General features: G+C 43.3%; 5 protein-coding genes across 12 annotated transcripts; 3 read left to right on the top strand and 2 right to left on the bottom strand.

The window, feature by feature from the left end:
* The first annotated feature begins 11,157 nt into the window (after window positions 1–11,157).
* Window positions 11,158–43,950, top strand: LOC133494407 (prickle-like protein 2). Its single transcript, XM_061808210.1, has 9 exons — window positions 11,158–11,385; window positions 32,931–33,105; window positions 34,666–34,779; window positions 34,976–35,113; window positions 36,624–36,827; window positions 38,079–38,265; window positions 38,645–38,799; window positions 39,507–40,320; window positions 40,407–43,950. The coding sequence occupies exons 2-9, from the start codon at window positions 32,974–32,976 to the stop codon at window positions 41,348–41,350; spliced, it is 2,688 nt and encodes an 895-aa protein (XP_061664194.1). The 5' UTR covers window positions 11,158–11,385; window positions 32,931–32,973; the 3' UTR covers window positions 41,351–43,950.
* A 9,525-nt stretch (window positions 43,951–53,475) lies between these two features.
* On the top strand, window positions 53,476–60,948 carry LOC133507063 (receptor-type tyrosine-protein phosphatase V-like). Of its 4 annotated transcripts, none has more exons than XM_061831661.1 (12): window positions 53,490–53,594; window positions 53,685–53,891; window positions 53,963–54,029; window positions 54,349–54,448; window positions 54,669–54,759; window positions 54,837–54,913; window positions 54,997–55,131; window positions 56,208–56,330; window positions 56,460–56,620; window positions 56,707–56,842; window positions 60,394–60,455; window positions 60,544–60,948. In XM_061831661.1, exons 3-12 carry the CDS (start codon window positions 54,025–54,027, stop codon window positions 60,686–60,688), a joined length of 1,035 nt encoding a protein of 344 aa, XP_061687645.1. In that variant the 5' UTR covers window positions 53,490–53,594; window positions 53,685–53,891; window positions 53,963–54,024; the 3' UTR covers window positions 60,689–60,948. The 4 variants fall into 4 exon arrangements, with proteins under 4 accessions (XP_061687636.1, XP_061687645.1, XP_061687652.1 ...); XM_061831668.1 differs by lacking the exon at window positions 53,490–53,594 and having other exon boundaries at window positions 53,603–53,891; window positions 60,544–60,727; window positions 60,806–60,948; XM_061831652.1 differs by lacking the exon at window positions 53,685–53,891 and having other exon boundaries at window positions 53,476–53,594.
* Window positions 60,949–61,140: 192 nt separating this feature from the next.
* On the bottom strand, window positions 61,141–76,248 carry LOC133507044 (transcriptional regulator QRICH1-like). 4 transcript variants are annotated; one of them, XM_061831612.1, is made up of 12 exons: window positions 75,884–76,248; window positions 73,138–73,420; window positions 72,978–73,052; window positions 72,764–72,904; window positions 70,650–71,417; window positions 65,934–66,111; window positions 65,690–65,844; window positions 65,502–65,616; window positions 65,094–65,202; window positions 64,755–64,903; window positions 64,581–64,671; window positions 61,141–62,175 (listed from the first exon to the last, which is right to left on the bottom strand). In XM_061831612.1, exons 2-12 carry the CDS (start codon window positions 73,390–73,392, stop codon window positions 61,989–61,991), a joined length of 2,223 nt encoding a protein of 740 aa, XP_061687596.1. In that variant the 5' UTR covers window positions 73,393–73,420; window positions 75,884–76,248; the 3' UTR covers window positions 61,141–61,988. The 4 variants fall into 4 exon arrangements, with proteins under 4 accessions (XP_061687596.1, XP_061687588.1, XP_061687605.1 ...); XM_061831604.1 differs by having other exon boundaries at window positions 75,947–76,246; XM_061831621.1 differs by lacking the exon at window positions 75,884–76,248 and adding an exon at window positions 75,642–75,861.
* A 1,125-nt stretch (window positions 76,249–77,373) lies between these two features.
* On the bottom strand, window positions 77,374–91,250 carry qars1 (glutaminyl-tRNA synthetase 1). 2 transcript variants are annotated; one of them, XM_061831591.1, is made up of 23 exons: window positions 91,025–91,250; window positions 90,541–90,691; window positions 86,735–86,844; window positions 86,586–86,661; window positions 86,427–86,491; window positions 86,278–86,331; window positions 85,918–85,972; window positions 85,706–85,780; window positions 85,538–85,623; window positions 85,374–85,460; window positions 85,199–85,298; window positions 85,049–85,127; window positions 84,738–84,977; window positions 84,554–84,646; window positions 84,320–84,457; window positions 82,671–82,758; window positions 82,441–82,587; window positions 81,945–82,046; window positions 81,771–81,863; window positions 81,562–81,689; window positions 78,277–78,343; window positions 78,053–78,178; window positions 77,374–77,897 (listed from the first exon to the last, which is right to left on the bottom strand). In XM_061831591.1, the coding sequence occupies exons 1-23, from the start codon at window positions 91,133–91,135 to the stop codon at window positions 77,847–77,849; spliced, it is 2,322 nt and encodes a 773-aa protein (XP_061687575.1). In that variant the 5' UTR covers window positions 91,136–91,250; the 3' UTR covers window positions 77,374–77,846. The 2 variants fall into 2 exon arrangements, with proteins under 2 accessions (XP_061687575.1, XP_061687568.1); XM_061831584.1 differs by having other exon boundaries at window positions 85,918–85,978; window positions 91,025–91,249.
* A 619-nt stretch (window positions 91,251–91,869) lies between these two features.
* On the top strand, window positions 91,870–96,352 carry ogg1 (8-oxoguanine DNA glycosylase). The gene is made up of 7 exons (XM_061831685.1): window positions 91,870–92,118; window positions 94,562–94,926; window positions 95,003–95,182; window positions 95,415–95,593; window positions 95,671–95,818; window positions 95,911–95,960; window positions 96,035–96,352. The coding sequence occupies exons 1-7, from the start codon at window positions 91,997–91,999 to the stop codon at window positions 96,224–96,226; spliced, it is 1,236 nt and encodes a 411-aa protein (XP_061687669.1). The 5' UTR covers window positions 91,870–91,996; the 3' UTR covers window positions 96,227–96,352.
* Window positions 96,353–105,466: the final 9,114 nt, after the last annotated feature.

Consider the following 105,466-nt stretch of genomic DNA (forward strand, 5'->3'; position numbering starts at 1 on the left):
CTGAAGACAAAACTCGTAGCCATGAAGAATGGTAAAACCCATCAGTGAAAGGTAGGCCTTATATTGTGGGAAAGGTTGTTTTAGCCAACAGGGTGGCTGGGGTCCAAGTCATAATGCATAATGAAATGATCTTTGGCTTGGTGGAAGTTAATAATGGCTCCACAACAGCAGCACTCTAGCTCAGCTGGTAAGCGTTGGCCTTACCGTTCTGAGGACCTGGGTTTGATTTTTGTGGAGTTTTGTGTGTGTGTCTGTGTGGAGAATTGTGGAGTGTGCATGTTCTCCCCGTGCCTGCATAGGTTTTCTCCGGGCACTCCGGTTTCCGGTCCTTAAATGATTCTTTTTCTTACTGGGCAGAACATGCCACCGAACATTCCGCGGATTATTTCTATCCGAATTATGGCAAAATTTCACAATACAGTAAGGTATTTTACCGTGTCCGATCGTGGTGGTACCGCATGTGAACACACGACAAACCGGTGATGATTTCTTTGTTTGCACACATGTCACATCCACGCGCGTAGGTCATGTGACTCGCCAAAATGGAGGCGAACGGGAACATTCAAAATTGCCGATAAAAAAATTCTCAAAAAAACCCTTAAATGATATCGGATCAAGCTCACGTATTCTAGGGACAGTACATAGGACATGACCTATCAGATACATTGTTAATTGAATCCCTGGACTTCCTCTTTAAACAATGGATACCTGCAAACAAACAGTGAAGCAGCAAATAAATACATATAACATTACTCAAGGCTGTATATTCTTTATCCTATTAAAAAAATGAGTAATATTCCTGCATCTTACTGAGGAGTTGTGACGGTCTTCATGTATATCAATATGTCTGTATTATACTGCTCCCAGGTGGCCAAGGCTCGTAAAGCAGAAGAAGCCGCGCAATCGAATCGCGATCATTGGTGGAGTGCATGACTGAGTTATATTTTTTTTTAAAAGGACATCATCTTATATTCCATCCCGTTGCTTGATTGATATACAAATATCATCGATGACATCAGAATTTTTCTGACTTATACAGTAGGTCCCGCGCATGCACAAACAACAGCACTAAAAGGTAAGAGCAGCTGCACAAATGGCACGGAATATGTCAGAACTAACAAGCTAGGCAGTTTTTATCTCTCAGTGTTTTCTCTTCAACTTAACAAAGGGCATAAAATGAATGGGGGAGCCAAGTAATAAGGGAAAAACTTTCATACGAAATGCAAAGAGTAGTATTTTACCGTTCCACCCGAGCTGATGAACATTTGGAAATATGTTTGAGGCTGGCTGTCAACAGCTATGTCCGGACTATGCATCACTTCAGTACAAGTCATCAGAGTAAACTCATGTAGTGACAAAAAAAAAAAAAGTGTATTATTTATGTTGTGTTGTGCAAGGTACACCAACATACATTGTTGCTGAGCTGTGTCTAAATCTCTCCACATATTAGTCCTATTTGGGTTCTTATCCTCCTCACCTACATAATGAGCTGAGAAGACGAAGCCATTCCACTTGAATAATGTCAGCAAAAATATGACAGGCCTCTTAGCAAGCTCTGCAACACAGGCGACACTTCTGAGATACCCAGATGCTAAGATCAATATCATCCAGTACTTGCACAAATGTTGTTGTACGTTGGTAGAATGGTTGAGGGACTTCGCCTTTGCTTTCTCGTTTCACTCGAATAATTCTGCTACTCAGAGATTTAAATTTATCTTGCCCGACCCCAACCCAGAGCTCTGAATATCGATCTTTCCAATCTCCAGTAAATATTCCCTAGACATTAGCTTGTTTTTCAGTAGATTTTTTTATGATAGCAAAAGGTCTGATTGTTGTTTGTGTTCCTAAAAGTAATCTGACTTTATTGTAGGATATCGGCTCATCTCATTTGTACCAATAGAGATGTGGGGAACACATTCAAGGCATTTTAGAGCTGCAGTAAATAAAAAGACGAGGAGACAAAAGTGGGTCGTGTCTCTTTTACGTTCCACGTCTTACTAAGTGATGGCAAAACAACAATAAACAGGACACCTTTTTAAAGGTGGAAACACGTGTAACTATCGCCCAGCTGTTAAAGGTGCAAGTCCCTCATGAACGTCTCTCCCTTGTGGGTCACCACAAAGCCCCCCTCAGAATTCAGAGCCCGGCACAGGTGTCGACAGACAGCCATGGGGAAATCAAAGTTAAGCTTGCCTCGTGCTCAGGAAGGAAGAATTGAAAGAGTGGTAGTGAAGGTGAGCCTACGACGAGTCTAAAAGCAGAAAATGTGTTTAGAATGACCGATGCAGAAGAGAAAAGAAATGCTGCAAAGCAGCACAGAAGATGACACGGACCACAAGCAGCAGGTGCAACACAAGTGACAGTGATGTGGTGTTGTCGAAGTGATGAATGGATGGGCAGGGGGGCAAATTGGCACTGAGGAGCATTTTACGAGGCCAAGTTGGGGGACAACAAAGAAGACGTGTGTGCAAAGTTCAAGGGAGTGCCAGAGCCTACCCCAGCTATCATCGGGCAGGAGGCGGGGTACACCCTGAACTGGTTGCCAGCCAATTGCAGGGCACGATGACACTCAAGGGCAATTTTGAGTCCCCAATGAATGGATGTTTTGGAGGCCCTGTAGCTCAGTGGTTAGAGCACTGGTTTGGTAAACCAGGGGTTGTGGGTTTGTATCCCACTGGGGCCTCCACTCCCTGAGAAGGGTTGCGTCAGGAAGGGCATCCGGCATAAAAATTGTGCCAAACATGTATATGCGTTCATCTGAGATGACACACTGTGGCGACCCCGAAAGGGACAAGCCGAAAGAAACACACACACACAATAAATGGATGTTTTGGGGATGTGGGAGCAAACCGGAGTGCCTGGAGAAAACTCACACAGAACATGGATACTCCACACAGGCGGGGGCAAGGATTTGAACCCCAGTCCCCAGAACTGAAAGCCACACCCTCCAACCAGTTGTCTCAGTCCAGCGTTAGTGCCTTTGATTGAGCTGCAAGCAGACATCTATGCAAGCTGAGTGAATGGGAGGGTTGGATCAGATGGAGAAAAGGGGGACACATGCACAAACGATTGTGCACGTGTGGGGGTCGCTACGAGGTTAACGGACATATTTAAGTCACCTATCACGAGCTCATAGTGTATTTAATTACACTGTGTTTCGTCACACCAGCCAAGTGAATGCCACAGTCTGGCGCACCATGTGACACCGACATTGCACTTCACTGAATAAAAGAAGCTGTTCTGATTGGCAGTGAAGAAAGTCGGCTGTGTTAACACCCTTAAGGCATTTTCAGGAATCCCACGCATGTTGTAGCCATGACATAACCTGCTGCAGTATGATTGGCTGCAGGATAGCTGTATCCGGGTATCTGGTTTCCCGACGGGAATAGAAAGTACTATATGTGACTTTAGTGTGACGGCTTTATTTTGAATCCCATGATCCGTAACCAAGCCGAATTTTTCATTTGTTCGTTTACATTCAGCGAGTCCAAATGTACAGCCAAATCATGGTATTTATTGGAACAAAAAGCATAGAAGTCCTCAAACTAACACTCAATTAATCTTCTCGTGTAAGCTGTAAGCGCACAGTTCTGTTTTTAACTCTGGAGTTCACAGAGGGTGACATCCAGGTAAAAGATACCTGGAAAAGGACAGTTATTTGGAAAAGGCACACTGGGACATACTCAACTCATCACCATGTTGGATTGGGTTGTATGCATTCACATTTGTGTGACGCAAAATAACACTACCTATAAATGGATATGTTTTGCCATTCATGTAGAGGGTCATTTCTAAAAAGTGTAACAGAAAAGCTCACAGTTCAACAGCAAAATGTGTTTTCGCCCAGAGGAAATGAGTACTGTCCAATTTTGGCCTAGTGTTCAATGATTTTTCTGGGATCCAGCCAGCAGCTCCTTCACAATCTTGGAAAGTAGTGTGAACTGTACCAGGTTTTAGCTCAACCAACCACTAGTCGCTCATCAGTGGTTCCATCCATCCATTTTCTGAACCACTTATCCTCGCAAGGGTCACTGGAGTGCTGGAGCCTGTCCAACTATATTTTGGGCTGGTGGCGGGGTACATCTTTAAATGGTTGCTAGCCAAGCAGGGCACCAATAAATAACTATTCACACTCACATGTTCACACCTATGGGCAATTAGGTACTTCAATTAACCCGAACATGCAGACTCCACACAGGTGGGCTTGGGGTTTGAACCCTGGTCCTCAGAACTGTGAGGCAAACGTTCCAACCAGTTTCCACCATGCCACCACCATTTCATCCATTTAAAAATAAAAATCAATGGTGCCTTGTGAAGTTACTTTTCGTGTCAAAATACTGAGTTCCGGTCGTATCAAGGGAGCTTCAACTACCGGAGACCAATTACTTGTGTGATGTTTACAAACCAATCAAGCAAATTCTGAAACTGTCATCACTCAAATTGAAACGATGCCCTAAAGCCCATCCCCTAACTCTATCTCCACCATGCTTGACACACTATGTGTTCCACTTCGGATCACCAGCCGTTGCTTTCCTACTCTGCACTTATCCTCTCCCTACTGCTTGCATATAAGGATTTGATTCCTTTGGACCTGGCAACCAACTCATTTATCTGTCAAACTGCTGTATTTTTTTAAACTGATGCCTGCATGCTCACAGCTGAGAGATTTGTGGTTCTAAAAAAAAAAATACAGCAATGGAAAATAATCAGAGCTACGTCACATTTAGCCAGGGCCAGTCCAGGCCTCATTTCACAAAAATGTAATCCGGGAGGACCCGGATCCCCCTTGAGTAATCTGTATTACATCAGTGGTCTCAGTTGTTTCTACCACTTTTTTTTCGGTCTCGCCTTCCTGCTCACCGCCAGGGACATTAATCTCAGCTCTTCTTAAACCGGGAACTGATGAAGTACTATAATACCAGCAACCCGGGAAAATGGTCCATTGATGGGGACGAGAGAGACAAGCTTCCAGGCCACTGTGATTGATCCATTGCAGCTTTAAAAGCCCGTTGGAGAAAATGGAATCCTGCATGAATGGGCACAGCGGGAAGGTGAACTGCATTCTGGGTTTCAGATTACACACCTTGGAACACATTTTAATAGAATAGTGTTGCACTAATTGTCAACATAATGTGTACTCATCAGTTGTTGTTCTTGTTGTTGTTATTGTTCTTTTCAAAAGTCCATATCGATTGAAATCCAGGGCCCAATATGAGACGTTGGAATCTGCCGGGATAGCACCGAGAGACAAGCCCTGTCCATCCTGGATGATGTCATTACTATTGTATGCTGAAGTTACACAATAAATCCGGGCACCTCGATATGCTTGAACGGTCCAGTTTTGTTGTAATGTCCTCTGAGGGTTCTTTTTCAGGCCTCTGCGGGGTTTTTAAGCCGACGAAGGATCGATTGAAAATCTTCTCCTCTACTGAGCATTAACAAGAGGAGTTGTCATGATCATCTGGCTGTGGTGCCCACGGCCTATTCTATTGTTTGTGCTGTATTTGATGGTGAATTAGGTGGTGAGGAAACGTCTTTAATAGCTACTCTGCAGCACTACACACTTAAAAGGAATCAGCGTCACTGCTTCCTGTCTCCCTCAACTATTTAGCTCTTTTACTTCACTGCTTCTTCTTTTACTGTCTCTGTGTGTGTGCGTATGCCAAACAGCATGGATCGGTTTTATCATACAGTGACATTCTTTGGTAACATTTCTTTTTTTTTTTTTTTTTTTTGGTTACCTGTTGCCAAAAGACTCTCAAGTCTCATTGCCTTGGTATTCAAATTACAACCCCTTCTTCCTCATAATTGCAGCTGTGCCGAAGAAGAGGGCTGTCATTTGAGCTTAATAACATTTTTGTATCTGTCAGAAATGATCAGCTCTTTCTAATTGCTTTGCATGACAATTATGCATGTGCTTATCGGGTCTTCCAACATGTATTGTTCTTTGTGAAATGCAGTAGTGTTAAGAGATCACGTGTGTTCCCGTCTCTGTGTCAGTTCTGTGATGACTAGAACCTTGAACAGGACAAGTATGAGAACATGGATGGATGGAGAGCTGGATTTGGATTTGGATCCCTAAAATAAAACCAACCTCTTGGGAGCATTTCTGCTCTGTTTTACCGTCTGCAGTTTTATGAGGCCAAGCTGAGCTAAGCCACTTGTGCCAGCTTAGCTCCCTGCATAGTGAGTAGAACCGTTTTAGTTGAACTTGCAGAGACCTGCATGAATGTGTCCTTTACTGAGCTTATTATTTAGCGGCGCTGGTAGTCCCCATGTATTTTATTTCTACCAGTAGGGTATTAACGTGTGGCAATATGGAAACACGGTAAGGTACTTTGGGCAGCTAGGAGAAAAATCACCTTACATATTCATATTCCATGTCGCTACATCAGGGAGTAGTAGCAGTCAGACACATTGCAGAACAAATTTTGATTTCGTGGAAGCCTAGGATCCAATAATGAAACAAACTGATGAATGCTTCCCGTGGATGCAGATAGGCATGTAACGTGGACATAATGACCATTTGTGTACTGTACTTGGATTTTTCCGGATAAATGCTGAACTCCCAAAGATGCAGTGAATGAATATTTATTTGGTAACTGTACCCACCTTGATGACTTCAGTATTTTTTAGGTTTTGTCCCCGAGAGCGGTTGCGTCAGGAAGGGCCTCCGGCGTTAAAACTCTGCCATACAAATATGAGCATTCAACTGAGATGTCACACTGTGGCGACCCCTAAACAGGACATGCCGAAAGAAGCTTACTTTTGTTCAGTGTAGATGAATACTGTATGTGGAGTCTTTTAGAATAGATTTTAAAATTATATTGTTTTGTGCTGTTGTTTTAATATAAATATAAATAAATATAAATGCAGCCCTATGGGGGCACAAACCAGTGCAATCTGTAGGCCGGTCCCAAGCCTGGATAAATGCAGAGGGTTGCGTCAGGAAGGGCATCCGGCGTAAAAACTGTGCCAAACAAATATGAGCGTTCATCTAAAGAATCCCATACCGGATCGGTCGTGGCCCGGGTTAACAACGCCCGCCCCCGGCACTGCTAACCTGCAGGGCGTCGGTGGAAATTCAGCTACTGTGGGTCGAAGACAAAGAAGAGGAGGAAACCGGATCCAGCGTCAGAAGAAAAAGAGGAATGCACAGAGCCTACAACTGAGTGTAGGGACTTTGAATGTTGGGACTATGACAGGAAAAGCACAGGAGTTGGTTGACATGATGATTAGGAGAAAGGTTGATATTCTGTGCATCCAAGAGAGCAGGTGGAAAGGTAGTAAGGCTAGAAGTTTGGGAGCAGGGTTTAAATTATTCTACCACGGAGTAGATGGGAAGAGAAATGGAGTAGGGGTTATTTTAAAGGAAGAGCTGGCTAAGAATGTCATGGAGGTGAAAAGAGTATCAGATCGAGTGATGAGACTAAAATTTGAAATTGAGGGTGTTATGTATAATGTGGTTAGCGGCTATGCACCACAGGTAGGATGTGACCTAGAGTTGAAAGAGAAATTCTGGAAGGAACTAGATGAAGTAGTTCTGAGCATCCCAGACAGCGAGAGAGTTGTGATTGGTGCAGATTGTAATGGACATATTGGTAAAGGAAACAGGGGCGATGAAGAAGTGATGGGTAAGTACGGCATCCAGGAAAGGAACTTTGAAGGTCAGATGGTGGTGGACTTTGCAAAAAGGATGGAGATGGCTGTAGTGAACACTTATTTCCAGAAGAGGGAGGAACATATAGTGACCTACAAGAGCGGAGGTAGAACCATGCAGGTAGATTATATTTTGTGCAGACGATGTAATCTGAAGGAGGTTACTGACTGTAAGTAGTGGTAGGGGAGAGTGTAGCTCGACAGCATAGGATGGTAGTATGTAGGATGATTCTGGTGGTGGGTAGGAAGATTAAGAAGACAAAGGTAGAGCAGAGAACCATGTGGTGGAAGCTGAGAAAGGAAGAATGTTGTGCGGCCTTCCGGAAAGAGGTGAGACAGGCTCTCGATGGACAACCGAAGCTCCCGGAAGACTGGACGACGACAGCCAAGGTGATCAGAGAGACAGGCAGGAGAGTACTTGGTGTGTCATCTGGTAGGAAAGGGGAGAAGGAGACTTCGTGGTGGAACCCCAAAATACAGGGAGTCATACAAGGAAAGAGATTAGCGAAGAAGAAGTGGGATACAGAGAGGACTGAGGAGAGGCGAAAGGAGTACATCGAGATGCGACGTAGGGCAAAGGTAGAGGTGGCAAAGGCTAAACAAGAGGCATATGAAGACATGTACACCAGGTTGGACACGAAAGAAGGAGAAAAGGATCTCTACAGGTTGGCCAGACAGAGGGATAGAGATGGGAAGGATGTGCAGAAGGTCAGGGTGATTAAGGATAGAGATGGAAATGTGTTGACTGGTGCCGGTAGTGTGCTAAATAGATGGAAAGAATACTTTGAGAAGTTGATGAATGAAGAAAATGAGAGAGAAGGAAGAGTTGAGGAGGCAAGAGTGAAGGACCAGGAAGTGGAAATGATTAGTAAGGGGGAAGTCAGAAAGGCACTTTCAAAGGATGAAAAATGGAAAGGCAGTTGGTCCTGAAGACATACCGGTAGAGGTATGGAAGCAATTTGGAGAGATGGCTGTGGAGTTTTTGACCAACTTATTCAACAGAATACTAGCGGGCGAAAAGATGCCTGAAGAATGGAGGAAAAGTGTTCTAGTTCCCATTTTCAAGAACAGAGGGGATGTTCAGAGCTGTGGGAACTATAGAGGAATAAAGTTGATGAGCCACACAATGAAGTTATGGGAAAGAGTAGTGGAGGCTAGACTCAGGACAAAAGTAAGTATCTGCGAGCAACAGTATGGTTTCATGCCTAGAAAGAGTACCACAGATGCATTATTTGCCTTGAGGATGCTCGTGGAAAAGTACAGAGAAGGTCAGAAGGAGCTACATTGCGTCTTTGTGGATCTAGTGAAAGCCTATGACAGAGTACCAAGAGAGGAACTGTGGTACTGCATGCGTAAGTCTGGTGTGGCAGAGAAGTATGTTAAAATAGTACAGGACATGTATGATGGCAGCAGAACAATGGTGAGGTGTGCCTTAGGTGTGACAGAGGAATTTAAGGTGGAGGTGGGACTGCATCAGGGATCAGCTCTGAGCCCCTTCCTGTTTGCAGTGGTAATGGATTGGCTGACAGATGAGGTTAGACTGGAATCCCCTTGGACCATGATGTTCGCAGATGATATTGTCATATGCAGTGAAAGCAGGGAGCATGCAAAGGAACAATTGGAAAGATGGAGACATGCACTGGAAAGGAGAGGAATGAAGATTAGCCGAAGTAAAACAGAATATATGTGCGTGAATGAGAAAAGTGGAGGGGGAAGAGTGAGGCTACAGGGAGAAGAGATAGCGAGGGTGGACGACTTCAAATACTTGGGGTCAACAATACAGAGCAATGGAGAGTGTGGTCAGGAAGTGAAGAAACGGGTCCAAGCAGGTTGGAACAGCTGGCGAAAGGTGTCTGGTGTGTTATGTGACAGAAGAGTGTCTGCTAGGATGAAGGGCAAAGTTTACAAAACAGTGGTGAGGCCGGCCATGATGTACGGATTAGAGACAGTGGCACTGAAGAACAACAGGAATCTGAACTGGAGGTGGCAGAAATGAAGATGTTGAGGTTCTCGCTCGGAGTGACCAGGTTGGATAGGATTAGAAATGAGCTCATTAGAGGGACAGCCAAAGCTGGATGTTTTGGAGACAAGATTCGAGAGAGCAGACTTCGATGGTTTGGACATGTTCAGAGGCGAGAGTGAGTATATCGGTAGAAGGATGCTGAGGATGGAGCTCCCAGGCAAAAGAGCGAGAGGAAGACCAGAGAGAAGGTTTATGGATGTGGTGAGGGAAGACATGAGGGCAGTTGGGTTAGAGAGGAAGATGCAGGAGATAGGCTAAGATGGCAAAAGATGACACGCTGTGGCGACCCCTAACGGGACAAGCCGAAAGGAAAAGAAGAAGAAGAAGTGCTGTTGTTTTAATAACAACAGCGTTTTTGTAGCCTTAAAATAAACTTTATGTCCCACTTAGATGAAAGGGGTCAAACGGCTAAGATTAACTACAATGTGGTGAAATTCAAAGCTGAAGTCGATTAATCGATTATCTTTTTTTAAGCACAATATTGTGATCCCCAACTGCACCAGTTTCATGTTGGGATTGTTTGAAAATACAATTTACCATTAAGCTAATTGTAGTTGTAATTATCGGGCACCCTGCGCATGTTCATATCCAACAAACCTGGTGGTCTCCTCTTGTGTTCCATAAAGAGGACATTCAATGACCTGGTTTTTACCCACACAAAATTTCATGTGCATTATTATTATACGACAGTGGAGTTTCCCTCCAGCAGTTCCTCGACTGGTGTCCTGAGGTACCACTGGTGTGAGTCATGTAAAACTAGCAACAATCAAAATAACAACAATTAGCAAGGCTAACAGCTTTTCACATCCACCCCCAGTTTATTTTCATGCTTTCCGACCTGCACGTATGTATGATGGCTATTTTTTTATTTTTATTTTTTACAGAAGAGCAATTCCAACATCTTCTGTAATTGCCCCGTTGGAATTCAATAAAACCTGTGATTAGTTTTCTTGACGTTTAGCACGTCAACACTAATTACTGCAGTCGACTCATGGACTAGTCGGCTATCTGATTAAATCTCTACTAGACACTAAAAAAGGGTAATCTGTGAAACCTGAGTTCATTATTTGTTTGTGGGGATAAAAATGCAATTGAATCTTTTTTTTTTTCCTTTATGGTTATCTCATATATATGTGAAAGATCCATTTGATTTATTTTTCCCTCAGCACATGAGAACATCAATACTTGTGTTTTGCTAATCCAAGGCTGCGCATCACCGCCACCATTGGCTGAAAGCTGATGACTCATTTGAACAGGTTTGTGAGGGGCTGGCAAGATGAAGGCGGACGGGTCGGTGGTCGGGGGGTGTGAAGGATGAATAGGAGGTGGGTGCATAGACTTCACCCACAGGCTCTCCAGTTCCACACCCATGTTGTTTGAACAATCACAAAAGGAGAGATCTGCAGATGGAGAGAACTTCATGTAAATAAGAGAGAGAAAGAGAGAGAGGGGGGGGGGAGAGGGAGTGCGAGGGATGGAGAGAGAGTGATGACAGCCTGCAGCCCCAGCTTCCCCTCTGCTGTTGCGACACTCAGGTGCGAGGCAGCACGGGCAGAGCTTCTCGTCGGGAAGAGGGAGAGAGAGCTGCGAGCTGTGCGCGCCTTGCGGCCAAAAGCCAGTCTGTCTGTGGGTATAAGTCCAGTGTAAGCGACCCGCTCCAACCCACTGCGCCTCTCAGTCGCCGGGAGCTGCCATACGAGCAGGTGAGTCTCTGCAGAATCTTGACATGCTCAGGAACCTCAGCCTCACTTGCCTATTCAGTAATGAAGTGTACGTTCCGACATTCGCACAATTGTGCTTATTTACAAGCACGCCTTCAGTTTGGAGATGAAATTGCTGAAAGTTTTCCCACTGAAACAGGTGCATCCATTACAAGGTGAGAAAAGGAGTTGTAGTGTTTTTCATGTGGGTGCGAAGGCTTGTTTATCTCATGAGTGACATGTGAAAAAGACCACAGGGACTTTGGGAAAAGCACGGCCTCTGATAGGAGTGAATCTGTCTGATATCCCGTTTCCCCCTGTGTAAATCCAAGTGTCCCTGAAAGGGGGAGTGGGTGGAGTGGGAACCATTTCAGCAGCGGCTCTTCCGCCGTTATCTCAGCCTCGTTTGGAATCCAAAAGGGAAAACATAAAGACTGCGCCGTTTTTAATGCTGCGCTTTAGGCGGACAACATTGTTTGAAGCATTATGCACACACACTGCAGCTCACAGCGTGTGGACACAGCAGTAAAATCGACAACTGTCTCGGAAATCTGGAAGTGTTTACATTTCAGAATTTGTCTGTTTTTCCTCAGCTTACTGCCTTCAGTCAGAGCTACACAAGAGAATGGTTGCGTTCATCCTTGTTTGTTGTTGCATCGACAGGACACAATCTGTGTAGTACAAGATTATCAAATTGACAGTCTGCCCAAAATATTGGCTTTATTCCATTAGAGGGACTAAATGACCCATATGACATGGAACACCTTGTTTTTGTGGGCCTAATGCATAATACAGCATGTCAAAGTCCATCCATTTTCCACCCCTTTTCTACACCGCTTATCCTCACTAGGGTCTTGTTGGAGTCTATCCCAGCAGACCTCGGGTGAGAGGTGGGCAACACCCTGAACTGCTGGCTAGCCAATCGCGAGGAAGATATAAACAAAGAACAACACCTACAGGCAATTTAGAGTCTTCAGTTAAGCTACCATGGATGTTTTTTTTTTGTGGGTGGAAAGTGGAGTGCCTGGAGAAAATCCACACGAGCACGGGGTGAACGTTCAAAGTACACGCAGGCGAGGCCGGATTTGAACATTTCCTCTGATAATGTGAGGCAGATGTGCTAACCACTTGAACACCGTGCCACTAACATGTCAAAGTGACATTTGTGCAATACATAATTGAGCTCATACTAACACTCACTTTTTATCTTATTCAGCCTCTTCTCCTCCACGTTAGAATTCTTGTCTCATGTGCTGTTGCATCATGGGATGTAATCGGTGCGCAACGACAGTCTGTCAGTGTTGACGGCACGGAATCAAGCGGTTGCGGAAAGAACGGCTTTCAGCTCGCAACTTGTAGGACTGGGCTCTTTTCGAACTCGAATGAGGCCTTGCTTTGTGTACAGGCACTGGGAGGTACAGTATTTGTAAAAAAAAAAAAAAAAAAAAATCCACATGGCAGGATAAGATTTTGTGGGAAAACCTGACCCTGAATGGGTGAACAGTGTTTGTGACTCTGCGGGTGCCACTGTCAATCTTTCAATGACTGTGATGTTGTGGAATCAGTAGAAGCTGACTGTTGACCCAGACGTGTCTTTTTATCAAAGATCCATCCATCCATCCATCCATCCAGTCATCCATCCCCACCTTCATGTTGCTTCCACCAGATTTGGAATGTTTGTCTCTTCACTTTCAGCGAGCACACCACCCCCACCGCATCACCACTCTGGTCACCACAGAAACGGCTGATTCAGGAAGGGTGGGCGGGTGTCTCAGAGCTCTCGCTGCTGTGCCCCATACGGCGCTTTCACAGCGCGCTTGTGCTTGTGTGCTGCTTTTATGTGGCTGATCTGCTGAAAGTTCAGATGGCTCACTCATATGTTACACAATGATGTCAATACAACAAAAGCTATTTGTTCACCTCTCTCAATTGACATGCTTGGTATTTGGCTGAATTACCTTATCAACACTTGGTGTATTCTGACATATCCCAGATGAGCTCAGTATGGTTTTTTTTTCCCTTTTCCTAATGTGGTTATCGGAGATTATGACAGTATCTCGTTTGACTTTTTTTTTCTGAATACAGAGTGCTCCGGTTGATTTTCTAATTCGTTTAACAATTATGTCATAAGGATTGGGGTCACCCAGTGTGTGTGTAATGGGGGAGGTGTTTTGGGGGATCTGTTTGAGATGACACTGTGGTTATTAATAATGTATACTCCTATGACCTGGACATTTAATAATAGATATGCCATGACCTTTTACTTATATAAGCAAGAGAAATCATGACATTTTGCAGTTGGTCCATGAAGGGTAAACAGCAACTGAAATTGCATTTTTTTTTTTTTTTATCATTGCTGATTAATCGGGGTGCTCCAGTAGATGACTGGTTAGCACACCTGCCTCGCAGTTCTGAGCACCCGGGTTAAAATCCGGCTTTAACTGTGCGGAGTTTCCATGTTCTCCCTGTGCCTGTGTGGATTTTTTCCAGGTACTCTGGTACTCCTCCAACATCCCCAAAACATGTACGGTAGGCTAATTGAAGACTCTAAATTGCCCGTCGGTGTGAATGTCAGCGCAAATGGTTGCCTGTTTTAATGTGCCCTGCAAGTGGACGGTCAGACGACCGGTTCAGGGTGTAATCCGCTTCTCACCCAAACATAGCCGGCACATCTGCAACACCGGTGAGGATAAGCAGTTCATAAAATGGATGGCTGGATCGTTGTTTAATCTGTCTTGTGGCATGTTTCAGATGGCCTCTGTTGCCATGGTGATGGTACAGTCAGTTGAAACAACATGTTCTTGAAAGTCTCAAAAAATGAAAGTTGTTTCCACTGCAGGCTGTCCAGGCAGGACCCCAGGAGCTCCTCCTCCAATGCCAGATTAAATTAAATTGGGAATTTGTTCTCACCAAAGAAAGTTATGATGCAGAGCAAGTCAGTCTTCACATATATGCTCCCACTGTTGTATAACTTGGTCACAATTATCATCACATTGCATCATTGCATGTACAGTGGGGGACAATCTCTTCAGTCTCTAATTTCAAAAGTCAGAAAATTTTTTGATTGGCTATGTGTTCTCATCCGTATTAATATGTAGGTAGAAAAATAATCAAGCTGTGAGAAGCGATTTCGCCACACTGCAGTGTTCAGCAGCGGTGACGCAGTCCGAGACTGCAGACCTACCACAAGAGTGCCAGAACAAAGAGCCCACACTGTCATCTTGGACACAAACCTCCCTACAGATGATCACAAAGATGCAGTTTTTTTTCACAGTGTATCAAAGAGGTGCAGATTGGGAACGTGTGACATGATACCTGGGTGCACCTGCCCAGGTATGAGAGGGTCCTCTCTGTCCCCTCCACCCCCACCACCTCAGGGTCACTGTGTTGTTTGTGCATCTACTTTCACAAATAAAGATGCAGAATTGGGTAGTTCATTATTACAGTTTTTTTAAACAATAACAATTGCTAGCTCTCAAACATCTCTCTCTATATATTACTTACCTATTTCATTCATTCATTCATTCATATTCCGTAGCGCTTATTGTCACTCGGGACGCGGCCGTGCTGAAGCCTATCCCAGCTATTCTTGGATGTTAGGCGAGGTACACCCTGAACTGGTCGCCATCCAATCATTTGATAAATTACGTCACATACTAATTTCTTCTATTTCCGTAAGCACATTTGGCAGTCGCAATCCTGGGTGTTGCTGTTCACACGCGCCTGTTATTGCACACATAAATCTTTTGGCCAATCTTCCCCATAGAATTTCTGTTGTGTATTTGTACAAACGCCATGCATGAGCAAGTTAAGCATCTTTATCCTAATTTATTTTACACCAGTGTCTGTATGTACTGTATGATTTTTGGCTGTACATCAGCATTTTAGATTTTTATGCACCTCAAGAAAAGAAAAATGACCACAACAACAGTCTTTTTTTACTGTATGAATTTCATGCTGAGGAGAGAAATTGTGCCTCCAAACGGTTTCAATTTCCCTCGGGAATGAGAACTTGAACCTGTTTTGCCTACTTTGAAAAAAATCCTTTGCCCCTCGGTACTCCTGTCCACTATTCCCATCTGGAATATTCCTTGGAGGCATCTCCCCCTCACCTCTCCTATTGTCTGACCTCAATGACAATTGACAGTGGCCCCTTTACTCCATTTTGGAATGAACAGATAAAAGGAGGTGAAGCGAAAGCACAGGAAAAGGATGGCGTAGTGGCAGAAGAAGAGCTTAAGCCCCAGCTTTCAATTTGATTGACCACAGTGTGTGGCAGTGTGTGTATCAGCATTTTCCACACTATCTCTGGAGCCCAGAAAATGCTGACGGGATCAATGTGCAGTTTATGCATGGTTAGAGGGAGACTACCCCCGCCCCCCACAAAAAAAATAAAAAATTAAAAATTCCAATGTGCATCCAGGGAGGAGTTGAGCGAAAGCAAAGCAGCCAACACAAGTGTCTGCAGTCGTAGCACAGACGCGGATCGATCCACACTCGGCCGGCCTGACGGTGGGATGTAAATATTTCGGCTGCTGCTTCTGGTCCCGCTGATTAATGGAGGTGAGGTAATATTCTGCGGCGCGACACCGCCCAAAGGTTGCGGACTCACTCCACCGTCAAACTGGTGACATCATTAATGGCATTCATTTAGACGTGTAGGCACACTCATTCAAAAGGCCGTTCAAATAGCCCACGGCCAGCGAACAAGTCGTCACCCAAAGAAACCACTGAACCTCCCACGTGATCCGCATTTGACAAACTTCAAAATACAGCAGTAGTAGCCGTTTTCCTTGCACCCTGTCAGACAGCACTTTCTCGAATGGGTCGCTCCATTCCATCTGAGATTAGGCACAGATTTTTAGAGCGTTTATGAAAACTGACATAAAAGCCAGATGATGTTAACCGTCCCTCTGGTGGCTGCCTTTATGAATTCCATCCCCTTGATAATTCCCCGCTGACAGCTGCATCCTACTGCCACTACGAAATATCTCGTTTCTATCATTTTTCATCCAACTTCATTCACTCTTCATATTGATCCCTCCCAGTTCGGAGATTTATGTTAGTAATACCCTTGTAATAATGGCTGCATGGTCATGGAGTGGGTAGCAGATCTACCTCATTGTTTTTAGTCCGGGGGTTTGAATCTGGACTCCAGCCTTGATTTATGTCTTACATTGAAGATTCTAAATATCTCTAGATTTGGATGTGGATCCTTGTTCTGTATGTGCCATGTGATTGGCTTGATGACTCGGCTTGGCTTTTAACCACGTTAACTTTCTGTAATTTTTCAGGAATAGCACCTCGTTTTCCCCTTTCTGGAAATAATAGGTTACTCACTGCTCGTTTGATTTTTAATGGCTTGGCGCTGTAGCACCCGCTGCTTTGGCATGTGCTTGATCACCTGCGATTTTTTTTCACGTGGACATCTTTTTTCCATTCAGTGTCTGGGATTACTTTGCCACCCCGCCCCCAAAATAAATAAAATAAATCATGTTAATGTGGACAACCTTGTAAATATGTATGAACTATTGAGACAACATCTAGATACTTCGCAATTACAGCGCAAACCATTAGATATAGCTATTTGAGAGGCTTTTGAGAAACTGGCTAAATGCTTTTTCTGAGGGGCTTCCCGACTTGAGATTTTAATATCTCTAGATGTCTTTGATTAGTAATGTGAAGAAACATGCACTCAGCTGCAGAATAAGACCCCTGTTTGCACTGGTCAATGTCAACCTCCGGTGCGATTCTTCTGCAGCACATCAGAAGGCAAAGACTTGAGCTTTTTGAGCCATCCCTCTCCCTCCTCCTTGTAAAAGTGGAATTTTACAAAGTCACTGTGACCTCACAAAGGATGCCTCTGGCCATAACTTTGCATCTAATAGGACAAAGTGTGAAATTGATGATATTTTATGCCCAAAAGGTCAGTTCATTATGTTCCACAAAACACTTGGCTGGCTTCTATTTTGCTGGGGGATTTTTTTTTTTTTAAATATTTTAGTGTTGTTTTGGAGTCTTTCTGAGACATAAAGCTAAAGTAGAGTCATGATAAAATTGGAACATAGTCAGAAATGAAGGAGGGCTTTTTTTTGCGCATTTTGTCTTTTTTTTTATACTTGGGCTTGATTTGTCCTCATGCTCTTTTATGACTCAGACTCACTCTGATTGTGTTCCACCATCTTGATGAGTGCACCCTTTTCCTCGTGGCTTTGCGGGGGGGCTACAAAATGACCAAGACAAAGCTTCAATCACTTACTAATGGCTTTGGAGCAGCTATGTTCTGCTCATCGTCTGTACAGCAATGATTTAAGTTCACATTTGTGTAAGCTTCACTGAGAAGATAGAATTTATGTTTGAAGAGTTCAAACGCAAAAGCAGATATACAGTATCCAATTTTATTGTTTCTTTGATTTTAATCGTGTTGATGATTCTTTGATTTAAATTAAAGAAACAACACAAACAACAAAAATGGAGATATCTGCTTTTGCGTCTTCATTTATTTCCTCACAGGTCCACATTGTTCATTCCAAATGAATAGATTAATCAACATGGCCAGTGCATGAAAGTATCGTAAAAAAAACAAAATGTTGGTTTATTAAAGAAGTCCTTTGAGCAACATTAGCTGATTTTTGGACATAAAAAGTGATTTTGGTCATTTTTGAAAGAACAAAATGAGCAGAGTACATCAGTGAGTCATGTTAAGATGTCCAAATTTAGAAATCAAACACGCTCAGAATATAGAGACACATTTTAATTGATTTTGATACTACCGGTAGATGAAGCAAAGTAGGTGAAGCAAAATACCGGCTATTATAAAATATTGAAGCTTTTTTCTTTGGAAAGCTGCTTTCTCACATTCGAAAGCTCCAAGTGTGGCTGCCTTCAAATCTACAGTTGGGTCATGAATAGAAACTTTCCCCTTGCACCCATTTTGTCTCTTCACCTCCATTGTTTCCCCTTTATCTGCTTCACGTTGCTGCACGTACGTAATCTGAATGTTATGTTCTGGCCCTCCTTTCGGCAAAAACCCTCATCTAGAAACTTACTTTGTATATTTACTTATTTCACTAGCTAAAAGCAGAGCTGATATACAAATGAGTGGGTATAATAAGTTCTCATACACGCACCATATAAGGAGTTAAAGCCCATCCCGGTGTGACATCTTGTGTTTGCCCTTCAGCTGTACAGATTTGGTTTTTCTCATTAGTCAAAAAATGTTACGTGATCATGTTGACTTTTTTTTTGCTCAAGTGGTTTCTAAGCCAGAGGCAGCCCGCCACCTCTGTAACACGTATATTGTATCAGAATCGTCTTTTTCACTAATTCTTCACTCACTCACTCATTTTCATGATTGTCTGGTTGAACTTTGCCACATCCGCCGCATTTTAATGCGATACGATGATGAAAAGGCTCCTTTAGCTATCGTGCGCGTCTGCACAGATGTTAGCCTCCCAAGTTCAAATGTTCTTGTTAGCAGTCATTGTGAAAGAATGTTGAAGAATTTCAATGAGCGTGTTGATTTTTTCCATAAAGGGCGTGTCAAACTCAAAGCCCAGGGTCCGGATCCAGCCCGCCAGAGCAAATGCTGTGCCCGTGAAATCAAGTCCTGTGTCAATTTCATGTTTCTTGCCACAATGGCAAATTTGTAAATTGCCTTAACCTTGATTCATGCCGGCCTTTGCTTTATTTTTTTATTTTATTTTATTTTATTATTTTTTTAGCAATCAGTGCCCCTCTTAAAATAAAATGAATAATGTTGCAACAGTTTTCATGAGCTTCTCATTTCAGAAGTAGTTATGTGTTAATTAGATCTGTATTTGTAAGAATATGAGGCAATTATACATTTCTATGGGTTCACAGTCATAAAGTCCCTCTGAGGGAAACAGCTAGTACTAAATGAGGTTGACGCCCCTGCCATTCAGGTTTTCATCCCTTCAACATCTTTAAAGAACAGATCTTTGGCTGTTTACATGTGCACCCTTCATCTTGTTGTCTTTTTACATCCCTTCACAGTCAAACATTTGGTTTTGTTCAACTAGTGAGTCTTTAATCGATTGTTGATTATTCTACAGCAACAAAGAGCTTGTTTTGGGGGGAAAAAGAGAGAGGGGAGAAAGAAAGAAAACCAGGATTCAACAATGACACAAAGAGTAGAATGAATCATATCCAGAGTGGCCCTCCACTCATTTTCATTTTCAGGTCATTATTAGTATTTCAAGCTTTTTGAGTCTCGTCTTTCAGTAGATCATTGGGACACACGTAACTTTGCTTTAAAGCGAAGCGAGTACAAATTCACTTATTTTGAATTTCAAACATATTCCACAAAAAGATGGATGTGTTACATCACTTTCCCTTTTCACAACATTCAAAAAGTGTTTGGGAACTGACAACACCTAATTGTTAAAGCGTTCTTAAATTCTGTCCGATTCTTGCTTGATGTACAATTTGATTTTCTCGTCAGTTTGCGGTCCACCGTTGTCGTATTTCGCACTTCATAATGTGCTGCACATTCTCAACGGGGCACAGGTCTGGACTTCTCGTGCTCACACTCTTTGAATACAAAGCTCCGCAGTTGTCACACGTTCGCCATTGTCTCGCCGAAATAAGCAGGAACGATCCCGAGAAAGAGATTTTGCCTTTACAGACACACCCCTATACTTTAGAACTTTGCGCTAATAACAATCGGGATGGTCCTTTTCTTCTTTGGCTCAGAGCACACGACGACCTTGATTTCCAAAATTGATTTGAAATGTGGACTCGTCACACCACAGCATATACGTACCAGATTGCGTTCATCCATCTCAGATGAGCTCGGGCCCAGACGTACTAACAGTTTTTGGCTGTTGTTGGTCCTGTACATGGCTTAAAACTCGCGTTGGTAGATGTAGAGACCAATTGCGTTAACTGACAATGGTTTTCCGAAGTGTCCTTTGCACAACCTTCCCAGTCTTGTGGTCCCCTGTCTCAGATTTTTTTAAATGTGTCGCAACAGGCACCAAATTCATAATGAATCAATATTTCCCCCCGAATAATCACGTTCATCACTTTGAACATTCAGTAAACTACGTTGTCCCCATGCCCATTCAGGCCTGCAGGGCGCTGGAGCCTATCCCATCTGAGTTTGTGCGAAAGGCAGACTACATCCTGAAGTGGTCGCTAGTCACAGGGCGCACTCACGTTCGCGCCGTCACTGAGTGGGAAGTGAACCCACGCTGCCTGCACCAAAACCCGGCGAATGTATCACTACTCTATCAGTGACTAAACATCTTATCTTTCTAGTGTTTTCAATCGAACAAACTGTAGGTTGAAAATGATTTGCAAATTGTATTCTGTTTTTATCTCTTGAGAATTGCAGTTTGTAGATGAACAACTATCATTCATTTCCTGTCGAGCTTTTCCCCACTACGGAGAAACAAACTCCATCTTGACCTGTCAACAAGTAGGAGAAATGAACGAAGGTGACTCAATAGCTCCCGATTCAGCAAAGATTAACAAGATGGCCTACATTTTCTTTGTGACATTAATATGAATGTTTTCAATCATTCAAATTTGTCAGGCTTGTCAACAACACTTTTTTCTGCAGTGTGTCAAACTTATAAGACCTACAGTGGTGCCTTGACAGACGAGTCAGGTGACTTACATGTTTTTCATCGCTTGGCCAAATTGGCGAGGGACAGAAGAACAAATGAATTCACTGGAAAGAAAAAATGAAAGCTGTCGCATTTATTGTGGATTTATGTTATACTTTTTTTCAATGAAACAATTAATTTGGGCAGTCTAAAAGATTGGTCAATTCCTCTACCACAGCATGACCACAGGGTATTAATTGTTAAACTATAATAAAAACTGATTTCACATTTACAATGCTTGTGTAGTACACTTTGATCTAATAAATATTGAAGCTTTCAGCCATAATATATATATATATATATATATATATATATATATATATATATATAGCTACAACATGTTGGTTTCTCAGCGCTCTAGTTGTCAAAGTCACAAGTCTTTTGAAGTCAATGGGTTCAAGTCCGAGTCAAGTCATGATTCTGATTCTGAATCATGGCTGTTGAAGTCCAAGTCGTCTTGGAAGCCTTTTAACATTAACATATTGTCAAGTCTAAAGTCATCAAAATCATCACTTGAGTCCAAGTCAGGTGACTCTGGCACACACAAACACATTATAGTTATTGAACTGCTTCTTCAAATGAACTGCAATTATGTGCTTATATATATTTGTCCTTCCTAGTAGTGCCATGTACTTTTCCCGTCATGATCGCAAATTAATGTCGTACCATTGAACTTGAAAAAAAAAAGCCTTGCAAATAAAACATTGGGGAAAAAAATCAAGCAGTGCTCGTTTTCGGCAAAATAACACCAAGTAGTATGTGCTCCGTTCCTCTTCTCAGCCATAATGTGTTTGGTGTGACCGGTGGGAGGACGTGTAAAAATGCATAGCAACAGACTCTTTCTCTTCTGTCCTCTTTCTTACAAACACACACTCCCACGAAAACCTGACGCACGCACACACCACGATAACAGCCTCGTAGGGCCTTGAGCAAAACATGTAAATGGCTTCACACAAGAGGATTTCTTTCCGCTCGTGAAGCAGCAGTCAAGGGAGCGCGTGCACCGCTCACCCCGCCCCTCACAGGTCACAGGACGATTGCCACTTCCTCGTGGCCTGCTCGACCTCGCCCACCATTACATCTGATCCCTCCCGTCATCTGACGAAATCCCCCAAAACGCAAAAGGCTTATGAGGCCGGGAGCTATTCATTTCTTGCTCACAATCTTGCGGGGTGCGCGAGCGGGTGTTAGAGAGTGCGCTGTTGAAAGGCTGCAATTCTATTTCGGGCCATCCCACACACGGTGGGAGAGGGGCTGAATGTGTCAGCCTTTAATTGCAGCATTTCAGCGCTGCGTGAAATTTTGTACATCTCTGGGTAAGAGAGCCCTACTTGGGATTTCAGGAACACACCTCCAGCAATTAGCACATCAGGGTGCGTGCGAGCGTGTGCTCTTGTTTTACCCGGCTCACCCGTCCGAGCTCCGAGATACAGGACCCGAAAATTCTGTCCTTCCGGCTACCGATGATGACAACATGTGAGTAGTGCAGGCGGCCAAGTCGAGTGCGTTATGTTCCCAATTATATCACAAGTATTGTCACCCACTCTGAGCTTTTCTCAGTCTGTTCTGCCAGCTGAACTGCAGAGTTTAATTCCTACTGGGTCAACCCCCTTCAATTAATTTCTTGTTAGTCCTGATCCAAATAAGCCAGTGTAAGAATTTAATCCTCATAACGGGATTATGAATTGATTGGTGCTACATGAGAGCAGTTTGCTGTTGAAATAATGGGTGACATTTTTCTGGTTCAGCCCAGGCTGATCAGTGAGTTCGGTTCTGAAAATGCCCGTTCGGAGAAAGGTCTGTCGCTTCCGTGAGGGGACCAGATGTGACTCATGGCTGCTCACAGTGACCTTGATAATGATTTTTCACACAGATCTCAGTCGCTCACACATGTACACACAAGCGCTTGCGTCGAAATAGACATTTTAACAACCACTCTGATAAGCAATCGTGTCTGCAGGTATTCACATATTTTCTCAATGCGGCTGATGTGATCATTTTTGGGCAGATGACCGAGCGTGCAGCCTGCAAAGGTTGGAATCGCGAGGAAAGGGATTGTGTGTCTCCAAACAGTTATTAGCATTAATCAAACATAACTGAGATCAGGGAGGTGGGCGGGAGGGCCACAGATTGACATCTTAGAATGCCGTTAGGTCAGTCGGGAGGATCACACATAGACACTCGCGCGGTTAGTGCTTCATTCATGGCCAGGTGTTAAAAAAAACATGCTCATCTATTGTTAACCCAGGAGTTATTGGACATTGGTCACCTTCAAAATAAGAACGTTCTAAAAATGAATAAAACGAGCACAAATTATATAGGGAAATCCTGAAAAAATACTGTAACTGCAGTGGCCATAGTTGAATTTGCTCATCACCGCAATTTATTTGAAATATGGGAATAGGGTTGGGCTCCGTTTGACAAGATTAAATAGCTACTAAACAACAAAACCATGACAAACATCCTCCCTCCATAATTTGTAGTGCTAATTAGCTACACCGGTGTGCTGGACTCTACCTTCGCTATCGTTGGGCAACAGGCAATGTACACTTTGAACTGGTCGCCAGGCACTCGCTGGGCACATATAAGCAGACAACCATTCGCACTCACATGTACAACTACAGGCAATTTGAAGTCCTCGGTGAACCTAACCTGCATAGTTTTGGATGTGGCAGGAAACCAGATGACCCAAAGAAAACCCATGCACTGCAGGACATACAAACACCACACAGGTGAGACCAGATTTCAACCTGTGTAACCAGAGTTGGACACTAACCAGTCGTGCACCGTGCCGCCCCATGAAAGCAGTCTCAGTAAATGATCAATACAATTATACTTTGAAAGTCCAAAACAACAATGAAAGTTCAATTCTTTATTCATTATCTTTATCGCTGTCCGCATACGGCGGGAACGTCATTCCCTTTTCTCCACATGTACAGCAATATACAGTTTGAAGAATATGTGCCTGGAACTATTGTTATATTGGATGTTTTAACGTGCTTATACAATGTTCACGTACCAAAATTAATGGTTTTAAGAGATCCAAGTCCCACCATTTCAATGCTAACTTTTTCATTTGTTCTGTGTTAGCGTTGAGCTTGCAATTTTTGCGAACAAAAACAAAGAAAGGAAGGCTGTGATGTATATGAACAGTTGGTGTAAATATTTTGTTCCCCGACTCCGGTTTTACAGTTAATTTCAACTGGAGTGTTCATAAACGAAACAAATCACAAATCATTCGTGAGTCCTCCTTGCTATTATATTAGCACCTTAGCAACTTGCTGTCATGACCACGTGGGATCTTCATGCCATCTGGGTGCTGTTGGATTGAAGTTCTGGAATGGAGCATGGACCAGACTGCTTGTATTAAGGTGTCAAATCTGAGATATTAGATCCCATCCGCTCGGATACTCATCTTTCTTGCTGACATCAGACCGATTTCTGATCTCAGAGATCAAATGGGACAGCCCAAATAATTAAATTTAGAGCAAAACCTCCGAATAATACTGTATATAATACTGTATCTTGACCATTACCACAGCACCCTAAAATGCATATGTGCATCCATCTATCCATCCATCCATTTTCCCTAGCCCTTATCCCCACCTGGGTTGTGGGCATCCTGGTGGTGGTGGAAAGAAATAACCATTCACACACACTTTCACATGGGCAATTTATGGGCTTCAATCCACCTACTGTGGGTTTTTGGGATGTGGGAGGAAACCGGAACACGCCAGAACTATGAGGCAGATGTGTTAACCACTAGTCCACCATGCCACCTGTTTATGTGGAATACTCTATGATTAGATCCTTATTTAAGGGTTGTTGCTGTTTCTTTTTTGTCTAGTATCCAAGCTCATTATTGATGTTCAAATGGTGTGCATCATGTTATGGCGACTTACAATAATTTAACATCCATCCATCCATTTTCTTAGCCGCTTATGCTCAGAAGGGTCACGGGGAGTGCTGGACCCAATCACCGCTGTCATCGGTCAGGAGGCGGGGTACACCCTGAACTGGTTGCCAGCCACACTCACAATCACACCTAGGGGCAATTTAGAGTGTCCCATTTATGTTGCATGTTTTTGGGATGTGGGAGGAAACCAGAGTGAAAAAACCCACGCAGGCACTGGGAGAACATGCAAAGGCCACACAGGCAGGTCCGGGATTGAACCAGGGACCTCAAAACTGTGAGGCCAACGCTTTCCAGCTGCTCCACCGTGCCGCCAATAATTTAACATGTCAACAATGAAAATCATTTGCACTTGGTCCAACTCTATTTTAATAAAAGGTGGTCATGACAGTAGTGTTTGTAAAGGTGAGTATTTTAGGTGGTAGTTGGAGTTAAAAGTTTACCAACCAGTGGTCTTTACCTAAAAAAGATATAATTTAGATGGTTTTGTCCCCCCCTCAAAAAAGCCTCTTCAAATCTTCAAATATACAGTATACATACTGTGAGTGTTTGTCTAATAAAATAATGAAAAAATAATATGGAAGCTGAGACATGTATATTCAAATTCAACTGAGTGTAATTGCTTATTATGAACTGTAAAAATAAGCCACCAAAGGTAGACTTTCTAGATAAAAAACTAAGTTAAACCCTATTGCTTCTATTACAGCTCCTGTGCTACCGCATATAATTAAGGAATGTTTTAATAAAAACGTTTCCAGGCAAGGGTGGAAAATCTGTAAAGTGGTCACAATACCTAAAGATTAAAAACAAAAACTCTTTCTCTGGTTAAAATACTCCACCAATTTATTATCTCTAATGGCGGAAGTAATAGAGAGAATAGTGTATTAGCAAGTTCAATCTTATTTCCTAAATAATAAATTCATATAAAATTTTCAGCATGCATGTAGAGAAAAAAAAGAACACCAGCCACAGCCTTGTGGCAGATCCTCGATGAAGCTAAAGATGACAGAAAAAATACGAGCAATATTGCTGCCGCATAGGACATCATACATGATAAGTTACTGTTACAAAAATTTACATTTTAATCTTTTTTTTCTCTGTAGCTGGATCACAATGGTACCTCAGGGGAAGCTGGTTTAGGCCGCTCAAGACTTGATTGAAAACTGACCGATGATGTCCAATTTTTAGTTGTCATGGTATACAGTAAACTGGCCAGTAATTGGTCTCTTATCAAAATTTGTCCAAAGTACCTCTCACCAAAAATCGTGGTACAAATAATTCAGTCATTATTTTATTTGTATTTCCTTCTACAATATAAAAAAAAACAACTGCAGTTGGTGCAGGATAAAGCTGCACATGTTGCGTTCTCATATAGGTACAGGTTAAATATTGGGAAAAATGGACGAAAATCTCACATGGTTTGATGTCAAAAACTGATTTTTATACGCGTGTATGATTTTCCTATGAAATTTCTTAACAGAAACAGCTTCAAATACTGTATATACTTTCTATGAAAAGCTCTCCTTCAGTACGGATGTACATCACAACTCAAGCAGCCACGCTATGACGGAACACTTCTTTCATCCCAAAGTAAAGATAAACTCAGCGCTCCGTCGTAAATAGAGCAACGCACCAATGGAACTTGCACCCAAATTATATTCAATAACATAATATTCTGGATCCTACGGTTGGCTGGAAAACCAGTTCAGGGTGTACCCCGCCTCCTGCCCTTTGACAGCTGGGATAGGCTCCAGGACTCCCGCGACCCTCGTGAGGATAAGCGGCTAAGAAAATGGATGGATGGATGGATGGATGGATGGATGGATGGATGGATGGATGGATGGATAATGGCTAGTTCGGAAAATCACTTCAAGAATGTTATATCCTCAGAAACTTCAGTAGCTGATGTGAATTTAGAATCCCATGGCGATGAAATGGCCTTGCTGAGTTGTAATGTCTTTGTCTTGTTCCTATTTTGTTTAAGTTGGATGTAATTGTTGAAATGTTTATGTTAGAGGAATGTGTCCATTGTTTTATAAGAGTGTAATGTTTTGGATTCCATATTTTATTGTCGCAATGTAAATTGCAGACCCCGGGAAAAAATAGCTTAACAGCTGATGCTTAAGATAATGCGGAACCGAATAAAACTACCAAACAAAGTTTCCTGATAAATATGGAGAGACAGTTTTTTCATATTTTTCTGCTTCTGAAAATGTAATGGATGGCTGTTTAGTACACAATACAACTAAACATATTATAAATCTAAGTCATGTATAATATTGCACAACAGCAACAGTATTTCATATTGCATTGGGATTTGGATTCATAGTGTTCTGTCAGTGTAAGAGTAATAATAATGGAACGCGCCAATAATAACATTAAATTCACAAGTGCACGTTAATAATCCCGAATGTTGCTGAATCTTCATCAGAAGTGGCCCGATACATTTTTGTGTTGGATTGATAATTACACACAGCAGTTGTTGACAATGGAGTAATTGCCGACATGCGGCTAGGAAATTATCTGACAACCCATAAGTCGGCAGTGTGATTTGCGTCCTCTTTTTTGTGTGTGGCAGTCTGGAACCCGTGCAGTCACTTGAAAGTTACCAAAGTTAAGCGACTTGGTGTTCAAGCACAAAGTGCGATATGATCCATATAACACTCAAGTCAATAACGTGATTCACATGTTAAAAGGGAAAGTTTGCAGCGTAAAACTGCTAGCAAGATTCCAATATAGCCTCACTCGACTAATTATAATTATGATACGATTACAAATCAAATTTTAAGGACATGCAGCGCTCTCAGCATGAGGAGGTAAAATGCAACTTTTGGTCAGGTTGTGTGCTTCAGCTAAGCACCTCCTCTAATGTCAGCTTTTACATAAATAAGAGCTTTTTTTCTCCATCTCTTTCTCTCATGCACACCCACACAGAGGCTGTCAGAGGCACTTGAGGATGGGAGGAGGAAGGAGGGAGGGAGGGAGGGAGGGAGGTGGGTGGGTGAAGCATGACACGTGAAAAGGGAGCAGCGTTGCTCATAACGCTGCATCTACAGGCCTCTCTCCATTGTTTTTCTTCTTTGCGCCGCCCCCCCCCCCTTTTCCATGCACATGCAAAATGTGTTCCGCCGCCTTTTCTCTCGCAGAAATTCCCGCTATTGTAGATTTTTGTTGTGGTTGTTGTTTTAAAAACCTTATTATCCCATGCATCGCTTCTCCCCTCTGGCTCAAAGATAATGATTAATTGCCGTTAATTTATGTGTAAATGAAGGCGGTGCTGATTGGGCCGAATGGAAGGTGAAGCAAATCGTGATGAATCTGAAGATTTATTACGTGTAAAACATGACACGCTTCTGACGTCTACATCATTCATTATAGAGAGGCATTTTTGCAGTTCTCTCTGTCAACGCATACATGTCTTCACATACCAAAATGATGCACACCAAGTGGTTGCTACGGCAACTCAGCTTTTTCCGTCCCTCCCCAACTGATCCACCATCTCTACTATCTCACTAACGTCCAGTTTAGATGAGCAGTGATCTACAGTCAGTGGTCAAAGCACAGCCTTCAAAGGAATTGATCCCTTTTTAATCAACTACTATTTCATATTCAAATGATTTTCCCCAAACTCATCATTATCTATTTCGCCTAAATTATTTTTACAATCCCTGGAACGCGAGTCAATGAATGATTGTAATTATGCAGTAGCATCACAAAATGGTAATCCACTAAATTCAATTTTCAACTCCAGTTTATTTTATAACCCGAAACCACAAGTCTCAAAGGTCATCACACTAACTAATTTCCAAATCTAAAAATACCATCACAACAACAACACATCCAACAATACAACACATGTAATGGTGAGATACGAGTGACCCAGCATATGCGCTTTTGGAGCTACGAGCCGAGCCGTCCTTCAGCAAATTATTGTTCTGGCCTGTGAGCAGAAATTTGAGATCCGAGCGTCCAGCAGTAAAGTCAATTAACTCACTTCACCACAAGCAGCTGTTTGGCAGATAGCAAACCATTTTGCAACGAAAAAGTGTACTATTTAAACAATCACATCACTTTGCTTGTAACTCAGCTAGTTTAGAGCTAACATATAGGGGGAAACGCCATAGATGGGCTAACGAATAGCAGCTATGGGGCGGTGCAATATCGCTTTCATGAACACAAAGAGTGCCGGAATACATGTAGACAGACAATATAGAAAGGGTCACAGACATACGTGCGTTATACTTTGTGCGTTATGATACTGCTGCTTACAAGGTAACTCAAAAGAGTTATGGCAAGCTTCCTCGTTTGTGTTGGTGGACAATGTGCATAGATAGATAGATAGATAGATAGATAGATAGATAGATAGATAGATATAGATAGATAGATAGATAGATAGATAGATAGATAGATAGATAGATAGATAGATAGATAGATAGATAGATAGATACCATGTGACTTTTGGGGGGGGGTTTGAGTTATGCAACCATAGACTATTGGTTTATTGGTTCTGAACTTTCTAAATGCAGTAGTGAATCATAACAACAAATTGGAAAGCTCTTGAGTGATTCAAGACAGTAATGCTCCAGTTATTTTAAGTGTTATTGTTGTATGAGTGAATCTAGTGCATAAATGCCAACAAAAGTCATCTCGGGGCACAAAACTGCTTTTAATTGCAATGATGATTAATGTAGTTGAGTTGATGTACGCATCCTAAGAGGCAGAAGTTATACTTGGCATGAATTAAACGCAAATCTGTGCAGATTCTTGTATCATTTATCTCATGTCAACTTTATATACACACATATACAGTCTATCTATACATTTTTCAAAAGCCAAAGGGTGCAAATTCCCAAGAAACCATATTCATGTATTCTGAGCAAGGCCCTGCCATTCCAAATGAGCACCTGTTGTAATTTACAGAAAACAAACAAATAATGGTCAAAATGCAAAAAAAGGACCAATGTTTTTATGGTCTCTTCATGTTTTGTTGTTCTTGTTTTTTTTTTGTGGCCTTCGTTTCTTTTTGTTTTGTCCATTTATTGCCATACTTGTTTTTATTAGATTATTGGATACATTAGAGCTGCTCATCGCATTTCATTGCTCAGTACAGGCATAGAAATGAAAATAAATATTAGGGTTATTAAATCCCAACATAATTCTCTTAATTTATTTTTAAAATCCCAGATAAAACAGGTTCAAACAAATGTGTAGAAAAAAGGAGCACTTTTTCAACTCTCTGGCAAATAGGCAGGAACTTGAGCAGCTCCTCGTGGCTATGTGTGCGTGTGCCTAAATAGAAGTGTCATAACGGTAAAACCCTGATAGTCGATCTGTCTAATTAGTCAACAAATCTATTTTTTTATGGCCAGCTTTCATTCGATCTTAATTAGTCCCGCTAAAAGCAACAGTAATTTGAAGTCGCCGATGTCATTACACTTAGCCATGTTAGAGGTTTGAAATTTTGTACGTCCCGAGAATGCAGTCTAATAACACCTGTTCACAAAAAGATAAGTTTTATGCTAAGCCAGGCCAGGCACACATCATTGAAGCTTGTGAAGACAGTAATTCTCCAACAAAAGTAGCTTTCCAACACTAAATGTAATTCTTGACAATATTACAACAACAACAAAATATTGCATGCTTGTCTGACAGTTGTTGAAATCCAACAGCAGCTGCAGAACGTGCAGCTTCTTTGCTGATGACGCAACAACATTATTTGCTGATCAAAGGTTATCAGGTGTCATTTTTAGAACAATTACTTTCAAAAACAGGTGTACTGCACGTGAATGCCAATAATTCAATTTACTGACACAAGCTCAGACAAAAGTGGAGGTGAAAGTCTGTTGAAAGTAAACGTGTGAAGACATTCATTTGTTTTTGTTCCCTCGCCGCTGGGGGATCTGAGTTGCATTTTGGCAATTGTAGTCACGTTTGAGCTGACGTGAAGCTGCCAAACAGGCAGTCGAGTTGCCAGAGGGTCCACTCGCATTGCACCGAAGAAGAACAGCCTCGGGCTCAAGGTTGCAAACCTGCAATCTTCCCTGACAAAAAAAAAAAAAAAAAAAGCACCATCCATGCGAGAGGGATAAACACTTCTCAGCTTTACTTGGACACAGGCAGAAAGATTTGCTGTTAACAGGGAATTTTTTGCAGGCACATTTGCAGAGAATGCTTTGATTGCTGTTTAATTTCCAACATTGTGTGCTACACTGCATAACCTGCATTTAGCTGCTCTCCAAAACGACCACACAAGGCCTACTTCAGAGTTGAAGGATTTGTGAACCACAAGTAGAGGCAGAGTCACGGAGGCTTGTTTTTGTTTGTGAGCTCCTTGATTGGCTTTCAATACGCCGCGTACTGTGAAAATGATTTTCATTTTCATATTTTGGGGGAGTCATACTGAGGCACACCTCCACCAAGAACAAATTGTTAACAATAGCGAGGACAAATTCTACCTCTTCACTTTTGTATTAATGATCCCTCCAATAGCCATAGAAATTGCTGTACTGTAGGGATTTTTTTTGGGGGGGGGTTGCATGTAAAATCTTGTGAGCATACAAACACAACAAAGAACATTAACTCGTTGGCAGAGGCAAACATACAGAATCTGTTCACTTTTTTGTAATTAGACTGTACTTATCTTATTCTACATCCGTTTTATCCAGGAAAAAGCATGATTCTATCCTCCATCCACATTTCTTAACTGATTCAAACCATTCAACGGATTCACAACATCTTCTGAACCATTCCCACTTGCCTATTTCCCCCAGTTTTCCAAATAATATTTCAAATTGACAAACGTCATACTATTCTTTCCCCTTTCAATAGCATTTGTTGACTTACTCAAATCATACCAACTTCAAAATTGTCAGCTCATTCCAGTTACAGTGCCTTGGGAACCACTCCGTTCCCCAAACTTACTACAATTTTCCAAAATAACATTCTCAAATTAAGTGATTTTTGGATTTTTCGTTCCAACTTTAAAATGTTATGCTCATTAATGTTCATCTAGGGAAATAGTCACATTCCCAAAATGTCATCCTCAACTGCACATAAGGCCAAACTCGCTGAAATTTCCGTTAACACGCTCTACATGTTTTTAGAATGTGGCAGGCAGCCGTACTACACAAAGAAAATGCAAACTCTACACGGGAAGGCTGGAATCGAGATTAGAACCAAACATCTGAGGCAAAATGGAGTGCACTACTCGGCCTGTGATGTTGAAGAGGAGAATTGTTCAGTAAAATGTGAATTCCAGGCCAAGAGTCCTGTTTCCCAACCTTTTTGAGCCAAGGCACAAAATAATCTCACTGCTTACACCAAAGAAAAAGCACTCCAAAGTTTGTATACTAAATGAATAATTACATCTCAATTTACTCACAAAAGGACACAAAACTGTGATCCTCAGAGCAAGCCGTCATTTATTAGGGTTAATGCACCTTCTGCCAATTAATGGGAACGCATTCCATTATTTTCCTGTCACTATATGTCGCTAGCAGAGATAGATAGAAAAAGCTAGAGATTTTTTTTTTCTACAAATGGAGTGAAATTGGATCATTTTCTGTGGCGCCCCTAATGGCATCGCAGATCTTGCATCATCTCATGATGAAGCTGCAGATTGCAATCACTTCGTGATCCTGCCTCGTCCTCCCTTGTTGTAGTTATAATTGTTTGGACCGATCATCAGCTTTTCGTCACATTTTAAAGTCCATCTTCTCTCTTCTTTGATGGCCAACCACTGCATCTGCACCAGCAATCTTAATCTGCGCATTTAATGTAAGACCGCAAACCGCTCCTTTGTGGACATCTTAGTGGACATCTGTAGAACTGGCTGCACAAAATGGTGTATATCATTTTTGTCATACAACCCAGTGTGGTCGACATTTTACTGTGTTAACTGAGAAGAGAAGATAAACACTCAAGCACTGCCATATTCTCTCCTTTTTGGTTTTGGTACTTTTGATTTCCTTCTCGCTTGTTTTTTTTCCCCCCCCCGGTAACAGGTGTCTGAGCAACGCGTGTGCAACAGAGCATGTTGTGACAGCCATGTCTCTGGAGATGGAGAAGACCATCACCAAGCTGATGTACGACTTCCAGAGGAACTCGACCTCTGATGATGACTCCGGTTGCGCTCTGGAGGAATATGCCTGGGTCCCCCCGGGCCTCAGTCCAGAACAGGTACACGGTCCGGTTTTCCCCTTACATATCTTCAACTCAGGCGCTCACAGCTCAGGTCACATCTGACAATCCTGCACGCTCCATTAGCTAATCTGGTTCTGTGCTGGAGCCAGACTGTAAAAAATTTAACTAAATCAGGAAGAGAAATGTAATTATTTGGGGCGACCAGTGGCATTTTCCCAATAACACTAAGATGGTTCATTCACTGATTTCGTTCATAGTGTGTTAAGAGTCTTCAGGGAGTGACTAGGATGGGGAAGGGTCAAACAAATCACTGCATTAAACCTGTCGGCTTATCGGTGGAAGAATAACTGGAAATGCTTTTTTTTTTTTAGCTGACAATGTGCGGGGACATTCAGGCAAAGCGACAAGCGTGGCCAGATGTTAAAAAGCAACCCTGTACTGACTGACTGATTACAGTGTTTGAACAAACGCTGTCTGGATCATTCTCCTGAAAAAAAAAAGGGGGGGGGGAGCAAGAAACAACAGTATAATTTGAACAAGCTAAAAATGAAAGCCATCACTTCAGAAATGAATTGATGATCCCTTCTTTCAGTGTGATTCTGTCTGTTTAAGTCGCTTTTCGAAATGAAACCCAAAGGAATGAAAGTCACCGAATGTTTGGATACATTTAATTGAAAATGTGTGTTAATGGGTTTATGCGTTCAGGTTCCACAATTAGCTCATTTGCAGTTTCAATTCCTTTTAATTGTATGCATGACCAAGCTCATTTCATTGATCGCAGGGGAAGAAGATAGACAAGATGTTGCTTTCATCAGTTGTGACATTTGATAAACAGGTTTTCTTCAACCATGGGGAGGCATTATGAAAATATGATAAGGTTTTGTTTTGTTTCACATTCCCGGTCAGGCGTGGAAAAAAAAAAAGCTGCAGCGTCTCTCATCCAACAGGAGAAAGTCGTGGTGCAGCGATAAAATTATTTCTAGACTGGCCTACAGGATTATCACCTCATTGGTGAGCCATTAGTCTCACAAGCATTTCTAACTCCAATTAAATGCAATTCATTTCAAGTGCCACAAAAGAGTGGAAAAATTACTCTGAATTCGTCCTCCTGAGAGAGGTTTTTCTAAAGGGATTTGGGAAATGCTCACTTCTACACTTTCTATGGGAATAAATTATAATTGATGGATTTTATTGTGAAATTTTGGGTTACTATTGTAAGTGGTATAGAAACCGACAGATGATGGATTAAACACGGATACTATATTTAGGCAAGCGGTGTTGGTTGTACTGTGAGAACATTTTAAAGAGCATTTAGTTTCCCTTAAAAGCAGCACTTTATTCCTGCTAATTCACATTTGTTCCCAATTTCCGTTTCATTGATTGGATCACTAATTTTCTGTCAATAGCAGCAGCGGGGGTGGGGGGAGTGGGGGTTGTAAAAACGTACTTTGGCTCCTTTTTCTTCATCATCACCGTTAAAACAGCTTGGGCATGAAATGATCACCCAGAAAGTATGCGTACGTCTTTTTGAGCTTGTGTCATTTAGAACTGATTTACATTTCCTGTAAATAATAGACAACCTCTTGTCTGCATCAGGTGCATCAGTATTACAACTCCTTTCCTGAAGAGAAGGTTCCATACATTAACAGCCCTGGGGAGAAATATCGCATCAAACAATTGCTTCATCAGTTGCCCCCACACGATAATGAGGTAAAACGTAACCGCAAAATCCTTTCTACTCTTTGTAAACCATTGACTGTTGCCAACATTATAGTGTTCTGTCGTATATCGTGGTTCATATTTATAACTGATGTTGGGGGAGAGGACTTGTCCGGAACATAACCCCGGCTATAAACAAGGGAGTACTGTACTGTACTGCCACTTATTTTTCAATGATTCGGTTCAGGTTCGTTATTGTCACTCCTTGGATGAGGAAGAGAAAAGAGAACTGAAGCTGTTCAGCAACCAGCGCAAGAAGGACAACCTGGGCAGAGGCAACGTCCGTCCTTTCCCCTTAACCGTTAATGGCGGCATCTGTGATAAGGTATGAAGAATCCGAATGGCTTGTTATCAACCCCATGTCATTTACAACAATGTAATTAAGGAACAATGTATTTATTTTCCCATTCCAAAATATATTCTTTATATCTTTCACTAGATAAGTGAATGTGAATTGATGCATGGAGGAGTTTTTAAATGGAAAAAAAATGTTTTTTTTTTCATTTAATTTGATACTATTACCACCATAGATTTCAATATTGATACCAATCTTTTTTTTTCAGTTAAAATATTATCACACTTATCATATGACATTTACTGGGCATTTTTTTAACAATGTATTATTATAATAACTATTACAACAAAAGGTCAACTAAATTGTTCAGCTTTTAATATGCTTTTGCTTCTTACTTCTTTATCCACAGAGACCTAATTAAATCAAGATTTTATAACCTGGCTCAATCAAGTGTTCAGATTCCCGAAAGTATAAGCCTTTTCCCCCAAATTTTGCATTACTGCACTGTTACAAATGCTATAAGGTTTTGATAACGGTGACTAAAAAACAACACCATCAAATGAACTTTACTATTCATGCCCTAAACGGTCCAGAGAATCTCTTATCTCAGCTTGGTGCTCATCTGGCCATGACGTCACTCTGTTACACACAAGCTACAGTCAAAGTTTCTTGGGAAAAGGTATACGCATGGCACGTTTCATACACAATGTGCTTTACATAATTAAAAGCATTTAAAAACAGAGCTATGATTTTTTTGTTCCGGTGAGGACCTGAGTTGCTAAACATGAAAACTTGGTGTGGCGTCACCCAAAATCCCGTGAAGCGGTGGCGGCAGTAGCGAATTACAGTAAAGTCACTTTGAAATACTGTGGTAAATAACTGTAGACTTAATAAGTACGCCTAAAAGTGTCAGTGTAAGCAGAATGTTCCTTCTGTCTGTTTTAAAGTAATCAAAATTGAATAGACTTATCACTTCACCTGAAAAGTGTCACGTTTGAAGTAGATTGTGATCATAATCTTTTAGGGATGAAAAAAACAGACGCAACACAAGCATTGTCTTTTATCACAAGATGAGTACGACAGTCTCCGTAATTTAATACACTTTGCCTTTGTGCAAAGTTTTAGCAAACTAGCGTAGTGCACAAGACTGGCCCTTAAGTGGATTTTGTCTTTGTTTCTTTCTCCGGCTCCCGAGACGTGCGGCCTTCAGGTGTTTGAACAAACAACTTGTGTTGCTGCCGTGGAAAAGTGTTGAGTCACGCACTTGGCAATTTGCCCTCACGCTCTCAAGTGGTGTTAAATAACCCCACACCGCAGTTCTGGCAGTGCTTTGTCATGCCACGTGCAGTAATTGAAGTAAGCTATCCAAAACAGTTGAACGTGACCAGTTCTTATTTGTTAGCTGATTATTAATATATCTGTTTGGTCATGGTGAACGTCCTAAGAGCCTAAATTCTCGACACGTATTGCATATTCTTATCCCCCACTATTTGTCATGAAATTGTATAACCTTTTGCTTCCCTGCTTTCGTCCCCCGCAGTGCGGGGGTCAGATCCAAGGAGGCGACATTGTGGTGTTTGCCGCCAGGGCAGTTCATGGAAAATGGTGGCACCCAAATTGCTTCGTCTGCTGCATGTGCGAGGAAATGTTGGTGGATCTCATCTACTTCCACCAGGACGGCAAGCTCTACTGCGGCCGGCACCATGCCGAGAGGCTGAAGCCCCGCTGCTGTGCCTGTGATGAGGTGCGTCTCTTTGGGCCTGGTGCCCTTCGCCGTTGGAAACGGCTGAATGCTCGCGAGCTCAGATACTTGGAACTGCTTGGAACGGGTCTGCTGTCCATAGATGGCACAGTGTTGGTGTTCTGTTCAGAAAATCTGCTTGTGTTTTTATGTACCGTATGTGAGGCAAGCAGGCGAGTCACGACAACAAATTGTCCACGTCCCTTTTCACTCATTAAAGTCTTGTAATAAGAAGAAGACTCGTTTTATACCGACGGCGACGAGTGGGGAGTAGATCTGCCTACCAGTTCTGAGGGTGGGGTTTTGGATCTGGGCTCTGGTCCTTCTCATTGGGGATTGCATATTCTGCCTATACGTGCGAAGGTTTTCTCCAGGTGCTTTATTTAGCCTTCTCTCGTATTCCAAAAGCATTCATGATGTCAAGGTTCTAAATAGTCTATAGGTGTGAATGTGAGTTCCAATGCTTGTTTGGCTATTTGAGAAATTCAAACGCGAAAGGCAATTTTCTCCAATTTTTTGAAAAATTAAGTAAAATTTCTTTATTCCTTGATGCAGGTTGAGGCTAAAAAAACAACAACAAAAGATTAGAGGTGCTCTAAGATATAAATTAGGCAATTATTTAATTGGCTAGTTTAGAAAAAAAGGAATTTTATAGATGTATACGATACAATTCTATCGTAAAACCAGACAACTATAAGAAAAGTCGCTAAGTTTCACAAGACTATAAAATCACACAGGACCTGATCACAAATACCAATCCCACCATTCAGTTTCATGACATCATATTTCTTGAACTTTTTCCACACTAATGATAAATACACTCACTTTCAAGCACAAGTGAACCTTACATTCGTGAATGATAAATAAAAGTCACAGACGTGTTTGAAGATGTATGTGAAGAGTGACAAGTTTAAAATGTTCGGAATACATAAGGGCTCTATGGAGATGAGCCATTCTGCAGCAGAAATGTGTCCAACACTTGTCAATTTCTGAAATAAAGCCTATAATCTCAACAAATTGCTTTTTTTTTTACTAGGCAGGATGAGTAAATGAAACATTAAATAGTACTTTCATGAGCAGTCAGAGTCTTTTCATGTTAACGGTGCTTGTCTGGTTTTACGCGTTCACTTGTCACATATGCCCTGCGATTAGCTGAAAAAATGAAAATGAATGTAAAGAAGGAGTGTGTGGCGGCAACGTTTCCCTGGGGATCCAAGTGATCTTTGAATAAAATTGAACGCATTGTCCACGCAGATCATCTTTGCTGATGAGTGCACTGAGGCGGAGGGCAGACACTGGCACATGAAGCACTTCTGCTGCTACGAGTGCGAGACCACGCTTGGGGGCCAACGTTACATCATGAAGGATGGACGGCCACACTGCTGCAACTGCTTCGAGTCACTTTATGCAGAGTACTGCGATGCATGTGGAGAACATATAGGTAAGAAAAATAACCTTACCTGTTACCAAGATGTGATTATTTTGACACTCACACCAGAGAAATCCTCTTAACAGATGGCTATACCACTGCTGTGTGGAGGTGGAGTCAGTACATCGACCCCACCGTGTATCCAGAAGGGTTCTGTGAAAGATTATTACTTGTTTGAGATAAACAGTAAAGATAGAGACATGCACTGTATTTGCCATTCGCTAGAAGCAGAGATATCACAAACGTCTCTCTTGAAGAGACATAAAAAAAGTCCCATCCATTTGACTAAAGACTTAACTTTAATGAACTGTAATCGCCGCCGTCCTAGTTACTACTGTAAGACTTTGACGCTCGAACTTCTATTGTGATCTGTTGTGTGTGGTCACTAAAGGCATTGACCAAGGCCAGATGACATATGATGGACAGCACTGGCACGCGACTGAAGAATGTTTTTGTTGCGCTCATTGCAAACGTTCTCTACTCGGCCGTCCCTTCCTGCCAAAGCAGGGACAGATCTTCTGCTCACGATCCTGTAGCGCTGGACAGGTAAATAAAGCCATTTACACATTGATACTACATTGACTCCACTGCAGTGTTTTTCAACCTCTATTGAGCAAGACGTCTCTTTTACATTAGAACATTTCATTGCACACCACCAAATTTAAACATCGATTGCATGAATAGCAGTAAGTGGAGGCACAGGTTGTTCTGCCTGATAATATACTGTCTATCACTGATATCCAGTAGTTGAGCAAACATAACCTTTTCATTGTAAATGGATTAGATTTGCTCATCCATTTTGCATACAGCTTATCCTCACTAAGGTCGAGGGCGTGCTGTAGTTTATCCCAGCTAACTTCGGGAGGGTAAGAAAGGATGCACCCTGGACGGGTAGCGAGCCAGTTGCAGGGCATATGTAACCGACCATTCACACTCACTTACGGGAAATTTTCAATTAATTTACCATGCGTGTTTTTCGGATGTGGGATGAAACAGGGGAGTACCCAGAGAAAACCCATGCAGGCACGGGGAGAACACTCAGACCCCACGACAGGAAAGCCCTATTTGAACTTGGGTGCTCAGAATCGTGAGGCAGATGTGCTAACTCGCCGGATGATAATTGAAGAAAAAATATTGGATAATTTTCTGCAGCACACCTGATGATTCACAAAGCACACTAATGTGGTTGGGAATCATTGCTTTTGAGAGTCACATTTATTTGCAGTTGCTAATTGTTTTGTTGTTTGAATCAGGATCCCGATGAGTCTGATTCGTCAGACTCTGCCTTCCAGAGCGCCCGATCCCGTGAGTCTCGCCACAGCACCAAAATTGGCAAAAAGGAGCGCAGGAATGCAGAGCAAGAGCGAAGGAGTGTTGAGGCCCGCCAATCAGCTCCTCCCCCCATGCCTGACCGTCTGTCCGCTGAAATTGATCCACTAACTGTTCAGATGGACCGTTTAAGTGTATCAGCCAGCCAGACCCCGAGCAGGACACCTAACCGCACTCCAAGTCGCACTCCAAGCCGCACTCCAAGTCGTGCTCCAAGCCTTAACCAGGTCTGGATGAGCCGAGATGACCCTTACGTTCCTGCTGCCTATGAGGGTCCCCAGCGGGAATCCTCTCCCACCCCGACATCAATTCATCTTCTGGGTCAGTGTAACGCTCGACAGGGCTACAATCCCACCTCAAATGTGCATCCTCCAGCCCAGAACCCCATCAACCCAGGAAAGCGGCCTGATTCCTGGGGGAAAGACCAAGGCAAAGCAAACAGGACACCAATGGCTGCCCTAAGGGGTCACTCCTTTAATGATAACTGGATGCAGCATAGCCAGGATGAGTTCCGGCCCAACAAGTTACGCACCCAAATGAGTTTCAACGAGATGTCAAGCCAGAACCAAGGATTTTCTGACAAAAGGAGCATTAGCCTCCATGGATTCCAGAGAGACGGGAGGCCCCCACTGACCAGAAGAAACCCCATCAGTGCCATGAGCTTCAATGAGCCACTGACTCCAGTGGAACAGACACCTCGCGGCTCCGTGGACTCCCTCACTGTGTCGAATGCTACAGGTAAAGAGTTTGCGTCTACAGTGAGTGCATTCTTTCATCAGTCCAAATAGTATCTAAATGTGAAATGTGCTTTACACTTTAAACAGGCAATTCTCTGGATGGGGTCAGCAAGCGTCAGGAGAATTTGTCCAGGTTCTCCATGCCTGACCTGAGCAAGGATTCCGGTGTAAACGTGTCGGAAAAAAGCAATATGGGAACGCTTAGCTCTTCAGTTCAGTTCCATAGTACAGAGTCTCTATCCTCTTCTCGTCCCTTTAACAACAACATGTACACCCCACACAGAGTGGGCTACCCACTGCAGTACTGGGATGGCCCGGCACCTCTGGGTTTTCATAGCAAAGGTCATGGTGGGATTATGGGGAGCAGTGGGAACTTGCGGATGGCTCCCATGAGTGACAGAATACCCCGCCGACTCATAAATGGGCAGGAACTCTCATCTCAGAATCAACAGCCTCAACCGAGACATCGCAAACACCATCGGGGAAGCGGGCAGCACCGCAGCGGGCGCCACCACAAACGCTCCCGTCGTTCTCGCTCTGACAACGCACTGCACCTGGTAGCTGACCGACCTACTCAAATGGTGGAGCTGCCGTACCATCGTGTCCAGGAGGATTACGATCGCTTCCCTTCTGGTCATGCTGCTAGAGAGTTGTTTGGCCCGGAGCCAGGCGGTTGCCGACAGCAACCCCACCGGCCGTGTCCCCGCACCACTTCTGATCTCACCCTGCAGAATGCTGGATGGCAGCCTGTTGAGTTGGGTGGGCCACGCTGGCACGATGGGCACAGGCAAGCCGCTGACCCATGGTGCTCCAGTTGCTCCTCTTCCTCTGAATCAGAAGAAAACGAGGGCTACTTCATGGGCGAACCCATCCCTCGGCCCGTGCAGCTGTGCTACATCAACAACGAGGAGCTACGCCATCGCTACAGCCCCTCCGGAATGGGCGGCCACCACGGACCCCTGCACGGACCCATTCACGGCCAGCTGCATGCCCGCCAGAGAAGGAAGAGCAAAAACTGCATCATTTCATAAATAGAAAAAAATAAATAAATGATGGTGAGGGCACAAGTAGAGATGTAAAAGATATAAAAGAGACAGATGAGGAGACAATAAAAGCAACAGAGAGTGGGTAGCTGAGTGTGAGATAGTGACAGATAGCAGTGTGTGTGTTTGTAGGGGTGGACGTAAAGAGACTTTAGGCCTATTTTTCATGCTGTGAGGTTACACAACTCGGGAGTGTTTGTGTACACCTACACAGAGTGAGTTAACTACAAGAGGAAGCTCAGTTGTTTTACACAACAGAAAACAAAAGGAATGTTTACAATGTTAGATGCCAAACATCTGATGCGAGCAAGAAGCACTGCTTAATTTGACTGCGAAATATCAACGTGGTCAAGGTAAATAAGATGGTTGTGTGTGTCTGTGCTTGTGTCCATGTTCTAGAGAGATTGAACAATTAATTCCTTTACAGGTCAAAAAGGAACTGCGGTGGTGTCACAGCTCATCGTCTCAAAAAGCCTTTGGCATTAAATGTGTCAATTTGGAAATTGCGGGAGTTGTGTCGGGCAGGTGAAAGCTACACGATAGATTCCAACCTGTGTCATTGTTTTACCTCACTGGAATCTAAATGCGGCTGGAATTTTGTTTTAGCTTGCTAGCCCAGTTAGCACCATGTACAAATAGTCTGTTGAACTTTGTGCTCTGCATAGCCAACTCTCCATGCTTTACCAAGGACAGAGCGCCAGGGGGCCTCTACAAATGGGCACCCCGTTTGTGAAGCTGTTCACAGCAAAAATAACAGCCCCATTTTGTCACAGTTAGCTTCAAAACTTATTTTTTTTAAAGAGCCTGCACATTTAGAAAAATATTTGTCATTTTAGTAATCCATCCATCCATCCATTTTCTGAGCCACTTATCCACACAAGGGTTGCGGGAGTGCTGGAGCCAATCCCAGCTGTCAATGGCCCAGGAGGCAGGGTACACCCAGAACTGGTCGCCAGCTCATCGCAGGGCACATAGAAACAAACAACCATTCACACTCACGTTCAATTTGGAGTCTTCAATGAACACACCACACATGTTTTTGGGATGTGGGAGGAAAGCGTGGCTGTTAGCTTGCTTTGTTGCTTAAGAAAAGAGGCTAAAGTCCCAGCAGCCAGCAAGGACCTCCGAAGGAAGAATCGCCATCTTTCAGTTCCACCATCCATAACTCAATCTTTCAGTTCCACCATCCATAACTCATTGCAGAGCTTCGGCGAAAGGACTTCATAAAAGTGACACTAAACACTCAAAATACTCCTCAAATAAAGTTTCTTTAACTGCTTTGTTATTTCAAGTAGTGATCATTAGATGTGTTTTATATGTTACTACGCTACAAACACACAGCTTTTGTTTTGTTACGTCCATTTCTTGGCTGTGTGGAGCTGCATATTTGCTGAATATTTATTTCAACTTGAATCTTTTCTATTTAACGTTGAATTAAAATATAGATTTGACATTCGCTTTTAATATTTACATTTAAATATAAGATACTGTACTATAAGATACTGTGTATAGATTTACCATTTATACATACATTTACGATTCAGTTTTCACATGTACATTTAAATTCAGATAGAAGATATATATATAACTATGACTTATATTCAGGAGTTCTATTTAGATATTTAGCATTTAGAATCGGAACTTAGATGTCACATCAAATATTTGGATTCAACTATAAGGATGACAAGAATTGTTCTAAATGTGCAACCAGAAAAAAACTACACTTGAAAATTTACACCATTTTTTTTCCAACACTGTGTGAAGCCAAATGTGACAAAAATGTTTTTCTGTATTCTCGCGTGAGCCACTTTCCAATCGGCATCCCACAGTTCTCTGCTCCTTGACCATTCAGGCACAGTAACGTCAGGTATGGTCCCGTTTTCTCTTCTGCAACATGCTTTGTTTATTGAGAGTACCTTTTAGGCAAGTATACATAAAGATAATAATCCTAACAATAGTGAAATAATAACAAATAATGCAAATAATAATCTTATGGACATTAAAAAGAATACCTATTAAATGTTTATATAGTAATACACACATTAACGCAATGGATATAGTAATGTAAATGTCATGTATATATGGTCTTAAATATCTCTATATTTTGTAACTAAAGAACCATTATTTGTATATCATTTAGAGATAGGATAGTTGCATGTAATTATGTTGTTGTCGCATATTTAAAATAAAGTGTACTTCTATGAACACCCATGGAGCCATATTTTTGTAGAGAGATTTTTGTGCAACCTTTATTGGGTCCTCAGGGACAAATTCAAAAATTACTTTTCTGACGTTGTTTGAAGTCACTGACTAGTCAGACATTGCTCTTAGCATCAGATACAGTGAGATATTTACTAATCTAATTGTGTCCCGTATTCAGGACTCTCTGCTACATCAACCATCAACCAACACATTTAAAAAAAAAAAAAACTGGCTGCTGTTGGTTTAGTGGCAGTAGAATTTAGTACGATCCATTTCGTGTTACCTTTGTTCCGCGCTTGCTTGTTGAAAGCTATACTGGAGTGTTTGGGCTTTCCATTTATGTTCAAGCTTGAAATCTATTTTGTTTTCCACTCTTCATCATCACAATGGACAATGTTTTTGTTTCTTCTTCAGAGCTACAGCTACATGAAAGGGGTAAAACGTTACACAAAGGAAAGAAAAACTGCTTACAGTATGCCGTGCAGTTATGCACAAGTGTAAACTACAATAAAACACAATATCTGAAAACCTCTGAACATATAACTCAAAATTTTGTTTTATTTGCTTTCTAAATGAGGACTTTTTCATATTAGTATTTCTTCTTAATTATTTTGACTGCGCATCCATTACACACAAAGATTGTTGTCACTTTAGCAGATGTGTGAAAATCTCCAAGAATCACCTTGAAAAAAATAAAAAATCCTGAACGCTCAGACCAAAAGGATTCTTGAGCGGAAGGCAGGCAGCATCATGAGCCCGGTTAGTGAGTCTTTGTCCTCTATAAACGTTTCCATGGTATCCGTGAACCGAGCGCAGATTTGCTTGCAGTACCGACTTAATAGGAAGCCTGCACTGTTGTTGTTTGCCGACAGGTTTTGATCAATCTACTCTTTGTGTGACCAGGCGGCCTCTGTTGCTCTGCAACTGTCACCAAGTGAAAGGAGGCCAGCTTGGCGACCGATCGGGCGCCACCATAGCAAGCAAAGGCACATTTATCCCTTGCACTGGAGACAAAGTATGTGAGCGCTGTGGTGTGACAACATATCGATTTTCTCTCGCAGTACAATAATCCATACAGCACATTGTACTGCAGAGGGGTGTTTTGATACACGCTATAGTGAAAGTTTTGATGAGAATTATTTTAAAATGTAAGTTACCTTAATGCTGTGGTTTCCAACCTTTATGGAGCAAAGGCAGATATTTGAAAATTAAAAAATCTCGCTTCACACTAACAAACAAAAATGTGACAAAAAGTGGATTCACTAATTACTGTATGTATTTCCAACTATCTAATAAAAGAATATTTATTTGCTGTGCCTGTGACTATGCCTCACTTGCATGAATTGATGAACAATGGTACATTATTGCTTGCAAGTATATATGTTCATCCATTTTCTTAACCACTTATCCTCACAAGGGTTGCTGGATGGGTCATTGCTAGAGCCTATCCCAGCTGTCAACGGGCAGGAGGCGGGGTACACCCTGAATTGGTTGCCAGCCAATCGCAGGGCACATAGAGACAGACAACAGTCGCACTCACAGTCACACCGACGGGTGATTTCGAGTGTACAATTAATCTTGTATGTTTTTGGAATGTGGGAGGAAACCGCAGTGCCCGGAGGAAACCCACACAGGCACGGGGAGAACATGCAAACTCCACACAGGTGGGGGTGGGATCGAACCCGGGTCCTCAGAACTGTAAGGCCGACGCTTTGCCAGCTGATCCACCGTGCCGCCACTGTACATTATTCAACCTGGAAAAATAATGTAAATGTTTCGGTTTTGTTTCTTTGTTTTGTTCCTTTTCCCCACTAAAATCAAGTGGCGCTTTCCATACATATATCTGATTGTATACAGTAATGTGATTCTGTGTTTTCACCAACAGCCGAAAAACTTCGCTTTCACTTCTTCCGTTACCAGTATATCGTGATGTACTGCATCACAGATACTCTTGCAATTCTGTGAGGTGGCAAAGCAAGTGCAAGAAGTACCACGTCCAAATAAAAGTGACCCGCCTCAGGATAAGAAGAGCAGCCACGTCAATGTGAAAGCAACAGAAAACAAAATGTTCTGCGTCCCCGAGCACTTTTATCACACCTTTCCAGTCAATCTTCCTGTTTCCGTCTGTTCAATAACTACAACTTCTCGCAAATTGGGCTTGGATGCGACGCACTACATTATCCATCTCTCTCTGCCTTTCGTGCTCCCACTTGAAGGGATCTTTGCTTTCCTGTTCCCTATTTGCAGGCTTTCTTTTTGCTGCTCTCGCTCTGATCTCTCCTTCCTGCCTGGCTTTGGTTTCGCGGCCGCTTTGAGGAACCTGCAAAAGAAATTGCTCTAAAACAGTTGGACCCTTTCAATCAGACAGTTGGCCACAGAGGGAGAACGATGAGCTGTAATGACTCAAAGATGATGAAAGTCAGGCACCACATGTCGACTTGCAACAATGCTCCAGTGAATTCTGAGCTTGTTTGATGGCACATGTTGTACAAAGCATGTTGAGGGGGGAAAAATTATTCACAGGAGCATTAAGTAAGATTTGTCTCCCCTAAATTCTGAACAAACATTTATTGGACATAGCAGATGTTTACCATCGCTTGCCCCAAACAGTATGTCACCCAAATTTTATCAATGTTTAGTTTTGTGTAGAATAATCCTCCATCCATCCATTTTCTTCATCGCTTATCCTCACGAGGAGTGCTGGAGTCTATCCCAGCTCTCAACGGGCAGGAGGCAGGGTACAACTCTGTACTGGTTGCCAGTCAATCGCAAGACACATAGAGACAGACGACAGTCGCACTCATAACCACACCTAAGGGCAATTTAGTGTGTCCAATTAATGTTGCCTGTTTTTGCAATGTGGAAGGAAACTGGAGTGCCCGGAGGAAACCCACGCAGGGGGTGAACATGCAAACTCCGCACAGGCGGGTCCGAGATCGAACCAAGGACCTCAGAACTGTGAGGCCAATGCCTTACCAGCTGATCCACCATGCCGCCTTGAATAATCACAAATCATATTTCTTTGATGATTCATTTTTTTTCTGCATGTCAAGAACGTGAACAATCATTTTGGAGAAGCGTTTGTGTATCTTAATTGTTTTGGGACCTCTACGAAATTGCACACAGTTGGGCCAACCATTTTTATTGTTGTTGTTGTTTTCCTTATTGACTCAACATATATTACAAGGGACTAATTAGTGTGAACAGGGGAATGTTTCTCGGCATTCATTTTTACCACAAATGAAATAAATAGAAAGCAATCAGAGCGAGACTAGGCCATTGTTTTGGGCAACGAAACAGATGGTGAAGCTTTTGAACTTCCGATGAACTGATTGTCCTTGTCTCTGCTGGAGGTGCGCTTGGAAAGAATTATCCTCTGAACTGGAAATAAGACAAACCCCAAGGTCGCTATTACACAGTAGTTAATAAAGGATGTACTTTTTTTTTGTTAATTATTATTAGATGGCTCTTTCTCTAGCATACCAGTGTGTGTGTTTCAGTTGTTTCCATGGTATCCACCTAATTGGAAAACTAAGGATGGTTCTGTAATGAGAAGCGAAGTAGAATGTGTTGCTATTTGAGACTGCAGTATTCTTGTGCAGACAACAGGAGCGTTATGGCTCATTATATGCAGCCCGCTCATCCCTCATCCTCTCTCTTATATACGGCACACAAAAATCAGGGATGAGTCACCATCATCGCTCCGTCACTGGTGCGCACACACACACACACACACACACACACACACACACAAAAAAAACTGTTCCAGACTCACACATGCACAAACACACCTCCACAGTGCTGCAGTGTGTGCACATTAAGAGCCACAGTGGAAGAGAGAATGTAGGAAAACAAGCGGTTTCAGTGCAACATTTCAGGGATGGTTGGTACGACACTTCTAGATTTCACAAGTAGTGAGAGTGGTCTTTTTACATTGAAAGCCAAATCCATCGACCTATTCCTGATTTACTAATAACATGGACACTGCATTTTTACCAGAATCTTGGCAATTGTAAAATTCTGATATATAATTCGGTTTTATTTTGTTTTTCCTGGTATGTGGCTACCTGCCAACCACCAGAACCTCCAGCAGCTGGGGGCCTCCAAATATTTGTAAAAGCATTGCACTCGGGTGAACTCACAGTGCCATCCCATAACCAAGCGAGAAATGCCATTACAGAAGCGTCAAATTATTTCTGGTGTGGAATATATGTTATTAAATATTTCCTTTGATCAAGTGGGTCGAGGCATTCAAAATAAGAATCCATTGCTCCATGTAGCGTCTTCTTTGGTTATGCATTGTGCAGTAGACAAAATCTGTTTGTTGATACAGTAATAAGAGTATGTGGGTCAAGAAACTATTTTAGTGCTTCATAATGGTACATCACTTTAACGCAAGTCTTTCTAGGGTGAATGTACTTTTTATCTAATAATATTACCAAAAAAAAAAAAAAACCACACATTTACATGAAATACACCATACTCAGCAGTTATGCTGATAATCAAAGGTGTGTAAATCAAATTCGGAATTGGACTTACATAATTGTAACTGCATATGACAGCATGGGAGTGCTTCTGATTTTACTCAGCGGTGTAAATCAGGACCACCAATTTAGGTTGTATTTTTTTTTCCAGCCTAGACAGCTCTCATGGGCTGTCTAATCCTGGGTACAATCCTTGAGCAACAAACTACATAGTCTCATAATATTTATAAGGTACAACTTTTGAAGTACAGAATAATTGAGACTGCGTTTTGAGTCAATTATAATATATTAATATAATTATATTTACCTTTAATCATCAAAACTGTTTTATTTGCATACATTTTGTATTATTTGGCTGCGTGCTAAATTGTAATTTAAATATTATGCTTAGATGAGGGATATTTGGATGTCCTTTTTTTTTATTTCTCTTTCTTATGTGGAGTGTTGGTGGCACAGTGACTGTTTAAGACATCTGCCTCACAGTTCTGAGGTCTAGGGGTTAAAGGTCTAATCCAGAGGACCTATATTTTATTTACATAATCAGAAAAACTTAGCTAAAATGTCATTAAAAAAATATATTTTAAAAATTCTCAACACAACAGCTAAGAAAAATTAGCGTCAAAGTGCGCATTTTATTTGTAATCCGAATGCCTCCGATGTCTGTTTCCTAAACATCACATGGATACGGATATTAATTGACACATATATCTGTACCAGTATTGTACTTACTTTTAAAACTAGGTAGATACTTGTCAATACTAAACAATTGAACACGTATGTACGTACTTGCTACCGAAGCCAAGTGAACGCTGTACCGGGTTTTCAAAGAAGTCCTGTGTGAAATGCTTGGAACATATTACTGTCCACTTTGATTTGTAACTCCAATGCGCCCATTTTGTCTTCATAAGCTTAATCCATAACCTGCCTATCTGTTCATCTTTCGGCCATTCATCTAAGATGACTCTGTCACCATTTGATGCAGAACAGCCATATCCAACACACTTCCTCACCCTAAATATTGTCTTGATGTGACATCACATTCCAGGGAGTTACGGAACTTGCCAAATCTAAGTGACGTTTTGAACAAAATCTTAAGACTGACTTTGACACTAATTTATTTCATTTCTGTTGTGTTGAGAATTTTCAAAATATTTTTTCAACTGAGAGTTGAGAGCACACGAGCGACTCTAATGAGGAGAAGAGGTTTGGAAAAAGGATGCACGGATAGATGAAGATTCAGTTCGTCTTCAATTTGTGCATAATGTTACACTGTATTTTAATCATATTATTCTACTTTTTAGGACCAAAACCTCTGTGTCGTTTTTCCTGAACGCATCGACACTACTAGGGAGGGGCTTGACAGTTGTGTCATAAATGCACATTTGCACGCCGGTACAGTAGCATTTGTATTGCTTGTAATTTCCGTTAAGGCAGTGGTTCCCAAATTTTTTACAGTGTCCCCTTTGCGAAGATGACATTATTTTCACACAGTTTTTCAATAAATATGCAAATGATGAGCTTGTAAACATTAATTCTTCTGCCGGTCCCTGTCCTCGATCCAAGTAACCTCGGCCTATACAAATGGGATCACACGTACGGTCTGGCCTTTGCCAGATCGTTGCCTCATGCCTCGTTCCCGCACTCTCCTGATCCTGTTCCTGCTCTCACGTGTACAGACTCCTGCCTGCCTACTGACCTGCCTTTCATGTCTGACGATTTTCATTATTGCTGCTTCCGTGGACTGCCTGTTGGGTTCTTGATGCTGGACTGAATAAAGACGTTTCCCAAACTCCCTCTGCACCTCCCGAGTTGTGCATTCGGGTCCAACCCCGTGTTCTGCTCGTGACAGAACGATCTGGCCATAACATGGACCCAGCCGACTCAGCTGCGATCCGTCAGTCCCTGCAAATCCAAGGCAGACGTAGCTACCGCCGCAACAAGTCCAAGTCTGTCCGAGCACACTCCTCTGCAGGTCGCTGACGCCCACCAGACTGTGTGTTCGCCACTCTCCCGGCCCGACTGGTTCTTTGGAGACTCAGGTAATATTAAGCCCTTTCTCGCTCAATGTGATCTCCACTTTGAAATGCAGTCCTCCGCCTTTCCCACTGACCCCTCCGCTCCTTGACAGCCTTTGTGATCTCTCACCTGACGGGGAAGGCAGAAACCTGGGCCACAGCTGAATGCAGCCGTGGTTCCGACACGTCACAACTGGGCCTCCTTTGTGGGAGCAATGACGCAGGTATTTCATTACACGTCCCCAGAACTGGACACGGCGGCTTCGTTGATCTCGCTCCAGCAGGGGAATGCAAAGTCGGAGACTATGCGATCGAGTTCCGCATCCGAGCGGCAGAGAGCGGGTGGAACGAAGGAGCACTCCTCGATGCGTTCGTACAGGGGCTGTTGCTTAGGATCCAAAACCGCCTCGTCGCACTGGAACTTCCTACGAACGCGGACTTGCTTATCGCCCTTGCCTTGAGGATCGACCAGAGGGTCGCAATACAGGGACGGGTCAACTCACTATATGGGGATGCCCGACAGAACCCTGGAACGCACACCGCTCTCCAACCGGGCCAGGTTGATGGGATGGAGCCCGTGCAAGTCGAGGGGGTCAACAGCTCCCCCGAGGAGCGACAATGACGCCGACGAGAGGGTCGCTCTAACTATTGCGGACCTTGTGGCTCGTTGATCGGTCAAGCCCGCACGACCCGCACTCAGGGTATCCACAACGGTGAGTTTAAACTAAACCGCGGGCGGTTCGACGCGGTCCCTGCTTCATGTGACACTAAGCAGAGGTTCATGTACAGCTACGGCGTTCATCGACTCCAGGTCAGACGTGAACCTCCTGAAACTGCGAGTAGTTGAATTATTGGGTTTAGAAACATTTATGACGCAGCGTCTCTGACACGCTCATGCAGCTAACGGCAAGTTTTTGTTTCAAATAACCCACCACACTCATACTATGGACATGACACTCCCTGATGCACACACCAAGGGCTTGAGTTTCCACATTTTCGACTTCCAGAACAGTGACGACATTCTGGGGAGCCCATGGCTCAAGCAGCATAACCCCCTCATTAACTGGCCCTCCGGCCAAATCAAGTCATGGGGCACGAAATGCGGCGTCACGTGCCTCACATCCCCTGAGAAAGGGGACCCATCGGTCGCTCCGGGAGTACCACGGGATTCGCACCCAGAGCCGGACTTGTCTCTGGTGCCTCCCTGCTATTCTGATTTGAAGGAGGTGTTCTCTAAAGCAAAGGCTAAGTCTCTTCCGCCTCACCGGCCGTATGACTGTGCTATTAAATTACTGCCCGGCACTTCACCCCCATGGGGGAGAGTCTTCGCTCTTACAGGCCCAGAACTCCAAGCCATGAGGGACTATGTGGAGGAGTCGCTGTCAGCAGGCCTCATCCGACCCTCATCTCCACCCACCGGAGCTGGCTGCTTCTTTGTTGAGAAAAAGGGGACAACCTTGCACCCCTGCATCGAGTACCGGGGCCCAAACGACATCACGGTAAAGAACAGGTAACCCCTTCCCCTAATCGCCACGGCCTTCAAGTTGCTGAAAGAAGCTCGAATATTCACCAAATTGGACTTGCAGAACACGTACCACCTGGTGCGCATTAGGGAGGGGGATGAGTGGAAAAGTGCCTTTAACACACCCACAGGACACTATGAGCGAGATGCTTAATAGGCATGTTTACGTCTATCTCTACGACATTCTGATTTTTTCACCAGACGAGGATTCCCATGTGGGGCACGTCCGGTCTATGCTGCAGCAACAGTTGCGACATGGCCTGTACGTCAAAGCAGAGAAATGCGAATTTCACCGGCCCTCCGTCTCGTTCCTGGGTTTTGCCCTAGTGCAAGGGGAAATTTGCATGCATCCAGGCAAAATCGAGGCCGTCCCGCAGTGGCCCACTCCTACGAATCGCAAAGAGGTGCAGAAATTCATTGAATTTGCTAACTTGTACCGCAAGTTTATTAGGAACTTTAGCACCATTGCTGCGCCCTTGCACGCGCACACCTCTCCACACAATTCCTTTGATTGGAATCCGACCTGCCAGGCAGCCCTCAGCAAGCTCACTTCAGCCCAGGTCCTCAAACTGCATGACCCGGAGAGACAAGTTTATCATTGAGGTGGACGCATCAGTCTCTGGGGTAGGGGTGGTCCTCTACCAAAGGAGCCCCAGGGATGAGGGACTTACAACCCTGCGCCTTTTCTCCAAGAGGCTGACTCCGGCGGAACGCAATGACGACGTCGGAGACCGTGTGTTGCTCGCAGTCAAGACTGCTATGTAATGAGTGGAAACATTGGCTGGAGGGGACTCAGGTCCAGTTTCTGGTGCTGACAGACCATAAGAACCTCGAGTATCTCAAGGCCACCAAGAGACTAAACCGCCTGGCAAGCGAGGTGGGCACTCTTTTTATACTCGATTCCGTTTCATGATGTCGTTTGACAAGGGACCAAGAATGGGAAGCCTAATGAGCTATCGCGGATACACAAGGGGGAACAAACCAAGCCTGGGCACGCCCCGATTCTCCCTGACGCAGCAATCAGTGGAGGCGCACACAGTGCACCTCATTCCAAGTAATCACAACCTATACAATTAGGACCACACATTCGGTCTGGCCTTTGCCAGATCATTGCCTCATGCCTCGTTCCTGCACTCTCCTGATCCTGTTCCTGTTCTCACGTGTACCGACTCCTGCCTGCCAACTGACCTGTCTTTCATGCCTGCCGATTTCATTACTACTGCTTCCGTGGACTGCCTGTTGGGTTCTAGACACTGGACTCAATAAAGACGTTTTCCAAACCGCCTCTGCGCCTCCCGAGTTGTGCATTTGGGTCCAACCCCGTGTTCTGCTCATGACAATTCTTGGGAATTAGGAAACATAAACAACAGGCATAACTCCACTAATCACTGCAGTGATGACTTTTACAGTTAAAAAAATTACACTGGTGATTTTACCAAGGTGTTCTGACTGCAAGTGAGGACGGAACTCGGAGTTTTGTTTTTTTTTAATTATTATTATTATTATTACCAACAACAACAACAACAAAAAAGTGTCATGTTTGTTTTACAGATGAATAGAGAGTGATTGAGGCCACATCACCGTTGCACTAAAACACTCCTTTCCCTACAGTATGACAAATAGAAATTCATCAAGAAAACTTTCATGAAATCATAATTATTATACGTGACTAAACATTCCAATGAACAGCTGTTTGTTGGGCAAATGTCCATGGCGGGCATAATCAATGACAAATAAGCATTGAGCACATCAAAGACATTCCCCAGGAGGGTTGCTATTTTTCTGGAAAACTAAGAATTACGAAGAATAGCTGAAGGCCACATGACATCCAATACAGTGAGTGTTCCTCTTCATTTCCTGACAGTTTGAGTCTCCACCCTCCGGCTCCACCCTTCAGAGCACACTTGGACTGGCCTTGGAAAATTATTAAAAACAGATGAAACAGTATGGCGGTTTGTCTTCGATGTGTGGGACACAAAAATATCCTCTGCGGCACGTTGTTCACAAAGGTAATTTTTTTACTCTACAGACAGTACCTGAAACCTGATGTCCTTGAAACTGTGACTGTGAGCGTGTGGTGTTTGGAAAACTTGTTGCAGCAGGTTTTTCCTCTTGTGGCGGCTGTGTCATACTTCCGCTGTAAGAATGTAGTTAGGCTCAACTTGTTGCCTCTCTGGCAACATGGCTAAGGGAGCATTGAGGCGCTAGACTTCTCACCAAAACCAGCACAACTGAATCTGTATTTGGATGTCCAATGACGACAATTAAATAGAGGAGAAAAGTACAAAAGGGGGATAGACACCAATGTGAGTGCTTCCGTTTCTTTTTCACACAGAGATTTTTTTCATTTTTCAAGATGTCTTTTCTTTTTTTACAGCATCGGGACTAAACCTGGTAATAACATCCTGCTTGAGTTAGTACTTCACCACAAGAACAGAAATGAGGTAAAAAAAATTCACTTGGACATTTTCTGAATATGCTCACGGATCCGTTTTCACTATTGTCAGCAAAACCAGTGGACGGACAGACTAGTACACAAACAGACAGACAGACAGATCGATGTTGAATGATGTAAAAGACATATAGTTTACTTTGATTTAACCTCTCAAAGTTTTTTTTTTTTTTTTTTACATTTTTTAAATCAATTGCTTCCAGATTATAGAGTATATAACTGGAACTTCCTCTTTTTTTATGTTTAAAAAAAAAAAAGGTATTTTTGATATCCACTGCAAAAACCACATTTAAGGCCAGTGTACTTTGCAGAGTACAGACGTCATCGAGAGCGGAAATCGTGCGCGCATTCGAGTCGACATGCCAGAGACTCTCGGCTTCTGACAACAGGGGGTTTAAACAGGAATTTGAGGTAACCAGTCTGCCACATTCAAGTTCAACCCCCCCTCTCAACAAGAACCATTTTGTTTGTTTTGAATGACAAAGGCTAAATTAAAATTTGTCTTAGTCTGTTTCATAATTGACCCACTTCAACTATCACCATTGTTAAATCATAAAGTCAAAATAAGAATACTGAATATTGAACACTTTCATTCATTGAATGGGCACATCTCATTAACACTTTTGTGAAGGAGCTGAAGAATGTGGGCAAAGATCTTTCAACCAAGGCGGCCGACCTGGAAGCTAACAAAGAAAAGAACCGATACCCGTACATATTACCATGTAAGTCCATAACATATAGTAGAAGTATGTTCAAGAGTTTACGGCCGTACATTTTTCTCAACCGCGTGTGACTACAGATGACCACTGCCGGGTGAGGCTATCCATTCAAAACTCCTATCTCAACTCGGACTACATCAACGCCAATTTTGTACCTGTAAGAGTTGATTCACGCCCCCTAAATGAATACTCCAGGAACGGTTCACAAAGAAGTACGTGTTTGTCCACATATGTGTGCAGGGTGGAGGCTCTGAGCGAGACTTCATCTGCACACAGGGTCCCATGCGTGACACCATAGGCGATTTCTGGAGGATGGTGTGGGAGCAGAACGTCAAGATAATTGTCATGGTGACAGCCCTGAGACACAGGGACTTGGTGAGACACACACGGTGCCTCCGTCGAGATTTCTGTTCAACTGTGAGCCCTCATGACAAGAAATACAGTCCTTAAAACAGAATCAATGCACTGCTGCAAGAGGCTCAATGAGAACAGACATTTGAAAATAAAAGTACAATTAAAACAGCGTACAGTGCAAGAAATACAGAAAGCGTATGTACTCTAAATCGCAGGGGAAAAAAAAGAAGCTGGATTTGAAAACATTCACACTTAGGGCTGACGTCACTTCTACTGGCAACTTATTCCATTTTTGCGCAGCTAAGTGCTGCTTCTTCATGTTTCCTTTGGATTCTGCACTCCATTTTTAGACTTGAATCACTCGATCTCAGAGCCCTACTGGGTTTATATTCCATTAGCATTTCTTTCATGTATTCAGGACCTAAACCATTTAGTGATTTATAGACCAGTACCAGAATTTTAAAATCTATTCTAAAGCTGACTGGAAGCCAGTGTAAAGACTTTAGTAGAGTGACCGTTTTGTTCTGGTCAGAACCCAAGCTGCAGCATTCTGAATGAGCTGCAGCTGTTAAATGCTCTTTTCGGGGAGTCCAGTCAGAAGACCATTATAATAGTAAAATCTATTTGAGATAAAAGCATAGAAGAGCTTTTCCTGGTCTGCTTAACACATGCAAGACTTCACTCTCGATATGTTCTTCAGTTGGTAAAAGGCAGTTTTTGAGATTGATTTTATATGACTATTGAAAGTCAGGTCAGAACACCCAAGTTTTGGACTTGGTCTTTCCTTTTAAGAATTGTGAGTACAGGTATTTACTAACAGCAATTCTCTTTTCTTTATTGCCCCAAAAAATTATCTCAGCACCGCATTTGGTAAAATATCTCTCCCTGCCCTATACAGGTACAGTAAAAGGCTACCCTATTTTTTCCACGGTTACATCTTTGTGTCATGTGTTAATGTTGATCCAATGAGAAATCACTGACCCTGCAGCTATCGTTCAACCTAATGTTGAATTTTTAGCCACGCAGTTTACATACTCCAGCAGTCGGGGAAAGTATTCATGTTATGTATGATCAAGTCAAACGTTTCCTGGGTGCAGGTACTATGTGATGAGTATTGGTCTCTGCAACCAGGAACAGTTTATCACGGACCTTTCCAAGTAACAACAATGGCTCGGAAACAAGGCCCGAACTATTTTATCTCCACTATTAACCTCAGACAGGTATGAAAGAATTTGTTTTCCCTTTTAACTACTTGTAAATAACCAATGTTGACAAAGCTGTGTGCCTCCCACACGGATGTTGACTCCAAAGGTTTATGTTAAACTAAAGGCTGGTGCAATGTGTTTCAGAGAGACTCTCCAACAGATCGGATCATAACACACTATCACTATCCATCCTGGCCAGACCGGGGCGTCCCTAAAGACCCGTCCTCACTCTGTACCTTCACAGATCACGTACGGCAGCATTTGGAAGCCATTCCACATTTGGGGCCGGCAGTTGTGCACTGCAGGTTTGACCTCTGCCTATCAAGTCATACTGGAATGATGAACTGCTGTGCCATCCAGAGGCCTGTACTCATTCACCATTGAATATCAGTGCAGGCGTAGGCCGGTCGGGGACCTTCGTCACGCTGCTGTGGCTGATGCAGCTGTGCGTGAGAGGCATCCGGCCTGATGTGCGAGCTGCTGTGGCTGACCTACGACTACATCGAATGTGGATGGTTCAGAATCTGGTATAACCACCGTTCAAATATCAGAGACAAAACAATACATCATGTAATCACACAGAACTGCCTAAGGAAGGAACAAAGTGACGAAAAATTATTTGTCTATATTTACCAGCGGAAGGCCATGCAAAAACCGCATATGTTGCTATTGAGTGTATGGTAGAAACGACAAAATTTAAGCATTTGATAATCGGTTAGCATTCCCAATCGCCAGCACATTAGCGATTTAGGTTTAAGATTTAAAAAAAAAAAAAAACAGTCAACTCACTCATACATGTTCTATGTACTTTACAAATCTAGCACTGTTTTAAAGGTCTCTTATAGGTAGTCAATTGTCATTTACGGCTAAGTTTATAAGTGCCACAACACCGCATCGTACGTAATGAATATCCATCTGAAACATTGTTACTGGCAGCGTAAACATGGTTCCGGGAGGAACTTTTTTTTTTTTTTCTTGTCCTGGTGCAGCTTCCAATTCTGCATCGACCAATATTTTTTAAATCGCGTTAGCTGACTTATTTGATACTTTTTAACCAGCTGTAGAGTAAATTAATACTATTTTCATGAATAGAACATGCATGTAAATGTAGATCATTGCTTACTACAGTACTTGTGATTTTCACATTTTCTTCTTCAAGCGGCACCAATCAGTTCAACAATGAAATATGAAACAATTCTCAGTCCTAATGATATACAGCGCAGTTCTATAAAGTATTTGTAAATGATGAATTGAACAGACATAGATGACTGCAGTGTATATCTTGAGAAGTTTCTCTACATTTCCAAAACAAAAGAAGAAAGCACATTTAGTGAGGAGTTGCTCTACTTGGAGGAGGATACTCTGTCGAGCACTTGACAAAATATAAAACAACAAAAAATAAATATAAATAAATAAATGTAAGTGGCACGTACAGAGCTGCCAAATGTTACAGAACGTCCGTATCTTGTTACAGAAATAAACTGAGGCTGACTCGTTACGTCCGTAAGACCAATTTTTTCCACATATTCCGGGAGGGTAAAAAAAAAAAAAAAAAAAAAATCAAGCGCCCGACATTACTGGCATGTACAACACTTTTTTTGTGCGGCCGCCGTGGCAAAAAAAAAAAAGAGGAGAAAGGGGGAGGCAAAAATGGTTGGAGCTACGCTGTTACGTTATCAAGGAGGTGAAGAATGGGGACGCAAAGGCATAAATGCATCATGCTGATTTCCAAGCTATCGTGTCATGAAATCACCGAAATAAGGGATTGAGTTGTACAGGTCACTTGTCTCATACTGCAGGTCCTGTCTGGAATCGTGTTATAGCACAAAAGCCAATTAACACATGCCCAGAGAAAGAAACGTAAAGCAATTCACTGACTCACAAGAGGCCCCTTGCAAGGGAAAGGAAGTAAAATGTCACTCGAGACGTCATGTGAGAATGGGGGCGGGTTACAAGTGTATTAATAATAATAATAATAATAATAGACTTGTAATTTAAAACAAGATAACCTTTATTAGTGCTGCAATGGGTAAATTTCAATTATTTCAGTAGAAATAGCAGATATGGGAAATATATAAACTGTATATAATATAAATAGCATGCAAGACATATCGATACAAGTGCATTCATGAAATGGAATTTTTTGGTGGGAAAAACTATCAATACATTAACTATCCAGTTCAACCCGTTAGCAATGTTATTCATTTGTTTAACCTGAGTTTTAACTGTAACATTTAAGATTTGATTAATCAGATTTAATACTTTTTTCCTCCCAAGCAAGGTTGAGAACTAAATTACTAAAGGCACGTCAAAATCAAATATACTTTAATTGCAACTGGAGCCACAATTACAAAGTTGATGCTCGTTCACCTACGTCACCAAAGTCACGCCAGGGAACCAAAGCATTGCTCAACGCGAAGTCGGTTGGAGACTACATGAAAATCCAGTTTATAGCACGACACCCAGAGTTTTGTCCGATACCGTTAAACATTTAGAAGGTGATAATAAACGAAGCTTTGTGGAAAAATGAGAGACACTTGGCAGAGAGGACCCATATTTAATGCCGAAGTCAATGTTTTCGCTGATTAGAAGTTGGACTGTTAACCCGGTTCCGCTTGTCTTGGACAACTGGAGCTACACAAGTATCTGGTGAGTAAGTCGTTCAGATTTACATGGAAGAGTTCAAAATCATAGAAAAGTCTGGACGCATACAAATACTTCGTTGCTGGATCTGTTCTCAACGGGCAGACAGCTCGTGAATGCAGAAGCGTGTTCGACTAAACGTTAACCTTTGCCGAAACCCAGTGATCTTTTCAGCTGGTATTCAATACAAATACAAATATTTAAATAAATTAACCCTGGTTTTACACAAACTCGCGTTCATTAACTATGATTGAAAAAAAAAAAAAAGAGGACAAGCGAGTCGTTCCTCTGAAGTGTTTCCCAAAAAGTATTTATGATGCCAAGTTGCCTCATTTGAGAACAATGTGTTAAAAAAAAGACCCAGTTGGCTTCTCCGTACACAAAGCGTGTTGCGGCCACGTTAGACCTCTCCATGACAGACCTTTTTAAAAAAAAAAAATGCATTGTTCTCAAACGAGTCCAATGTGTATTTAAAACAACGAAAACAAAGCGCTGGGATAGGCTTCAGCCCCCATACACGGAAGCGTGTTGTGGCCACACGTTAACCTATGTAAACCGCTATGTGACTGGCGTTTTTTTTTTTTTTTTTTTTCTAAATACGCATTGGACTCGTTTGAGAAGAATGAATATTAAAAAAAAAAAACGGTCGGGGAGAGGTTTTCCGAAGTTTAACGTGTGGCTGCAACACACTTCCGTTCATGTTGGAGACGACTGTCTTTTTTTTAACGCATTGTTCCCAAATGAGCCAACTTGGGATTATAAATATTTCTTGAGAATTTGAGATTGAGAAGAATAATTCCTACCTGAAATGAAGTTATCGCTACACAGTCGTGTGTATTTGGTTGAGCACCATCCATCACGTTTAATTGCCGAAATCCATCAATCTATTCTCGTCTTTTCAGCTGGTATGCTATAGAATGACCTCTTTGAATATTTGTCTTGTCTGTTGTAACAAACAACAGCACAACAAGTCTCGGGCATTGTGAATATTCTGCTCCGGTTCAATGTCGAGCAGCTCTGTTTGACCGGCAATATGGCGCTGTGAAAATGGTGACGTCACATACACGAACAAGCTCTATAGACTCGTGATTATGTTGTGCAGTCGAATAGCACACAAAGTTATTTTTATCCAATTACATAATACACTGCGATAACCGCTTGGCAGTAATGTTCTTGGCAAAATCTTGAATTTTAGACTAATTTGGACAACTTGTTCTGGAAGTTGATTTCCATAGGTTGGCATCTGGGCATATGAAGCCCCAGCCCCCCACACGACAGTCTTCACCAATTTCTAATGTACTTTTGTTTAAATGAAGGGTGTGGGGGCTGTTGAAACATAGTAACAAACCATTGACAGATTCCTGGCATTTCCTTACCATCTCTTCACACCTTTGCTTTGAAGCATCTCGTAACCTTTACTCCCTTTCTGTATTAGGAGCAGTACATATTTGTTCACCAGTGTCTGCTATACTGGCTGAGCGGTGGAAAGTCATCATGGTGAGCAAACAAAAGCAGTGCATTCACATGCCCTGGAACTGGGAGTTGTCATTTCACGACACTTTCCCTTATTCTGATTTTTGAACAGCTTTACCCACACAGAGTACACAAACCGAGAGGTGAGGAAGAGAAATCGACATCACAGGCGGAAACATCCTTCAGACCAACCCCCGAGCGCATTGCAGCAGATGTTACAACCCGGGAAAATATTGCGTAGGCTGTTACCCTCTTAATCACAGCTAAATCCAGGTCCACATGGCTCAACCTCACAGGTGGGTGCAAGCTAATGACAATTCAAGAGAGCATGACAGATAGGGGCCCTAATTTTTTTTTTAATTGGCACCGATAAGTTGAGGTGGCCCAAAATCACTGACGGCATCCAAGGAATAACTTCACAGATGGAAGTGAAAGGCACCAACGGCCCGCAAGATCTGTATCACATGAAAACCAAAGTAACGTTACCAGGAAAGAGATACGATAAACCTGCCAGGCAGGTTAAACCTGTTGCTAAATATGTCACTGGTCCCAAGCGAAAAATGTGACTGCAACTACACATTTATCTTCACAGCTAATGGTCATTCCTCATGTCAACAAAGCACAAGTTTGCAACTGGTGATTTTCTTATTAAATCAAAATCTTTTTAAAAGTCATTGTGCAGTGTTTTATTAGTACACAATGCAGGCTACCAGTACTTAAGGATGCATGTGCAAAACATACACTGGACTTACTAAAAAGGCAAACACTTGGTGTAGCAGCTGTACAAAAAAAAACATGTTTCAGAACACTGAGGCACAGTCAGTCCCAATACATGAAGGAGCCAAGTATTTTACACTATAAAACATTAAGGGGCTTGTTACTTGGATGTCTCATAAGAAACATGAACCAATTAATTACTTTCCTGAATCATTTTGGGCTTTGTGAAGAGAACAAGGTGCAATCCAGGACCCTTTCCGCAGCATCACATCCACTGTGTGGCAAGTGCTTGTCGAGAAACTTGTATTCCAAAGAGAAAGAGTCCAACCCTCCACAGGGTTCCAAGTGGAATGACAGAAAAGTGGAAAAACAAAGACGGCACACCAAGCCCAGCATCAATACCGCCAATGTATTCATTACGAGACGCAGGAGCAATGATAGATGCAAAGAAGTCCACAAAAAGCAGCAAAGAAATATATTACAGTTTTGTTTCTGGAGAGCATATAAACAACTGATAGAGAGTAATGAAAAAAATATCCACAGTTAAAATACACAAAATTATAGCTGAGAGATCATGTCCGATAATCTTTTGGCCAAACAAAAAGGAAGAAAGCAGTAGAGAAGTTTAATAATTGCTTTGAGTGAGAGAAGTAATTGCTTATACTTTTTGTACGTTCTTTTCTCATGTACAATATAATGTGCATGTAGACATAATGAATATGCACATTTACAGTACATGTCAGTGAAAGAATGTGAGGGAATAGAAAAGGACAACGAAATGAGCAATCAAAGGCTGGGTGAAGAAAAAGGAGCCATCAAGTTCATATTGGCCTTTTCCAATTAGTGTGCTGTCTCCGACATGTTGATGGTTTCCTGGATTTCACGGATAACGAGGATGCGGGTCAGCATCTGCTCCAACTCCTCTTTTGGGATAGGCTGAGTTGAGTACCAAATGGGGCTGTTTGGAGCCACAACGGACTCCGGAGTCAGGTAGAAGGTGTCGTTACGTCCTTTGGCGCTTTGTGGACTGAAGACAAATACAGTGTGATGATCACATAAGACTAGCGATTTTCTCCCTTTATAAAAACTCACTTAAAAACTTTGCTTGTCTTGTCTTTGACTAAAACATCATAATTTCTCGAGTATAATGCATCCTGAAGTATAATGTGCACCCCCAAAGTTGACCAAAAAAACCCCCCAAAAAACAGGAAAACCCTTCTAACCAATGTACAATGCTCACCACCTATTTGCTGCTACCCATATGCTCAAAATATTGGGAATTATCTGTATTTATATTTTTTTAGGTTTGACTTTGTTTGTACAGCAATTATTAATAAAAAATCACTGTGCATGTGCTGATGCAGCGGTGATGTATATCTTGGGACAGGTCACGGGACACGCTTGTCCTGGTCCCTGTAATTGTCAGAACAGAATCCCTCAACCAACTAAAATAAATTCTCAATGATGGCACAACATTTTATTAATACTGTTGACAACATATATTACAGTCTTAAATAAACATTTAACACTGTTTGATTTAAAACATTTTTTGCATTAAATTTTTGTGCATAAAACGTTTGTGCATAGTGCAGTTTTTCCTCTACATTAAACATTCTTGGCCAAGACTTCAAAAGCAACATCTGGCTCATCTCCAATCTGAAAAATATATATCTAAGCTACCTTTGGTGACTTGGTCAATTCTTGCATCCTAAATTCATGAATAGTGATCCTATTTTGCTCCCACAGCATGTCATCCTCTGTGCCATCCATGGCGTTTGTGGGGAAACATTTTTTGAATCCCAAGAGTTTTTGGTTCTGCAGCGCAACCTCTCGCCCACCTGACACCATAGCTTTCCGATCGCGTCAGGTGGCTCTCAAAACAACGTGAGATCCAACTATGTAGAAACGAGGGGAATGGGCACATTTGGGGAAAAAAAGCGACCATTTCAATTGCTTGCACTCTCCTGTTTTTTTTTTTTTTTTTTTTTTTTTAAATGTGCCCATGATGCTCGTATTACGTAGTTTGAGCTCACGTTGTTTTGATACCCACCTGAAGCCATTGAGACGAGCTATCGTTGTTTTGGACTGCAGCGCTACTTCCAGGTTGGCGTCATCATCGGCACGGGTGATGACATTTATTTTAAAAGCAGCTGCACAACTAGCTGTTGTAGTCGACATTTGGTTTAAGTTAAAACAAACTAACGGGCAGTCATTTCTGATCATTGGTGCAGTAGCAACAAGAATGCTACGCTAACGATCGTAAAATGCAAGCTCCCCGAGGGGGTCATAGAGTTCAAGTTGGGGGCGCACATTACCGTAATAAATATAAATGTGAAACATAAGACATCGAATATCATATCGAAATGTATATGTGTACCTTTTTTTATTACTGTATGTACTGTATACAATGATACGATGTGACTATTTTTTTATTTTTCATCCATTTTTCATCCATACCATACCTTTCTTCACCAAGCTGCTTGGCAATTTCTCCGTAGCCCTTTCCAGCCATGTGGGGTAAGGCCATGTTACAAGTTCGAGTCTTACTGATTGTATGAGGTGGACAGGTATCGTTATGAAGCTAACGACCTCACACAGGTGCATCTGATTCAGGATAATACATGGAGAGGAGGTGGACTTTTTAAAGCAGCCTATCAGGTCTTTGAGGGTCAGAATTCTTGCTCATAGACAGGTGTTCAAATACTTAAATTGCAGCTGTACCACTCAAATCGTTAAAAAAAAAAATCATACATTGTGATTTCTGGATTTTTCTTTTTAGATTGTCTCTCTCACAGTGGACAAGCACTTACGATGAAAATTTCAGACCCCTCCATGATTTCTAAGCAGGAGAACTTGCAATATAGCAGGGTGTTCAAATACTTATTTTCTTCACTGTAAATTATTGTCCCGTAAGCGAACATTGGAAAGGAAGGTGTATAGGAGCGGTGCTGTGCAGGGATTAGCTTTTACGTTAGCTATTAGATCAGCGTGACAACCATGCTTATGCATCTGGCCAAACCACTCCAGCCTGCTCTTCTGTCAGCTTCAACAGTTATGAGAGTCCACTACTTTGTCAGACAGCATGTCTTCCAGAGCACAGTGCTCCAAAGGACAGAAAAGGTCTTGCGTGTTGTCTTTACAAACTCAAGGTAACTGGATAATCGTAATTTCAGCCTATGATGGTGATCAGACTCAAATTTAGTTCAGATATAGGCAGCAATTTTTGGTAAAAATATCCATGACTGACAAGTCAATGCAACAGCAGTCGCTTGGCTGGCCACTGCTGGCCAGTGCACTACTAAATGAGATGGCTTGTTATATCATTCGAGTTCTCATTTTTTTTCCCTCCCAATATCAGTCCGATAATTACCTATCCCGATACATCTCTTGTGCATTTCTAAATTAATGTATTGTTATGAAAGTGGCATTTACCATTTGAAGAGGTAGAAATCATACAGCTTGATGGGGCATCGCAGAGGATTTTCCGGATCCTCGAGCTGCTCTGAGTACATATCATCTGTGACTAAACAAAGAGCAACATTGTAAGTAGTCTTCAAAATTAGGTTTGGTGAGCACATTTAAGTAAACCGTGTCACCCTCACTTACCTTTCTGTCCTATGAACCTTTCAGTCGTTTTCAGGTACCGGATGCTGGTGCTCTTGTCTTTGGGATTATTAGGACTCTTTCTGGTGTGTCTTAGGACTTTGGAAAAGGCAACCTTTAAATGCTGATCAATTGTTTTCAGGTGAAAATACCTGCAAAAAACAAACAAACGCTATTTCGGCTGGTACGGTCATACAATATTAAATTACAAATGAGTTAATTACATGTGTGTGTGTGTGTGTGTGTGTGTGTGTGTGCGTGGGTATGCACGCAGGCGCATGCACGTGTGTGCGCATGTACATGTGTGTATTTGAGGCAATAAATGGGTTTATGACAACTCACTTAGTGTTGAAGAACATGAGAGTTGTAAGCAATGTTGATGGGGAATGAGCCCCAAGTTGTTTACATTCCCACAGCATCTCCTCTGTCACATGACTAGCGATTATATAGCCTGGACAGAGAGACAGAGACAAAGAGTATAAAGCTTAAATGGATATATGTCTGTAGTACACTTAAAAAAAAAAGGGGGGGGGGGGGAAACAAGGAGAGTCATGTAAGAGTATTTTGATTTCGTACAGATTGTCTAATATATCCAAATGGGATGGTACAATGCATGTGATAATCCCATGCGTTTGTACATTTGCTATTTGATGTTGCATCCAAATGGGAAAAAAAGGGTGGATTCAGCAATAGGTCAATAACAGAAAGACCCAGTACAAATCTGAATGTGAATCACATATTTGTTCTCACCGAGTGGATGAACAGACGGTGTCCAGGGTTGGAGAATCCGGTGCAAACTTTGAGCAAAGCGAGTGTAGTACTGGTCTGAAAAGATGTCATCCACGCGACCATTATCAAACAGATACTGCAAGATAAGAGCATAGATATAGCCGCGACCATACCAATACAAAACGCAAATGTATTTTAGGTGAACTCACCTTTTGTATGCACAGAAATACATAGTAAAGTACGTCGGCTTCATAGGGCTCTCCTTCCAGGCCCCGGGCCTCTGTCGTCATTAGAGAAAGACCCATGCAGAGCTCAGCTACAGCACATGACACTAGATCTTCCTGGAAACGCAGTGCCTGGCGCCCTAAGATTTACCAAATGTATATTACTTAGCTGAAGCAATGAGATGAAAAAACTTAAAATACACTATTCATGTAAAAATTGTGTACTTACTGCCAATTGGAGCCAGTGTGGTTTTATCAGATTTCTCCAATTCTCCATTTTTGCGCTGAGCCCAGGCACACCACATTTCTAGCCCCTCTTCTGGTTTCAATGTAGAGGGGAGCAAAAGTTCCTGAACTTGTACTTGCTGCTGGCCTTGTCCATCTACCTCTGCAACCACTGCTTGAGCCTGCACAGATGTGAACACTTTTCCAGTTCACATGATAAAATACCATTTTTGCATTTATAGTGGATGTTAAAGGACTATACAGACTTATTTAAAATTCAGCTTTTTATGATATTTAAACAAAAAAAAAAAAAAAAGAGAGAGAGAAGTTGACATGATGATTAGGAGAAAGGTTGATATATTATGCATCCAAGAGAGCAAGTGGAAAGGGAGTAAGGCTAGAAGTTTAGGTGCAGGGTTTAAATTATTTTATCATGGAGTAGATGGGAAGAGAAATGGAGTAGAGATTATTTTAAAATAAGAGCTGGCTAAGAATGTCTTGGAGGTAAAAAGAGTATCAGATCGAGTGATGAGGCTGAAATTTGAAATTGTGGATTTGTGTATAATGTGATTAGCGGCTATGCCCCACAGGTAGGATGTGACCTCGAGTTGAAAGAGAAATTCTGGAAGGAACTAGACGAAGTAGTCCTGAGTATCCCAGAGAGAGTTGTGATTGATTGGTGCAGATTTTAATAGACATGGTGGCGAAGGAATCAGGGGCGATGAAGAAGTGATGGATAAGTACGGCATTCAGCAAAGGAACTTTGAGGGGCATATGGTGGTGGACTTCGCCAAAAGATTGGAATTGGCAGTGGAGAACAGTTATTTCCAGAAGAGAGTGGAACATAGAGTGACTAACACGAGCAGATGTAAAAGCACACAAGTGGACTATATTTTGTGCAGACGGTGTAATCTGAAGGAGGTTACCGACTGTAAAGTTGTGGTGGGGGAGAGTGTATCTTGACAGCATAGGATGGTGGTGTTTAGGATGACTCTGGTAGTGGGTAGGAAGATTAAGAAAACAGAGGTTGAGCAGAGAATCAGGTGGAGGAAATTGAAAAAGGAAGAATGTTGTGTGGCCTTCCAGAAAGAGGTGAGACAGGCTCTAGATGGACAAGAAGAGCTCCCAGAAGACTGGAATACTACTGCCAAGGTATAGAGAGGCAGGCAGGAGAGGACTTGGGTTGTTTTCTGCTAGGAAAGGGGAGGAGACTTGGTGGTGGAACGCCAAAATACAAGAAGTCATTCAAGCGAAGAAGAAATGCGTTGTAGGGCAAAAGTAGAGGTGGTGAAGGATAAACAAGAGGCATATGACGACATGTACTCCAGGTTGGATATGAAAGAAGGAGAAAAGGAGCTCTACAGGTTGGCCAGACAAAGGGATAGAAATGGGAAGGATGTGCAAGTAAAGGTGACTAAGGATAGCGATGGAAATATGTTGACTTGTGCCAGTCGTGTGCTAAGTAGATGGAAAGAGTAATGACCGGGAAGTGGGATTGATTAGTAAGGGAGAAGTTAGAAAGGCACTAAACAGAATGAAAAATGGAAAGACAGTTGGTCCCGATGACATAACAGTGGAGGTAAGGAAGCAATTTGATGAGGTGGCTGTGGAGTTTTTGACCAACTTATTAAATAGAATACTAGTGGGAGAGAAGATGCCAGAAGAATGGGGGAAAAGTGTGCTAGTCCCCATTTTTAAGAACAAAGGCAATGTTCAGAACTGTAGAAACTACAGAGGAATAAAGATGAAGTTATGGGAAAGAGTGGTGGAGGCTAGACTCAGGACAGAAGTATCTGTGAGCAACACGATGGTTTCATGCCTAAAAAGAGTACCACAGATGCACTATTTGCCTTGAGGATGCTCGTGGACAAGTACAGAGAAGGTCAGAAGGAACTACATAGTGTCTTTGTGGATCTAGAGAAATGACTATGACAGAGTACCAAGAGGAACTGTGGTACTACATGCGGAAGTCTGGTGTGGCGGAGAAATATGTTAGAATAAAACAGGACACGTATGACGGCAGCAGAACAGCGTTGATATGTGCCATTCGTGTGTCAGAAGAATTTAAGGTGGAGGTGGGACTGCATCAGGGTTCCGCGCTGAGCTCCTTCCTGTTTGCAGTAGTAATTAGAGATGAAAGTGGACTATCGTCAAAATTCCTGAAAAATACAAATGTGAGTACTAGTGGGGGCCCGGGGTCCGGGGGCATTACCCCCGGGAAAATTTTGAACAAATGGATGGCTGTGGTGCATTCATTTCAAAAATTGAAAGTAAGATTTCAAAATCCTGACCTAAAAAAAAAAAAAAAAAAAATGGGCAGAAGTTCCCCAAGGGCCAAGCCCAGATTTTTTTGCCCCCCATCCCTCTATCACTGGATAGCACAAAATCACATTTGTCATTAAAATATGCTTAAAATAAGCAGTCTTATCTCAAGACAAATGAATTAAGTGAACTATTCAGTAAAAAGATATATAAAATTGTTCTTTTCTCCACATTATACATATTATAGTATAGATATAGAATATACACGAAAATATATCCTACAATTTCTACACCGTACAGCAAAACATGTTAAAGAAGTTGATCTGTAGTAATTACTATTAACATTTAAGTCTCTAACTTCTTACGTCGCGTTGTACCGATACACTCGACCACATTGCTCACTATCTTAGCTATACAGTAGATCTAGTAATAATAATAGTTTAATCAGTTCCCTTTAATACACACACACACACACACACACACACACACACACACACACACACACACACTTGAAAAATGGTGTGGTCAGTCTTGCTCGCAGATAAAGTTGCGGGTGTGATTAGGGATGGCCTTAAAATAACTTTCTGGATTTGATATAACATAACTAAATTTAAAAAAATAAGCAAACATATAACTAAAATAGAAAACTAAAATTTCAAACTCAGAAATTATAATTTCCAATTTCAACTGATATTAGTAGAACATGATATAAAATGGTATTTAAAAATTTTCATCAATAAAAATTCTTGATGTGACAAACTTTATCTGAAGTAAAGTTAAATGCACTGACCTGTCAAGGAATAAACATGAACGGTCTATAGCCGCAGTGTTTTGAAAATGCAGAAAGTTTAGTTCAACATAATCGGATGTTTGTGGCAACAAGCTAGCGATACATTGTAAACAAACATTCCTGTCGGCAATCGTGACGTATTGTTGTGGGGGGTGGGGCACGCACCTCGGGACTGCCGTAAATAGGAGCCCGGCTTGCTAGAACACGCTTTTATGTGCATGTGCTCGAGGTATTGGCCACACCAAACTCAAGCGACGATGTTTGGGGTTTGTTTTTTTTTTTTTACGCCGTCACACTGCCTCGCGATCGACTCAACGAGCACCCCTGGTGTAACTGAATTTCCTTTGACATGGCTCATGATGTTGATGACTTTCGACGTAAATCCGCTTGCATTACGTGAAGCAGTTCTGAACATGCGCTTTCGTACATGCTCAATACGGTTAACGTGCATTTCCTGTTTCCGGGTGAATACCGGTTGGAGCAGGCTTGTTTGGTTAACAATGTTTATGAAATAAACACGTAAATTAATGTCAAGACCACACAAAATAAGCAAAGTCTTGAGAGAATGCGAGGGGAGGGGCGTTATTCTGACTAGTGTTAGTGCCTCAACATGACTACGCTCGTGAAAGCAATACAACAAACTGAAACGCATGTTCATCCAATGTTGTCAACTAATATCCGGATTAATTTTAGGCATTTTTTTTTCCATTTTCCAGAGCTATTTTCATGAAAATTTAAAAATCCGGAATTCCGGGTAAATTTTCATCACTGAGTAATGGATAGGCTGACAGACGAGGTTAGCCTGGACTCCCCCCTGGACCATGATGTTCGCAGATTATATTGTAATCTGCAGTGAAAGCAGGGAACAGGTGGAGGAACAGTTAGAAAGATGGAGGTATGCACTGGAAAGGAATGAAGATTAGCTGAAGTAAAACAGAATATATGTGCGTGAATCAGAGGGGCGGAGGAGGAAGAGTGAAGCGAGGGTGGACGACTTCAGATATTTAGGGTCAACAATAAAGAGCAATGGAGAGTGTGGTAAGGAAGTGAAGAAACAGGTCCAAGCGGGGTGGAACAGTTGGCAGAAGGTGTCTGGTGTTCTATGTGACAGAAGAGTCTCTGCTAGGATGAAGGGCAAAGTTTATAAAACAGTGGTGAGGCCAGCCATGATGTACGGATTAGAGACGGTGGCACTGAAGACACAACAGGAAGCAGAACTTGAGGTAGCAGGAATAAAGATCCTGAGGTTCTCACTTGGTGTGAACAGGTTGGATAGGATTAGAAATAAAATTAGAAATCCATCAGGCTTCTGCTAGAATTATTATTATTTTTTTTAATATCTGGAAAAGCCTAGTATGACATTGGAAATTTATTTGGAGTTACTCAGCGGCTCTTTAAATGGTTGCAGGTGTGTTCGGATTCACAGATAATGTGATTTGGAATGTAATTTAAATTTAACATAGGCACATCTACCTACAAGACGGTGAGTGCACTTGTGCAAGTTCATTACATTCTAATGACTGTTTATAATTTCCACATTAGAATGATGGAAAATGTTTTGACATTTTCATGGTCTAATTTTTGAGACATCATAAAAACCTGATATTTGAATAGAGGGTGGTAGATTTGGTAGATTAGCAATTGTAAAAGCATGTAGAGGAGTTGTACCTGTATCTGCTGTCCATCTTGCCCAGTTAGTCCCTGTGCATGAAGAACTTGTTGCTGTGGGTCCCAGATCAGGGACTGCGTAGTGTTGGAGTAGCCCTGTACCGCGACTGGGATGTGTATATTTCCATTCATTAGTTGAGCAGGGAAGAGTGTGTTTGCAGCCAATGTATGCACCACTTCTTCTTGACCCCCCAATCCTCCGGTGCTTGTTATGCTGGAAACCGCCTGTGCTGTCTGACTTTGACTTGAAGCGTTTTTCAACTTGTCGTTTTCAACAGTGACTTGTGTTGGCATAGTGTTCATGGTTGCAGTATTGGCCCCGGCTACCTGCACAGTTCCGTAGGCTTCCTGGGGGATGGCAATGTGTGTGACCTGTTCCCGACCACCAGCCGCCGCAGGAGCAGAATATACAGGAATGGTCCAGGTCTCCCCTGTGGGACTAGTGATAGTGCCCGTAGCACTATAAAGGTGCGAACTGTCCACTGTTAGGAGATCTGGCCGCAGGGAGACATAACTCTGCTGTTGACCCTGTCCTTGTGGGATAGCCAGGACTGTTGCCACCTGCTGACCAGGTAGGGCATAAGATACAGTAATGGGCATGTCCACCTTTCTTTTCTTGGCGGGCTGGAGGACACCTGCGCCTTGGGATGTGGTCCCCAGAGACCTCCTCTCAACACTGTCCTGTTGCTGAGTGGGTGAAAGGGCCCCCACTGTTTGAATTTGGATCTGTTGTCCTCCTGCAACAGCTGCCACCAACTGGGCCTGGAGCTATGAGAAGGGAACATTTATTACCAGGTGAAAGAGGAATGAAACCCCAATTTTTTTCAATTTTATAAGAATACATCACTAGTCTAAACATGATATTCTGATTGATATTGCATACGTGGAATATAAATTAAATTAATTAAGTGAGCAATTTTCATCCATCCAAGAGGGCTGTCAGGTTTGTCAATATCGCCCTCTGTTGTCTACTGAAACTATGACCACAATTGCTCCCCCTGTGTGAGTTGCTAACTAGGTGCCCAAACCCGGGAAACAGGTAAAGGACTCCCCGTGTATGCTCCAAAAACATGCATAACGAAGGCTGGACATAATCATCAAGGTAAAATTGCAAAAGGACTGCTCTCATATTGTATTTTATCAAAACCATATGACGCCCAGGGTTTGTTCTGTCTATTTTTCACCCATCCAATGACCAATTGAAACAAGATCAGAATCAGAGTGAGAATCAGATTTAACGGCCAAGTGTGTAATAACACACAAGGAATTTTTCTCCGGCAGTCGGTGCTGCCCTGGTACAACACACAGAACAAGGAACAACATAGCAACAAGAATAAAGATTGCCCATGCTCACCATGCTGGTACATCAAAATTACCTGTCAGAACTTAAAAGGAAACCCCCTCCTCCCCCAAAAAAGCATGTGAACGGTGTTAATAGTTTTGTTTTTTTCCTCCGCTTCTGAAAATGCTTGAATTCACCATCAGGCCGCTGGAGGCTAAGCAGTCAGGATCACGGGATTTCCCAGCAGCGGGGTGCAGAGCCTCAGGCAAGACAAGACCCAATGCTGCTTGGTGCCAAATTGAAGTATGCGTGAGGTGTTAATGGTCAATGTGTCATACAATTCACATTAGATCTGGCTGCTACATCGCTGCCTTTTTCATCAATGCTAGAGCCACTAATCCCAATTTAGTGTCATGCCAAGCAGAGGCGCGACTGGCTCAAACCAGGGCATAACCTGATAAACATTTGGAAGGCGAAAGAAAACACAGTCAAGGAACCCCAACTCCTGTAATTTAGACAACTGTGCATTAATATGTTACAATTATCTGAAAGATAAATTTCACCCATTATATTTATCACCAAAGATTTAGAATATAGTTTCTCTTCAACTATAAAGTTTGAATTTCTGAAAATTCTATTGAAAGTCCTTAAAGTGGCATTGAAGGAAATGGCCTATTTTAACTTCAAAACGGCAGATTTCACCAAAAGGTGACTAATTTGCATGTATGATACAATGTATTCTTGCAAACAATTGTAGTGTGTGTGTGTGTGTGTGTGTGTGTGGTGTGTGTGTGTGTGTGTGTGTGTGTGTGTGTGTGTGTGGTGTTAGCACCTGTTGGTGCTGCTCCTCAGTGAGATCTCCTGGCTGAATCAGCTGTGCTGTTGTCACACCTTGAAGCTGCTGATGGGAGCCAGAGGGCACTTGGAGGACCTGACCCAACATCTGACCTGGCTGCTGGCCCTGAATCTGCACCTAATTTTGGATTGTGCAATCACAGTGGCAATATGATAAATCAGAAAATGACAGAAAAAAAGACAAAACAAACCTGTACAATCTGATGCTCTGCATTCTCCTGAGCTGTTGACTCTTGGATCTGCTGCGGCTGAACTTGGACCTGAACCTGCAACAGAACAGAGCTCAGTTCTGAAAGGATAAGCACCCCACACCCATGAGGTTAAAAAATGTCTCGCAACCATCAGGCTTACTGGACAAGCTAGTTCCAGAAGCGACCCTGCCACTTCTGTGCTGTCTGTGTAGATGCAATTCGGCTCTTGCTGATACACCATCGTTGTGGTGGTAGTTGTAACATCCCCACTTTGTTGGCTAAACTCCTGCAGCGCATCTGGACCTTTACTGGCCAAGGACTCGAGGAACTCCTTCATGCGATGCTGGGGGATACTCCGAGCTTTCTGCCGTACAAGCTCCTCATAGGAGCTGGAGCCATCCAGGGAATTATTCATTGCTGCCAACACTTCTTTAAAGTAGAAGCTGTGGAAAGAATTAGAATCATGATGTTTATTGGCCAAGTGTATCAAAATACACATGGAATTCGACTCTGGTTGTTGGCGTTGGTCCAGTACTAATACTGGCTAAAAGGCACTAGAATAAAATATACATGTAGGAACTTTAAGAGGTGTGTCAGAAAGGTTTAAAAAAGATATCATTGAAACAAATGATTGGTTTTCCCCTTCAATATGGATCGGTCTATCAAACACCAGGTTAGACAAAGATCCTGCAGGATTTGCTTCATTTAGCATGAGACAAGAGATGAGAATTGCGGCAGAACAACTCGAAGTTGCTTCACCATGGCAATGTGCCAGCTCATAATGCAGTACATCATCATGCTAGCGCAACCTCCCTTCTCAGCTTACCTTGCTCTGTATGATCATTTTTTTCTCCTCATTCCCAAACTAGGGAGGGTCATCAGGGGTACCTGTTTTAAAGACAACGGCATCAAGATAGCCATGACGATGGAGCTGCAGCAGATTGTTGACGAATGCCTCCAGGAATGCATGAAAGTGTCAAAGACAAGGCTGGGAAAGTGTTTTTGGAATCCAGAAGGATTACTTCAAAGGGAAAAACATGTCGGATGAATTTGAAATATATTGTGAGCCCAATCCCAGACCTTTTCTGACACACCTCGACCACAAATGTGGATACAACTGACTCAGTTAGCCAGAGGTGTCAAACTCAGTTATATCAAGGGCTACACTGTGGTTAGGACTTCCCTCAGAGACCCGCAGGTTATTTTTGTTTTTCTCATGAGAATATTTTTTTAAATATCATCTTTCCTTTTGATTTTTTTTGGGGGGAAACCAAGCCCGAAAATGCTAAGTGGTGTTTTAGCCTTGCTTACACAAGTTGTTGAGGCTTCAAGGAAAATGTAAAATTTGGAATATTTTTTCAAAGCAAATTATAATGAGCACCAATTATTATTATAATAATATTATTATTATTATTTCACAGTGGTCGGGCCCAATCCCCACAAATAGCAAGGGTCCATAACAAATTGTTGGATAACTAGTTTTGAAATCAGAATACTATAAAGACACTTTTGAACTATTATAAAATTTTAAAAGGGGGATTGGTAAGTAACAATGCTTTCAATACCTTAACATTATGAGAAGTGAAGACAATTTGTAATTTCAATATTTTCGCAAGACATGAAAAGGATGTGGCAAGCCGTGTCTCGCCCCCCCGACCACGAATTTGACACGTCTGCATTAAGCGATATAAAGTGTACAATTATGGAGCAACTGAGCAACAACATAATTAGGGCAGTCACTCGCAATTTTTTTATAATCAATTATTCTACTGATTATTCACTCAATCAGAAATTTATTTTGGATTATGTCTTATTGAAAAATCTCTTTTGCCGATTGCTGATTATGAAGAGATTAATAATGTTTGTTTGGTATTGTTCAGTAACTAAACAATTAAGCGTAATCACACCAGAGAGCGTGACGTATTCAACAACCTTTTTGAAGCTACTTCTTGGGCGACAATTAATGTAAAATAGGGCTACCGGTTCGATACACTTCTCAGGCTGCTTCAGGTTCAACTACATGTAAATTACAGGTTATTCAAACTATGGCTGCAGATAAAATATAGTAGATTAAACTGACTTATTTTTCCCATAAATTATAACTCAAGATACAGGCTAGGTCCGAAACATTTTAGGGGAAAAAAGGGAAAATATTTATCATTGTTTTCCAAAGTGAAAGCAGATGTTTGAAAATTTCAGACGAGCTCATCTGTCCACTTTCATGGAGGAAAACCAATGAGAATATTTTCTATTAAGAGGTTGAAAGCAGAGAATTTGGACAATTTTATTGATATCTGAGGATTTGAACAAGTATAAATTAAACAATAGCTCTTTACGCTGAATTGTCGATTATCAAAAAAGTTGTCAATCAATTTGATGACAGATTAGCTGTCAATTTGACGCCTGTAAACATAATGATGCATCGTGAAAGTTATTTTGAAAGGGCTAAATATCGGGATCCATCAAAATAAATGTGGAATCCCCCACCAGTACAGAGTCGCAGCTCACTGCCCTGTGGCGTGTCAAATGGATGTTATGATAATACGAAAGGGTTAATTCTGAGTGAGTGTAGACGCGCTGGGGACAAAAGCGCGCTCACTTTCCGAATGGGCCACATCAGCCATTGAAATGTAAATGTCAGGCCGCCGTTACAGTATTTCTCACCGGTTAAAAGGGCACACCAAAACTCCTCGTGATATTCTTGCAGCTGATTACACAACACGGCAGCTTTGCCAACAGTACGGCTAACTAGCCGCATGTTGCTTGGTATACAAGAGTTGCATATTGCGAGGTACGGTGGGAGCTAAGCCGTAAAAACTAAGCACCCCATTTACAATTGGCCCCCAGTGCAAAAATAAGTCCGTCTGGTGGTTGCGACAAGTCTATGTTACTAACGCTACACCTACTGTGTTTTGTGTTAGCTGCGCTGCTAGCAGGCAAAGGTTTCCAGGCTCAATGGCATTAGCTACCTCTCTTCCTCCTCAACGGTGCTGAATCTTGGGCCTCCAACTCTCTTTTCGTCAAGCAAGCAAATGTTTAATGTTGTCTGTCCGTGTAGGTTAGGTTCTCTCTTTTTTTACAATTTAGAGTTAAAGTTAGAATGCTTTGTTTTTTCCTTTTTCTTGACTGCTCATATTTCGCTGGGCGCCATTTTACAACGATACCTCCAGACCAATGAGCAGGCGATTTGTTACCCTGCCATGCTCACGTAGGATTTCGAATGTATGTTCTCGCGAGGACACGCACGGCGAGAGTGTTCGTTAAAGACGCCACACGCTGAGTGGCTGGGCGGCACAAACGAGCAGCTAGATAACGGTCTACCTTAAAAGACCGATATTCAACACACTCCTTCCCAATGGCTCACTGGTTTCTTAAGGTTTTAAGGTCGTCCCTTAGAGATCTGTGGACAGTTCAAGTGGTATTAAACTAGTTCAGGGCAATGGAGAGTTAATTCCTACCAGTGGTGGGATTTATTTTTTTATTTTTGTTTTCTTTGCGTTGTTTCAGGAACAATATAGTAACAAATCAAAAAGGGGGAAACGCAATAAAAATTAAAGAGTTCACATCGGAACAAAGTGCCAGCGTCACAGCACTTTAGTCTACTGATTTTATGCAAACATTATTTTCCCGACTTTAGTGTTCCGTTATTGTTGTTGCAGTTGCACTTGTGTATTTAGCCTTTTGAATGATTTTGTGCCTATCCACTGGTCCTTTGATGGAATGCATATCCTCATTCCTTATTTTTTAATTTTCATTTTTTGCAACGATTAACATTATTTTTATCCAATATTGTATTCACCTCTTTGTACTATTCCTCCCAATAATAGTATCCTGAGAATTTAAATATTTTTCTTAGCTACACAACCAGTTATTTATTATAATTACACATTTCAAATTGAATGCATTATTTAAAAAAAAAACTATTTTACACACATATTTGAACTTAATTTTTTTTTATTACCTCATCTACAAATGACCTGGCCCAGATTTCACTTTTAAATATCAAATATGGCCCTTGAGCACAAAAATTTGCTCACCCCATGCCTAACAAAATCAGTTTATATGGGTGTTTAAGTTATATACTCTTCCAAATTACAACACATTAGATTTAAGGGTAAATGGATAGATTGGTCATTTTAAATTAAACAATTTCACGCGCAATGTTTTATATTGAGTAGCTCTACAAGAAATCAGGCTTTGGAACCAGAGATTCACGGGTGTTTGCTCATTTCAGTGGCACCTCTCTTTACACATCCGCATGTGTTATCTGGTTCTTTGAAACAGAAGTTGAATTCCGCCTTGAATGGTTATTATGAGTACACTTTTATAAATGACAATATATTAAAAGGGGCATCTAAGGATGTTGTGACTTGTGAGAATATTTATTTTAAAAAAAGACATTTTCTAATAAATTTTAATTTTCCCTGAAACACGAGAGCACCCTCTGTGACATAAAAAAAAAAAAATCATACTTTATGGTAACATGTATGTGGACAGGATCTCTACGTCTTTCAAGAGACAGTATAAAATTCAGGTCATGTATCATGATAAGAGTTGCAGCAGATAGAGATTTAACAATGAGGAATTACAAATACCGGTACTCGTAATTTCACACTGACAATCCAAAGTGTCTTACTAAAGATGAGATATTAATGTACTTAAAGTCACAAATTTTGAGAATAGAGTAGAAATAATTAGATGCAATTAAGATGCGTGTGGAAGAACACAGTCCCCAAATATTGTCATATATCATATCTTAAGTCAGCCAAAGCGGTTGCTGGCTTTCTCTATGATGTGATGCAAATGATTTTGGCATGTATCTGTGGGCTCTTGGGAAGCAGGACACGTAGCTTGATCGAAATCACACTCTTAAATCTTCCCTGGGTCCTCTTTGAGTGTAACTGTCCTGTTGAAGACCAGCTGCAATCACAAAGGCAGTGAATACACAAAAACACAAATAAGAGGCAACGTATACTTTCAGGAAAGATAAAATACCATCCAATTTAAATTATGACTATTACTGTACTACTATACTGTTTTCTAGTATTCAGCATCAGGCGGCTGTTTAAATGTACCTTGTCTACAGTGCTGTCAGGGTCCAGGGAGAAGTAGCCAACTCTTTCAAACTGGAATTTGTCAAGAACTTTTGCTCCCTTGACAGACGTATCAACAAAGGCACTGGTGATCACTTGCAAAGAATTCTAAATTTGAGGGACAACATTTTTTTCCCATTAAACAATGAATGCTATTCAAAGGTATGAATTCAAGAAAGCACTTTCTAGCCATTAGAGCCACTTACCGGGTTGATGTCACTCAGGAAGCCGTTGGGCACCTCAGCTGGATCCTCAGGATGTTTGTGTAAGAATCTAAAAAAATAGTGAGATTAGAACATTAATATATATTCCTTGTAATCCACAAATTGTCCCCCCCCCCCCCCCGAAAAAAGGGGTAATTTCTGTGAAAATGGTAAACTATGACACTGTTGTGATATTTTGGATATTTTAATGGACAGCGATACCATTTTCCCCAGAACGTCTGACATATTGTTCTGACAGTTGGATCATTTTTCCTATTCATTCAAGTTTTGACTCATTCACCTCTGTATAATACACTCAAGTAATGTGACCCTCAAAACTGATTTAAAAAAAAAAAAAAAAAAAAAAAACAGGGAAAACCCATTTTATAACATATAATGCACACCCGTGACTTTGATCTGATCCGTAGATATATTTACATGCTATAATTGTGAGCAGTGATCTGCTCCCAAATTCTTTTTAATAAATTATTCATACTAAGCACTAGTGGTGCCTTTGTATTGTATGTATCACTGTAGCGCAGCCTAGTCTTAAACACTGGAGCTTTCCATAAGCATTTTCCAACTTCCCATGTGATCATTGGCACATTAGTCATCTTGCACAATGTACTGCAAGATAAGGAGCTCATGTGCCCAGATAAGACCATAACGCCTGGTGTAGGACAATAAAATAAAATAAATAAATAAAGATAGTGCAGCAATAATTCAACTACTAATGGGATTACAGGACTAACTGACTTGGAAAAGCATTTTAATAACTAAAACGGCATTACGCACGTCAGGATATTCTCTGACAAGAAGCCCCCACAGTGACGTCATCTTTAAAACATGGTGACGTACACAGGGCCACCTCCCCATGGTAACGTTTGAGTTTCCCTTACCCCCACAAACATCCCCCTATATAAAAAAAAAAAACAAAAAAAAAAAACAAGGGCGCAAACAAAGACAATTCACTCTCTCAGCTGCAGGACTATTTTTCACGTACTGTGTGGGAATTATTTGAACACCAGAACCTCCAGGTACATACTGATACTGTTCTGTCTAATATCAAAAACTGCATAGACACTGTGACTGTCAATAGACAGATCTGGGTTTTCCTCTGTCAAAAACCCTGGATGACTCAAGAGACTAAAGGCACCGCAACACCAACTTCAGGTCAAGGGACAAAGTACAATACAAAAAGTACAAAAACCCAGAGCTTACGTAAAGAGAGGCATCAAAGTGGCCATCGAGGCCTACAAAAGATACATTGAGGAGTGCTTTACAGAAAATAACCAGATGTGTGCCGGAAACATAGATGCCTCGCTGGCAGAGGAGCTAAACCGTGTCTTTACCCACATTGAGACTGACAAATCAAATTCAGTCTCATCACCACCAACTCCAATCAACAGCCCACTGACGTTTCAGGAACATGAAGTGAGATGTGTGCTCAGGAGTGGAAACACCAGGAAGGCTGCTGGCCCAGATGGAGTGCCGGGAAAGTGACTGAAAGCCTGTGCTGATAAGATGACCAGTGTTTTTACAAAAATCTTCAACAGTTCCTTGCAACCAACCATTCCCTCCTGCCTGCAATCTGCAACAATGATCCGTGTCCAGGAAAAAAAAAAAAAAAAAATTAAGCCATTGATAGTCTGAATGATTACAGGCCTGTTGCATTCACACCTGTGATCATGAAGCGCTTTGAGAGGCTACTTTTATGTCACATAAGGGCTTCAACTCCCTCCCTCACTCGACCCCTACCAGTTTGGCTACAGAGGAAACCGGTCCACCGAAGATGCTATCGCAAATGTCTCCACACTGCACTGAGACGCCTGTAACACCAAGGGAACTATGTCAGGATGCTTTTCATAGACTTTGTCTCAGCTTTTAATACCATCATCCCAGGTATTTTGGTTGACAAACTCTCGGTCCTCACAAACCGTCCACAGTCTGTCAGATCCACACCTCTCTTCCTCAATCACCCGCAGCACCGGCTCCGCTCAAGGTTGTGTACTGAGTCCTTTCCAATACTCTTTGTACACATATGACTGCATATCAGCCCATCCCAGCAACTCCGTCATCAAGTTTGCTGACGATACCACCGTGATCGGGCTCATCTCAAAAGGAAACGAGTCTGCCTACGGAGATGAGACTGTAAATCTGTCAAAGTGGTGTTGAGCAAACAACCTCATGCTAAACGCCAAAAAAAAAAAAAAAAAAAAATGAAGGAAATAATTCCGGACATCCGGACGTGCGGCATGGACCCAGTCCCACTGTTCATCAATGGGGAGTGTGTGGAGAGGGTTCACTCACAGAAAAACTCACCTGGACTGTAAACACCACAAAGGTGGTGAAAAAGGCCCAGCAACGACTCCACTTCCTGAGAGTGCTCAGGAAGAATAATCTGGAAGTTAAGTTGCTGCTGGCTTTCTACAGAACCACTGTGGAGAGCATCCTCACACACTACATCACAGTGTGGTATGCTGGATGCACAAACGCGGACAGTAAAGCTCTGCTAAGAGTAACCAAAGTGCCCATTGGCTGCTCTCTGCCCTCCCTAGAGGACATTGCCAACTCCCACTATAGGATGAGAGCTACTAACATCGTTAAGGGCTCTTCCCATCCTGGTCACCACCCGTTTAACCTGCTGCCCTCTGGCAGGCGTTACAGGTCCTACAAAATACAGATAAGCAGACTCAAAGACAGCTTTTTTCCTAGAGCCATCAACTCCTTGAACTTAAAACCACTAAACATACAGTAACAGTACTGTCATCAAAAATTATGCAGCTACACTTCTTGTTTGCTTTTCTTGGTTTTAATAATCTTACCAAGGCCTGGACAAGGGGAATAAGACATTTATTTATATGTTCTTTTAGCAATAACTGTGCCATGATTGTAAGTATTTTTTTTAATCTGTTATATTACCGCATATTTAAGATGTTCTATTTTATTCGTGAAAGCACCTTGTGGAGATGCGCTCATTATTTCATTGAATGTCATATAATGACAAAGGCATTTGATTTGATTTTGATTGAAGTGTAAAAATATATATACCTTCTCGAGAGGGTGTATGGACACAAAAAAATATCTAAGTTAAGATTTTCATTTCAGATGTCAAGAAATGTTTGCATCTCCCAGTGTTTTCTTTTCCGTGGAAACCGGGTCGAAATGGCCCTTTGATTGTTAAAGGTGGCCAGAGGTTGTTCTTGGTCTCATTTTTCAACCTAGCATTTGAAGAGGGGTGTGTAGAATTAATAGCCACAGTAAGTTATGCTATGATGGACAACTTACAGCCTCTCGTAGATGCGCACTTCACAGACAAGTGGCTGACTGACCCAGTGGATGAAGGCCTTTGGTTTCTCTGCTGTATCTGAGCTGCTACAGCTCACCTCCAGTTCCACCACTTTACCCTGAGCATCCTGGACCAGAGCATGCGTCTAGATTAAGAGCAGACACTACCAAAAATGCTCATGTGAAAAGTCAAACCTCCCGAGTTGTACCTTGATGACCTTCTTTACAGAGATGACATACCCGGCATGCCTTAAGCCAACAGGCTGTTCTGGGGTCAGACGCTTGTAGCCTTTCTCCATCACCTAAAAATAAAATTGTCCCACAATTATCTATCTATCTACAGTTAGAGTTACTCTGAAATGGGTGTGTGTTGTGTGTAAAACCTCTCTGAAGTCACTTTGTTCAATGAATATTGTGCTTGTAAATGGCACCGTGTGGCTGCCCTTGACCTCATTAGCAGGGAAGTCTGGCACTCGTACTTCAGACTAAAAGGAGAAGATGGGACTCGATCACATCACCAAAACAGAACTGAAAAGCAAATCCTCAGGCACACTATAAGAACCCAAGTATTGGGTCATCTGAACATTTACATGAATGAAAACAGAAAAAAAAGTTGTGCCTTTTGCCTTTAGTAAGAATAACACATGCATTTTTTTTTTAAAAACACAACTTGTTTTAGTAATAGCTGTGCCTTGATTGGAAATATTTTATCTGAGTCACTTTACCTCACATTTAATATTTTTTATCCCATTTTATTTATATTGCTTCAAGCACCTTGTGGAGTAGCGCTCGTTATCTTCGGTCATGTAATGACAATAAAAGCTTTTGATTGATTTGATTTGATTTGATTAGATGTGATTTGAAGAATATGACACATACATTTGATCTCTCGGGAAGGTTCACTATGGTGATTTTGAGAGGTTCCAGTACAGCCATTGCTCGTGGGGCTGTCTCGTTGAGGACATCCCTGACGCACGCTTCCAGAAGATGGGGCTCAGTTGTCGTCTGGGAAACTGTAACTCCCACCTACAAACGCACATCAGAAACTAAATGTATTACCAATAGATTACAGGGGCCTATTCAGCAAGTCCTCCATTCATCCTGCTTACCCGAGCACAGAAGTTGTTGATTGCCTCTGGCGGGAAGCCTCTTCTCCGAAGTGCGGTCAAAGTAAAGAGGCGAGGGTCATCCCAGTCTCTGAAATTAGACAGGATATGGTTGCTTAAATGAGGATTACAGATGATCACAACTGATTACTAACCGGCAGGAAATTTGGTTGTTTTTCACATGCAAAAGAATATATCTGGAGTATTACTATAGTCCTATGTCAAGTTGCTGCACCGATCGTGTTCAAGCCTTTAAGACCAAGATTGCTTTTCTTCAAAGAATGTAAGTTCAGAACAACCACTACATGTTCAGAAAAACACACAAGCACAGGTAAAGCTGTTATCTCATTTTTTCCCCCAATTTTGACAAGACCAGTGTATACTAACTAAAAATTAAAAAGTATAACACCGTTGCTTTGTAATTAACATACAAATGGTGGAATAAATGTAATTAAACAATGTCAAAGAGGTACATAGATTAGTAATAATAATCTTTACGTTTAAAGTCAGCAAACAAAATAAACGTGTGCCATCTCACTCGTTGGGTCTCAAGTCACCCGCATCCTTGTGGTTTCCTATGCTCAAAAATACACATTTTGTCGCTGTATCGATGTGGTTGTCATGATTGAGGTGCAGCTGCTTGAGGTTGCGTTGTTTGTTATAAACACTGTATTTGCATATGAGGGATCTTCGCATTTTATAATGTGAAGAGGAATTTTTTTCCCCATTCCTGATGGAATTAGTAAGTCATTTTCTTTTTTTGCCGATGTGCTCGTGAAGATTAGAGACATACCAGGGTAGCCTTTTTGTTCTTTGCGAAATGAAATGAAAAAAACTATGACATAATAATTCATACTTGGGTGATCCAAATGATTTAAGTTTTGTGAAGTGCACAACTTGTAATTCTTTTGTTTTATGTTTAGTTTTCTGAGAAATTTGAACTGGGAATGATAATTTAACTGATAACTTAGTGGAGTATTTGGGGGGGTTAATGCTCAAACTTCTATGAAGAGAGGATCTGTAAACCCAAAAAATACTCAAGTGTATACATTTTGTGTTGGAAACGTTATGTTAAATAGATACTTCTTGAGTTTTAGACAACCTTCACATGCTTTACATATGTTGTCATGTTCTGACCATTAGCTCTGTGTGCATAATACTTGCTCCTAGATTACGGTGGAGAACTTTCACATGTTCTATTGATAGGTTGCTATTTAGCAAAGTGTGAGTCACTTTTGTTTTTCTTTAGCTCTCTCACTTCAATATTACAAGTCTGACCTTCAGTAAGGAGTGACAACTCGTAAGACTTGCACCTGTTCCTCTTTTTGCAAAGACTTTTCTTTCTTTTTAAGTGGTTAAAAACCCACAAAGACACGATTGCTTCCTTACTTATTCCGTCAGAAAAAAGATTTGGCAAAACAATTTACAAGGAAACTATCTTGGAGGAAAAAAATATTTCAATTTGTCAAAATAAATAAACAACCCCTCATGAATACACACATCAATAAGCCTACATTTGTTCGATTTCTACATCAAAAGTATCATTTAACTGAGGGTATCTGTAGATACAAAAATCTGATCTTATGTGACATTTCTCATGTTAACAAAATATCTAAGAAAAATATAACACATTTTGCCATTCACCATTTTACCTGACCACTCCACTCTCCACGAGTTTAATGATCTTCCTTTTAGACACGACAGTATAGGTGAGGTTCAGGCGTCCATATTCCCACTGAACAGGGCAGTATAAATCCAGTGCATTACATAGCCAGTAGTATGATGACCGCCTGCCAACAAAAATACAAGTAGCGGGTATCAAATTAATTTAGTGTCTTCCCAAGAAGGTAAATGAATAATTTTTTTAAAAAGTGATCTACTTCTACCTGGCCTGGAACTCTTTGGTGCAGAGTGAATGTGTAATGTTTTCAATGGAGTCACACAGACAGTGGGTGTAGTCATAAGTGGGATATATGCACCTGAAGACAAAACGTCCAGAAATTGGGTGTCATAGTATTGCAATTTCATTGACTTTGGTGAAAAGAACAGCTATTGAGACATCTGGCCTACCATTGATCTCCTGTTCGATGATGGGGCGTGTATTTGATTCGGTATGCCACGGGGTCCATTTTCCCATCCTCCATGACAGTCTTCATCCTGAGTGTAACCTCTCCCTCAGCAAACATCCCCATTTTCATCCTCTTGAACAAAACCAGTGATTCTTCAATTGGACGGTCCCTCCACGGTGATGGAGGAGTATTGTGGCCCTTCAATTCCTCCCCCTTCTGGTGGCACACATATGCATGACCCCTGGAAGACAATGGCAGCAATGAGATATCTTTCATCTGAAAAGTGTTGAGGAAAACAACTGTTGTGCTCACCTGCGAATGAGATCCAGTGCAAGATCATAGAGTTGCTGAAAGTTGTCTGATGCATGCGTTACGGCATGTGGCGTGTAGCCTGTCCAAGACCACAATATACACTGCTACTGTTGATACACCAAACTTCTACATGTAGAAAACTAAACTCACCAAGCCACTCCACCATGTCCTTTATGGCAGTGAAGTATTTTTCTTCCTCCTTCTCTGGATTTGTGTCATCATATCTCAAGAAACAAATTCCATTGTTTGCCTGAAAAAGAGTTGAAGTGAAAAGGCAAGCCACAATCCTGTATACCTGCCTTAGAGTCGATCCTAAGAGTCATACCTTTGCATATCCGAAATTAAAGTTAATTGCTTTGGCGTGTCCAATGTGAAGGATACCGTTTGGTTCAGGAGGGAAACGGGTACGGATCTGCAAGAGTTGAAACACCAGGCAAATTTGTAACATTTTTTTTTGTGTTTTTGTTTCTTGTTTACATGTGATCTCACCTGTCCACCAAAGAGCTCCATGTGCTTTTTGAGCAAGTTCATAGTGTTTGGTGTAACCACATAGCCCTCAGTTCTATAGTTCTCTCCTGCATATCAGTTAAAATAGATACAAGTGTTGATGCTTTAGTTTGGAAGAAGTTCACATTTTGTGGTTGTTTCCTTTTTCACCTGGTTTGTGGAACTTCAAGGCTTCTCCTCTGAGCTGCTCCATTAGCGACTTTCCTTCCACAGCTGTGGCCTCACCTAGACGATGACGATGACGACGACAACACACACACACACACACACACACACACACACACACACGGTTAAAAATAAATAAATAAAAACACAATTAACTGCAGTCAGACAACCACTCCTGCCAACATCTTTCAGCTCACCAATCAGTACCACCTCCTCTTTTTTAAGCTTCACTTCATTCTCAGCCTTATTCTTCTGTAGCTTCATGGTATTCAGAGAAAGACAGAGAATTACGTTTATTGAAATATCAATGTGTCAATATTTGTTTGATTCTAAAACTATTAAGATATCACTATTTTAAACTCTAGAAAGGAGTCGGTTTATTTAACTTCAATACAGTAGAATGTAGGGAGAAAATGCCTCACTTCCCCCAAAGAATGTCAAAAGCTCAGTTTACAGTTAACACTTGAAATTAACATTTGTCATGACTTTTTAATCCACACTAGCAAATTCCTCACTTTTTGACACAAATATCAAAAAGTTACCCTTTTCCAATTTACCTTAGATTTCTTCTCCAGGTCAGCCTCTGTCTTGGGTCCTAAGAGGTGCAGGACCTTTAGAACCAAAGGCAGAGCACGTACTTTAGATAACATTTCAAAATGGAAGGCCCGTCACATCCTAATCCCAATATACCCTTTTCCAGACCTACCTGCATGTCCACTTCATTTTTGAGAGCTTTTCCATCAGCCCATTTTAGAGCAGAGCGGACATCTCCTGTAACAAACACCAAAACCACAAATTAGAGCTTCTGGTCTGCGCAGCGTTAATAGTTTCAAAAATATCTACAGAAGTAACCGAGCGGTCCTACCCATTAGCAAGCCCATGTTGAAGTGGTACCTCTCCTTTTCAAGCTGTTCTTTGTGCTTCTTGATCACAGACTCCACCTGCACATCAATGCCCAGTCCCTGAACAATGCGCATTAAAGCTTTAAAGTTGTTCATGTGAAAATGTACTTACAGCATCTTCAATCTGCTCTGGTGATATGACCACACCTACTCCGCAGGCTTCATTAAACTCACTTTCGTTAAGGGGATCCTGTGGGTGATTCTTTACAAAGTCCAAAGCAGCTGCAGATTCAGAAATGTTTTAGAGTAAAATGTGAAATGTCCATCTGTCAGTCCAATACCAAGAAACCACATCAGAAGCTTAATCTAATCAAAGACATAAAAGGGGTACATGTCCTTCATTTTGTTTGAACTAAAAGCCCAACAGGACAGACAAAAAAAGAAGCCATCTGTAATCTGGAAGCACGATTCAAGTAAGTGCCAATAAATCATGTGGATTGCTTAGTTTGTCAAATATCAATCTGACCTGACAATGAAAGAAAATTATCAGCGAGGTAACTATTAATCTAAATAACCATGCATGATTAACAAGGGTGTGTGACTCATTCCGATAAGGAGTGCCAGACTTACCACTAACCAAACACAAGCAATTATCTGGTGCCCCAAGATTTACATCATCTTCTTTTCCTTTCGGCTTCTCCCGTTAGGGGTCGTCACAGCGTCTCATCTTAGATGAACTCATATTTGTTTGGCACAGTTTTACGCTGGATACCCTTCCTGACGCAACCCCTATGAATCTAGCCGGGGAGAGAATCTTGCAGCACCTGGCGGTCTCCCATCCAAGTACTAACCAGGGCCAAACCCACTTAGCTTCCGAGATCTGACGAGATTGGACGTTCTCAGGGTAGCATGGCCGTAAGCCCCCAAGGTTTACGTGACACCTTAAATGTCTCGTGAAAAAGATTTTTTAATTAAAGCAATTATTCTCGTTTTAGTACATTGATTTACACTATTATGATCATTCTCCGTACCCCTCCACTGTCATACAATGGACTATTTCATATTGCTAGAGGAGAAGGCTGGAGGAAATGGAGAAGTTTTATCAAAATACCAACAGTTTGAATCTAATTCACAGTGATACCAAATGTGTGTAAACGACGACAACAAGAGCCAGACAAAGCTGATAGTGTTAGCTGAGGAGCTAGAGATCAAACGGAGAATTACTCATTAAGGTGTTTAAAAATATTGATTCAGCAATGCAATGCAATTTTTCTTCACACCATTGGATATCAATTGACCAAATCTGCTGAATCGGTTCACCACTTGGGCATTGATTGTGAGGTGGCTGTGTGTGTGAGTGTGTGTGTGGGTTGCGGTGTAAGGACGGAAGATGAACATAATGGCTAGCAAGCAAACAGCAGCTACAACTTGCAGTGTAAGGACGGAAGATGAGCATAATGGCTAGCAAGCAAACAGCAGCTACAACAGCATGAAACAAGCGACTTCCACTTTTAGATTTGATATTTTGTGTCACTTTGGCTTCCCCCTCAAATCCAGAACACAGAAATGAACAAAATACACTCAAGTTACTTGCAGGGGTTGCCAACCCTTCCCTCTCGAACTGCATGGGGCTTTGCCTCCTTTCATGCAGCTCTCATGAAGGCACCAAAGCATATCGAACTTCTATTTGTCTTAATGTGGGTGCGCGTGTTGCTTGAGTTCATTACGGTAGTTGTGAGCGCACTTTGGTTGTTTTTATTATGGTATTTGCTATTTGCTTGAGTTTACTAAAGTTGTTAGGGCTATTGTGACAACAAGCTCAGTGTATGCGGGCATGTCCGTCGATGGGTGAATGAAACGGGACTGCAGGCGCGTGCTGCGGGAGAGTGAGATGGAAAGAAATTGCGAAAACTACCAGGGAAGAGTAGCTTTATTTTTCCCGCCACAGAGCTCAGCTGTGCAACAAGACAAGGGAGTTAACCCCGTGGAGGACGACCTCGGCACGGAGAAGGCATCTCCCCTGCGTCTTCCAACCACAGCCACGTGAGTGTAGCAGGGAGGGTTAACACGGTATTTTCACAAAACTGGCATGCGCATTGAATGAAAAGAGCTCAAAGTTTCCAAGTCAGAGCTTGTTCTTTGGAAAAAATATTTGCCAATTTTGCTTTCAAAATGGTAGGGAGGAATCCACAGTTAAACAAAAACATATGGATGAATACAGGATGTCTTTACCAGAGCGGGAGACCACGTATTTTTTTGTTGAGCACACTCTGCCTTTTGTTTCAGCCGTCTTTATCGCATTTTACAGCTTTAAATCTTCACTTCAACTCACTCCACAGTAACATCGACCTGGAATTTCCATAAGGAAGTGAACTTTGCAGTCACAAGTTAGTAAGTTTGAAAAAGAAGAACAAAAAACAGATGCAGTTTTTTAAAAAAATAATGAAGCATCCAGAGACTAACACTTGGGCCATGTCAACTGGCTTGGAACACTGAAAGGGCCAAAAAGAGTTATGACAACAGTTTTGTAGTTATTGAAGTCAACAGAAGGAGCGGCTGACCCCTATGTACGTAACTACCACTTCTTATTTCATTACTAATGAGTACCAGTACTGGCTTGTCTCACAATGTTGAAAACGTGCTATTTAATTATCCAAGCCGCTTATCCTCACAAGTGTCACGGGAGAGCCGGAGCCTATCGAAGCTAGGGCCGGGCGAAAAACAGACTACACCCTGAACCAGTCGCCACTTGGTCACAGGGCAGATATCAACACAATCACTGAGCGGGTATTGATCCCACGCTGCCAGCACCAAAGTCAGCATGTGTACAACTACACAATCAGTGACCCCGCTACTTAATTAGGTATTACTTAAATGGGAATGACCTTTGGGGTCCCTCAAAGGCCAGTTCTTGGACCCTTCCTATTCAGCCTGTAAATGCTACCTCTGGGTCAAATTTTTCACAACTTAAATTTTGACTACCATAGGTATTCAGATGGCACAGTTATATTTAGCAGTGTCTCCAGATGAATATAGTTCATTTGATGTGCTCTGCCACTGTCTAAGGCAGATAAATAACTGGATGAGTAAAAACTTTCTTCAACTAAACCACAACAAAACTGAGACAATTGTTTTTGGCAAAAAAGAGAATTGCTGCGAGTAATACCTGGACTCACAATCTTTAAAAACCTCGGTGTTCTGAGAGATTCCAACCGGACTTTCAACAGTCATATCAAATCAATCACAAAAACTGCCTTTCACCATTTGAAGAACATATGAAGAGTTCAGATGCAAAAGCCGATCAAATTGCAACCCTAAAGAATAGATATCACATTTAACCGCTACCAAAAGAATCTAAATCAAATCCAAAATCATAATCAGCTTTATTTAGCAAAGTGTGGGGAAAAAAAAAAAAACTGAGGAATTTTACTCCGGCAGACGGTGCTACCCTGGTACGACATATAAAACAAAGAACAAGAGACATTTCTATTTATAGGAACTATTCCTTAAAAAAGTCGTCCAAGATGTAAAATTTTCTTTGTTTTGAACAGGTACGTGATAAGTGTGTCACCATCCCTTTACCTTTTCGTGGTTCCCGTAATAGGCCAGTGCAATGACAGTTGGGCAAAGTGAGCAGGTTAAAGCGACGAATCGTGCGATAGTCTACAAAATAGATTGCTAGGAGTGATGTTTTTTTTAGTCATACAGCTTCATGAATACTATTAGAGTATTAAAGTGATCAAAACGGTAAACCATATTACTGTTCTTATCAATTATAGAAAAATCGTTGAGAGGAATCACTTGTTAAATCAGATTTGTAAAGGTTTGTAAGAACTATATCAATAAAGAATTTGTTTTGAAGCAAAAAGAAACTTTTGTCAGTCGTGTCGTCTGTGTGTTGACTGGGCCCACAAATGACGGAATACGCCCTTACCTATGGGTTGGTTTTTGCAGCACGTCACGCACGTAAGGAATTACCTGCAAGCTGTTGCTCGGTGCTTATTTTGCGCTGAGCTATGTTATCTGCGAGGAATGCCAGACGTTTTGAATCTTTGAGGCGAGAGGCCAGACTGTACAACAGGGTACCCGTTGCTTTGTCCACTTCTGTTGCTCCACTGACACTGCGAGCCTACGGAAACAATTGAAAGCCAACCAGAAATGTATAAACATTACAACTTGTGATCATCACTGACAAATGTGATTCACAAACAATAAACCAGCAGCGTTCTCTACAGTAAATGTGTTGACCCTTATAGTGATGTTGAAGTGAAAATGAAAGTCCTGTGACCCTCGATACTAGCTGCGCAGCTGCACAAATAGAAATCGCTCCATGTGAAAAAGAGTGATTAAACATATATAGAGAGTAGAAAAGTTTGTTGTGACACAAGAAGTGCACAGAATGCGTGGCTGACAGTACAGCTGTCCCTCGTGTGAGCTCCACGAATAGATGAGGGGGTCAAACCTGAACGACTGCGCTCTTCAGGGTGGCAGTCAACGCTGCATTTTTCAGCGTTTCTTTCACTTTCTGCTCACTAAGCCCGATGGAAATGAAAAGTGTCGATGTGTCGTCCATTTTTCCACTTTTCTCCAACAGGTTCGCGTGAACACAGACACCCCACAGTTGTACAAGTTGACTGCCCGCACAGAGAGAGCGAGAGAGAGAGAAGTACTTCCTATCTGCTGCAAAGCGTGGAAAAAAAACGGGAAATATGAGCCAATTGCCGCAGCGTTTTGGACGATGTCAGCCAATCATTTAATGGTTTAAAAGTAGCACCGCCTACTGAAAAGAATATACCCAATCACAACGTTGTATCTTAAAACGAAAACGAGCCTCGAGCAAGAAATATTGCGTCAGAAAGCATGACATGGTTTCCTTCACAATTATGAATTTAGGACCACAAACTCGTTATCTAATTTTAGATACAAGTTTAATATTAAACACATTTTAACTCTACAGAAAATTCCCTGTAACGCATGCGGCTGTGTAACGATGTGTAACTTTTGTGTTATCTATGAAACATGTCGGTGACGATGAGACATATAGCGTCAGGTTGATTGACACTGTAGTGATTTTCTAACCACTCACCAGTGATATAACACCGGAATAAATTTCATTCAATAATTTCATTTCATTTTGGACATTTTGAATGGGCTTCACCTCAAACTCATCCCCTTAAAAAAAAAAAAAAAAAAAAACTTCATCGTAACCACACATTTAACTATCTTGGTCGACGAGGTCATTTTTCATTTCCGACTTTTTTTTTCTTTCTTTTTTGGGGGGTGGCAGCAGTGGTCGGTGGGTTATGCTGAACACTTCCGGTCCGGTGTTATTAAAGTTCCGCCGGCAGCCCGACTGTTAAACAAGGGTGACGAAAAGCAAACGTTGTTTCGTTTCATTGGACACGGCGTTGTATGCATCCACGCATGGCAACAAATGCGTACAGTCATGGGAACCCATGCAGTCCTGTCATCGGGAGTAAATGCGTGGAAATCGCTGGCTTGTGCGAAGTCAGAACTGCGGCTGGATCTCACGCTGGCTTGTGGACAGTCGTTCCGGTATGTCAGAAAAGTAGTGTTAGCCGAGGCAAACACCTTGTTTTTTTTTTTTTTTTGGGGGGGGGGTTGAAAATGTAAAAAAAAAAAAAAAAAGCACACAGCACCAACAAAGTGTCTACATACTTTAATTATACTTTATGCCATTTTGTGGAAGAGCATCGAACTATTCTGCCTATTACATTTCGCTGGCATAGATTCTTTTCCTTTCAGCTTGTCCCGTTAGAGGTCGCCACAGCGTGTCATCTCTCGCTCTTTTGCCTGGCAGCTACATCCTCAGCACCCTACCACCAATATACTCACTCTCTCACCTCTGAACATGTCCAAACCATCTAAATCTGCTCTCTCTAACCTTGTCTCCAAAACATCCAACTTTGGCTGTCCCTCTAATTCCTATCCAACGTGTTCACTCCAAGCGAGAAAATCAGCATCTTCGTTTCTGCTACCTCCAGTTCTGCTTCCTGTTGTTTCTTCAGTGCCACCGTCTCTAATCTGTACATCATGGCTGGCCTCACCACTGTTTTATAAACTTTGCCCTTCATCCTAGCAGAGACTCTTCTGTCACATAGAACACCAGACACCTTCCGCCAACTGTTCCACCCCACTTGGACCCGTTTCTTCACTTTCTTACCAGACTCTCCATTGCTCTGGATTGTTGACCCCAAGTATTTGAAGTCATCCACCCTTGCTATCTCTTCTCCCTGGAGCTTCACTCCTCCTCCTCCGCCCCTCACATTCATGCACATATATTCTGTTTTACTTCGGCTAATCTTCATTCCTCTCCTTTCCAGTGCGTGCCTCCATCTTTCTAATTGTTCCTCCGCCTGCTCCCTGCTTTACATCATAGTCCAAGGGGATTCCAGTCTCACCTCATCTGTCAGCCTATCCATTACTACCGCAAACAGGAAGGGGCTCAGCGGAGATCCTTGATGCAGTCCCACCTCCACATGAATTTCTTCTGACACACCTACGGCACATCTCACTGCTGTTCAGCTGCCTTCATACATGTCCTGTATTATTCAAACATATTTCTCCGCCACACCAGACCTGCTCACGCAGGACCAAAGTTCCTCTCTTGTACTCTGTCATAGGCTTTCTCGAGGTCTACAAAGACACAATGTAGCTCCTTCTGACCATCTCTGTACTTGTCCACGAGCATCCTCAAGGCAAATAATGCTTCTGTGGTGGTCTTTCTAGGTATGAAACCATACTGTTGCTTGCAGTCAAAGTGTAGCCTCCACTACTCTTTTCCCATAACTTCATTAATATAACATCTTTATTCCCCTGTAGTTTCCACAGTTCTGAACATCGCCTTTGTTCTTAAAAATGGGAACTAGCACACTATTCTTCCATTCTTCTGGCATCTTCTCTCCCACTAGTATTCTATTGAATAGGTTAGTCAAAAACTCCAGAGCTACCTCTCCAAATTCCTTCCATACCTCCACTGGTATGTCATCGGGACCAACTGTCTTTCCATCTTTCATTCTGTTCAGTGCCTTTCTAACTTCCCCCTTACTAATCAATGCCACTTCCTGGTCATTGACGCTTGGCTCTTCTACTCTCCCTTCTCTCCCATTCTCTTCATTCATTAACTTCTCAAAGTATTCTTTCCATCTATTTAGCACACTACTGGCACCAGTCAACATATTTCCATCGCTATCCTTAGTCACCTTTACTTGGTGCATTTCTATCCCTTCGTCTGGCCAATCTGTAAAGATCCTTTTCTCCCTCTTTCATATCCAATCTTGTGTGCATGTCGTCATATGCCTCTTGTTTAGTCTTCGCCACCTCTACCTTTGCCATACGTCACATCTCAATGTACTCCTTTCGCCTCTCCTTAGTCCTCTCCGTGTCCCACGTCTTCTTTGCTAATCTCTTTCCTTGGATGACTCCTTGTATTTTGGGGTTCCACCACCAAGTCTCCTTCTCCCCTTTCCTACCAGAAGGCACCCCAAGTACTCTCCTGCCTGCCTCTCTGAGTCCCTTGGCAGTAGTATTCCAGTCTTCCGGGAGCTCTTCCTGTCCATCTAGAGCCTGTCTCACCTCTTTCCGAAAGGCCACACAACATTCTTCCTTTCTCGACTTCCACCACCTGATTCTCTGCTCTACCTTTGTCTTCTTAATCTTCCTACCCACTACCAGAGTCATCTTACACATCACCGTGCTATGCTGTTGAGCTACACTCTTGCCCCACCACTACTTTACAATCAGTAATCTCCTTTTTAATATTACATCATCTGCATAAAATATATCCACCTGCGTGTTTCTAAATCCGCTCTTGTAGGTCATTCTATGTTCCTGTCGCTTGTTCATAGGAATAAGTCATATTCACATCCACAAGTTAGCTGGAAGATAGAAACGTTATTTTTCTGACACCGAAGTTTTCCTGATTTGTTGGAAGCGCTTATCATTTTTAATAATGTTCATACAGTATATTTTCTCACAGCTGGAGAGAGACCGCAGATGGACACTGGACTGGAGTGATGAGAGGACAAGTGTGGACTCTTACTCAGACAGATAACACCTTGTGGTACCACGTTTACAAACACAAAGGCAGACCTGTGCATAAAGAAGTTGAGCCAGGTGAGGGTGGTGGCTCCCTCAATGAGAAAAACAAGGGACAAATGAAATGTGAAAGAACCGTGAAGAAGGAAGAGGAGAAGGAGGCAGCGGCCGTAAACTTGCAGGATGAAACCGCGGATGAAGCCGTGCTGAGAGATTACTTCCATCTGAACGAGAATCTGAGGGCTATGTACAAGAAATGGGGAGCAGCAGACCCCCACTTCAAGCAAATTGCAGACATCTTCACTGGTCAGTGTATGCTTGCATGGTTTCACTCAACAACTACTGACTCACATTCAATCTGCTTTGTCTATTCTTTGCACAGGTGTACGGCTGCTCCGCCAGGACCCCACTGAATGCCTCTTTTCTTTCATTTGCACCTCCAACAACCATATTTCTCGCATTCAAGGCATGGTGGAGAGGTTGTGTCAGGCTAAGGGGAACCTGCTCTGCCAGCTCGATGACACCACGTACTATGACTTTCCTTCCTTGTTAGCCTTAGCAGGTGCAGTATAAGCGTCTCTAACCCACTATGACATTTGACCCTTTGTCTTGTGCTAGTTTACTGCTGTCAGACTCGGGGCGCTGGGGCCAAACCTGTCCCACCCCAACATTTTGTTGTTGTTGTTGTTGGAGTTGTTGCCTACTAAACCAAACCAAGTGTGTCTACTTCATGTTTATTGCTAAATGGATTTGTTCTTTTCAGTTTTCATAAACAAAGAGTTTCCATTTTCCAGACAACAATACAGAAGCATGCCTCAGGGAACTCGGTTTTGGATACAGAGCTCGATTCCTGCAACAGAGTGCAAATCAGATTTTAGACAACCACTCTCCCGAATGGCTTCAAGGTCTACGCAGTGTCCCGTATGCAGAGGCGCGTGATGCTCTGCGGGCCCTACCCGGCGTGGGCACTAAGGTACAGTAGAATAAATGATGATTTTGTTTGTAGTGAACTTCCAAAATGTAACTTGGACTGTGTGCACATTCCTTCAGGTGGCAGATTGTGTATGTTTGATGTCCCTGGATAAGGTCGACGCTGTGCCAGTTGATACACACGTGTGGCAAATTGCGAAGCGTGACTATAAATACGCCTTTGCCAATGAACCCAAAAGCCTCACAGAAAAGCTTCACAAAGACATTGGTTCGTGTTCATGTCTCTCATTGGTCATATTTTGGAAGTACTGTATCCTCATTGCGTTCTCTATGCTTATTTTTGATCACACTTGTACACAGGGGATTTCTTCAGGAATTTGTGGGGTCCCTATGCTGGTTGGGCCCAGTCTGTAAGTGCAAATACTGTTGAGCATCACCATGCATTTTCTGTACTGTAACCGCACCGTATTCATTCTTTATTCAGGTGTTGTTCTGTGCCGATCTCAAGAAATTCCAAAAGATGAAAGAAACTCCATGTCTAAAAAGGGCAAAGAAAGAATCTGACAACCTAAGCTTGGTAACATGCAAGAAGCCAAATATTAAGACAGGAAAAAATGGTACAGTGAAACCCAGCAAACCCAAATCTGCTTCTCAAAAGATGGGGAAAGCTTTCTGATAAGGAGCAGCGTGTAGTGTAAAGTACTTTTTATATTGTACAATTGTAAAATGAGTATTTTTAAGGTATGATTCATGTAATCTCTTCAGTCTACTTTCCCGATGACTATACAAATTTTCCACTGTACTGAATCTTGTTTTTTTAATGCAAAACAGCACAGATTGTTTCATTCTTTAGTATAAAGATAAAAAACTCCACTACACTGAGACGTAGCCTCTAGATGGCAGTATGCACTGGGAACTACTACCTTGCAAGTTAGTGTCGCATGTGGGTCATTTGCTTTAGCCAGTCTATTTTAAAACTGAAGCGCAAGTAGCAGTTTTTCCCCTGAGTTAAATGCATTCTCTCAGTATCGTTAGTATCAATACACCATGGCTTATGTTTTGGTTTCCAAAACATGTCAATGCTGGGTGTCCAGCATGTCATTTCTGTGTTTGTATCGCATTCACTGCCTTTTGACAATATGCTCGTGTTTATCCGCATTGGTTTGACTGTGTCAGCGAGCCTTTTTCCAGCAGGGATTGTTGCTGTCTCTTGTCAATGCTTGCGTCTCTGTGACAAAAACGCTGCTCTGTTTGCCAATTTGACAATATGCAGAATGCATATTCCTGGCATGCAAAATTCTATTCCACTCTCGGCAGGGGATTAGGTGCATCCTGGGGGCAGATTTATGTTGTGTTAAATTGTCCGTCATACAAGCATAGGTGTAGTTTCTATGTTGAAGAGTGCAGCCGTGTGTATTAATGAATCTGTGAGTCAGCGTTCATGCCCACTCCATTTAAGCTGACCCTAAACCGCTGGGGCCCTGCTTCAGGGCAGAGTCAGGCAAGTGAGGAGCAGCAGCAGAGATAGAATGGAGTCAAGAGACCAGCAAAAATGAAACATAAAGGGAGGGTTGGGTGAATGTACGTTGAGGGTTGGCACATGAATTTGAAAGGAAAGGCCATGTGCTACACACAACACTGTTATGTAAGAGATGCATCTCATCTTGTGTTTTGTCCTTGGTTGTTGCATGTCTCATCTACGCTATCTTACTCTGCTGAATTTCAGCAACACAGGGGGATGCAACAATTTGCCATAGCAGAAAATAGAGGAAGTAACAATAAAAAAATATATATATACAGTAGTACATTCATTTGAGATTAATTGATACGGTGACAAACTGGTTGTCACGGACGAGACTCGGGGGTGGACCCAAATGCACGACTCAGGAGAGAGGTAAGCAGTGCGGAATAAGCCTTTATTCGTTCCAATGTCGGTTACCAGGGAGTCAGTCCAAACAAGCAGCAAGATCAGTAACGGCAGGCTTACGGGGTAGGTCGGGAGACAGGCGTTGGTCGGTACACGGGAGGTAGACGTCAGGAGTACGGTAGTGCGGGAACGAGGCATGAGAGGCAACGATCTAGCAGAGTCTCTGTCCTCCCCCGGGTCCTATATCTACTGGGTCTAATCGGAGGTCATGAGGCGCAGGTGTGACCCTTCCGATTAGACGGCCACGCCCAGCCCTGGCTGGAATCCAGGATCATGACAGTACCCCCCCCTCAACGGCCGGCTCTGGGCAGCCCAGGCGCATCAGGGTGAGCCGCGTGAAAGTCCCTGATGAGGGAGGGGATCCAAGAGCGCTCCTCCGGGCCATATCCCTCCCAGTCCACCAGGTACTGGACCCCCCTCCCTCTGCGGCGGGAAGACAGCAACCGGCGCACGGTGTACACCAACCCACCGTCGACCATGCGGGGGGGCGGGGGGGACTTGAGCGGAGGAGCCAGCGACGACGTGCGATTTGGGCGAAGTCTGCTGATGTGGAACGTAGGGTGCACCCTCATCGACCTGGGCAGTTTCAACGAGACTGCGACCGGGTTAATCACCTTGGAAACAGGGAACGGGCCAACGAACCTGGGAGCAAGTTTGCGGGATTCCGTCTGCAGCGGGAGATCTTTGGTGGAGAGCCACACTCGCTGTCCCACTCTGAGCTCTGGTGCGGCGCTCCTCTTGCGGTCTGCTGCGGCCTTGTAGGTGCTGCTCATGCGCAGCAGTGTCCTCCGAGCTGCTTCCCAGGTCCGTTTGCAGCGTCGCACCATGGCCAGGGCCGACGGAACTGTGGATTCTGTGACCAGTGGAGGAAACAGGGACGGAGGATACCCATGCACGACATGGAGTGGAGCCATACCTGTTGAAGCGGAGGGTAGGGAATTGTGGGCATACGCCACCCACTTGATGTGCTGGCTCCACGTGCTCTGGTCCCTGGATACCAGACATCGAAGACCGGTCTCTAATTCCTGGTTAATCCTCTCAGTCTGGCCATTAGACTCTGGGTGATGACCCGATGTCCGACTTGCTGAAGCGCCGATGAGGTTGCAGAACTCCTTCCAGAAACGGGCGCTGAATTGCGGACCCCTGTCCGAAACGATGTCCTGGGGTAGACCGTGGTAACGGACGACCTCGTCTAATACCAACTGGGCTGTCTGCTTGGCCGACGGGATCTTCGGGAGCGGCACGAAGTGGACCATCTTGGAGAAGCGGTCCACTATGCACAGCACCACTGTGTTCCCTTGTGAAGACGGCAGGCCGGGGTAACGAAGTCCATCGCGATGTGTGACCACGACGAAAGGGGATGGACAGGGGTTGCAACTCACCAACGGGCCGTAGGCGGGAAGTTTTATTGGCAGCACACACCGGGCAGGCGTTGACGAACTCCCTTACATCCTTGCTGGGGTTAGGCCACCAGAACCTTTGTTCGACCACTGACCGTGTCTTCGCCATACCCGGGTGGCAGACCGTCTTGTTTGTATGGGCCCAGTTGATGACGTCTCCCCGCAGAGATGGGATGACGAACAGACGGCCCGACGGACAATCCGCGGGTGGCGGTGTCTCTTCCAAGGCCTCCTTCACCCGCGACTCGATCGACCAGGTGAACCCGGACACGAAGCACCCCGCTGGCAGGATAGTAGCGGCGTCTGAATCAGTGCGCCCTCCCTCGTGGATCCGCGAGAGTGCATCCGGCTTGCCGTTTTTGGAGCCTGGGCGGTAAAACACCTTAAAGTGGAAGCGGGTGAAAAATAGAGCCCACCTGGCCTGACGGGCGTTCAACCTCTTCGCGGACTTCAGGTATTCAAGGTTCTTATGGTCCGTGAGGACAACGAACGGTACTTGCGAGCCCTCCAGCCAGTGCCGCCACTCCTCCAACGCGCTCTTGACTGCCAGCAGTTCCTTATCTCCCACGTCGTAGTTCCTCTCTGCCGGGGTCAACTTTCTAGACAGGAACGCGCACGGGTGAATCCTTCCATCCCTGGGACTCCTCTGCGACAAGACTGCTCCGATTCCTGAATTCGACGCATCCACCTCCACCACAAACTGGTTATCGGGATCCGGAATAATGAGAACGGGCGCAGTAGTGAAACTTGCCTTGAGCCTGCCGAAGGCCTCCTGGCAGGTCCCGGACCAGTCGAAGGTGGTATTTGGCGAAGTGAGCGAATGCAGAGGAGCGGCCACGGAACTGAAGTTCCTTATGAATTTCCTATAGAAATTGGCAAATCCCAAGAACCACTGCACGTCGCTCCTGTTGGTGGGGGTAGGCCACCGCAGCACCGCGTCGACCTTCCCGGGATCCATCCGTATCTCTCCCTCAGCCAGGACGAAGCCCAGGAAGGACACGGATGCCTGATGGAACTCACACTTATCCATATTCACGTATAATTGGTGCTGCTGCAGACGCCGGAGCACCTCTCGGACTTGTTGAATGTGAGAGGCCAGGTCTGCTGAAAAGATGAGAATGTCATCCAGGTAAACAAAGACCGATCTGTTCAGGAACTCGTGGAGCACGTCGTTAATGAAGTTCTGAAAGACGGCCGGAGCGTTGTCAGTCCAAAGGGCATCACAAGATACTCATAGTGCCGTGTGGGGGTGTTGAACGCCGTCTTCCACTCATCCCCTTCCCGAATCCGCACCAGATGGTAAGCGCTGCGCAAGTCGAGCTTGGTGAAGATCCGGGCTCCCTGGAGGAGTTCGAATGCTGTAGAGATAAGCGGCAAAGGGTACCTGTTCTTGACTGTGATGTCGTTCAGTCCTCGGTAGTCGATGCAGGGTCGCAGCGTGGAGTCCTTCTTCTTGACAAAAAAAAACCCCCGCACCGGCTGGTGAAGATGAGGGGCGAATGAGTCCGGCTGCCAGCGAGTCCTCGATGTAGTCCCTCATGGCTTGATGCTCTGGTCCTGTTAAAGAGAACAGCTTCCCTCTGGTAGGAAAGGTGCCTGGCAGGAGTTCAGTCGCGCAGTCGTATGACCGATGTGGCGGTAGAGACTTTGCCTTAGATTCAGAGAAGACCTCCCGTAGGTCATGATAGCAGGAGGGCACTGCGGTCAGGTCCAGGGCGGTACCAGGTTCTGTTAGCCGAACCGGCGCGACTTGAATACCCCTGTCTCTCCGGACAGCGAAACAACGACTGAGGCAGTCCTCACCCCAAGTCTTGATCTGACCCGTGGTCCAATCTATGTGCGGATTATGTTCTTTGAGCCAGGGACTGCCCAAGATGATGTCGCTACTCGTGCGTCGAAGACATGAAAGCTAATTCGCTCCGAGTGAGCGTCCGGAAAGCTCATACGTAGCGTCTGAGTACGATGTGTAACCCGACAAAGGAACTTGCCGTTGGCGGCATAGGCGTGACGAAAACGTTGCGTGTGAAAGGTTGCTGCCCCCAGCTCCTCGACCACGCGGGGATTTATCAGGTTTGCTTCCGACCCAGAATCTATGAAAGCCGTCACAGAGCATGAACGGGAGTCCGTTCCCAAGGTGAGGTGAAGAAGGGACCTCCCTGACCCCGTCGCGGTGTACCGCACACTCACCGGAGTAGCGATCCTGAGGTCAGAATGCCCTGGTCGAGTCGGGCAACGGGCGATCAAGTGTCCCAAACGCCCGCAGTAAAAACAGCGTCCCTCTCGTCACCGACGTAAGCGCTCCTCCGCTGAGCTGCCAAGCCCCTCCACTTGCATGGCTTCCGGTGAAGCTGACAACACGGGTGGCCGAAGGGAAAGCGGAAAAACCAAACTGCGACTCTCCCTCTCCTCCTCCCTCAGGCCCTCCATCTGTCTCTGCACGGTGAGGCGCTGGTCCACCTTGAGGGCCAATGCGATGAGGGAGTTAAGCGAAGGCGGAAGATCCATGGCCACGAGGTGACCACGGATCTGTGGGGACAGTCCCTCGTAAAACGCGTCATGGAGGGCTTCCTCATTCCAGCGGCTCTCGGCAGCCCGAATCCGGAACTCAATGGCGTAGTCGGACATGCGGCGACGCCCCTGGCGAATTGTCATGAGTGACGACGCCGCATACTGGAACACCTGGGTGAGCGCGCAGACGAAACTCGCCCATGAGCGGCAGGTCTCCGAGTTACGGCTCCACTCGGCGGTGGCTCATGCCTCCGCCCTCCCTGTCATGTGGGAAATGACGAAGGCGACCCGGGAGCGGTCCGTGGGGAAAAGCGGAAGCTTGCAGCTCAAAGTGGAGATCGCACTGCGCCAGGAAGGGCTTGACGTTACCGGAGTTGCCTGAGAACCGCTCCGGTCGAGAGAGCGGAGTTATGGTGGCACGGGGAGGCACAGGAGCGGCCGCGCTAGCTTGGGAGGCTAGCCACGGTTGCAGCTGGGTGCAGAGCTCCTGGATCTGGTGAGTCATACCCTGGAGAGCAGCCTCTTGCTCACCCAGGCGTTTGCCCTGCACTTGCAGCGCACGGCGAATGGCTTCAGAGTCGGCTGGGTCCATGTTCTTGGCTAGATCGTTCTGTCACGGACGAGACTCGGGGGTGGACCCAAATGCACGACTCAGGTGAGAGGTAAGCAGTGCGGAATAAGCCTTTATTCGTTCCAATGTCGGTTACCAGGGAGTCAGTCCAAACAAGCAGCAAGATCAGTAACGGCAGGCTTACGGGGTAGGTCGGGAGACAGGCGTTGGTCGGTACACGGGAGGTAGACGTCAGGAGTACGGTAGTGCGGGAACGAGGCATGAGAGGCAACGATCTAGCAGAGTCTCTGTCTCCCCCGGGTCCTATATCTACTGGGTCTAATCGGAGGTCATGAGGCGCAGGTGTGACCCTTCCGATTAGACGGCCACGCCCAGCCCTGGCTGGAATCCAGGATCATGACAGTACCCCCCCCTCAACGGCCGGCTCTGGGCAGCCCAGGCGCATCAGGGTGGCCGCGTGAAAGTCCCTGATGAGGAGCGGTCCACGACGAAGCGGGAGGGGATCCAAGAGCGCTCCTCCGGGCCATATCCTCCCAGTCCACCAGGTACTGGACCCCCCTCCCTCTGCGGCGGGAAGACAGCAACCGGCGCACGGTGTACACCAACCCACCGTCGACCATGCGGGGGGGCGGGGGGGACTTGAGCGGAGGAGCCAGCGACGACGTGCGATTTGGGCGAAGTCTGCTGATGTGGAACGTAGGGTGCACTCCATCGACCTGGGCAGTTTCAACGAGACTGCGACCGGGTTAATCACCTTGGAAACAGGGAACGGGCCAACGAACCTGGGAGCAAGTTTGCGGGATTCCGTCTGCAGCGGGAGATCTTTGGTGGAGAGCCACACTCGCTGTCCCACTCTGAGCTCTGGTGGCGGCGCTCCTCTTGCGGTCTGCTGCGGCCTTGTAGGTGCTGCTCATGCGCAGCAGTGTCCTCCGAGCTGCTTCCCAGGTCCGTTTGCAGCGTCGCACCATGGCCAGGGCCGACGGAACTGTGGATTCTGTGACCAGTGGAGGAAACAGGGACGGAGGATACCCATGCACGACATGGAGTGGAGCCATACTGTGTTGAAGCGGAGGGTAGGGAATTGTGGGCATACTCCACCCACTTGATGTGCTGGCTCCACGTGCTCTGGTCCCTGGATACCAGACATCGAAGACCGGTCTCTAATTCCTGGTTAATCCTCCAGTCTGGCCATTAGACTCTGGGTGATGACCCGATGTCCGACTTGCTGAAGCGCCGATGAGGTTGCAGAACTCCTTCCAGAAACGGGCGCTGAATTGCGGACCCCTGTCCGAAACGATGTCCTGGGGTAAGACCGTGGTACGGACGACCTCGTCTAATACCAACTGGGCTGTCTGCTTGGCCGACGGGATCTTCGGGAGCGGCACGAAGTGGACCATCTTGGAGAAGCGGTCCACTATGCACAGCACCACTGTGTTCCCTTGTGAAGACGGCAGGCCGGTAACGAAGTCCATCGCGATGTGTGACCACGGACGAAAGGGGATGGACAGGGGTTGCAACTCACCAACGGGCCGTAGGCGGGAAGTTTTATTGGCAGCACACACCGGGCAGGCGTTGACGAACTCCCTTACATCCTTGCTGGGGTTAGGCCACCAGAACCTTTGTTCGACCACTGACCGTGTCTTCGCCATACCCGGGTGGCAGACCGTCTTGTTTTATGGGCCCAGTTGATGACGTCTCCCCGCAGATGGGATGACGAACAGACGGCCCGACGGACAATCCGCGGGTGGCGGTGTCTCTTCCAAGGCTCCTTCACCGCGACTCGATCGACCAGGTGAACCCGGACACGAAGCACCCCGCTGGCAGGATAGTAGCGGCGTCTGAATCAGTGCGCCCTCCCTCGTGGATCCGCGAGAGTGCATCCGGCTTGCCGTTTTTGGAGCCTGGGCGGTAAAACACCTTAAAGTGGAAGCGGGTGAAAAATAGAGCCCACCTGGCCTGACGGGCGTTCAACCTCTTCGCGGACTTCAGGTATTCAAGGTTCTTATGGTCCGTGAGGACAACGAACGGTACTTGCGAGCCCTCCAGCCAGTGCCGCCACTCCTCCAACGCGCTCTTGACTGCCAGCAGTTCCTTATCTCCCACGTCGTAGTTCCTCTCTGCCGGGGTCAACTTTCTAGACAGGAACGCGCACGGGTGAATCCTTCCATCCCTGGGACTCCTCTGCGACAAGACTGCTCCGATTCCTGAATTCGACGCATCCACCTCCACCACAAACTGGTTATCGGGATCCGGAATAATGAGAACGGGCGCAGTAGTGAAACTTGCCTTGAGCCTGCCGAAGGCCTCCTGGCAGGTCCCGGACCAGTCGAAGGTGGTATTTGGCGAAGTGAGCGAATGCAGAGGAGCGGCCACGGAACTGAAGTTCCTTATGAATTTCCTATAGAAATTGGCAAATCCCAAGAACCTCTGCACGTCGCTCCTGTTGGTGGGGGTAGGCCACCGCAGCACCGCGTCGACCTTCCCGGGATCCATCCGTATCTCTCCCTCAGCCAGGACGAAGCCCAGGAAGGACACGGATGCCTGATGGAACTCACACTTATCCATATTCACGTATAATTGGTGCTGCTGCAGACGCCGGAGCACCTCTCGGACTTGTTGAATGTGAGAGGCCAGGTCTGCTGAAAAGATGAGAATGTCATCCAGGTAAACAAAGACCGATCTGTTCAGGAACTCGTGGAGCACGTCGTTAATGAAGTTCTGAAAGACGGCCGGAGCGTTTGTCAGTCCAAAGGGCATCACAAGATACTCATAGTGCCGTGTGGGGGTGTTGAACGCCGTCTTCCACTCATCCCCTTCCCGAATCCGCACCAGATGGTAAGCGCTGCGCAAGTCGAGCTTGGTGAAGATCCGGGCTCCCTGGAGGAGTTCGAATGCTGTAGAGATAAGCGGCAAAGGGTACCTGTTCTTGACTGTGATGTCGTTCAGTCCTCGGTAGTCGATGCAGGGTCGCAGCGTGGAGTCCTTCTTCTTGACAAAAAAAAAACCCCGCACCGGCTGGTGAAGATGAGGGGCGAATGAGTCCGGCTGCCAGCGAGTCCTCGATGTAGTCCCTCATGGCTTGATGCTCTGGTCCTGTTAAAGAGAACAGCTTCCCTCTGGTAGGAAAGGTGCCTGGCAGGAGTTCAATCGCGCAGTCGTATGACCGATGTGGCGGTAGAGACTTTGCCTTAGATTCAGAGAAGACCTCCCGTAGGTCATGATAGCAGGAGGGCACTGCGGTCAGGTCCAGGGCGGTACCAGGTTCTGTTAGCCGAACCGGCGCGACTTGAATACCCCTGTCTCTCCGGACAGCGAAACAACGACTGAGGCAGTCCTCACCCCAAGTCTTGATCTGACCCGTGGTCCAATCTATGTGCGGATTATGTTCTTTGAGCCAGGGACTGCCCAAGATGATGTCGCTACTTCGTGCGTCGAAGACATGAAAGCTAATTCGCTCCGAGTGAGCGTCCGGAAAGCTCATACGTAGCGTCTGAGTACGATGTGTAACCC

This window comes from Syngnathoides biaculeatus, chromosome 2 (assembly GCF_019802595.1).
Source record: "Syngnathoides biaculeatus isolate LvHL_M chromosome 2, ASM1980259v1, whole genome shotgun sequence".
NCBI lineage: Eukaryota > Metazoa > Chordata > Actinopteri > Syngnathiformes > Syngnathidae > Syngnathoides > Syngnathoides biaculeatus.

What these genes read in the sequence shown, in the direction of transcription:
- qars1 (XM_061831584.1), bottom strand. Translation starts at nt 91,135, where the DNA reads ATGGACGACACATCGACACTTTTCATTTCCATCGGGCTTAGTGAGCAG. An exon ending in AACAAAGTGACTTCAGAGAG is followed by an intron (nt 81,864 to 81,944) that starts GTTTTACACACA and finishes TTTTATTTTTAG; the next exon opens with GTGATGGAGAAAGGCTACAA. An exon ending in CTGTAAAGAAGGTCATCAAG is followed by an intron (nt 81,690 to 81,770) that starts GTACAACTCGGG and finishes GCTCTGGTCCAG; the next exon opens with GATGCTCAGGGTAAAGTGGT.
- LOC133507063 (XM_061831652.1), top strand. An exon ending in ATACCCGTACATATTACCAT is followed by an intron (nt 54,760 to 54,836) that starts GTAAGTCCATAA and finishes GTGTGACTACAG; the next exon opens with ATGACCACTGCCGGGTGAGG. An exon ending in TCAACGCCAATTTTGTACCT is followed by an intron (nt 54,914 to 54,996) that starts GTAAGAGTTGAT and finishes ATATGTGTGCAG; the next exon opens with GGTGGAGGCTCTGAGCGAGA.
- LOC133494407 (XM_061808210.1), top strand. Translation starts at nt 32,974, where the DNA reads ATGTCTCTGGAGATGGAGAAGACCATCACCAAGCTGATGTACGACTTC. An exon ending in CGGGCCTCAGTCCAGAACAG is followed by an intron (nt 33,106 to 34,665) that starts GTACACGGTCCG and finishes TGTCTGCATCAG; the next exon opens with GTGCATCAGTATTACAACTC. An exon ending in TGCCCCCACACGATAATGAG is followed by an intron (nt 34,780 to 34,975) that starts GTAAAACGTAAC and finishes GATTCGGTTCAG; the next exon opens with GTTCGTTATTGTCACTCCTT.
- ogg1 (XM_061831685.1), top strand. Translation starts at nt 91,997, where the DNA reads ATGCGTACAGTCATGGGAACCCATGCAGTCCTGTCATCGGGAGTAAAT. An exon ending in GCTTGTGGACAGTCGTTCCG is followed by an intron (nt 92,119 to 94,561) that starts GTATGTCAGAAA and finishes ATTTTCTCACAG; the next exon opens with CTGGAGAGAGACCGCAGATG. An exon ending in AAAGCTTCACAAAGACATTG is followed by an intron (nt 95,819 to 95,910) that starts GTTCGTGTTCAT and finishes ACTTGTACACAG; the next exon opens with GGGATTTCTTCAGGAATTTG.
- LOC133507044 (XM_061831612.1), bottom strand. Translation starts at nt 73,392, where the DNA reads ATGAATAATTCCCTGGATGGCTCCAGCTCCTATGAGGAGCTTGTACGG. An exon ending in CAGAGCATCAGATTGTACAG is followed by an intron (nt 72,905 to 72,977) that starts GTTTGTTTTGTC and finishes ATCCAAAATTAG; the next exon opens with GTGCAGATTCAGGGCCAGCA. An exon ending in TATTTCTGTGCATACAAAAG is followed by an intron (nt 65,617 to 65,689) that starts GTGAGTTCACCT and finishes CTTATCTTGCAG; the next exon opens with TATCTGTTTGATAATGGTCG.